This window comes from Siphateles boraxobius, unplaced genomic scaffold (assembly GCF_051911475.1).
Source record: "Siphateles boraxobius isolate OS27281-9 unplaced genomic scaffold, OSU_SipBor_1 5, whole genome shotgun sequence".
Lineage (NCBI taxonomy): Eukaryota > Metazoa > Chordata > Actinopteri > Cypriniformes > Leuciscidae > Siphateles > Siphateles boraxobius.
In genome coordinates this window covers 16751023-16873492 of record NW_027509141.1, presented here as the reverse complement: position 1 = coordinate 16873492, position 122470 = coordinate 16751023, and the positions used below count along the sequence as shown (strand labels likewise).

Sequence of the window (122470 nt, the reverse complement as noted above, 5' to 3'; positions counted from 1 at the left end):
ACATATCCATATAACATACTTAATACAAGTGTTGTTAATTGTGTGATTTCAGGCATTTTCAACCACATACCTTCTCCTCCAGAACTCCACCCTCCAAAAATTTCAGTCAACTAAATATTAGCAAAGTGATACAAGGGCCAACAAGGTTTATGATTGTTGAAAAAACTAGGCTTTATTTGCCATTTACAGAACCTAGGTTGTGATTTCATAATAGTGTTTATATCACTTTTATTTACAAATAGCTTAACAAAACATTCAAATATTAATCCCATGAGGTTCATGACTTTTACTCAGTTTTTAATCGTACGCTGTGAGAAATTACAGTAAAATTTACATAAAATATAATCTTTATCTAGGGCAAACTCTTGATCTTTAAGAAAACATTTGTGAAAATATAAATTTGATTTGTGAAACGAGTGGTTTAGTCCATAATATTCTTATTGTTGTTTTTTAGAATACAATTTTAAGTCCCATTGTGTGAGCATGTGAAACTAAATGAGGGTTTTATGCAAAAGTGTTTAACTCAGTCTTTTAACATGCTGCTTTCTTCTTAAAATAACTAGAGATTAGCACAAATAATGACCATTAGATTGCATTTATAATTCCTACCAGATTTAGAGTTTGTTTTTTAGTTATTCTGTGATTTGAATGTACTTGCAATGTTAGCTTTTCAAACCAGGAACATAAAGACTGCGCTTTTGTATGAAGTAAGACTTTTGTAAGAACCAACAGTCAATTTTCAACAGTAGCCAAAGGAAGTTTCCACTAACTTCTTTCAAAGTAAAAAAATGCAACATTTAATTTTATATTCTTGAAGCTCTGTCAATTGAGCATTCTGAAATAAACTTTTCAACTGCAAGGTGTCGATTTTCATCTAGTTCCATGTGTAATGAATTAACATCATGTTGATCACTGTAGGTAACAAATCAATATGTGCATGCATTTCAAAGTACTTGAGTTCCATTAAATTTGTTTTAATTAAATGTGGGGGAAAAAGCAACAACCCAAGGTTTTATAAATACAGTAATATTTATTTTGATGATCAGGAATCAGTCTGTACAGAATGGACCTGTGTTGGGCGGAGTAAGCCACCACGTTCAGAATTACTTATACCACTGCACTGCCTTCGGCTTTGGTACCTGGTAATTCAGATTCTCGAACTCATCATCGGGCTTCAGCTTCGGACCAGGAATCATGACAGTCTGTTGAAATCAGATGAAAGTAACATTAAATAACATCTCTCATTTTTAAAAATTCCAAGTTCTGCCTCTTCACACAACTAATCCAAACATCACATGTATTAGATTGTTTTTAAATTGTATATAAAATGTATAAAAACAAATGTGTGTGTGTGTGTGTGTGTGTGTGTATATATATATATATATATATATATATATACACACACACACACAAGTAAATGATAACTTTTATGGAAACAAACAGCAGTCACTTACCTTAATAATGGGATCTTTTGGGGGAGCCCATGCTGGAACAATCTTGCCGTGAAGTCTCCAGCATCCATAAGGGTTGACCAGATGCCTCTCCAGCACTAGGTATTCCAGGACATCTCTAGGTTCATCCTCATCCCCCAGCATCAATCGGCCAAACCGGTCATAGACTGCTAATGTCTGAGAGATGGATTGATGAAGTGGTATCATGATCCCAAACTCAGTACTCCCATATAATTCCATTCTTCTTCACTCACCTGTCTAGAATGCATGCGGACAGTGACTTGGCCGTACAGGTTGCCCTTGCTGATCATGTCAGGACACCGTGTATGAACCACCCGTGGCGGCTCCAGTGATTCAATGAAGCGCCAGCGCAGAGTCTTATAACGGTTCCCCCGAACCATCTCCTGCAAAACATGCACACACACAAGTTGGATAATCTGAAATGCTGAACAAAGACACACTGCACTATAAATCATATATTGAATTATCAATATACAGACGTACTTACAGGGTAACACCTTTCTGTCACCAAAGAATGGAGCTTTTCTTTGTTAAATCTGGGAAAAGAGGACATTTATGCAAATACATAATGATTAGTATAGATGTTATTCTGTGGGGAAAATTGGAAAAGACAAGGAACACCACATACAGTACTGTTCAAAAGTTTTAGATGGGTAAGATTTTATGTTTTTGGAAGTCTATTCGGCTCATCAAGGCTGCATTTATTTGATTCAGTAAAAACAGTAATATTGTGAAATATGTTTAAAATTTAAAATAACCGTTTTCTATTTGAATATATTTTAAAATGTAATTTATTCCTGTGATCAAAGCTGAATTTCAGGCATCATTACTCCAGTCTTCAGTGTCACATGATCCTTCAGAAATCATTCTAATATGCTGATGATCTAATATTGATGATCAAGAAACATTTATTATATTATCAATGTTGAAAACAGTTGTGTAAATTCTTTTTTTAATGATTCTTTGATGATAAAAAGTTAAAAAGAACAGCATTTATCCGAAATAGAAAGCTTTTGTAATGTCATAAATGTTTTTACTGTCACTTTTGATCAATTAAATGGCCGTTAATTTCATTCCAAAATAAATTCTTACTGACCCCAAACTTCTAAATGCTAGTGTATAATGTTGCAAAAGATTTCTATTTCAACATTGATAATAATAAATGTTCTTGAGCAGCAAATCAGCATATCAGATTGATTTCTGAAGGATCATGTGACACTGAAGACTGGAGTAATGATGCTGAAGATTCAGCTTTGCCCTCAAAGGAATAAATTACATTTTAAAATATATTCAAATAGAATTATTTTGAAATATTTAATAATATTATTGTTTTTGCTGTATTTTGGATCAAATAAATGCAGCCTTGGCGAGCAGAAGAGAACTTTTTTTTTTTCAAAAACATATTACAGTACAGTCAACTCTGAAGCAGTAACCAAGTTTTGTTTCTTACTGTGTGAGTGCTGCATGAGAGTCTATGAAGATCTGTTGAGCTAGTCCTGGAAATGCTTTAGTGGAGAAATCGGGGTCATGATCCTTTATTTTACGAATCCTGGTCAAACAGAAAACCATACCAATATTAGCCCGGCATAGTTCTGTTGGATTTGACTGGCAGTGGGAAACACTGAGGCAGAGGTGGGCCTTACGACAGCTGTGACGCTGCACTCTGACGCAGCTGTTCTGTGCGCTGTTTCAGACCTTCTTTGGACAGAGTGGAGAGGCGAGCATCTCCTTCGGGAGGAACGTACGGATCAAAGATGCCAGCTGAAATAAAAGATCACATTCGATGACTAACCATAATGTGAAAATCCAACATCACTTATTTAACAATTTATCATCTGTACATCTGAAGAGCAATGCTCAAGACTTCAAGGTTTTGAATATGAATCTGAACAAAAAACTAGACATGCATCACAAATCTTGATGAACTAATACAGAACCAGTAAAAGGTTTGGACACACTTGGCTGAAATACACTAACATTCAAACGTTAGGGGGTTGGTGTGATTTTTTTAATGTATTAAATGTTTTAGTATGTAAAAGTCATATGTAAAAGTTGTATGCTCACCAAAGCTGCATTTATTTGATTTAAAATACAGTAGAACTGTAATATTGTGAAACATTATTACAATTCAAAATAACTTTTTTGTTTCTAATGTAATGTATTCCTGTGATGGCAAAGTTGAATTTTCAGCATTATTTAGTCCAGTCATTAGTGACATATGATTCTTCAGAAATCATTCTAATATTCTGATTTGCTGCTCGAGAAACATTTTTTTTGTTATTAACAAAGTTGAAAACTGTTTAATATTTTTCTGGAAACCGTGATACATTTTTTCAGGATTCTTTAATGAATAGAAAGTTTAAAAGAACAGAATTTACCGGGACGTGATGGAGGAACAAATATTGTATTGCAGTCTTTGCGAGACCTTGTTTGTATTTCACGTCTGCCAAATAGTTACAGACAACAACAAAAAATTAAAGTCCCCAGCCTGTTGGTTTTTAATAAAGATTCGGAGTACTCATTTTTCAGTTAAAACGCACGGAACAAAAAGTGCGTCAGCTTTTACTGCGTGTTCAACAACAAGTCACGTTACAGCTCTTCTTCAGCGTTAAACTACCAGAATACACAAATATGCTTAGATGCTTAGAGTGGTTATATTATAACATCTTAAAGGAAAATTCACATATGAGATAGCTTTATAACTTGCATACTGTATAACTTATAGTATATCACTTATAACAGCTTTAACTGAAATAGACACAAGTTTAATATTACTATTCTGTTAATAAAACACACACACACACAAAAAATATCCGATTACTCGATTAATCGATCGATTAAGTGCTAGATTAATCGATTACAAAAAGAATCGATAGCTGCAGCCCTAAGTTTGTGTTTACATAATATGCACAGTGTGCACTGTGTATAATCATTTTGTATATGTAAATACACACACATGCATGCATTCATATAATATATATTTTTTAAAATTTATATATAAAATATTTATATAATATAAATTATAAATAAATATATTCAGTATATACATGAAAATATTTCTTAAATATATATATGCATGTGTGTGTATTTATATATATATACACAAAATAATTATACACAGTGCACACTGTGCATATTATGTAAACACAAACTTTTATTTTGGATGCGATTAATCGCGATTAATCTTTTCCCAGCCCTAAAAATATCTTCATTTGAGTTTTAAAAATGAACGAAATTCCTGCGGGTTTGGAATGACATGACGGTGAGTAATTAATGGCAGAATTTTCATTTTTGGGTGAAATATCCCTTTAAAAACGCTTTGGAATGGAAGGCTTATGACATTGTGCGACATGTACACATTTCTAAAAGTAGTTTGCAAGTAATTTACTATTAATTACTAAAGAATGAGTAGAAATGTCTAGACTAATTGGAATGTAAGAGTTCGCATATATTTGTGCTGGGAATGACAGTAGTTTGACATGCGTACCTGTGCACGAGATGTTGATGGGTCTCTCTATGTACTGCTGTCGGACCACCAGACCCGCAGCCCGGGCTTTAGTCTCCTGCTCGGTCTGTGTTCTCTCTTTCACATTCACCGCTGGAGGAATAAAGTAGCGCTTCTTCGTGCGGATCGGAACCAACACCGGAACCAACCGCACGTCCAGCAACGACGCAGCATACTGGGTTATACGAAAGAGGGATTTGGGTAATAAATTAGTATAAATTCAATTAATATATATATATATATATATATATATATATATATATATATATATATATATATATATATATATATATATATATATATTTTTTTTTTTTTACAAAAGCTGCTGCTTTTCCTAAAAAAAAGGAAATAAATCACCCAAACACTAATAACATGCACTGAGGTCTCTAGCTAACACTCAATGAAAAACATTCAGATGCATGTTTACTGAAGTTATGCGAGCAGCATTAATTCAAATGTATGTACCCTGTTGGGGTAATATTTGAATAAGTTCATACCTTAATATTTTGACATGTTATCGGTTGAAAGTATTTCAACGTCCTACAAATGGATGTCGCCATGTTCTTCCAACACTGACTTCTTCGTGCAACCGTTTGAAAAATGGCGAACATGTGCGGATCTGCCGTCAGCGCCCTCCGGTGGAGAGGAGAGGCACTACAGCATCTGACCTCACTTGTCAGAGCGACAGTCGTTTGTCATTGCTGGATGTTTTTTTTTTACGGTTAATTTTATGTAGATGCATTTTTCAAAGAACATTTTACAGCCGACAAAATATTAATCTGAGCATATATATAAAAAAACAAAACATAGATTCACTATTAAAATGTACGATTTTACACGATTTTATTTCCCATGACATTTTTAAACAAATCTTATTTCCATTTTTTTCATGATTGCTTTTAATAAGCCACCAGCTAATTTTAAAGCTGGAACACAGATTAATCACTTGTAATTTTTAATACTTTTATAAATGCAAGCAGTCCATTGCAAAAGGTTCCTCTCTTGCATCAGATTTTCTTTATTGCCTATAGTTTTTGTCGTCTTCGGCAATAATGTAATGAAAATCTTGTGAAATCAGACTCTGTGACACTATCATTGATGTTTGAAATCTGCTATTCAAATTCATTCAGATATGCAAACTGCAGTCTGCACGTTGCACAGTGAACACAAGCTCCCAACATAAAACCTGTGCAAACATAGGTGAACTTACATCATCATATCTGTGCTTCAGTGACCAAAACTGAGCATTAGTAATGCTGATAAAATAAAAGTCCTAATCTTTCCTCCCATTGTACCTGCTGCACATGATTTTAACTCATTATTTACATTTATATTCATAAGTGATATGTTTTTGAAACACTCATTTGAACGTGAATGTCTATGGCATATACATTTAAGGAATACATGTTCATTTGGGTATCGTTTACAAAATGCACAAAAACATAAGAGCATGAAGAGTCATACCCCACATGTACAAATCCAACACAGCATTCCAACAATACAGTTGTGCCCATATTTTTTCTCATCTTCTTTAATGAACATCAATTGTATTTTTAAACAAAAGCACATTTCAGGGAAAGATTTAGAGACAGATTTTGATGATCATGAACCACATTGGGCGCCACATCCGATAATAATTTCTGTTTAAGGTTCAACAAGGGTACCATGCCATTGAATAATAAGGTTAACCAATTAAAGGCCTTCAAGTTTGAAACCAGCTTAAATCATGATTTTTTTGGGGGGCTTTTTTTGATTTCAAAAACAGTAAAATAATCATTAAATAGATCTTATAAAACGTTTCTCTAACAGCTTCGCATTATCATGGCAGATGCTAATGACATTTCTGACTTTCTGTGTAATTTATCTTCCATTGTGTTGATTTCTCTCGCAGGAGGTGTAAACCACTGGAAGTGCTGAAGAACAGATGACAGTGACGTACAGGAGACAAGGGCAAAGACGTATGTATATATAATCACATTTCAGATTAATTGAAGGTCTCAGAACTAATGCTCGCAGTTTTACAATATAAACACAGTACCATGCTTATGCGTCTTCAGTCCTAACCGTTACTAACGATGGGATTCAGAGCCGTTACCATAGAGTCCGTTCAGTTTCCAGTGCATCCCAACCTTTAACCTCCATTCTGCCCAGTCACGCCGCAGAGGATTCTGGGTAAAATGCGTATATAGCCATTACTAATAAAACGGAAGGAGGAGATCGTCATTTGTACAGAACAAAAGAAAACACAAACAAACAAACTTAAAATTGAGCATATTAACATCATGCTTGATTTTTTTTTTTTTTTTACCGGTAAATGCAAGGAAAGAGAGATGATTGCGTTATAATACCACTGCATTAAGAGGAGTGCCATACTGAGGGAACGATGTGTTGACATGCATTACCAGCTCATAAAATAACATGGAGAATCTCTTGCGTTTCAGTCACAGCTCCGCTCGAGTGCACTTGCGCCTCCCACTGGCAGAACGGGGAACTACGTCACACTCAAGCGTGAATAACGGTCGTTTCCTAGTTTCACTTCTCTTTATTGACTCTTGGGTAATTCTTAAGATGGAGTTGCAGTTTTGAAATCATTTCTGTTTTCGCTGAAGATAGCCAGATGATGCTCATTTTGGAGTGAGTGAGCAGGTCAGGGAGGGGTCAAAGTTCGGAGGTCAGACAGGGGGCGCTTTCCGCTGCAGGAGATAGTGGTGGATGTCATCTGCGTCTCTCTTGAGCCAGGCAGCGTTCAGGAGAATGTTCTCGCAGCACTGCTGTACCGTGCGCTCGGCCGCTGGTGCGTGATGACTTTCAAAGAAACTCTGAAAACAGAAAAACAACCAGCATTTCTGTGAAGAACATCAAAAGAAATAATAAAATAAAAAAATAAAAATCTCTATAATATCTTTTGGCCAAAATATGACCAGGACATTTCATTGACAGGTTTGGTGCAATTCAGACAATGAAATTTTAAAAATGTGACCCCGGATGACAAAACCAGTCATATGGGTCATTTTTTTGAAATTGAGATTTATACATCACATGAAATCTGAATAAATAAGCTTTCCACTGATGTATGGTTTTTAGGATAGGACAATATTTGGCCGAGATACAACTATTTGAAAATCTGGAATCTGAGGATGCGAAAAAATCGAAACATTGAGAAAATCGCCTTTAAACTTGTCCATTTATGTTCACGATTGTGCTGCATTCACTCACAAAAATAAATGTTTTATACATTTACGGTAGGAAATTTACAAAATATCTTCATGGAACATGATGTTTACTTAATATCCTAATGATTTTTGGCATAAAAGAAAAATGTATAATTTTGACCCATATAATGTATTGTCAGCTATTCCCACAAAAAAACCAGTGCGACATGTGACTGGTTTTGTGATCCAGGGTCACAAATGTGAACATTTTTATGTAAATAAATACCATTTTGTTTCATATTTTGTTATATAATTGGGTGGCATTCGTATATCAAGTGATGCAGTTTTTTTGTGTTATTGTATATAAATTTACATTTTTATATCTTATTTGAATACATTATATTAACAGATAAGTGTTCCTATACAGAGTTTATACATTTTTTGAACCATTTTTCTTTTTTATATAACTGTATAAGGACTTATAACTCATTCATATTCAATCTGATTTACTAATAAATCCTTCAGATTAGTGAATCGGCTTCACTGATAAAAATTTATTCAACGGAACAATTTGCTTACATAGTAAGCAAGTTTTACTCTTCCCAAATGCAAAATCCAGTCAAATGAAATAAGATTTCTGAGCATAACTTAACTAAAAAAAAACGTATATTACAGAAATTTCCATTCACTTTGGACAACATTGTCTGAAGAATGCAAAAAAGGCTTTGCAAGTGATATGAGAAAGCACATGATGCTCACCTTAACTTCAGCAGCCATTTTATCTATTGCAAACCCATCCACTGTCAGCTGCAGTGAAGAATCAAAAACAAAGCATCAACACTGAATATATATACATAGTGATTAAACACAATCAAATTAGATTTTGTACAGTATTTCTCATCTTAATTTACTTTACTGTGTTGCTTATTTTATCTGTACTTTCGTCTCTACTTGTGTATGGCACTTGTTTCACCTTGATGAGTCTTGATATGAGGAAGCCGCCCTGGTAACGGTTATGAAGTTCTTCCCAGTTGTCCTTAACAAATTTCCATGCAGCTTTGCGCCCCTGTTTGCTGCTTCCAGCTACGCCCCCGATTACAGACACAGTGTCCTGGGGACGAACCTCCTCCTAAAAATACCACAGCCAGAATCAGTGTCACTGTTCACACTGTCACTGGAGGTCTTTAATTTCTACAGATACAGATTAAAGCTCAGAGAATGAGCGTGTCAGATTGGATTTCTTGTGAGAATGTTAATTCAAAGATGAGAGAGAGAGATGAAAATTGTGATTTATTGATCTCCTGGGGAAAATTGTTTGAATCTTTAAACATTAATACAAGAATATTAAAGATACATAAGCATACAATTATGTCAAAATGCCCATCTTGTGGAGTACTCAAACACAGTCAGTTAGGTCTTAAATGAACATGAATGAATGTGTATCAGTATATTCATTCTTAAAGTGATGATGTGTCATTAATGTCAATCAAAAAAAAAGAGAAAATCACTCACTGCTCTTGACTATAACTTTTGCATCTTTAGTAAGAATCAATTTATATTTAATTCATACAGAGAAGACTATGCAGTGTTTTACTTTCACATTTGATTATTCAATTTATGTAGTATTTATTTTATGCTAAATAAGCCAACTGTACCTGAAAGTTTATTTAATTTGTATCTTTGTTCTATTATATTCTTCCTCTTGTTTGTATTATTTGCTTATTTGTTCTTAATTTTAACAGCTAAAACAAAATAACAAAAATAGCTATAACCATGATATTATGGAAGCTTGTTTCCACGGAAAAAAAAACATTTAAAAGATAATTGCAATTTTTTATCTCACAATTCTTTTTTTTCCTTCTCAGAATTGTGTGATATAAAGTTGTAATTGCAAGTAATAAAGTCAAACAGAAACAAGCTTCCATTTGATATATATCATCATTTTGAAATAAGATTTTGTATGTCACCCACCCTTATTGACAGGTTTGGCAGGATTCATGACTAATGTTTCCTGCCATTCCATTTTTCTAATCAAACATTTCACACTCTTGCAAAGCGTGTTTCTGGTGCTTTAAGATTTTCTACAGTCTGACCTATTTTCTACAGTAAGTGTGTGCGTATTCACGTACCGACAGGGCAAAGTTAAGCACTCTCTGGATGAGGTCAGGAGCGGGAATGGCTCCCAGCACTCTCTCGATGCGATTCTTCTCCTCCTGCATATCTGCCTGCTTATGAAGCTGAACAGAAATTAAAAATGCCATTTTATTTGTTTGCACCTTTAACTCTGTAACCAATGTTTAGACATCTGTAAATTGTCACCTTGAGCATGGTGTCAAGCGTTGTGCTGTCTCCGTGCTTCAAAACTGTCAGGTACACCTAAAATTATGAAGAAAAAAAACACCTTTACAGGGACATGTTGAAACTAGGCTTGCAACGATAGTCAGTATTATTGGTGCTACACGGCGTTCAGCCGCACACCAATTACATCACTTGCCCACAGCGGCACCACCCCTACCATCGTTTTGATCGTTTTTTTATAGTAATAAAAATCATTTAGTTCAGGCAGAGAACAGACACTACAATTAAAAACTGAAGGCGTCTGCTCAATTCAGAGTGAGCCGAACGAGAGTCACAGCACAGATCAGCAGCATGAGTCGGATTTCATTTATCATGTGACGAGTAAGGCGAGCTGACTGACAAGACGATGGCGGAAGATTTGGTTTCAAAACTAAACGTAAAAGCGCCAATTTGGCAATATTTTGTAGTTGAATCCCAATGCTAATAGGGAACCTGCAAACATTGAGGCAATCTGTAAACTTTGCCTGATGAAGGCGACAGCATCCGGAGGCAACCCTTTACACACACACACCTTCAAGCACACCACAAGAATGAGGCTGCAGTGCTTATGCGTTTTGTTAATGAAAGTTTTATGTTTAATAAAAGCGAGTTGGTCAACTGTTTTGTTGTTGTGTTTTTCATTAAGAATGAAAATGAACCCACCATTCAAGCAATTTCTCCCAGAATTGCTGCTAATTCAAAAGCGAAGATAAAAACCGCACAGCCACTAATAAAAACAATATAGGACCACTATTTAAAAAAAATAATAATAAGCTGATAGTTTTTTGACATTTCATATATATTTGCAGAATAAATGAATGACATTCTGTAATTTCAGGCTTCCTTCAGATGAAGTTGCCATGAATTTGCACCTTCAAAACGATAGTAAGCTCTTATTTTGGCCTTCAAGCTAGGGGTAAACAAAAGGGGCTTTTGCACCAGAGGAACCTTTCCATAGTTCCTAGAACTATTGGCGAAAGTACCCGGTTTTTGGTCTGTTCGCACCCCAGGAACTAGGAACGATTTTAGTTCTAGGAACTCCTTTTGGAGGAACTAATTTAGCTCCTACTTCAGAGTAGGATCTAAACCAGCACCATAGATACTTATTTTCTTCTTTAATCCTCTTGGCCCCCTTGGGAGCATAGGGTGTCCACCATGGATCTCCACCTCACTCTCCTCTGTGCTAAGGACTTTACTTCTTGCCAGGAGGTCCCCCTCTTGGTCAGTTCATCAAGCATGGACTGCCTCCAGTTGGATTTATGTCTCCCTAGCTTCATCTTGCCTTGGGGATTATAGTCCAGAGCTTGTCTTGCTATGTTCCTCGGATCCTTCCTAAGTGTGTGATCGATCCATCCCCACTTTCTGGATTTGATTTCAATGTGGATTTGCTCCTGGTTTATGTGTCTCCACAGGTCTACATTTGATATCTTGTTAGGCCACCAAATCCTCAGTATATATCAGAGACAATAATTAATGAACACTTGTAATTTATCAATGATTGATTTGGTGGTTTCCCAGGTTTCACAGCCATATAGCAGGACAGATTTTACGTTTGTATTGAAGATTCTGATTTTGTTTCTAGAGAGCTGGGAAGAGAGCCATATATACATATAGAGAGCTTTGCTGATGAGCAGCTCGACATCTTTATCAGCTCCTCCATCTGTGCCAATGTTGCTTCCCAGGAATACAAACTCGACCACATCTTCCAGGGATTGCTCCTCGATTGTGATAGGTTGGTGGGTTTTGGTGTTAAGTCTCATGACCTTGGTCTTCCAAACATTTATCCTGAGGCCTATCTGTTTACTGTGTTCATGCAATCTGGTGGTCTTGCGTTGAATGGGTGTATGCGTTTCTGAGATCAGACCCAGGTCATCAGCAAAATCGAGATCTTCCAGTTGCTCAAAAGGGTTCCACTATAGTCCTGTCCTTTGACCATCTACTGACATTTTCATTGTCCAGTCTATGGCGATGAGGAAGAGGAGGTGGGACAGTAGGCAGCCTTGACGTACTCCTGTTTTGTAAAAAAAAAAAAACTATAGGTACTACCAGTGACGTAAGTGTACACCGGTTGGCCGAACGCACGCGGAAGACCAGCACCCCCCATTTTTTAAAACGCTGTGTAAACACAGATTATAGCCTATATATTTACTCCACAAACTAACTCTATGAACATGGAAAACAGTGATAGAAGGACCTCTTAACCTTTACGCTGAGGATCAAATCCAACGCAACTTTGAGGAGACCAAGAGAAACATTATACAGTAGTCAACATTTGAAGTGGATCAAAAAGTTGATTATATAGTGGACAAGAATTATTGTACTATTGACAAGGTATTGTTCAAAATTCATGTATAACTTTAATGAAAGGTTTTGATCCACTTCAAATGTTGACTACTGTATATTTCTGCTCATCTAGCAACATTTGACATCAACCACATGGCACACGCTAATACCTTTTCATTGACTGTCTACTTTGTTTGTATAACAGTTCTATCTAATAACAACTTAGACCGATCGCAAACTAATCGATCACGGAGAGTGTGAGCACTATGAGTTCATACTCTTGCGTTCTCAGCACCATCAAAATAAAGGTCCACCACACCGTCAAAATAAAAGTCACAAAAACAAGTGGCTTACGTCACTTCAGAGTTCCTACTGCCTGTTCGAACGCAAACAGGAAAATGTTCCTAGTGGCTAGTTCCTAGAACAACCGGTGTAAAAGCCCCTATTGATTGCACAATGACACTGTAGGTCTCACCTTAGCTAAACTCGCACCTGCATAATATAGTAATTAGGCTTGGGCGGTATCCAAATTTTGATACCGTCAAACCTCCTCCCTATTTTACCGGGGTATACGGTATTACCATGACTAATTAAAAATTATGACATAAGGCTCAGACAGCGTCACTAAACTGTTGGCTTGTGCCTACACCGTTCAGAAACTGAATACCAGATGGGAAAAAAAAAAAAACCAAAACAAAAATCAAGGCCAACCCGTGCACGTTGTGTCTGATCCCGGCTGACGGCATTAAATGTAATATGAGCCGGAGCCCTATTTAGACTCGACTATTTTTAATACGTGGGCCGTTATAATATGGTGGCGCCAAATAATGTTTTTATCAGGTGATGAGGGGGTGATAGATATAAATACTATTTATAAATGAGCAAAAATGGGACACTTAATAATATTTGATTATTTTAATTATGACAATTAAAGTATTCATTTTATTAATTAATTTAAATTAAATTAACAAGCAACAAGGAATAAGTGCATTTGTAAATCCGGTGACACGCGTCCATTGATTTTTATTAATACAACTTTTCTGTCAGTGCTGCAAAGATTAAGTTGACGATCGCCATCTCCTAGTGAACGCGCATATATAGAGAGAAATGCAAATCATGGATTACATAGTCAGAAGGTATAGGCTAGCCTTTTTCTTTTCGTTTTGAATTGTTTCGTTTAAAGAAATTGACGATTGATATCTCCGTAGTGAACGCGCCTAGAGAGAAATGCACATCATGGATTAATCAGAGAGTATGCTGCCTATATTTCTTTTCCTTTTGAATTGTTTCGTTTAGAGAAATTAACGAATCGCCATCTCCATAGTGAACTATAGAGAGAAATGCACATCATGGATTACATAATCAGCAGGTATAGGCTAGCCTTTTTCTTTTCGTTTTGAATTGTTTCGTTTAAAGAAATTGACGATTGATTTCTCCGTAGTGAACGCGCCTATAGAGAGAAATGCACATCATGGATTAATCAGAGAGTATGCTGCCTATATTTCTTTTCCTTTTGAAATTTGTTCGTTTAGAGAAATTGACGAATCGCCATCTCTATGGTGAATGATAGAGAGAAATGCACATCATGGATTACATAATCAGAGAGTAGGCTAGCCTATTTCTTTTCGTTTTGAATAGTTTCGTTTAATGAATTTGATGATCGCCATTTCCGTATGAACGCGCATAGAGAGAAATGCACATCATGGATTAAATAATCAGCGAGTAGCCTATTTCTTTTCGTTTTGAAATGTTTCGTTTAATGAAATTTCAAGCTTTATTTAGATATAGGCCTATCTGTCATGTCTGTGAGACATACACTGAGTTTTGGTTAATCTATGATGAGATTTCAATTCAAGTGACCGCGGCGCACCAGCGCACGATCATGTCATGATTATGTTGTCTGCTATATTTGATTCTTATTTATTAAATCCAGGCAATTGGTTGATAAAAAAATTATTCAAATTAAGATACAATTTATACAAAACGAAATTCACTTTAAAGAAAGGCCTTTTACAAAATGAAACTTAAGTGGTCAATGTCTGACTCCCGATGCATCCCATCTTACTCGTGCTGTTCAGTTTTCATTATCAACGTAAAAAAAACAACATTATAATATTTAAAAAAATATAAACTAATGCGCTTATTTAATGAACTCGGGGCAAAATGCATCCTCGCAGCAGTGAGTGGGTGGTTGTTTCGGAGATGCGACATTAGGTTAGAGGTGTTTCCATCTCTCGCGGTCACCTTTTTTATTGCAACATTTACAAATTGCCTCGTCAGTATTTACCGCCTCTCCCTTCTCCCTCTCTCTCTCCTCCACACTGTCACTTGATGACAACTACATAAGCATTTTTAGGCATTGAATAAATGATATTTATTTATTATATATAAGTGCCGGTAATGACGGTATTGAAACTGATACCGTTGCTATTTTAAGACCCCGCGGTATACGATATTACCGTATTACCGCCCAACCCTAATAGTAATCTCTTCTTTGGCTTTCAAAATGTCATAAATGTTTCAAAACAGACCATGCCACTATTAGGGAGTAGCAAATAGATTTGATAAAAACTGTGGATGAGCTAATTAAAAAGAGTTGGAAGGTACCAAAGTATCTCAGCTTTTTTTTGTCTCCACTAATAAAGTCTAAGCTTTGGCATCTTTCTCCACGACAATACATGCTAAGTGCACCATGATGCAAATGTGTCTGTGTTATAAATGGTAATGCTAGAGGACTCACTGGACTCCTGAGGTCTGCAGACAGAATCTGTTTACCCTCCACATGCTCCTTGAATCTCCGCCGGGCCTCCTCCAGAGTGGCCTTATGCCCTGCTTTACCCAGCTTCCCCAGCACCAGACCACGCAGCAGAGCGTCCAAATGCCCTGAACAAGAGACAGGGGAGAGGGGCAACAAACGAAAGAGCACTTTATTTGAATGTCTCATGACAAATGAATGACAACTAATCAACCAAAAAGCATTAAGCTAAAATAAAACAAGATATTTCACGGTAAAAAGGCAGATGTAACCACGTCAATCGGAATGATTGGCCAAATCCAATTTAAATTTCATTTGGATTGTAAGGGGTGGTTTAAACTTTTTCTAATCCGTTTGATAGGACATGAAAACACTTGAAAAGTACTTTCCAGTATTACTTACTGGAAAGTAATGACGTAGAAATAGCATATTGACGTGTGTAATGAGCTGTTGTTGTTAAATAAAGTGTCATAAATTACTGTCATGTCATTTTAAAATTCCCCTTCCACTCATCGTCTGTGAAGTGGACCAGGACAACATCCCAACAGTTCTTGTTTCGGACTATCATCCACAGACAACCACACTTGTTATGAGCGAGGGAAGGGGTGGTTTTACTGCTTGATAAATATAGGCAGCACGGTGCAACGGTTCATGTGCTTGTCGTCTCCTAATTAGGACCTGAAATATATACATATCAAGTCTGCTCTTTAAGACCAAGAAAAGAAGCAATGTAAGAAAATAGTATGCGCAAACAGCGAGAAACTCTGTATATTCGTGCAGTATGCAGTATGTCCAAAAAATTTATTCCGATTTGAAGCTTGACAAACACGAACACTTTTAGCCGTGTCCATGTAAATGTAACTAATTTGAAAATAAGTATTACAATATAAAACTATATTAATTCATTTTAATGTTAGATACGATTAATTACAGAAAATAGTATATTTTTTAAATTAATTGACAGCACTAATATTTATATATATATTTTTAAAAATATATATATATATATATATTTATATATAATTTTTATATAAATTTAATTTAACTGATATTAATATACATTTCTAAAGATATATACATTTGTTAAATTAACATTTGTTTTTGCATTAGTATACAAATTGGTATTGAATATGAAAAATGCAATTTTACTGATACTGGTATTGACTACAGGAAATTTGGTATTGTGACAATCCTAACCCTGACCATTTATTTAAAGTAAAAAAAAAGGCTTGTGATATTGCCATGGTAATTACAGCCTTACTATGAGAACATTAACATATGCTCATTGCTCGCCCACATTTATATATCAACTCCCATACTGCATTTATCAAATTGGCAGGTGAGTTATCACTCATTGCACATGTAAAGATATCAACCAATGTTATTAACATTTAGAAGGTATAAAAAGAGAAAATTGTCATGTAAAACTAAATTATGACTGTTATAGTATAAACATTTTCTAACAAATGGACTTTGGAGCAAAAATATGCAGAATATGGTTTCTTTAAATCTACAGTTGACACAAACATTTAACATGATGTTCCAAACCTGTATGACTTTCTTCTGTGGAACAAAGTATTTTTTTTCCATTCAATCAAAGTTAATGGGCTCAAAAGCTTCAAATTATCTTCTTTATATGTTCCACAGAAGAAAGTTGGGTTGGAATGACAGTGAGTAAATTATGACCGTTTGGATTTTTGGGTGAACTATCTCTTTATGAATTTTGAGTTCTGGCTCTCACCCTCTCCGGCTCTGCTGTCCCATCCCAGCTTCATGCCGATAGGGGTGAAGAGATCTCGGATGAACTCCTGGATGTCCTCGTGGAAGTCAGTGTGTGAGAGCAGAGAGGACAGAACACCCAGATTACAGCTCAGGTCACTCCACACCGTGTAGTTTGGCTCATTCACAAATGCTTCCATCACCTTCAACACCTCCACAGTACTGATCATACCTGCTCGAGCCTGAGGGCATGACAGAGAGAGAGACAGCACAACACTATTAAAAACAGAAGGTGGTAACAGACTGAGAGGAGAGACCGAAATGAATAATGATATTGTTGAAATTGCTTTTCTCAAGAAACCTTTAAGTAACACTGAACACAATGATAGCGACACTGAAAAAAGAACTGTAGCCTATAAAAGAGCGCAGTGAAACATCAATACTAAATCAAGAAAGCACTAAGACAAGCACATAATACACTTCATAATTAGTTATATTTTTACAAATGTAATACATTTAATTGGATTTTTGGTGCTGTATGAATAGATCATTATTATTAAAATCAACCGAAATGGGCCAATGGATATTAAAAATACTTGCACAATACAGTATCTGATAACCACTTCTAATAAACTTTGATAGTTCCAGAAAATTTCAACTTAACATTTCTCAGCAGTATTGTAAGTCTTTTTTTTGGGTTGGAGATTAAGTTACAAAACTCACACGATTTGATTCATAATTTATAATGTATTAGTCAGACCTGGAGGCTTGAAAGAACCTGACTTCCATAAGACTGTGTAACTTGACTCTACACTCAAGTCTTCATCATAAATACTTGAGAACTGACTCAAGGTGGAGACCTGAGCCTCTACGCTGGCTTGCAAACCAATGATTCAGGGTCATGTGTGGCGTCTCACCAGAGAGAAGAGGTCGTTTTGCAGACCCAGGCGGTCCACAGGCAGTAGTGAGAGGTCTCGGATACCAGGCAGAAGACCCTCCAGCATGGCTGAGCTGTACTGGATCCTGTAGAATCCGACGGTACCTGGATTAATCTGCACATGGAAGAAAACAAACACAGTTTGGACATATAGATTGCATAGATGTTGTTGTTTACAGGGTTCCTACACATTTTTCCAGACCATATTTAACAAATGAATCATGCAGCATCATTTGGTATATAGTACAATCATCTGTAAAAATTTTATAAGTATACTTTTTTTTCCCTCGTTGGTTTTGTCGAGGTGATAGCATACGCTTGAATGATGAGAAGAACCTAAGACGCTTTATAACCTTTTTATAATCACCTCTGACACATCAATTTGATGTTGCACGACCACCAAACAGCAAAGTACAGTCTGAATGAAATTATTGTTTGCTCCTTTATTGGTTGCTGGTTGCTGGTTTCATACACATTATTTAGTAAAGTTCAAAAGAGACTCGCTTGTGGTAAAGAATCACTAAATGATCACTCAATTTTGCCATGAATTCACTCTGCTTATATGAAAAATGTCTATTTAGAAATTCTTACTTTTATATTTTAGAAACCTAAATAGGGTAAATAGTGTGTGGAAAAATATTTGTGTTTCCAGACTGTTATCTTTTTACATACTTTTCCAGACCTGGTAGTAGGGGTAGGCGATATGACCAAAATCATGATATGAGTAATTTTATTTCACAATAACGATGTATACCATGATACAGTTATTTTCGCTTTGAATAAGGTTATATCATCAAAATGTTTGATACTTTGAAAAAAATTCATAATACTTTCAGTTCTGATCAATTTCAATATAATTTAAAAAATCAATACTAGCCTACAAAAACTCTCAAGCTTAGCTTACTGAAGACTAGTAAACTGATAAAGAGCAAAGAAATAAAACTACAATAGAACATAGACACAAATTAAATAGAAATACCTGAAAAACTTCAAGCACTAGAAATACTACGTACAATGTATGAAGTAATCAGACGCATAATATAACAATGCATTGTCTTTACTGTGTAAATTAAATACACATTTATTCTTATTAAAGGTTACAAAAGTGATTTAGCCAAGAGCAGTGAGAGATTCTTTCTCTTTATTCTTTTATTTAATATTAATAATGACAGCAGGTAAATTTGGATGCTGTCACTTTAAAGTACAACTTATACTTCTGCGTCAAACTCAAGTCCGTAGCTACGTCGTAGGCTGTGTGTAGCACGCGTACCCTTTGGCATACCCTGATGTGCACCTCTCAAAAATTTAACACGTCAATTCTACGCGGACCGCAAGCGATGTGATTGGTCTACTAGAACCGCTCCCTCGGGTTTCACATGCTCCCTCTGCACCTGCACGTGTAATTGCGTGTCAATGCAGACAACGACACAGAAGTATAAATAAAAAACCAACGTGTAGCCTACAGAGTAGAGGCTCCGGAGTAAGTCAGAAGTATAAATAAGCCTTAAGACAGACTGCATGGATCCAATATACTCGTGTGTTTTCTTTCTCAGCTGTTTACATTCACTTAAGACATAAATTACTATGTTTACTATGCAAATACATGGTCACTTTGACACATGTAGGTATGTGTATTTAACCGTTCAGGCGGTTACCAATTAGGCGGCAAAAAGCACTCAGTTCAGTTGTTAATTGCGCTTCAATGGATTAAAATCACCTGTTTTAATTACCGTTGCACCACAATGCACAAAAAAACGCATGCAAGCGATAAGTGTGACCCCGCAGCACAGCAACATTACATGAGCATAACCGTGACAGAGATGATAGTCCAAAATCTCTTCCAGTTGACAAATTTCTACTGGTTAATCGTGTCCACTGGTACAATCGCCCACCCCTACCTGGAAATTAATTTAATCTAATCTAATTCCATACTTATCCAAACTGCATAGGAATCTTGAATTTCGTTTTATATTACCTTTATCCACCTCTCTGACCACCAAAATTAAGCAGTCGTTTTAGTTATACCATTTTTCATAATATGACCCCTTTTTGTACATGTTCATGAGATGGGTTGTCAATCTTTGAGTTATCCCAATTTTCAGAGATCATTGATATTTGAAGTATAAATAGCCTTTTCTAAAAAAATACATAAAACACAGCAATCTTACCTTGACCCACTGGTCAGGTGCAACGTTGGTGACGTTAACTGTGGTTTCAGGCTGGTCCAACAGAACCTTCATCTTAGTGCAGCTCGGGTCCTCACTGGTGCAGATACTGATGGGAACCATCCAATTGGGGCAGTCCTCTTCTAGCACATGGAAATTAGGGTATAACAGAGTCAGAAAAAGACAGATAAATAAATTGTTAAACAGTCAGCGGGTTCAGTGCCTAGTGCCTGCTCTTTTTTTTGGCACGTACCATTACGTGGTCCACTAGCACAGAACTTCTTCTGAGACATTTTCAGCACACGGTCACTGCCATGCTGGAAAGGGAAAAAAAAATCAAAAGCAATTATTTCAGCTCTGATTACATCTTGTATTGCCAAGACAACAGTTGTTATTACCAGATGCTCCCTGAGAAGCTCATAGTCCATCTCAGCAAGACTTCTCAATACCCCGAGGGTTATTTAAATTGTGTTTGAAAACTTTAGGGAAAAGAACATCTAGAGAAATTTGAAAGAAAAACAATCCCCCTGTGCAGGATGATGATAAAACAAAAATGATAAGAATGGGTAAGTAAATGTTACCTGCTCTTGATCCACTACTATAATAGGGAAGCCCATTTGTTTGGTCCAGGAATTCATCACTGCGGCAATAGGCTTCCCGCTTGCTTGCTCCAAACACTCCCATAGGTCCTCTGGGACAAAAAAATAGAGAACGTCACACCTTTTATTTCTGACTACACAACAATTACCAAAGCATAATAACAACACTGGTGCCAGATCACACGCCCACAACTCTCCCGCCAAATACTATGCTGTGTCAGAATTACAATGTAACACCATGTTATTACTACAGCTGTAATTTCTGTTGTTTGGATCGGATCATTGGCCTTAAAGCAATGCTTAATCACTTCCTTATGGATACCTTTTCCTAGTACAAGGAGCACAAGTGAAAATTAATGGCTAATTTATATTATAAAAATGTAATTTGTAATTTTGGAACACTTTTTTTGTGTTCAAAACTTACTAAATGTATATAATATGCGAGTACATCATGAATCCATTTTCCAAACCGTGTTTTTGTCTTATCCTAACTCACTATACGGTGCTCCTATAATAAGTGCTTATATTCAGACTATTTTAGACTGGTACGGGTCGTACCACCACATGCGTGACTCGTCATAGACAAACAGAGAGAAGTAGCTCCGGCTACAATGTTCTTCCGCTAGACGCACGCAGTTCTGTTTATTAACCGCTAGAGCGCCAAATGTTACAGACTACAGCTTTAAGAAGTAATTTATTAATATTTACAGTAGCTATGAAACGGAAGTAGTGACATATCTTTTCTGAGAAAAAATTTAAGTAGGTTATATATGCATTAGATCAAACAATTGTGATTTTGTTTTTAACCACAATCCCAACTTCTTAGGCAATTTTCATGGTTAAAACCCAGCTTCAATAATTAAAATTTAAAATAGATAGATAAGATATTTAAGACCCATTTTCTCTAAAAGTTCTAGAACTAAAGTTGGATTTTAAATACTTTTTAACAGGTGATGAGATATGTAATAATCTTGACAGGCCTAAAATCTGCTATAAAAGAGGGCATGAATTTCGTTTTGGAAAATAGGGGGGAAATCCCCCTTTAGGTCATTCTTATGGGGGCGGGAGTTTTTAATTTGAGGGGGGAGTTTTTTTTTTTTGACAATTTAAAAAAAAATACGTTTAGCTAAATGTTTGCTCACTCATTGTATTTGTGTTTTTACAATGGGGTCATTTTTTTTAGTTTACACGACAAAAGGAAGCTTGATTTCAATCTTTGAATTAAATTGAAAAAAGTAGCACAAATAAATACATGAAATAAAGAGAAAAGTTTAGGTCTAACACTAGTATTCAGAAATGCTAGAAACGGAAAAAAGTAATCAAATGCAAAATAACACGGAATAGTCTTTTAGTCCTGTATAATTTGAATACATAGGCTATTAATCCTGATTCCTCACAATTAATGCTATCTTTTGTTGTTTTATATACAATAATGACAGACACATTTTAGGCTACTCTCACTTTAAGAGCTAGTGCACGGATCCACGTTCACATGTTGCGTGTAAAGCGCAGTCCGCGGCACTTTCTCCTCTTTTAAAAAGGGCTCCCTGTTGCTAAGCAATCATGAGCCACGTTCTCCATGAAGACGAAGACGTTTCAGCAAAGGATGAAGCGCAAAAGACGTAACGTGAACGGCCCATACTGTTTTCATTATAGTGTCACATGCATTTTCTTTTTGTATTATTTTTTTAAGACATAACCTATTGTGTTTGAGAGGATACTCCCCAAGACTGCAATTTAGACAATGTTGTGTGCTTTTGACCGTTAAAGCGCTATAATTCAAGAAAAATAACTCTGTTGTAACTTTTGCTACTCACAAGCTGTTTGTTATGCGGGTTAAAATCGCTTGAATGTTTAAATAGGTAAGACTTAAAAAGACGCACAAATTATAAACAATAGTGACGATCCAATGGCCCGATTGTGCAAGTGACATTTCCATCAAATGTCCCGACTCCTAAAACGCGAGAGTCTAGAATCACCGCCTGCAGTGCAGCGCGATTGGCTTGCCTTGTGTAACCTATTTTAAGAGACAGAGAAGACGCGGCATTGGCAGAATCACTCACGCTGTTTGTGAAATTGCGTCTCGCAGAAAGTTTTAAAATGACTGATTTGATCTTATAATCTGTTAAGTTAAATTCACTCATAGGCCTACATGCTAGATTGAATGAATGTTTGCGGGAATTTCCCGCATTATAAACGCAAGACCTGCGGGAATGATTAAAATTATGCGCAATACCCGCATCATTCGAGCGGATGGGCACCGAAATTCGAGCCCATCCTGATTTGGGTTTAACAAGGTCATTAGGCTGTTCAGTCATCAAGATAAAAATTAAAGTAAAATTTCACAAATATTATGGCAAGTTAACTTACCAGTAGATGCATTTTTGTGCTGAAACTTCAAAAGGTAAGCATTCATTCCCTTTCTAAAATCCTAGAAAAAAAAAATCATTCAATCAAATATCATTCAAAACCAAAGCTCTAAAGATAACTCCAAAAAAGTGAATGAATCTAAGGGTGTTCACACTTGCAGTCTGGTTCTCTTAGTTCTTTAGGTCCGGAACAAAAAAGAAAATGATTAATTTAGTCCTGGTCATTTTTAACACTGAACATAAAGATACAAAACATAAAACAGTTTCTATGGTGTATATTTTGCTACGGACCTTATAGAACAACCAAAACAATGCTATGTGCTGGGCTATAGCGCTTGGTATTAGTGCTCACATATGATGCTATTTTTACCAGCTGAGAAGTCACAAAGAGCTTATAAAATATGTAAATGAGTCAAAACAGTGGGAGGAATTCCTCTGTTACATATACAAATGAAGATCTGCAGCAACGAGAAGGTGGTTCCGACGCTTTTACCAAACTTTAAAAGGCAACATATTTCCAATGCAAGAAGAACCAGTGCTGCGTTCCAGTCCACTTTTAGACATGCACTTGCGAACTTCCCTAAGCACTTCCCCTCGGGGGAATCCCTGCCGCCATTTTGAAGTGGTTCCACTTCGTGAAGTGGACGAGGGAAGTTTATATGGACAGACCCTTGTTCCCTCGATTTTGACCAAGGGAGCGAGTCTACTTCATATGTACACTTCAGGCAGTTCCATATACCATAATGCAACACGATTGTGATGTCACCGCCGATCTCGTCTAATCACCACCACCACAAACAATATTAATTAGATTTGTTTAATATAAAACAACCCAAACACACCTATATACATTGGGATCCAGCATTAAACAAATTCTTAAAGGGAAAAAAATTGTAAATAATAAATCAACTCCATAGCTGATTCCAAGTGATCAAGGGCTTAGGACGTTCCAGTTCAGCCCATTGCAGTTTCCGCCAGAAGTGGACACTCGTGCAACGTAAGCAATGACGCACATCCGAGTGAACGAGACGGAGGGAAGTTAGCGAGTGAAGGGCATGTCAATTTTGGACTGGAACGCAGCCCAGGTATCCTTGAGCATTCTGTTCTTCTTAGGGTCGCATCTTGTGACATCACAAGTTTTCGTTTTGTTTAGATGTCTTCGTTCAGTTTTGTGCTCATATTTCAGTCGAACCATCTACAGTGTTTCTGTTACATTCATTCTGTGGTGGCGGGCCGCCACACCAAAAATCCTCCCGCCACGGCTGCAGCTTCTCAGTGACGTCAGATATTGTGCGCACTAATCTGTGTTATAGTTAAGCCCCACTAAATTCAGAAAACATTGTAAAGCACCATAAGGTTTTTGTGCACTATATTCCAATGTTTCCGGAGCCATTCAATAGCTTAATGTGAGATACTAATGAATATTTAAGTCGTTAAGTTAAAGTTAATGGAAACTTTTCTCTCCTCATCTTCTCCATTCAGCATTCAAACATGGCATTTTCGGTTTTTGGCCGAAAGAGAAAAAAGGCAGAAAATTTAAGCCGAAAATATGCAATGAAAAGACCAGGTTTCATTCTAGCGCAGCTTGTTTAGTAACTTCATGAGTGGGTCTTTTCCACTCTGTGTGTGCGCCGCGCTCTCAAATAACGTGACATTTCTCAGTAGTAGAATTCTGTTTGCAAGAGCACCCCTACTGAGCTGGGCAACAATGGTAATATTACCTGCTCTGATCACATGCTTTGGTAATAATAGCTTTGTAGGACTATAGGCCTACTTTATTTTGATAAGTAGTCAAAAAATAAATCTGTTAAATCTAAGTATGTTGCATAGACAAGAATAATATATTGATATATTGATGTTTAATATTATTTTAATATAGGGCTATTTTATGTCCAATTTTTATGGACGTTTTTCTTTTTTTTTAGTGTTGTTTAATTTAATTAGGTGATTCTACATTTAAATATTGATGATTACAAGCTTAGGGGAATGTGATTAATCACAGCAAATTGTGCTATTTATTAGCGCTTTTTTTAATCGATTCCCAGCCCTAATATATATATATATATATATATACACATACTTATTTTTCATCAAGTATTTTGTAACAAAGAGCAGGGTGGAACATTTTAAAATGTATTTGTTCTCTTCACTTAATGTTTATTTCACTAAATGTTCAGATTTTATAAAATTATTGTGCATTCAAGATTTTTCTAAAATAACTTTTTCTGCTGTATTATCCACTAAACTAATTTATAATAGTATTTTTGCCAAAGATTATGAATATAGCCTTCTCTTACTGTGGCACTTAATATCTTTGCAAATAAATATCTTGCATAATTTGTTTTGATGGAGATGGTTGTTTTAATTTTTCAATTCCTCAGAAAGTGGCCTGTGTGCGAGTGCTTGAGTGATTCTTGGGTAAGGTTCAATGGGAATCACTCCTGGGCGATGCCCCCTTCCCTATGGAAATAGCCCTGCCACCACAGCAAGAAAAAATCCTAGTGGAAACACTGATCTATTCAAATCAACTGCACTAATAGCATTCGCACATTTTAATCTAACCAAGTGTCCCAAGTGTGAACACAGTGTCAGGGTCAGTCAGTGTTAATGATGGCTGGAACTATGGTTGCAACAACTAACAAAAGTCCTCTGTCATATTAAAAATGCTTAAAGATCTTAGACTCTAGCACAATAGACAGATAAGCAGCATGTCTGTCCATACATCCTCTGCGGGGAGTCAGATCGACCACCTGTCTGACAGATTTACACTGAGTGTCTCTCTGAAGCTGGCCAAAAGCGTGACTCTCACCTCATCGCCTATGTAGTTATGCAGCATGCGAATGACAGATGCCCCTTTGCTGTACGATATGGCATCGAATATTTCATCCACTTCTGAAGGGTGTCCGACATCAACCTATGATTCAAAAGAAACACACACACACACGCACTGAAACATGACTTGAGAGATCAATATTTCATTAGGCTAAATCTGGGTCTGGAATTTAAATGCTGTAAGAGATATGGCTGAGTAGACAGACAGACTAACAAACAAAGTGCAAATCAAAACTTCCTGATGTCCAAATGAACACTTAAAAGCAACAAACACCAGAGACACACACTGGGAGAGCTCAGGGTTATGGGGGAGACACACTCATCTCATGCATACCTCAATAGGGTGGCTGTTATCTAACGCATCCAGGTCCAGAGCCCTGGTGTAGTCTGCAGATACAAACTGGGTCCAGATGTCGTACTCAGGGAAACAGTGGTCAACACAAAGGTACTCAATCCAAGATGCAAAGCCTTCGTTGAGCCACAAATGAGTCCACCATTCCTGCAAGTAAGAGACATATTCTCAGCAACCTGAATAACACAGTTATATTCAAATACCACTGTGACCTACAAAAACCGTATGTAGCATGAACCTACCACATCGAACATTTGAACACACTCACCATGGTAACCAGGTTCCCAAACCACTGATGTGCAAGTTCATGGCCGACTACCAGGGCGACCCACTGCCGGGACGACGCACACGAGTTCTTTGGGTCAATCAGCAGAGCTGTCTCCCTGCCAGGGGACAATCACAAAATTTTCAAATAAAAAAGGCAAAAATGAAACACAACATAATGCATCTCATATTGTTGAGGTATGCTGGGGATTAACATGCTACCAAGAAAGATGAAATATTAATGAAGCTCTCTTAAATAGCTGCTTTCAAAAGACACAAGGTTCTGTTTTCATGATGATTTATGAAGTCTCAGGTTAGCTATTCGTTTCTTTTAAAACTTGAAATCACCTGTAAGTAACAAGGCCCCAGTTTTCCATGGCACCTACAGGACAAGAGAAATCCAAAAGTTAAAACAAGTTAAACATAATAGACAGAGTCTATTACAACAGATGTTTCATTTATAATGTAAATGATACAAACCAGCAGCAAAATCAGCAATAGCAATTAGATCAATTTTAGGCAACGGATAAGGAACATTGAAGTAATCTTTGTAGAAGGGAAGGGTCTTTGTAGCAACCTGGGGAAAAAAATGTTTTTCAAAGGTTAATACTTTCACAACCAAAGTATTATTACAACCACAGGTAGCATTAAATAATATATGAAATAAATGAATATCTATTTCTCAAACTGTGCATTATAATGTTGAGATGTTTAAATTCACTTGCATCTTTTAAAACTATTTATTTTAGTTTTTAGCGCTTTATTTTTTATTTAGACCAAATACTATACAATTTTATTATCAGCTATAGATAAAAAAATACACTGTATACAATATAGACAGTAATAATAATGTTAATATTATTAAAGTAAAATAACCATAAGAAGAAACAGCAGCATTTGTTTGAAACAGAAATTATTTGTAAAACGCTTTACATTCATTTTTGTGTTGTCTGAATAAAAGTAATAATTTCCCTCTCCCTCTTTAAAACAAAACAAAACATACTGACTCCAAACGTTCAAACAGTAGTGTATTTTTTCTTCTTCTGTTTTAATCAGATGTTTGGAAAAAATAAACATTAAAAATGTAGATTTTAAAAATATTACTAGGTTTGTAAAAATCGGAAAGCTAAACCAATTTGAATTTGATTAGCAAAAAAAGAAAAAGAAAAAAAAGAAAAAGCAAACCATCACAGACTGAGGGAACAGCTCTCATACCTCCAGAGCAAATTTCCCTTGCTCTGCTTTTCCGACAGGGGTGTACACACGGACTGTCACACCGTCCGACGACGTGCTCTCGACAAAGTCATACTCGCCGATGACAAACGCCACCAGGTAGGTGGACATGATGGGTGTAGTGGCAAACTTCACCTCCACCAGACTGTGATCCTCTGGATATGGCTTTCGGTCAACAACATTCTGCATAGAAAGTGAAACACGATTGAAATATGTGTGTTCAGTATGGGAACTAGTCTCTCAGAACCACTCGTCAAACTATCATCATAAACTCAGCAGAAGCAGAGCAGACGCTTTCAGTTTATAAATGTAGCATCCATGTCCAACTCAACTAAATGTTTTTTATTTTCTAAAATAAAGTAAAACGACATTGGTGGCCAAGTAATCTAATCGGTGTACAGCCAAACACTGTGTAACACCGGTAACACCAACTACCGCAGTAACTTAATGTGTGCCAAGTGTCATGACTAGCAAGGGTAGGCACAATGCTTCTTGGCCTGGGTTAGATAATGCACAAGTCTGACACTAATGTGAATAACGCCATTTAGGGACGTTTGTTTCCAGAGGGAAGGATTAAAAAAAGAAAAATGACACCTACCATATTCGACAAGGCTACTCTTTCCTTTGGGACGATGAGGGTGATGTCAAAAGTGGCTTTGATAGCTGGTTCGTCCCAGCAAGGGAAAGCTCGACGTGCGTCCGTGGCCTGAAGCAGGTGAGAGGTCGAGAGAGATGGAGAGACCGAGACAGGGAGAGAGGATTCAGGGTTAGAATGGGTTGCAGTGATGCAAACATGAGCAGGGCTATTTGCATGTCATCAACGACTGAAGATGCACAAAAGCAACCTATTCTGATCTTCTGATCCAGCAGTTGCAATTTTTACTTGCCCTGCCAATATGTTCAATTGCCAAGTGATAAAAGTATGCTACATTTTTATTTTTAGAAATGTATTTTTTTTATTTTTGCTATAATTATTTACATTTAATTTGATTTTTAATTAAACTGTTTAGGTTACCAATTCTCATTTTCTAAGAAAGAAATTTAAAAGCTGAAATTATATATGTGTAATGCAACTCCATAAATAAATCACTTTTGCTAGAAAATGATGGCATACAATGCAAAACTTTACTGATCAAAAAATATATGTATTTTTTTTTCTTTTTTTGACCAAAAGTTACTACTTTTTTTTTTTTTTACATTTTTATAACATTTTCAAGTAACAAAATGTTTTAGTAACCAACTTTTTTTTTCTTCCTAAAAAAATATTACACATATGTAATGTAAAACCCTAAGTAAAACAGTTTTGCTGGAAAACGATGGCATTCAATGCAAAACATTACTGATTGGTTTGTAGTTTAACAAGACTATAGCAAGCCTTTTTTTGTGCAATTCTGAACAAACCTCTTCTATCTTAGTCAGCTATTTAAGATAACACTGTCTTGCAGACAAATCAGCAAAATGTTCAACAACAACAGTTTAGACAACATCAACGAAAACCAAATGCTTAATCTTGGCAAGGCATAAAATTGAAGCACAAGATCAATGCATGTAAATATTTCAGTAGCAACGCATCACTCAACCAAAAGGGCAAATTACTTTTCCATCAACTCTCTCACACTGGCCCAGAGCCAGCGGGACATCCTTATCATTGAGCCCTGATTAAGTTAACTTCAACCAAAGCTCAAGCTAAGAGGCTAAACTTTCAGTTAAATATCCCTTCCACAATAGAATCTATCAAGTATGAATGTAATAAGCATGGGTACTTAAATAATGACTATTTCAATGCATTTATAATGCAAGCATCATAATAAAACCAGTAAATACATTAAAATGGTACAATACGCCAGACATACATTATGTAACAGGGGGTCTGAAAAAAAAGTTCTCCACTATTTACAGTTTTACTTCTGCATGACTCCATTATAGGCTCATATATAATAAATTGCTTGTTTTCCTCATTTGTAAGTCACTTGGGACAAAAGCAAATGCCTATGTGAATGTGAATTTGTCTTTATCGAGAGACACAGTCAAGATCTTAGAGGAAAGTAAATGACTGAGTAAGAAGAGTGACAGAGGGACATGAAAAATGATAAAGCAAACAGTGGCAGAGAAAGTGAGCGAGCAAACAAATGAATGAACCGCGTACCCTGATATGAGTTTACCTCAAACTGTGTGACGGCAGCGAAGCGGATTTCTCCCGAAGGAGTCGTGTATTTACTCCTATAGAAGCCTTTCATTTTATCGTTCAGCTCTCCAACAAAGTCTATTTTCAATGATCCTGACCCTGAAAAACAAGAAGCCTATGATTAAAAACCAAAACAAAGGGCACATAAAACAGAAGGACAGAGCAAGAAAGGCCATTCATCTCTGAAGCCGCTTTCATATGTCAATAAACCCACTATAGCAACTCATTACACAGAGACTGTTGACATGACAGCAGAAGGCTTCTTCCAGGCCACAATATGAGTTATTTACCATTTTGCAGAGTGCTGGGGAAACATAGGGTAACCTTCTCATCCTCGTTCTGATAGTTAAATCCTGTAGCATTAATTTCTAAATGGACGGGGAGAAAATGAGCACAGTTAATCCTAAAAATAAAACAGACTATAAAACATTTAATGCAGGTCGAACAAGCAATCAGGCAAAAGTCGAGCAAATACATCACTAAATGTGGATTACAGTTGAGTTGCACTCACCTTCCCCCCCTTCAGGCACAAAAGAAGCAGTAATTATGTCTATATCAGCACAGTTCATCACAATCTGGTTTGTCCCTTGCGTAACCTGTCAAGAACAATGACATACAGTTCGGTTTTAATATTCATATGGGTCCAGTAGTTTCACGATCCTCAGTTTTCAGTATTTGGTGTGTGGTTTCTTTTCTTATAACACTTCATCGCCTTTTGCAAGCTTTGTGAATCTTCCTGTGTTTCATACTATATCAGATAACAGTCATAAAAAAACGAAACAATGTCATTTTTCCTGGTTTAGTAAATCCTAAGCCAGGGTCTTTCTCTGACGCAGAAAGTGAAATTAACCTCACATTTTAAAATGATGTAGAATATAAGTTGGTGGTCAGGAAGATTTTTTTTTTTAAACAAATACTTTTATTCTGTGATAATGCATTAAATTGATCAAGCGTCATTTATATTGCGACAAAATATTTCTTTTTCAAATAAATGCTGTTCTTTATAACTTTCTATCCATCAATACTGAAGAATGTATCACAGTTTCCACAAAAACATTAAGGAGCACAACTGTTTTCAACAATGATAATAATAAGAAATGCTTCTTGTGCACCAAATCAGCATATTAGAATAATTAGAATGATTTATGAAGGATCACGTGGCACTTTTCCATTACAGTAATAAACTACATTTTAAAATTGTAATAATAATCCACAATATAACTGTTTTTACTGTTTGTTCGATCAAATAAATGCTGCCTTGGTGAGACTTCTTTCAAAAAACATTCAAAAGGAGACAACTGTGAGTAACTGTGTTGGGATCCTCTACTTCGTTTTTATCTTTGCTCATATCACAGAGCATTCGATTTCGCTCCTCTCGTTTTGTTGTAGGAAATCTCTAGGAGAACAAGCAAATACAGAGCACATGGAAAAAGAATCGCCTGAATCCTCACGGCTTTTCTGAGGCTCAAGGGCCATCTCCTGCTGCTATGAAATTCTGACGTGCGCATATATAATCAGATTATGAATAAAAAGACCAACCGTTTGCATGGCCTCTTATGTTGCAATAGGCTGTTTAAGACTGCATTTATTGCATAATGCTGAAGTGAAACTTTCCGGGACGATCAATAGCTTTCAGGCTCTCATGTCCATAAGCTAACTTTTACAGATAAAAAGACAGAATCTATCCCAGAGTCTGTTTTAATTATTCCTCAACCTAACTATTATCACACTTCATTTATGGTGAATTGGATTCTACATAAAGATACGCATTGTGTTTAGAGGCTTGAAGCTGCCAAGGTAAGGCTTTAGAGGGCACATGTGGCTTGTTGAAGCTGGATGTGACTTGGATGCAATGAGTGCACTGGCCATGTGACTAAAGGCCGCCACTAGCAGTACACTGTTTTAATGGTGTTTATCAATGTGAGCCATATCCACAATGACAGTCATAATATGTTTGGCATTGTGGGGGATGTAGTTAATCTCATGCTCCAATGAGTTTTGGCATCTAGACAAGATCAACTGTAAGGCGACTTTCACAACACAGCTGCATGAGAGTGGGATACAACATGACTTAACGTGTGAAGCTGTTGAGTTATAAAAAGGCTCCACAAACAATCTTACGCAAAGGGCAATGATATAGGCCGGACCTCAATTTCATCACATCTGGCCCGCATTTATCTCTACCCTCTTTTCTATTTGTTTACAGTATCAACCACAGTAATTTACCCAGTAGTAACGGCTGTGATTGTACAAAGATCCACTGATATATATGTGTGTGTGTGTGTATATATATATATATAAAAGAGAGAGAGTGAGAGAGATAGAGGATTGATCAGACCAGACCAACTATTTATGAAAGTCGTAAAAAAAAAAAACACGATTACTTGAGATCATGTATAATCTTTATCAGTTTTAACGAACCTTATATTTTGAATATTTATGTGTTTTAGACTTACTTTATATCCCCAGCCACAAAGTCCATCCTGCACCTGAGCATTTCCTCCAGCGCTACACTGTGATTATTGTAAGCTATAAAGTATCATGTACACTGTCAGAGAGGCTCAGAGTGACTCAGGAGCTTGAAGACAGGACTGATTCACCGTCTCGTCCATGTACGCGAAAACTATAACCTGGAATTAGGTTAAATTACGACATTTATGCGTGTATGTACGTGCTTTTTGACAGCAGCTCTGCAGGCTAACGTGGTTAGCAGTGTGGCGCCAGTTAGCGCTTTAGCTTGCGGGGCAACTAACTAACTGCTCAATTCTCTTTATTGTGAGAGCCAGACCTAAGAGGACACCAGGTTTAATTATTTAGTAACAAATAATACGATTCAAACATGCGTAAATATGAAAGACGTTGTGTGTAAAGCCGCTGTCTGGTTCAGTAGCAGGTAACTTAGCTCGTTAGATTAGCAGCAACAACACTATCAGCAGTTATAAAAATGCTAAGTAAAAAACTAGGCTTAACATTAAAATGGCATGACATTGGGGCCCAGACCAGAGGGGGGCAGAGGGGCTGCATGGCATCAGGTTCAACATTACCTCCACGGCTGCCTCCAGTTTGCCCTCGAAGGTGAAGTCGATGAGGTCGGGCTTGAGGCGCAGCCCGTAGTTGACGGGGTAGACGTCAGTGGGCAACCGCACGAAGGGCCTCCGCTCGGGCATGCTGAATAATGTCGATACGCTGGAGACCGAATTAAAACGTACTGAGAGTTTGCTTGCTCTGAGAGTCTGAGACACGGGCTTCTCTATTGGAGTCGGATTGCGGGGTAGGGCTAGCCGTATGACTGACAGAGACACCCGACAACTCATGAAAAACAACATACAAACCGTTGGAGATGGTCCTCGCTGTGCCCCGCCCCCTCTTCGGTTAGAGATGTCCGAAGCTTTTCAGTGAGTCGGTGAAATTGGCTCACCAAACCGGTCTGAATGATTCGTTCACTAATCTAAATGAACGAGTCGTTAACGAATCGGATTGGTCAAGGCGGCGAATTTGGGTAATCAACTTGAACCAAAGTCCCTTCCTAGAAAAGTCTGTTCCGTCGGCGGCCATATTTGCAACGATTCCTGTCAGCTACTTGGGGCATCCAAGACCAAGTCGATTTGAATAGGGGAATTTTGAAATCAATAAAACTGCTTGCCGAACTCACAATAACATATTTCAAACCAGCAACAAAATTTGACATAAACTGTCCCATAAATGTTGTTTCATATGCTCAAAAAGCGTTAAAAAAGCATTTTCAGGAAAAAACCAGCCACTCTCCTATGCAGAGTCTGGTTTCAATGGAGTTCCTAACGGCAGCTGCAGTGACGCAATGACTTTACCAATCAGCGATTGGCTCTTTTACTTAGAAGGCGGGACTTATACAGCCATATTGCGCGTTGTTTTTCTCTCATAAGTAATAGGAGTGAACAGTCTTTCTATATGCTATGTCTTAAACCCACTGCAAAGTCTGCGAGGGGAAAAATTTTGTCCTGATGCGAAATTGAAATGTCTTGATTTAGAATGTGAAAATTCGCCAAACAATTGTGACCGCAACAAAACTCGTGGATTTAACTGATTCAGCAAAAAGTAGAATAGTTTAAAAGTCAAAGTGACGAAATGATAAATTTTTTCTAAAGAAATGTTATTACATTATTAAAATATCTAATTAAATGTTTTGATAATCATGTTTAGAAATGTTGACCGTTTTTATGATAAAAAATAGGCATATTATTACAACTGGCAATTTTTTTAAACCAATAGATAGAATAGATAATTTTGTATTTAGTGTAAATGCAAATCATATTTATAAATTCTAAATGACTTTATGAGCTGAAGAACCTTGACTACAAGAAACTGACCTGGCACAATACAAAACATAATGATAGCAATGTGTGCCTGTATCTTGTTGTTGTTTGAGTGTTGTAGGACACTTAAGCATGTAATAAGCCAAGTCACGACGCAAATTGAGCTTAATCCGTTTTGAACGTTTCTTTTAAATGAACTGTTCAAAAGAACCGATTCGCAAAATTGAATCGGACTTCTTGTCACTATCTCACTATTTTCTCTGATGAACTCATCTATGTGATGAACTGAGCAGAACGGTAGAACAGAATTAAACACATCTGGACGGGAAAAAGGCTTTGATCTACCTGTGCAATATGTATTTAAATCTTTAGAGGGCGCGCCATGGCCCAAGCCTTAGTGGTTTCGATTAGAATTGTATTGGATTTTACACTAGGCTATATGTCATTGTTTACTTACAGTTTTGTTATTTTTCGGTGAAACAGAAAAGGACACTTGTTGAAGAATTATCAACACAGCTGTTTTCCATACTTCAACAGTTCCAAATGACCACATAAATCAAGGTCCACAACTCTAAAAGTCTATAGTCTGTACCATTGGAATAAAAACCTTAAAGCAATTGAATTGCAATTTTTAATATTAATTTGCTATTAGCTATAGTTAAAACTGTGAAGATGTTAATGCTATCATTAGGTTATCTTTAGGATGATATAACTGAAATAGATCTGAGACTACTGCTTTAAAGTAACCATATAGGAATAGCAATATTTTGTGAATATTCTAAGAATAAATAAGTGTTGTGACATAAATGTTTAAATTGTGACATGGCATGAATTTTGGCCTGGAAACAGTCAGATTGGGCAAGTCTTTGTTTTTTCAGGGTTGTTTTTAAACTAACTTTAAATCCAGTTGTATTCAGATTTAATGCTTTCTTTTTCTTTAAAGAGTTAATAATGTAAAGGGTCAATGAAACCTGAATTTGACCCCACATCTTGCATATAGTGATTCGGTGTGCAGATATTGCCCCTGCCAATGTCAAGAGACATTTTTTGTACAAAGCATTTTGTAAAGCTTTATTTGTTATTCATCTGAGTCTACAAGACTGTTCTTATACTTTTGAGCCCTGTTTCTTCAGAAAAGTCAGATTGGCCTCATTTTGGGGAAGGGTTAATTAAGTGTGAAACAGCGCCTCCATCCGGCCATGGGATGCAGTCACTGAATACTAAAAAACATTTCACATATCTTCCAGAGAGAGGCGATATAGAACCAACAATTTGATACGACATTCAGTAGTGCAAAACAGCAATGCCCATTACAATGAAGATTGAACAATTAAAAAAATTACAAATTTGAAAGTGAGAGAAGCTGATATGTGGGGTTAAAGGTATAGTTCCCCAATTCTGTCATAATTTATTTAGCCTACCCTGAAGTTGTTCCAAACCTGCAAACATATCTTTGTTCTGTTGAGAAAATGAATATATTTTGAACGAATGCACGTTCATAAATTTAATTCTTATAGGCTAGTCAATTTATTAATCTATAAACATTTATTTTTTTCACTTATATCTCAATGAACAAGTATAAACACAAAAGACTGAGTCTCGCTGTATCGCTCAGGCTGCACTGCAGTGTCTATTCACAGGCGCGATCCCACTACTGATCGACACGGGGACTTTGACCTGCTCCGTCTCCGACCTGGGCCGGTTCGCCCCTCCTTAGACGACCTGGTGGTCCCGGGCTCCCCCAGGAACACCATATCGATACCGAACTTAGTGCGGACACCCGATCGACATAGTCCACTGCAGTCCAGAACCCCTGAGCTCAAGCGATCCTCCAGCCTCAGCCTCCCAGTGTCTTGGATTACAGGCGCGCGCCACTGCACCCGGCGAGAACTGAGAGAATCAGCGCTGATACTGAATCTATAGTGGCTCACAGCGCCATCTAGTGTATGAAAACACAATACAAGGGAACGATTAGGGAGGGTGAACTAAAGCATTTTACAATCTCTTTGGTAGCTAGCTATATTGTAGCCATACATTTTATTCCAAAATGTATTTCCCCCCAAATGCATGCTTCAATATAATTTTATTAATTACAATACACAAGATCAGTTTCAGTTGCCTTTAAAATGCATTTGCTGTATCTATAGATTTCAGATGGTTTGATGTTTAAATATGTGTATTATAAGCTTCAACAATTATTAGTCATCCATATAATCCTGCAAACATGAATAGCCATTAACTATTGTTCTTTATGGTGGAAAAAAGGTTATTTTGCCTTATAGGTAATACTATCACCTATCAGGCAAAATAACCTCAACAACACCCAATACAATAGAATACACTGCTCCACTACTTTTGTCTCTATAGCCAAGAAAACAATTCTCATACACTGGACAAACAAAAAAGCTAATTTCTATGCGCAATAGACTCAATTACTAAGAGAATATTTATCCAATGAAAGACTATAATAGCCAAAAATCTACTGGACACATTCACAGTATCTGGTTGTATCTGATATCATATCCAATGTCGTCATATTACATTGGATAATAAAACAGCACCAATGAATTTTATACCCCAAAGGATAATAAGACTAACACTGTATTGCGACACCATATTTTATTAAAAAAAAAGCTAGTTTACAGTTTATTATTTATATATATGTGAGTGTGTGTATGTGAGTGTTTGCATATTTATGTATATACATATGGGTATACAAATATATAAATATGAATTTGGATTCTAATGTGCGTGTATGTATACTTAACATAATACACAACATAGTAGGATTTACTTGATCCAGATTTATGTATGTAATTAGTAGCCTTGTATGAGTATATATGTATATCTCTGTGAAAATGAAATGAATGGACACAACTTATTACTTATTATTATTAATTTTATATATATATATATATATATATATATATATATATATATATATATATATATTCACACACATTTTATTTTCTCTTTTCTCTCTACCCTCTTTTCTTCTCCCCCTCCTCCTTAATGAGAGGTTAAAGAACATCCCATCAAAGGATGTCTGTGCTTATTCCTGGGGGAGGGTTTGGGCTGTCCTGCGCTGGCCGGTCTGACTGGGGATTCTTGTTCGATTAACCTTTCATAAGGTATATATATACATGGCGCTGCCATGGCCGCCAAAACTGCCTGCTCTGCCCTGGTTCCCTGAACTGTCTGGTCCACCCTGGATGCTTGCACAGCCTGCTCCGCCCTGGACGCCTGCTTGGTCAGTCCCTCCGGCACCTCCATGGTTCTCTGCCGGGACTCCAGATGTGACGGACCCCGCCTGGTCCGTTTATCTAGCTCTGCCCTGGCTCCCTTTTCTGCCTTGTCTCCAGCTCCCCTTCCCCTTCATGGACCTGGCCCCCGAAACCTCCCTCTAATCCCCCTCCATTCCACCTCCCTCCTAGACTGTTTTTTTTTTGTTGAGCGCCTGGAATCCGCTCCTTAGAGGGGGGAGGGGTAATGTCACAGTTACCAGCTGGTGTGCCCAGGTTGACCACCAGAAGGCACTCCTCTGACCTTTGCCACTCCGCCATGACCTTCAGTTCCCATCCTTTTGCCCGGACTCATCACTAATTATTGCATTCCCCTGTGTGTCATTACATTGTTTGTCTCACCCTATTTATTCCATGTTCTCTCTGCCATTTCTTATCAAGGTTTTGTAATTGTCACACGCCATTCCTGAGCACTCTCCCTTGTCTTTTGTTTTTCTGTGCAAGTGTTTTTGACCCTTTGCCTGGCATGACTACGATTCTGGATTTTCCAATAAAGCTGCGCTTGGATCTCACCTAGTCTCAGAGCTGTCCGTGACAACCACCTACCTTTAACAATATACCTACCAAAGAGATTATAAAATGGTTTAGTTCACCCTGTCTAATCGTTCCCTTGAATAGGGAATAGATGTGAATAATCTAAATATACAAACTAAAATATTGGGATTGAATTTTATTAAATCATGATGCAGAATGATGACTCTCCCTGTCAGAATATCAATAGTTGAAAAAGGCCTGTTAAAATAAAATGAGAGTTTAATGGAATCTTAAACATGCATAGTCACAATTAGCTTTCTGCAGATTTCCAATCTACTTGTTTTAACATGAAATACACCAAGACAGAAAAGAAAACTCAACTTCTCAACTGGTCTTTAATTGTGAATTGTACGACTGTCAATACAGAATGTTTAATACAGTTACATTACAACCTCGTTAAGTTCCTTGTTTACATTTGATGTTGTTCATTATGACTTGTTTACATTTGACTACTGTTTAGACTGGCGTTGTACACAAACACCTCACCTGAAAGGGAGAGAAAAAGAGATTAATAAATAACAAAACCCATCTGTAGCAATGTTCAGGGAAGAAGGAGGCGGGAACCGGCGAACATTTAACAAACTTTATTTAAAATAAAATAAACAAACTAAAATACCGCCAGCAGCCCCTCGCGGACGACTGCTGGCTTACTCAAAATAAACATAACAGCCAGCAGCCCCTCGCGGACGACTGCTGGCTAAAATAAAACACAAATACAAAAACCAGAACAACTAAAATCAGGCCTGTTCCTCTCTCGATCATCAACGTCGTCGCTCCCCCCTTTATGCTTCCGCTCCTCCGTGAGAGATGCGAGACCGGTGTGCTATACAGGTGTTGCTCATTAGCAATCGCACCACCGGCCTCGCGCCGTTCTCTCACGTCCCTCGGCCGTCCTGTTCGCCACATACCCCCATCGCCCCTCACAGGCCGGGGGGTACCCACGAGCCTGTGCCTACTCCCCCCCGGCGGCGGCGATCCCTGGGGGGTATGGACCGACAAGCGGAGGGAAACGGAGACGGAAGCATGAGGAGCGACAGATCGAGAGAGGGGAGAGAGGGAAAAAAAAACAAAAAAAAAACATGGTCCGGTTCCCACAACGCGCTGCCATCATGGTCCTCCACCAGCTGGGCGATCTCCTCCGCGGTGCCTGGCGGTGACGCTGGGTAGCCCTCGGTGGATGGCTCGACACTCCTCCGCCGCCCGGTGGACGGCGACGGCTCCTTGGGATCTAGGGCAGACGGCAGGAGTCCCCCGCTCCCTGCTCCTCCCCTTTGCTGGTGGACGGCAGCAGGCTCCGGCCCACGGCGAGCGGCGGCGACTCCCCCGCTCCCTCCCGGACGGCAGCCGCCCCTCCAATTCCCAGGCGGCCGGCAGCGAGCTCGACCGTCCCCCCGGCAACTCACTCCAGCGCACCGCCTCGCGCGTCCATGGCCGCGAGTCCCCCGCTCCCTGCTCCTCCCCTGCCCGGCGGATGGCAGCAGGCTCCAGCCCACGGCGAGCGGCGGCGACTCGCGCACCCGCTCGATTGCACCGCGGATTCCCCACAGCGGCGAGGACTCTCTGACAGCGCGTTCCTCCCTCTTCCCGGGTTTCGGCACCAGTGTAGCAATGTTCAGGGAAGAAGGAGGCGGGAACCGGCGAACATTTAACAAACTTTATTTAAAATAAAATAAACAAACTAAAATACCGCCAGCAGCCCCTCGCGGACGACTGCTGGCTTACTCAAAATAAACATAATGGCCAGCAGCCCCTCGCGGACGACTGCTGGCTAAAATAAAACACAAATACAAAAACCAGAACAACTAAAATCAGGCCTGTTCCTCTCTCGATCATCAACGTCGTCGCTCCCCCCTTTATGCTTCCGCTCCTCCGTGAGAGATGCGAGACCGGTGTGCTATACAGGTGTTGCTCATTAGCAATCGCACCACCGGCCTCGCGCCGTTCTCTCACGTCCCTCGGCCGTCCTGTTCGCCACACCATCCTTGTGTTGTTCAGTTGTTTGAAATAAAAAGATGAACTTACTTAATGTCCTGATTTTCCAGAAGGCACCTGTAAGTGGCGATCTCCTGCTCAAGACGGCTCTTGATGTCCAGCAGTGCAGCATAGTCTCTGCCCTGCTGCTCAATGCCAGAGCGCACCTGACAAAGCTCTGCCTCCAATGTGTTGATATGCTTCTGAAAGCCTGCTAGCATACCGCTGTACCTAGCCTCTGTTTCCAACAGTGAGCACTCCAGTGCTCCTTTCTGTGTGGGTGATGAAAACAGTCAAAAAGACAAATTAATCCAAAACCAGTTATCTTCAATAGAACGAAACAAAGATAGGTTTATCTTTGATAACAGCTAGCTAAAAATTGTACTTAAAGAACAAGGCTGAAAACTTTTGTCATACTTTAGGATTGTAAACAACAGCTACTGCTTCACTGTTCACTTTGCCTTAATTTAGTTTTGGAAGTCATGGATTAACACTCACATGAGAAAATATTATAACGACTCGGTTACTAACGTAACCTCGGTTCCCTGGAGGAGGGAACGAGTATTGCGTAAGTAGCTTACGCTATGGGAAAAACTCCTTTTCTCGAGAATATTGAAGTCTTTATGTAAAACGCATTGCAGCTGCACAGCAGACAGCAATGAGCGAAGGAGCTCGGTCATTGGCTGTGCTGCGGCAACTTGCTCGAACCAATGACGGGGCGACTCTGAATGCGCGACCAATGAGCGCGCCTCGCGCCCGCGCACGTCAGAGCCCGCCAAGATGGGCGTGGCCAAGAGCTATATATTGGGCGCCCCGTCATGAGAGTTCTTTAGGTTAAAACGACTGAAGCGAACTAACCAAGCACAAGCACGGCAGCTTAAGCAATACTCGTTCCCTCCTCTCAGGGAACCGAGGTTACGTTAGTAACTGAGTCGTTCCCTTTCGAGAGGTCTCTCCTATTGCGTAAGTAGCTTACGCTATGGGAACACCATGCAAAACGCCGTGCGTGCTGAACTTCGCCTTATGATAGCCAGAGGCAGGTGCCTGAGCTAAAAAGCAAAGTTATCATCCAACCAGCCGGCAGAGGCGAGCTTTATATGTGGGAAAAAAGTAAAGAGCGGCTAGAAGGCGCTCAGTGTGACACAAGCACATACATAATCTAGATACGAACTCATAGTTCTACTAGCATCAAGCTGATAGTACATTGGAATGCAATGTCGGGACCTGTAGGTTGTAAAACCTGATAAATGTGGAGGGCGAGGCCCAGCCTGCCGCCGCACAAATATCCTCAATCGGTATCCCGCTCGACCACGCCCAGGAAGAAGCCACACTCCTGTTGGAGTGTGCTTTGACTCCCCAGGGGCATTGAAGTCCCTTGGCTTCATAAGCCAGAGCTATAGCCTCAACTATCCAGTGAGAGATTCTCTGCTTTGAAACGGCGGAACCCTTCGTACGGCCGCCAAAGCATACAAACAGTTGTTCTGTCTGTCTGAATAGGGCAGAACGCTCCAAATACACTCTGAGAGCCCTAACGGGGCAGAGTAGGTTAGCGTCGTCTTCGTCTGCTGGAGACGATAGCGCAGTTAGGGAGATAACCTGTGCTCTGAAGGGAGTGGTGAGCACTTTAGAAATTTACCCATGTTTTGGCCTAAGGACGACCCTGCAGTCGTTAGGTCCGAATTCCAAGCAGGCAGCGCTTGCCTAAAGCGCGTGCAGATCGCCCACTCTCTTGACCGAGGCGAGTGCCAGCAAGGGCGCAGTTTTAAGCGAGAGCTGCTTAAGGTGCATGGTTCGGAGTGGTTCGAACGGGGGCCCTTTAAGAGCGTCTAGGACAGTAGCTAGGTCCCAGATCGGCACTGAGGGGGGGCGTGAAGGGTTCATCCTCCTAGCGCCCCTTAGGAAACGAATAATTAGGTCGTTTCTTCCCAATGGACGTTCCATCACAGGGTCGTTTGACGCTGTGATGGCCGCCATATATACTTTGAGCGTGGAGGGGGAGCGGCCCGCCTCCAGAAGCCCTTGTAGAAAAGCGAGTACGTTCGTAATCTCGCATGTTTCAGGGTTCAGGCCCTCGGCGTTACACCGGTCACTGAACACTTTCCATTTCTGGGCATATAAGCGTCTCGTGGAGGACGCCCGCGCCTCAGCGATGGTTTTTAGCGCTCCACTCGTGAGGTTCCTGGGAACCCGTTGAGGGGCCATGCATGAAGGGCCCACAGATCGGGGCGGGGATGAAATATCATCCCGCTGGCCTGACTGAGGAGGTCTGGCCTCAGTGGAATTGGCCGTGGTGCAGATTGCATTTGCATTAATTCTGGAAACCATGTTTGGTTCTTCCAGAGTGGGGCTATCAGGAGACCTGTGTTTTTCTCCTCTCTGACCCGACTGATGACCTGTGGCAGCATCGCGATCGGGGGAAAAGCATATAAGGGGTGGCTCGGCCAGCTCTGGGCGAGCGCGTCCGTGCTTTTCGTGAAGAAAAGAGAGCAGTGTGCATTCTCCTTGGAGGCGAAGAGGTCGACCTCCGCCTCGCCAAAGATTTTCCATAACCACTGAATCGTCAGCGGGTTGAGAGCCCCTTCTCCTGGGAGAATCTTGTCTCTGGATAGCATGTCTGCCCCTTGGTTCAGCGCGCCTGGCACATGCGTTGCTCTCAGCGAGCGCAAGTTGTACTGGGACCATAAGATGAGTCTCCTGGCCATTGAATGCATGGAGCTCGACCTGAGTCCACCCTGGCGATTTATGTATGACACTACCGTCATGTTGTCCGTTCGGACCAGGACGTGTTCGTTTTTTAGATGTGGAAGCAGGGCTCTGAGAGCCAAAGCGACCGCTTTCATCTCCAGACAGTTTATGTGTAGGCGCTTCTCCGGGTTTGACCAAAAGCCGGAGACAGGCCTGCCCTCGTAAAGGGCCCCCCAACCTATTTTGGAGGCATCTGTTGTGATCATCTTTCTCCTTGTGTTCACACCCAGGCTCACGCCTGACTGGTACCAGTCGGCGGCTTTCCAGTGCGTCAGGGCTTTTATACAGCCGTGGTTCGCTCTGATTAAAAGGTGGCCCGAACGCCATGCATGAGCAAGGACGCGGCTCTTGAGCCAGCGTTGGAGAGGACGCATATGCAACAATCCTAGCTGGAGTACGGCCGATGCTGAGGCCATGAGACCCAGCATCCTCTGAAACTGCTTGACGGGGGCGCGCGCGACCGCCCTGAATGATGTTGCAAGGCGCCGGATGGTGAGCACGCGCTCTGATGAGAGACGAGCTGTCATTTGCATCGAGTCTAGAACTATTCCCAGGAAAGAAATCTTCTGGCTGGGAGATAGTATACTTTTTGCAAAATTGATTCTTAGACCCAGGCATTCTAGATGGCTGATAATCCCAGATCTGTGTGTTATTAACTGACTCTCTGATTGTGCTAGGACCAGCCAATTGTCGAGATAATTCAGTATTCGCACTCCCCTTCGTCTCAAGGGGGAAAGTGCTGCATCCATACATTTCGTGAATGTACGGGGAGCCAGGGACAGGCCGAACGGAAGTACTGTGTACTGGTAAGACTGTCCCTCGAAAGCGAATCTCAGAAAAGGCCTGTGATGAGGCGCTATTGGAATGTGAAAGTAAGCATCTTTCAGATCCACTGAGAGAAACCAATCTCCTGGGCGTACTTGCGCGAGGATATGTTTGGTTGTTAACATTCTGAACGAGCGAATCATAAGTGCTTTGTTCAGGTGTCTGAGATCTAGGATGGGGCGGAGACCGCCATCCTTTTTCGGGACGAGAAAATAGCGGCTGTAAAAACCTGCCCCGCTCATAGAGGGGGAAACAGTTTCCACAGCGCCCTTTTCTATTAATTTGCGCACCTCGGTGCGTAGAACATGCGAACACTCCTTTCTCACTTTCGTCTCGACCACAGTCGTAAAACGTGGTGGTCTGCGAGCGAACTGGAGCGAGTATCCGTGTTTTATTATATTCAACACCCATTTCGGCATATCTGGAATGTTTTCCCATGCCGCTGCGTGTACAGATATGGGCTGAATACGGGCTAGGGGCGGGCCGCTGTGACGTAGGGACCCGGCCAGCGAATTGCCTGAGCTCGTAGCTCTCAGAGGCGCGGGCGCGCGCTGAGCAGCTGAGTGAATGGGCGCGTGTGTGATTACAACAGCGCGCGCTATGTCTGTAAGACTCGCAGCCTGAGCTGGGGTTGTGTTTCACACTGTAGGGACAGTGTTTATAAGTGGGGGTGCATAGACAGTGGTAGGCACACGCGTCACTTTTATAATGTTTCCCGCATTTACTGGGGATGAATTCATAACTGTGTGAACAGTGTGTAATGGTGCGTACATGACCGTAGGCACGTGATCTACATTCATGGGGCGTGCAGCCTGAGCTGGGAATGAATTTGACACTGTTTTGACAGTATCTGGGAATGCACACTTTGTGGACATGTGAACCCTTAGTGACACAGGCAGAAAAAGACTCTTTTTGTGTTTTCTGTGTGTCGCCGTAAAAACGGCGTTTGTTTGCAGGTGAGCGAGCTCTGTGACTGGCCCATTGACTGCTGTATAGACATTTCCAGCCGCCTGTACGGGGACTGGGTAATGTTTGAGATTTTGCAGAGAGAGTGGTCCGGCTTTTGCGAGACACGCACTCTCTCTTCTCATTCCTGTGGCTAGGAAGGCTTTCGAGGCTCAGGGTTCAGCATGATCTTGGGCCGAGGACCCCGTCGCTCAGGAGGCGGCTTGCGGTTGTGGGAGCGCGAGCGGCGTCGAGCGTCAGACTGAGGCGCGGGCTGAGAGGCGGTGGGGGCTGCTCTAGCCCGCTGCGGCTGTGGCGGCCTCTGTCTGCTCTGTGCTGAGCTGGAGCGTTTAGGCAGGAAATGGCGCATAGCTTGTGAAGCGTTCTGGGCCTCAGTGAAGCGTTCGGCGAAACCTTTAACTGCCGGTCCAAACAGCCCGCTGGTGGAGATAGGCGCGTCGAGAAACGGGGCCTTATCCGCGTTTTTCATCTCCGTCAGAGTCAGCCACAAATGGCGCTCGAGAACGGTCAAATTAGCCATGGCGCGGCCAATAGACTGGGCGGTGGCCTTCGTGGCTCGCAGGGCTATGTCAGTCGCGCTGCGTAGGTCCTTGAAGGCTTCGGGTTCGGGGCCAGACTCGTCCAGGGAGCGGAGAAGCTTGGCTTGGAACACTTGAAGTACCGCCATTGATTGAAGCGCTGACGCCGCTTGGCCGGCGGAGGCGTAGGCGCGACCAGCGAGAGCCAAAGTAGTGCGGCAGGGCTTCGAGGGGTGGGAAGCCTTGGCTTTCCATCCGGTGGTGGAGGGCGGGCAGAGATGATTGGCCACGGACTCCTCGAGGGGCGGCGTTCCCTCGTAGCCTCTTTCCTTCGCGCCGTCCACAGAGGAGAGCGACGAAGAAAAAGAAGGCTTCAGACGCGCAGAGTGGGGGGCTTTCCATGACTTGGTGAGTTCGTCGTGAACTTCCGGGAAGAAAGGAGAAGGCCTTTGCCGAGTGGCCTGCTGGCGCCCCTGCAGAAACCACTCGTCCAGTCGGCTTCGGGTTGGTTCTTCGGGAGAAGACCAATCGAGCCCGAGGTCCTCCACGCGGACAATCTCTGTATCCATAGAGGATCCCCCACTCGTGTTAGTTAGCGTCGACAGGTTCAGGAAGCCTCTGTGAGCGGCGCTTTTTCTTAACACGCGGCTCAAACAGAGGGGTGTCGGCAATGTGTTCGCTCGCAGTGCGGGGAGACCCAGGTCGTCACATTCCGGGCATCCGCCCTTGGTCCAAGCAGCTTCTGCGTGGTCCTGGCCCAGGCAGCGAGCGCAGATGATGTGACGATCCCCGTCTGGAAGAAGGTCTCTGCACGACGCGCAGGAAGGCATTTGGAACAACGCCTCAGAAAATTTGTTCTTTTACAAATGTCGCGGGGCGAACAGATGTAAATACTTGCGTGTAGCGCGCCGGATGGCTCAGTAGGATGGCGTTCAAAGGCGGCTGAAGATGCCGACGTCCTCGTAGCAATCCCGCTGGTATCCTTTTCCACGGCGGCGAAGGCTTTCAATAATCCGGAGGATCCAGCGAAGAAGGTGTTCATTGAAGGAGATTAAATCTAAAGAACTCTCATGACGGGGCGCCCAATATATAGCTCTTTGCCACGCCCATCTTGGCGGGCTCTGACGCGCGCGGGCGCGAGGCGCGCTCATTGGTCACGCATTCAGAGTCGCCCCGTCATCGGTTCGAGCAAGTTGCCGCAGCACAGCCAATGACCGAGCTCCTTCGCTCATTGCTGTCTGCTGTGCAGCTGCAATGCGTTTTACATAAAGACTTCAATATTCTCGAGAAAAGGAGTTTTTCCCATAGCGTAAGCTACTTACGCAATAGGCGAGACCTCTCGAAAGGGAACTCAACATTTAACATTAGTTACGCCTTCTTCGTGCCTCAGATGATACCCAAACTCTCTTTCTACTGCCTCTCACAATCCATATTTCCTGTGTCTCACCTTGCTGATTTGAGACTGTAGCTCGATCTCCAGGCTCTGCAAAGTACGTCGCAAATCTGAGATCTTCGACCTAGAGGTTTCTAGGCACTTTGAGTTGGTGGCAGCATCTTTACACAGATCTGCCATCTTAAAGAGAGTCACACACACATATTATGTGAGCTATTTAACTCGTGATTCACTGATCTAAATTGTTTCACTGTATTAATACCACTCCAAACTGCAATTTAAAATCAAAGTCTGACACTATGATGGCTAATTAATGTTCATATGTAGAGGAATTAACAAGTCTCACCTTCTCTTTGAACCAGCACTCCTGTTTTCTGCAGTGTTTGTCTATTATGGTCTCATAATGACAACGGATGTCGTCCAAAGCCTTGTTCAGGTCTTGCTGAGGAGCAGCATCCACTTCCACACACACTTTTGTGTTTGTCAGCTGACACAGTAGTGCTGCCACATCCTGCAAGCATATATAGTTCAAGCATTATGGCTTTAAATTGTGAATTTAAGTTATTGCTTCCATCTTCATTTAAAAACACACAAAATTATCATAATGTTTTTCTGCTACAGGGAAACTGCTACAAACCTCCTGGTGACTTTTCTTCAAATATACCAGCTCCTCCTGCAGAGCGCAAGTCTGCATCTCTAAGTCGGCCTTTGCCAGGCATGTCTTATCAAGTATGCAATGCAGGTTATCAATGTCAGCCTCCACACACTGCCGTATCGACGACTCATTCTCATATCTGATTGGTGAAAAGGTCGGAGGGGAATGAAATGATCATGTCTAAAGATGTACGAAAATCTTTATAGCAACACATGTTTAACTATTGTTAAATTTAAAAGATTAGGATGTAAGCTGTTATTTTTCATTGTTTCTTCAATCAGAGCAAAAGTATTGTATCTATTGCTGGAATACATCTGTTCAAATGAACATCTGTATGTATGTAGGTATAATTTGCTTGTATACATTTGTATTTATATATGTGCCATGGTTGTGCTTCACTTTAAAGGACTAATTTTCCATTCTATTCTGTTTTTATTTGTCTTTAAAAAAGGAATATACCTTACTGTTTACTTACGCAAAAAAGGAACACAGATTAGAACTTATCATTCTGTTTTTATTAGCCTTTAGAAAGGTATGAAAAGAACTAGATTTGAAAATGCCTTTAGAGAACTCACTTTATCCTGAAGTCCTCAGCAGCCAATTTAGAGTTGTCGATACGCAGGAGGATTTTGCCGTTGTTGATGGTAGCATCTTTAATCTACAATGAAGAGCATTGAAAAAACTATCAATGTAGCTCATTTATAACTTTGAAACAAACATTATGTATTTGTCTATTTTCTTATCAATACTATTTACATTGTGTTTTTATATGCAGTGATATTTCAGTTCACAGGAATCTGAATCAGGAATCTGTGCCATATTTATTAGAATCTCAGATATCAGACACAAGATTTCCACCCTTAATTGTATCAAAACTTCCATATAGTACCTTTTCCTGAAGGCAATCGATGGTTTTCAAGTAGCAACTGTAGTCTCTCTGGCAGACCGGCCCCTTCTTCTCATAGTACTCGCGGATCTGCCTCTCCAGAGTGGCATTGGCAGCCTCCAGAAAGTGCACCTTATCTAGGTAGGACGCCAGACGGTCATTCAGGTTTTGCATGGTGGTCTTCTCGGTCTTCTGGAGGTAGTCATAATCTCTTCCATAGCACCCTCCAGCCATGATTCTTGCACCAAATCTTTCACCGTGTCCTCCACTGTACAGTTCGCCTTGACATCTGAATGCTCCGTCAATTCTGTATGGTGGACATGGGGAGCAAGTATTCAAACGAAAAGAGCAGGAGGAGATGCGCGTCCTACCTCCAAAACCGCAGCCATAAACACTGTAGGCTTTGGGTGCAACTGTACCACAATGACGGGGAATGGTTATGGACTTGGAACTGGTCTCAGGGCACGGTTTGGGGCAGGTGTCAGAGCAGGTCTCAGAGTAAGTCTTCAGACAGGTCTTGGTGCAGATCTTGGTGCAGATCTTGGGGAAGGTGAACGAGCAGGGCTTGGGGCAGGTGTCAGAGCAGGTCTCAGGGTAAGTCTTCAGACAGGTCTCAGGGAAGGTGAAGGAGGAAGGCTTGGAGCAGATTTCGGAGCTGGTCTCAGTGCAAGCCTTCAGACAAGTCTCAGGGCAGGTCTCGGGGATGGTGAAGGAGCAGGGCTTGGGGCAGATCTCGGAGCTGGTCTCGGGGCTGGTCTTGGGGAAGGTGAAGGAGCAGGGGTTGGTGCAGGTGTCAGAGCAGGTCTCAGGGAAGGTGAAGGAGGAAGGCTTGGAGCAGATTTCGGAGCTGGTCTCAGGGCAAGTCTTCAGACAGGTCTCGGGGATGGTGAAGGAGCCAGACTTGGAGCAGATCACGGAGCTGGTCTCGGGGCAGGTCTTGGGGAAAGTGAAGGAGAAGGGCTTGGGGCAGGTGTCAGAGCAGGTCTCAGGGAAGGTGAAGGAGGAAGGCTTGGAGCAGATCACAGAGCTGGTATCAGGGCAAGTCTTCAGACAGGTCTCGGGGCAGGTCTTGGGGAAGGTGAACGAGCAGGGCTTGGGGCAGGTGTCAGAGCAGGTCTCAGGGTAAGTCTTCAGACATTTCTCAGGGAAGGTGAAGGAGCAAGGCTTGGAGCAGATCTCGGAGCTGGTCTCAGGGCGAGCCATCAGACAGGTCTCGGCGAAGGTGAAGGAGCACGGTTTGGGGCAGGTGTCTGAGCAGGTCTCGGAGCAAGTCTTCAGACAGGTCTCAGGGCAGATCTCGGGGAAGGTGAAGGAGCAGGGCTTGGAGCAGATCTCGGAATAGGTCTCAGGGCAGGTCATCAGACAGGTGTCAGGGCATGTGATGGAGCAGGTTGCAGAGCAGGTCTTCAGAGAAGTCTCGGTGCAGGCTTTCGAGCATGACATGGTGGATCAATGCAGAAATGGGATGAATGCAAAAGGGACACGACACAAAAGTTGTCCTGAAGTATATGGTGCCTTTGAACCAAGCTCTGTCCTGTTTTATAGTTAGAGCTCGAGGGCGGGTTCTACACTCTGTTGATGGGTGTGTGTGTGTGTGTGTGTGTGTTGTGTGTGTGTGTGTGTGTGTGTGTGTGTGTGTGTGTGTGTGTGTGTGTGTGTGTGTGTGTGTGTGTGTGTGTGTGTGTGTGTGTGTGTGTGTGTGTGTGTGTGTGTGTGTGTGTGTGTGTCAGAGCGTGCAGCCAGCACCAGCAGTATTGGTACTCAATGACCAGAGAGTTGAGTTTCCACCATAATGAGGAAACTGCAAAGGAATGTATGTGTGTGTGTTTAAAGATGTGTTTAAAGATGGTGCCCCAGTTGATAAAGCAGACACTTATGAGTAAGTTTAATAATTCATACTCTATGAAGACATAACAAATAGCAGAGAGTCAGTTCGGGTGGAGTTTCATTTATACACATGACTCAAAGGTCACTGAACAGACTAATGCATTCACAACAAAGGCAGTCTTAAGCACAACAAAGCTTAATCTTCATGGTAAGGTCAGAGAGGCCTATTAAAATAATTTGATGATAAAACGAGAGTTAATTTTGAAATTACTGTTATTGTTTTTACAAGTATCACTGGGGTCCCTTGACCTAAAACATAAAATCAGTTTAAAAAAAGTCTCAACAGAAAATAAGGCTTAATTTTGTGATTTCACCAAGGATATTCAAACCTGCTCCATCTTAAAAGTCCTTCAATCTTCTTGAGGCTTCATTTCAATACAAGAAATCAGTTTTTTTCCTATTTCTCCTCAGAATTTACTTTTAAGATGGAGGCTTATATGAAACTACTCTACTACTACTACTACTACTACTACTACTACTACACACACACACACACACACACACACACACACACACACACACACACACACACACACACACACACACACACACACACACACACACACACAATGTATGCGTGTGTGTGTGTGTGTGTGTGTGTGTGTGTGTGTGTGTGTGTGTGTGTGTGTGTGTGTGTGTGTGTGTGTGTGTTAAACATTGCATTAAACAAGAACACTTGAAAAACATGCACATCACAGAACAAGAATTATAGAGAGGCAAATTAATATGAGGAACTTTGTAACCACAAAAGTATAGGCAGGAAAGCAGTTAAGATTTCTCTTCAGGTAACTTAGATTTTAAGAGGATAAGAACCTATAGACTTTTTGATAAAGAATCTGATTCTATTATCTATGATGTACATTTTTAAGAAATAATCCCCATTTCAACGGACGAAAGAACAAACTAAAGCTGTTTGAAAAATCTCTCCAATACATGATGTACAAAAACACCCATAAATTTCTTTCTGTTTTAAACATGTTTATGTTACTATAAGACGACCATCACTCTTCTTCTTTCTTTTTGTTTTTATTCAAAGACTGTTAGACAAAAAGACTGCAAAGTGTTTCCATGTTCAAAATGAGGGATCCCTGTTGAATTATTTCATCATCGTATTTGCTGCAGCATAGTTCCCTATCAGGGAACTCGAGCTGTGTGACAACGCTTTGGGAACGCCCCTGCGTGAGTGCGTCATGAAGCACGTATGAAATCAGTCCAATGGCGAGACGGAACGTCATAGGCGGGTGACGTCATCGACCAGGAAACTATATAAGCACCCCAAAACACAAGCGCGTCAGCTTCTGAGTCTTCAGCAAGTGCTCTGTGAGTGAATATATCAGTCTGTGTCTCAAAGTGTTTGTGTCTGTCCTTAGAAATTGCTAGGCAGGAGTTTTTCACATATAAAAAAAAATATATATAAAGAGACGATATATATATATATAATATGGCGAGCGAACAGCAGTTCAGAAAGTGTGTTCATCCCTGCCCACGTTATATCATGGGTGGGGACACTCACGATCTGTGTGTTGTTTGTATGGGAGTGCAGCATGCCCAGTCAGCTCTCGACTGGTTGCGAGCATTGTGAGCGTATGTCAATGAAAACGCTCCGCTCCCGCCGAGCCCTCTTCGAGGAGAGTGGTTCGGTGCGCGCTCCCCGCGTTTCGGGTCCCGCTGCTGCCGAGGCACAGCGGAGGCTTCAATCGTGGGTATCGCAAATGGATCTATCAGCGGGTATTGAGACGGGCTCTGCCTTATCTCAGCCTTTACCTGGTAGATCCAGTGCCTCAGATCCGGGTGTGGAAGCACGCGCTGCGGTTTCTTCCCCCCAGGCTGAGGCACCATCACTTCAATTATCCAGTTCTGAGGATCTGGATGTTGAAAGTATTGATACAGCAGAGACTGGGGACTTGTCACTTCAGTCTCCTGCTAGTGAGGAGCTTATGGAGGTGCTCACTCGTGCTGTAGAAAAATTAAGCATCGAGTGGCTAGCTGATAGACAGGAATCTCGTTCAAAAAGTAAACTAGATGAAAGATTTCTGCCGTCTCGTGCTGCACCTCCACGCCGGTGTCTTCCATTCTTTCCTGACCTCCACACCGAGGTGTCGAGGTCATGGAAAAGACCAGTGTCATCCAGAATATTTAGCCAGCGAACATCTGTTTATTCAAATATTTCTGGGGCTAAGAATTATGGTTATGGGGCGATGCCTAAGGCTGAAGAAACGCTAGCGAGCCATCTATCTCCAGATACGGCATCATCATTTAAGACACCGGCATTGCCCACAAAGCCATTAAGATATACCTCGGCTTTGGTGGGCAAAGCTTACTCGCGGCAGGTCAAGCGGCAGCATGCTTACATACTATGTCGATATTTCAAGCATATCAAGCAGACCTTTTAAAAGATATGAGTGAGGGGGATGAAATTAGTGCTGACGTAATTCGAGAATTACGTCAGGCAGCAGATCTTTCTCTCCGTGCCACTAAGGAGACGGCCAAATCAGTGGGCCGTTCTATGGCAGCCATGGTGGCAACGGAGAGACACTTATGGTTGAATTTATCCAACATGAAGGAAAAGGAAAAATCTTTTCTCCTGGACGCCCCGCTTTCAACTGCTGGCCTCTTCGGTGACTCAGTGAATTCGGTCGGCGAGAGGTTTCAGGAAGAGAAAAAGCAGGCGGCGGCGCTCCAGAAATTTCTCCCCCTCCGTGTTCATGTCTCCGGGGCTGCTGGGCGGGAGCAGCCCCGGCCGTCGAGTAGCTCCTCACACCGGGCGCAACAGAAAAGGAATGTCGCGTCTCGTGCTCCTCCCCAGCAAGACTGGGCCTAGGCGCGGCGCTCTCATACGAGGTCTTCCAGGGGCAAGGCCGATCTAAGGACGGTTATTGTCGCCAGGAAGGCTTCGTCGAAGAAGAAGCCCTGACGCCAGAAACGTCAGGGTACTGAGGGTGGTCCCCACCAAGAGAGAAAGGTGTTCGCTGCAGTACACAGTGCGCGTTCTCTCTCGGTGCCCTCAGGGGCCCGTTCTGCCAACCCCGCCTGCGTGCCGGGGCGTAGACGGTCCCAGCGAGCGCTTTCCCGAGGGACACTCGCCCGCTCTGAGGAGCGGTTTAGAGTGGTTAGACCAGTTGTTCCCTGCCGGTGCGCCGTTACAGGGCACTGTGTCTGCCACTCAAGATATTCCAGAGGCCAGTCTCGAGAGACTGGTACCCTTAGTAGAATTTTTGGCAGAGTGGAAAAGCCTTCCAAATGTATCTCATTGGGTCCTGCAGACTATCGAGAATGGGTACGCGATTCAGTTCAGATCACGCCCGCCTCGCTTCAGAGGGGTTCTGCCCACAGTGGTGGGCCCCGAGCAGGCTCTGGTTATGGAACAGGAGGTGAAAACTCTCCTGCTGAAGGAGGCTATAGAACGAGTTCTTCCTCCCAGCAGAGAGTTGGGTTATTACAGCCGATATTTCATCGTTCCAAAGAACGATGGGGGGTTGCGTCCAATTTTAGATCTGCGCCTGTTAAATCGCTCAGTAGGGAAGCTCAAATTCAAAATGCTTACTCTCAAGCAGATCGTGTCACAGATCAGGTCTGAGGACTGGTTTGTCACGATAGATCTAAAGGACGCGTACTTCCAAATTTCCATCCTTCCACAAAACAGGAAGTTCCTGAGGTTCGCTTTCGGGGGCGAAGCGTACCAGTATCGGGTTCTTCCGTTCGGCCTAGCACTGTCTCCCCGAACTTTCACGAAATGTATGGATGCAGCTCTGGCTCCGCTGCGACTCCAGGGCATCCGCATTTTAAACTATATGGACGATCGGTTGATTCTGGCTAAATCGGAGCATCAGGCGATTCGGCATCGAGATGTCGTTCTCGCCCATATCAAAAAGTTGGGGTTGAGGCTCAACGTCAAGAAGAGTGGGCTTTCTCCAGTACAGAAGAACACTTTTCTGGCCGTGGTTTGGGATTCGACGGCGATGCAGGCACATCTGTCTCCTGCTCGTATAGCTTCGATTCTCTTAGCCATCAAACAGGCAAAGCTAGGCCAGTCACTCACTGTAAAAGAATATCAGAGGATTCTGGGTCTGATGGCAGCAGCGTCCAACGTTATACCTTGCGGCCTGCTGTACATGAGACCACAGCAGTGGTGGCTCAGGACCAAGGGGTTCTCCCCGAGGGGAAACCCGCTCCGCAAGATCAGGGTCACGCGACGGTGTCTCCGTGCTCTGGCTATGTGGAAAGAACCTTGTTTCCTGTCCCTAGGTCCTGTGTTGGGGGCTCCGTGTCGTCGTGTAACACTAACGACGGTTCCCTCTCTCACAGGTTGGGGGGCGATCAAGAGTGGTCGCTCGGCCCAGGGTCTGTGGCAGGACCATCATCTTCATTGGCACATAAATTGTCTAGAAATGATGGTGGTGTTTCAGGCTCTGAAACACTTCCTCCCAGACCTGAGAGGTCACAATGTTCTTGTCCGGTCAGACAACACATCGGTGGTCTCTTATATAAACCATCAGGGGGGTCTGCGTTCGCGCCCGTTATACAAGCTGGCTCACCAGATCCTTCTATGGTCCCAGGGGAAGCTTCTTTCACTGAGGGCGATTTATATCCCAGGGTATTTGAATCAGGGGGCAGACATCCTGTCGAGGCAGGGGCTGAGGCCCGGGGAGTGGAGACTCCACCCCGAGGTGGTGGAGCTCCTATGGAAACATTTCGGTCGTGCCGAGGTAGACCTATTTGCATCCAGGGAAACATCACACTGCCAACTGTGGTTTTCCCTAAGTCCTCCAGCCCCTCTGGGGTTGGACGCGATGGTACAGGAGTGGCCGAGGTCACGCCTGTACGCATTTCCCCCGATTGCTCTGCTCCCAGGAGTTCTGGAGAGGTTTCGCCGGGACGAGGTCAGTCTACTGTTGGTAGCCCCGTACTGGCCGGCCCGAGTTTGGTTTGCGCACCTAATTTCTCTCCTCGGCGGCTCTCCTCTGGAGATTCCGATGAGGAGGGACCTTCTCTCTCAGGCGAGCGGGTCGATACTTCACCCCCGCCCAGATCTATGGAGGTTGTGGGCTTGGCCTCTGAGGGGGCCCAGCTCATAGAATCTGGTCTCTCGACTGAGGTCGTGGAGACCATCCTCCACTCCAGAGCTCTGGCCACTAGGAAATTATATGCATTGAGGTGGAAAATGTTCACCTCTTGGTGTGGAGAACATCAGCTGGACCCAGTTAACTGCCCGGTGGGTGCATTGCTGGAATTCCTTCAAGAGCGTTTCTCCACAGGGTTATCCCACTCCACACTGAAGGTGTATGTGGCGGCCTTATCTGCTTACCACGTCCCTTTGAGTGGTGCTTCTCTCGGGAGACACCCACTTGTAACCCGTTTCCTTCGTGGCATTCTGAGGCTGAGGCCAGCAGTTCGCACGAGGGTGCCGACCTGGGACCTGGCGGTTGTTCTAGAAGGTCTCTCTCTAGCACCGTTCGAGCCCATTGAAGAAGTTTCGGAGAAATTCTTCATTCTTAAAACTATCTTTCTTCTGGCTATATCTTCATTAAAAAGAATAGGAGATATCCAAGCTCTGTCGGTCTCTCCCTCGTGCTTGGAATTTGCACCAGGCATGGTGAAGGCTTTCCCCCTCCCTAGGCCGGGATACGTTCCCAAGGTACCAACCAATGTGGTCAGGCCTATTGTACTGCAGGCTTTCTGTCCTCCTCCATTTCTGACGTCGGACCAAGAGAAACTAAATCTGCTTTGCCCTGTTAGGGCCTAGATGCGTACGTCCACAGAGCTGCCCTGTGGAGAAAGAGTGAACAGCTATTCGTTTGCTTTGGACCCCCTAAGAAGGGCTGTCCAGTATTTAAGCAGAGGTTGAGCAAGTGGGTGGTCGAGGCCATCTCACTTGCCTATGAGTCTGCCGGTCAGCCTTCTCCTTTGGCTGTCCGGGCTCATTCAACCAGGAGTATGGCTGCCTCTAAGGCTATCCTGTCAGGAGTATCAATCCAGGATGTTTGTGATGCGGCAGGCTGGTCCTCACCGCACACATTCGTGAAGTTTTATCATCTCGACTTCAGCTCCACTCCAGGGGCGCAGGTGCTTTCGTCCGAATGTGCGCTCTGACTTCACACGACGGACACTTGCTCGTATGGCGACGTTGGTATTAGCGTTCCCAAAGCGTTGTCACGCAGCTCGAGTTCCCTGATAGGGAACGTCTCTGGTTACGTATGTAACCCTAGTTCCCTGAAGGGAACGAGACGCTGCGTGTCTATGCCATACTCCCAGCATGCCCGTGAGCACTTGCTTCAGTCTTATCAGAAGCGGACGCGCTTGTGTTTTGGGTTGCTTGTATAGTTTCCTGGTCGATGACGTCACCCGCCTATGACGTTCCGTCTCGCCATTGGACTGATTTCATACGTGCTCCATGACGCACTCACGCAGGGGCGTTCCCAAAGCGTTGTCACGCAGCGTCTCGTTCCCTTCAGGGAACTAGGGTTACCAGAGTAACCCTAACCAGAGACGTTTTCTTCCAGTCAGATGTGTAAAGGCTCGGATACCCGGAAATACCTTGAACATGGGTGTAAATGTGTGACCAGCCTGACAAATCAAGTAGCCTCATTACACTTAATGACTAATTCAAAAATTTAGCTGTTTTAGTGAAGGGCACACAAAGCAATGGAATGTCTATAAGTAATATCTTGACTTACTGTAATAGAACCATGTGTAATTTTATGTGCAATAATTTTTTAAAGACTGTGAGTAGGAGTAAAATGAGATTAGCTAGACTCACCTGTTAATGGTGGTGCATGCTGTTTATGGTATGTGATCACATACCACATAAAGACATAAGACAAAGGCAACCACATTTCTGTTGAATATGTCACTGTCTCACTGGGAAGGAAAACAATTTTAGTTTCAAAATAGCTTTAGCCACACTGCCATGGTGCATGCTGGGATCTAGTCCTGCCTCCAGGACTGCAGACATTATACATTTAGGCCTATACAATGAGCCAAATAAAGAAAAGGGTTTACAGTACACTTCATAATATTTAAATTTCACTCATTAAATTAAATTATTTCTCAAACAATTCTGGCCTAGGCTCTGATACCACAAATATATTTTTTAAACTTTTACTATGGGCAGGATTCGAAAGGGTTAAATGGTCCTAAAAAATATTCACACTTGTTCTCCCCCTGGGCTGCATTCCAGTCCACTTTTAGACATGCACTTGCAAACTTCCCTAAGCACTTCCCCTCGGGGGAATCCCTGCCACCATTTTGAAGTGCGTTCCACTTCGTGAAGTGGACGAGGGAAGTTTAGCCTATACGGACAGGCCCTCGCTCCCTCGATTTTGACCAAGGGAGCAAGTTTACTTCATATGTAGGCCTACACTTCAAGCAGCTCCATTTACCACACTGCAACACGATTGTGACGTCAATGTATATTGCGTTCAATTTCCACTGTACATCCGAGTGAACAAGACGGAGAGAAGTTAGCGAGTGAAGGGCATGACAATTTTGGCCTGGAACGCAGCCCGAGTCAAAATAGCCTACAAATGAAGGGAAAATACAAAATTGCTGAGAATTTTGGAGGGCACAATCTACAGAAGCAGAAAAAGCACAAAGCAAGGGGTTAATTGATTTTTTTTAAGTGATTGATACATTTATAAGTTTTATTATTGTAAAAACTGTGAAAACAAATAGATCATAAGTGTTGCATAAAAGGTAATTGTTTCTCATGTGGACGTCTGTAAAAATAAATTTGCATGGCACCTCAATGATAAAACTCATGCATTTGGATGGCGATTTATTGACGGTGGAGGGGCAAGTTCTGTAATTCCACGAACGCGCCAACGCGCTGCTCCCGTGGTCAGTCGCATGTTTGTCTGCTGTAAATAACATGTCATGCTGGAGTAATACGAATAAATTATTTAATTTTTCTAGAAAATAATGTTCTATTTATTATTTATTTAAATCTCATTTTGAAAAATAGGAAGCTATAGACGGGCGTACGGCCGTACGCTATAGCTATATTTGAAATAGTTTTTATATCCTTGCATTTTATCTCAAAACGATGTCATTGTAAAAATATGGAAATTAGCGGAAATAAGTTAATGGAGCCTCTTATTTACATGAGGTAAAAAATAAGCTGCATTGTTTGTATTTTAATGTTAAAGGGACAATGTGTAGTTTTTTAGGTATTTTATTATCTAAAATATATTCATAAATATGTCCTCAATGGTGTACAAATAGGCCTACCTTACCAATACAAATACCAATTATCTGACTTATCCTCGTAAACGAAGAATTTATTATCTTTATATAAATGTGACGGGTAAAGGCCACGGAGGCATTCATATGTAGTACCGCCATCTTGAAAAACTATAATAGAGAGGGTCAAAAAGTACTAGGCCAACACGTTTCCACAACGGGTTTTCGTTCAGAGCCAGCTATCAGTAACTGAAAGCAGCAGAAACGGAGGAGCAGAGCAGTGAGAGCAAAGAGTATACAGTAGAAATACCAAGAGGCGAAACTCAGTAGAACGTTCCATTGCAAACGCACAAACGCACCCATACGCACATATATACATGTATCTGTATGCCATGCGCAGAGCTGCAGCTCTGCCATCTTGGACTGAGCGCAACACAGCTGTCATAGAATTGAACGATACGATACCGGCTCCAATTCAAAAGCGGTTAAGGGAACTAAATAGTAGTTTCTAGTTTTTAATATCTCTATAGCCTAAACTAAAACGGCATGTTGGATAATGTACAACAAAATAATGCTTATGGATAGGTTTGTAATTAAACGATTTCGTCATAGAGCATGAAGGTGTCAAATAAGCTATTTATTTACCCCAATAACTTTTGGGGATAACTGCCTGTTTTCATACACAGCACAATTTTACAACACCAGTAACAATAGCCCATGTTCCTCATGAAATGATTGACAAATTCCTTGAAAAAGCCAAAACACAATGAACAGTGAGTAGGTGAAAGGGAAAACACATTAGTCAAGAGAGAATATTTTAATAGTAATAGAAGATCATCACAAAATGAACAGTAATAAAATTGGTGTTGGTAATTAGATCACCACATCATTTCTGCCTGCATTATACACAACAAATCAAACATTGTGCAAGTAAAGTGCAAACATTTAGCCTACTACAAATAGAACGACAATGGTAAGTATATTAGCTGTTCTGTTTGGGCTGTGAGAGTTGTCGATTTTGGGTCCGTAATATGATGGATTCTGACTCTATTGAATAGTTTCACCATGTATACAAGAGTGTTTTTGCACTTGTCACACACACAACTTCCCTGCACTCACTGTTGTACACTTCCATGCCGCTATTTACCCCAATAACTTTTGGGGATAACTGCCTGTTTTCATACACAGCACAATTTTACAACACCAGTAACAATAGCCCATGTTCCTCATGAAATGATTGACAAATTCCTTGAAAAAGCCAAAACACAATGAACAGTGAGTAGGTGAAAGGGAAAACACATTAGTCAAGAGAGAATATTTTAATAGTAATAGAAGATCATCACAAAATGAACAGTAATAAAATTGGTGTTGGTAATTAGATCACCACATCATTTCTGCCTGCATTATACACAACAAATCAAACATTGTGCAAGTAAAGTGCAAACATTTAGCCTACTACAAATAGAATGACAATGGTAAGTATATTAGCTGTTCTATGTGTTTTAGTCTTTAGTTTTATTATAGTTTAATTAATCTTGACTGATAAAAACTTTTTACAACACATGTTACATTTGATACAGAAAGAGAGAGTTAATGTACAGATTTACAGATGACATAGCTTTAAAAATGTTCTGTTGCGCTTCTGTTTGGGCTGTGAGAGTTGTCGATTTTGGGTCCGTAATATGATGGATTCTGACTCTATTGAATAGTTTCACCATGTATACAAGAGTGTTTTTGCACTTGTCACACACACAACTTCCCTGCACTCACTGTTGTACACTTCCATGCCGCTATTTACGTATGGAGACGTATATACGCTGCTCACTTTAACGTTAATAAAAACCTTTTCTACTTTACCTCTCTGGATCTTTGGGGAATCTATGAAATGCTAGTTGATTGGTTGTACACTGGTAGTTGTTGCAGTTGATGGCAGAACACAGTTTTCTTTGTTTCCAATTATTTCCAGACATAATAATGTACAGTTGTGCTAACGGTAAAACCGTTGGTTCAGTCCAAAATGGCGATAGCAGCGCCATCTAGCAATTGTTGTCAAAACTGCAACGGAGTTTCGCCTTTTGGTACTTTTGTACTCTTTGGTGAGAGGCGCTTGTCACTGCCCCTGCAAGTTTAAAAGGCTGAATTGCACTGTTATTTTTAATGGCGGATCATACATATGCCGAGCCACAGGAGAAGAAATCCTCATCGCCAAAAAAGTCCAAAATTGAACGTAAAAGGAACTTATTACAATAGTTCATGTTTTTCAGAGTCAGTAATTCATACTGTAACATTCGTTTGTTCGTTGTGTCAAGTTGCAGTTTTTAAAAAAATAATAAATCTGTTCACCCGAAGGAAAACTCGACGAAGTGCTATTAGAAGACATCCTGTCATAGCTTTTTGGTACATAACAGCTAACGTTACCGTAGATGCATTTGAAAAAGCGAGGCGCCGGAGAGCACAATTTGTTTGAATGCAAAATACAATTTCACCGCTAGATGGGAGAAATTAATGCACAATTTCCCTTTAAGGAGACTGGGCTGGCTATACTATAGCCAACATCTATTGTGCTGTATAGCTGCCATAAAAATGGCCCATTTCAAATGTTTATGTGCATTTTTTTCTCTTTCTCCTTTTTGTTCGTTGAGGTGAAGCTTTGATGAAGAATTGTTCTTGTAACTTTCCAGCATTTCAATAGGCCTAATAACATGCAATACGGTGCTCGGCAGTGATCAAAAAGGATTTAAACAGCGAATTTTAAAGTTGAGATATGGCTTCGGACGGCAATTAAATTAGCATCACGCTACCTTGGTGTTTGTCAAAAAACAGTTGGTAATTTGCCCGAGATTTTTATGCGGGTGGTGGGAGAAAAACACTGACATTCTGGATTCGGACGGCAATAAAATCACTGATTAGCCTAAATCCTGTTGAAAATACCTTACGACCCCATGAGAAACAATTACCGTCCGAATAGGGCTTTAGATCCATTAATTTCCCTCAAATCCTTAAAAAAAATAAAAATCACATCAGGCTACATTTGAAGTTTTCAGCCGCTTTTGACCACGAGGAGTATGTAGTGTCACCCTTGGTGACAACTAAGTGAGGAGCAACCGAGAGTTACTGTTGAGTTCACCAGGCTACCATGTAAATGTTTCTTAATAATCAATTTTCATACACTAGATGGCGCTGTAAGCCACTAGATTCAGTATCAACGCTGATTCTCATAGCTCTCGCCAGGTGCAGTGGCGCACGCCTGTAATCCAAGACACTGGGAGGCTGAGGCTGGAGGATCGCTTGAGCTCAGGGGTTCTGGACTGCAGTGGGCTATTTTGATTGGGTGTATGTGCTAAGTTTGGTATCGATATAGTGCTCCTGGGGGAGCCCAGGACCAACAGGTTGTCTAAGGAGGGGTGAACTGGCCCAGGTCGGAGACGGAGGTGGTCAAAGTCCCCGTGTTAATCAGTAGTGGGATCGTGCCTGTGAATAGACACTGCAGTGCAGCTAGAGCGAGACTCAGTCTTTTGTGTGCACAGTTTTTAATAGAAGAACAGAAATGAATAGCCTACTTTTTTCAGCAAGGATGTGCTAAATTTATATATATATATATATATATATATATATATATACATATATATACACTCACCTAAAGGATTATTAGGAACACCATACTAATACAGTGTTTGACCCCCTTTCGCCTTCAGAACTGCCTTAACTCTACGTGGCATTGATTCAACAAGGTACTGAAAGCATTCTTTAGAAATGTTGGCCCATATTGATAGGATAGCATCTTGCAGTTGATGGAGATTTGTAGGATGCACATCCAGGGCACAAAGCTCCCGTTCCACCACATCCCAAAGATGCTCTATTGGGTTGAGATCTGGGGCCTCATTTATAACCATTGCGTACGCACAAAACAGGCCCTGAAAGAGGCGTATGCCACTTACGACTCACAAGTTGTGATTTATAAAAACAAACTTGACAGGAAAATTTGCGCACCTGCACGCATACTCTGACCCATGCGTACGAACATTTTGGAGATGGAGCAGTTTGGCGACACCGATGGTGAGCTGGAGTTAAATGTTGTTTTTGGTCACTTTAAGACAGAAAATCTAAAGACAATTATACATATACAGAAAGATAATACAAATATAATTTCACAAACCAAGCCTATCACATGAAGCAAACATCCATCCCTTCTTAAATGTCCGCGCCAGCGAGCGCGTTTGGCTGTTTAGTGAAACTGACGCATAGCATAACGCATCTAAAACCGTAAATCTTCATTATAGTCCTAATCATAAATACAGTATATGTTCACAATAACAGTTGAAATAAATAAAACAATGATTTAAACTTTGTTTTACTTCTGTTGTAAAGATTTAGATTAAATATGCCATTCTGATTAATGTAGTTAAACACTTAAATTACATGAAATCATTACTGAGAAGTTACAACATTTTTTATATTCAATAAATAGAAATATTTGTTGTGGATGCAATGGTTTCGAACACTTTTCCCCTTGCATGCTGTGTTTTAATGTTTTAAATAAAGATATAATTGCTAATCATGATAATAGCAGAATGTCTGAGAAAATGGTTTCATGCAAATAATGTACAACAAGGTCTATCTGTTTCCATTAAAAACGTAAACCAATTAAAAATACTCTTTGGCCAGTGGAAAAGATTAAGAAAAACTTTCTCCGAAATGTATTAGTTACTATTTGATTTATTTATTCAAAAACAAGGCAAGGATAGGCTACTAGTTTTTATTAATGTAACTAATGTGACAGCACAGCCGCATTTCATATTTTCTGTCTTGTACCGTTAAACTTGTTATCACGTGGATGAATAATCATATGCAAATGATATGCAGATGAGGATATGCATAGTAAAACTAGGCGCTGTAAGCTCCATATATGGTTGTTTCGGGGAGGAGACGCATGTGCCCACAATCTTCCGCTAACTGGGATTTATAAAGTGAATTCTGCGCAGGTTCTGGCGTATGCACGGTTTTATAAGTCTGAATATTTTTTGGCGTACGCCATTTTTAGCTTTCTGGCGCACGTACACTTTTAGTAAGGATCGTACACACAGTTTTATAAATGAGGCCCCTGGAGACTGTGGGGGCCATTTTAGTACAGTGAACTCATTGTCATGTTCAAGAAACCAATTTGAAATGATTCGAGCTTTGTGACATGGTGCATTATCCTGCTGGAAGTAGCCATCAGAGGTACATGGTGGCCATAAAGGGATGGACATGGTCAGAAACAATGCTCAGGTAGGCCGTGGCATTTAAACGATGCCCAATTGGCACTAAGGGGCCTAAAGTGTGCCAAGAAAACATCCCCCAAACCATTACACCACCACTACCAGCCTGCACAGTGGTAACAAGGCATGATGGATCCATGTTCTCATTCTGTTTACGCCAAATTCTGACTCTACCGTCCGAATGTCTCAACAGAAATCGAGGCTGATCAGACGGGGCAACATTATTCCAGTCTTCAACTTACCGATTTTGGTGAGCACTTGCAAAAAAATTGTAGCCTTTTTCCTATTTGTAGTGGGGATGAGTGGTACCCGGTTGGGTCTTCTGCTGTTGTAGTACATCCGCCTCAAGGTTGTGCGTGTTGTGGCTTCACAAATGCTTTGCTGCATACCTCGGTTGTAACGAGTGGTTATTTCAGTCAAAGTTGCTCTACTATCAGCTTGAATCAGTCGGCCCATTCTCCTCTGACCTCTAGCATCAACAAGGTATTTTCGCCCACAGGACTGCCGCATACTGGATGTTTTTCCCTTTTCACACCATTCTTTGTAAACCCTAGAAATGGTTGTGCGTGAAAATCCCAGTAACTTAGCAGATTGTGAAATACTCAGACCAGCTCGCCTGGCACCAACAACCATGCCACGCTCAAAATTGCTTAAAACACCTTTCTTTCCTATTCTGACATTCAGTTTGGAGTTCAGGAGATTGTCTTGACCAGGACCACACCCCTAAATGCATTGAAGCAACTGCCATGTGATTGGTTGATTAGATAATTGCATTAATGAGAAATTGAACAAGTGTTCCTAATAATCCTTTAGGTGAGTGTATGTGATAGTAAATTTTAGATACCACGGAGATAGCACTTCCCACATCTTTCTTCAAAAGTGTGTTTAACTGTTTAAAAGCAGATCTCCTAGAAGTGGTAAATGCCTCACTTCTCTCTGGGAGTTTTCCAAACCCCCTTAGAAACTGCAGTTGTCAAGCCCCTCCTGAAAAAGAGCAATCTGGATAAGACCATATTAAACAACTATAGACCGATCTCAAATCTACCTTTCATAGGCAAGATCATTGAAAAAGTTGTTTTCAATCAGCTGAACAAATTCTAAAGCTCGAATGGATACTTTGACAATTTTCAATCTGGTTTCCGATCACATCAAAGCACAGAGACAGCGCTCATAAAGATAATAAACGATATTCGCTTAAACACTGATACAGGCAAATTATCAGTGCTGGTACTACTCGACCTCAGTGCTGCATTTGACACTGTCGATCACAACATACTTCTTGACAGGGTGGAAAACTATGTCGGGCTTTCCGGGATAGTCCTAAAATGGTTCAGGTCATACTTAGGAGGGAGAGGTTATTATGTGAGTATAGGAGACCATAAGTCTGAGTGGACATCCATGACATGCGGAGTCCCTCAAGGCTCAATTCTTGCGCCACTCCTATTCAACCTGTACATGCTCCCAATGAGCCAAATAATGAGAAATAACGAAATCGCTTACCACACATATGCAGACGACACACAGCTCTACTTAGCCCCATCGCCTAATGATTACAGCCCCATTGACTCCCTGTGCCAATGCATTGATGAAGTAAACAATTGGATGTGCCAAAACTTTCTTCAGTTAAACAAAGACAAAACTGAAGTCATTGCATTTGGAAACAAAGATGAAATTCTCAAGGTGAATGCATACCTTCACTCTAGAGGTCAAACAACTAAAAATCAAGTCAGGAATGGGTGTGTCTCTAGAGTCAGACCTTAGTTTCAGTAGTCATGTCAAAGCAATAACTAAATCAGCATACTATCACCTGAAAAATATTGCAAGAATTAGATGCTTTGTTTCCAGTCAAGACTTCGAGAAACGTGTGCATGCTCTCATCACCAGCAGGGTGGATTACTGTAATGGACTCCTCACTGGCCTTCCCAAAAAGACCATGAGACACTTGCAGCTCATACAGAACGCTGCTGCTAGGATTCTGAGCAGAACCAGAAAATATGAACATATCACACCAGTCCTCAGGTCTTTACACTGGCTGCCAGTTACAAATAGGATTGATTTTTAAAGTATTATTACTGGTATATAAATCACTAAATGGCCTAGGACCTCAATACATTGCAGAAATGCTCACTGAATGTAAACCCAACAGATCACTCAGATCATTAGGATCACATCAACTAGAAATACCAAGGGTTCACCCTAAGCATGGCGAGTCCGGTTTTAGCTACCATGCCAGCCGCAGCCGGAACCAGCTTCCAGAAGAGATCAGATGTGCTCCTACAGTAATCACATTCAAATCCAAGCACATCTGTTTAGCTGTACATTTACTGAATGAGCACTGTGCCACTGTTCGTCCGACTGTTTGTACTGTATTTTTAATTTAAAAAAAATGTTTTTATTCAAAACTGTTTTAATTACTCTGATCTCTTTTGATTATTTTAATTTATTCTATGTAAAGCAATTTGAATTACCACCGTGTATGAAATGTGCTATATAAAAATACTTGCCTTGCCTTGCCTTTCCTAGTAAAGACTTATAAAATGATTTCTATTTTAAATCAGTGCTGTTCTTTTTAACTTTTCATAAACTTTTTATTCATCAATGAATCCTGAAAAAAGTATCAAAGGTTCCAAAAGTATATAAAGCAGCACAACTGTATGATAATAAATCGACTTTTGGTGCTGCATGGTTTTTATAGTGCTTTGTAACATCTGTTATTTCAACGATGCAGATTCAGATCGCTTAATAAGTCTTTACTATCACTTTTTTTTGTAAATAGCACATCCTTGCTGAATAAAAGTAGGCTATTAATTTCTTTAAAACAAACAAAAAAAAGCTAGATAAATACCCCCTTTTCACATTTGAGCCTCTTCCCCCAAGGAATTCTGTGCTCTTCCCTAGGCTACTCTTATAGTAGATGTAAAACTCGGGCTAGGGCCTACATGTGGTTAAACAGCTATTATTTAATTTTGTGTATTGTGCTGGTTAATTTATCAATGAAAAAAAAAGTATATTTAACGAAATGTACCACTTACCTTTAACAATACAGCTACCAAAGAGATTGAAAAATGCTTTATTTCACCCTGCCTAATCACTCCCTAGTATTGTGTTTTCATACACTAGATGGCGCTGAGAGCCACTAGAGATTCAGTATCAGTGCTGATTCTCACAGCTCTCGCCGGGTGCAGTGGCGCGCGCCTGTAATCCAAGACACTGGGAGGCTGAGGCTGGAGGATCGCTTGAGCTCAGGGGTTCTGGACTGCAGTGGACTATGTCGATCGGGTGTCCGCACTAAGTTCGGCATCGATATGGTGCTTCTGGGGGAGCCCGGGACCACCAGGTCGTCTAAGGAGGGGCGAACCGGCCCAGGTCGGAGACGGAGCAGGTCAAAGTCCCCGTGTCGATCAGTAGTGGGATCGCGCCTGTGAATAGTCACTGCAGTGCAGCCTGAGCGATGCAGCGAGACTCAGTCTTTTGTGTAGTTACTCTGTGGGAATCGAATTAACAACAGCAACAAGAAATGAACACAAAATAAAGCTTTATTGGCCATATTAAATTATCCAGTCCAGTCCATTTTTTATTTATTATTAAAGTAGGCCTATATGGCTAGCCTGTTAGATTAATTTACACCAATCCATTTAACTTTTTCATACTGTATCACAAGTAATTTAGATGTCAATATTTTCCAAATAGATAGCCTATAATACTTAGCTTAGTGATTTGTAGTCAATTAACATTGTTTCAAGACAGATTCAGATCGCCTCATAAATGTGAATTCGTCTGACCATGTAATTTTAATTCAAAATTAGGCTCCACTTCACATTGTCCAATGAAATTTTAACTTGTTGTGGCAGATAATGATTGGTCAGTGTATTATAAATGACAAACAGGCATAATTGAATTATGTACCTAATATTTTAAAATATGTAATGTGGATTTTAAATCGAATCGACACACAACCTTAGTGTCTACCAGAGACGACCTGAAGCCCAGATACACTTCACCCCCTACTCTACAGGACTACCTTCACAGATCTACTGCACTGGATCCGAGGTTCAAGTCCCTGTCTCACATGGACCCTGCCCTACGCCAGATGACATACAGTGACCTCACCACTGAGATTGTGAGCAGTCTGGGCACTGAAGACTGTGATGAGGTAAAGAAAAAGAATATTATTTAAAAATTATAAATTTAAATCTAAATACATTTTTTATTTTCAGTAATAATGGCTTTGTTCTATTAAATGTTATTGCCACATTTTTCATGTCCATGAAACATGAAAATAAATAATACGTTTAATTAATTAATCTAATTTTTTTCTGCAGGGTCAAGCTGCAGAGCCAACAGGAGCAAACTTGGACACATCTCCTCCACAAAAGAAGTCAGCGATGGCAGAGCTTTTTGGAGAGACCTTTGCCAGCAAAGACATGGACAGCAAGACTCATGCTGACATCATCAAAGAGGAGGTGGCATCCTACCTGGCAGCAAGCTGCATTACAGTGGATGGTGATCCACTGACATGGTGGAAAAGCAATGAGTGTAAATACCCTCATGTTGCCAAGATGGCAAGATGCTATCTCGCTGTGCCAGGCACTTCAGTTCCTTCTGAGAGAGTGTTCTCAACAGCAGGGGACATAGTGACTGCAAAGAGGTCCACACTCTCCACAGACAATGTAGACATCCTTGTCTTTTTGAAAAAGAATTTGAAATTATAAGCTCAGGTATGCTTTGCTTTCTTTCTTTTATTCTTCTTTGATGATGTTGACATAGGCTTTATTTCACTATCCATGTTTCAAGGAAGATGATGTGCCTTCTTATGTTGCACTTTAAGTTGTTTTTTTATTAATGGTCATTGGTCCATGTTTAAAGGAAGGATATATGCCTTTATGTAGCACTTTAAGTTGTTTTTAATTAATTATGTTAAAAAGAAGATATTATGCCTTGTGCACTTTAAGTTGATTTTATATATTTTAATTTAATAATTTAAAAGTGTTAATAAACAAAAAAACAAAACTTATGTTTATTTGTCTTGTCTTTTCTTTTTTCCTTTTTTTTGCTGATCCGAAAAATGATCCGATCCGTGACTCTGATCCGAGAAACGATCCGAACCGTGACTTTTTTGATCCGTTGCACCCCTAACCACTACCGACACACTAAAAAGACAGTTTAAACATGGTTTGGTTGTTGAGCCATATGTAGTAGGCCTACTCTCTGAAAGAATCATTTGTCTTGAGAGCATAGGTTCTCGATCAGACTTTGGAATAGTTCGTTCGTTTTCATTTTAAAATGCATAACTTTTGCTACACATACATGTCATGTTAATTATAATCTATCCAGTGTATTTTGTTTTCTTTACCACAATATTATCTTTGATATTTGTTTCAGAGGGCACCTTTCCAATCAACCTGTATATAACAGGTCAGTAGTAATGTTATTGACAAAATATTAGTTTTGACTTTAAATGTTAAACATTTGTAAACCTCAAGGATATAAATTATAGAAAATAAATAAAGATAAATGTAGAAATATATATTTCAACGATTCTCTTTATACACACAAACATGCAAATAGTAGCTAAGAACCTATGAATAGCCTACATAATTCATATTTAATAAATAAAGTGCATCAATAAAGTTAAAATGCCTACAATGTTATTATAACCTCTCAACTATGAAATAGGAACTCTAATTCATCTAACATATCACAAGGTGTTTTATCATTGATTCATACATTCCATTGAACGATAGAAACAGAAACAAAAATATTGGGATCAAATTTTATTAAAGGTCATGATGCATAATGATGACTGTCCCAGTCAGAATATCAATTGTTGAAAAGGGCCTCTTAAAATAAAATAAGAGTTTAATGGACTCTTAAACAGTCAAAATTTACGTTATGCAGATTTCTAAGCTACCTGTTTTAACAAGAAATACATCAAGACTGAAAAGAAAACTGTGTTTCTCAACTTTAATTTTGAATTGTAAGACTGCCAATAGAATGTTTAATAACAGTTGCATTACAACCTCCTTACGTTCTTTGTTTACATTTGACTACTGTTTAGACTGGCGTTGTACAAACAAACACCACACCTGAAAGAGAAATAAAAAGAGATATTAATAAATAACATACAGTCTGAAGCTGACCCAAACATCCCCCAAAGCCACAAAATAAGAGAGGTTTTATTCACCCTGTCCTTGAGTCCTATAAGTGGGAAAAAATGTTAGTGCATTAGTGAAGTTCTTTCAGAAGAAAACATCACGCAACACCCATTTCCCCATCCTTGTGTTGTTCAGTTGTTTGAAATAAAAAGATGAACTTACTTAATGTCCTGATTTTCCAGAAGGCACCTGTAAGTGGCGATCTCCTGCTCCAGACGGCTCTTGATGTCCAGCAGTGCAGCATAGTCTCTGCCCTGCTGCTCAATGCCAGAGCGCACCTGACAAAGCTCTGCCTCCAATGTGTTGATATGCTTCTGAAAGCCTGCTAGCATAGCGCTGTACCTAGCCTCTGTTTCCAACAGTGAGCACTCCAGTGCTCCTTTCTGTGTGGGGAAAGACAAGAGGCAGAAGGAATAAATGATTACTAGACAATTTTTAGATAATTCCTCCTCCTATCTCACCAAAGACTCTTTAAGGCATGCCAGTTCATGTGAAAGTGACACGTGATGGAATTTGACCTCTGCATTTAACCCATCCAAGTAAGTGCACACACATTAGGAGCAGAGTAGTGAGTAGTGAACACACACACACACACACACACACACACACTGCAAACATGGATACACACAGCCTTGAGTGGCGCCCAGGGAGCGATTGGGGGTTAGGTGCCTTGCTCAAGGACACCTCAGTCATATTCCTGCCGGTAATGGAATCGAACCAGCAACCTTTGGGTCACCAGTCCAACTCTGTTACCATTAGGCCATGACTGCCCCCCAGTCCAAAAACAATTATATTTTTCAGGCTAGTGTAGCTATTAAACATGTGTAAAACATGATTTTCTCACCATGCTGATCTGAGACTGTAGCTCGATCTCCAGACACTGGAATGTACGCCGCAAATCTGAGATCTGTGACCTAGAGGATTCTAGGCACTCTGTGTGGCTGGCCACGTCTTTGCACAGTTTTGCCATCTTAAAAATAATAAGAAACACACACACAACATGAATACTGTGTATAATAATTTGTAATGCTGTCATACTGTACTGTTTACTGTTTTAATATCAAATGTCTGCCACTATATATGATGGCAAATTGGGATTCACCTCTAGAGGAATCAAAGAAACAGAGGCTGAAGTCTCACCTTCTCTTTGAACCAGCACTCATGTTCTCTGCGGTATTTATCTATGATGGTCTCGTAATGACAACGGATGTCGTCCAAAACCTTGTTCAGGTCTTGCTGAGGAGCAGCATCCACTTCCACACACACTTTTGTGTTTGTCAGCTGACACAGTAGTGCTTCCACATCCTGTAACCACACACGACTCCTGCATCAGGTCTTTATATCTCATTTACACATGGCTCCTGAATTTTCATTTAATTGCAAGTTCTTTCTAAGCACACCTTACATTGCTCATGACTCAAGCTGTCCAGAGTAGACCACTAATACATAGTTGAATCTGCTACAGGCAAACTAACCTCCTTATAGTTCTTCTTCAAACACGCTAGATCTTGCAGCAGAGTCTCAATCTGGATCTCCAGGTCGGCCTTTGTCAGGGTCATGTGGTCCAGCAAGCGACGCAGATTGGCGATGTCAGCCTCCACAGACTTACGCACTGCTAACTCATGCTCATATCTAATTGGTGGAGTGGCAGGATGGGGAATAAACTCACCAATCATGTTTGGACAATACGATCTGTTAAGATGCTGAAGCAACCAAACTGGTTACAGAGGAATATTGTTTAAGAGAACTCACTTTATCCTGAAGTCATCAGCAGCCAGTTTAGAGTTGTCGATCTGCAGGAGGATGTTGGTGTTGTGGATGGTAGCAGCTCCAATCTATCAATGTAGAACATTGATATAAAAATATACTAATGTAGAGCATATTAGTTTTTCATAATTTCATCCCTTATGAAATTGCACGTGTACCTTTTCCTTCAGGCAATCGATGGTGTTCCAGTAGGCGCTGTAGTCCTTCTGGCAGATCGGCGCCTTCTTCTCATAGTACTCGCGGATCTGCCTCTCCAGAGTGGCATTGGCAGCCTCCAGGGAGCGCACCTTCTCCAGGTAGGATGCCAGACGGTCGTTCAGGCTCTGCATGGTGGTCTTCTCATTCAGCTGGATGTAGTCACAGTTCCCAAACATGATTCCCAATCCTCCATTGTTCAGTTTGCCATAACGTCCAAATCCTCCACCAATTTTGCAACGCAGATCTGGGTAGCAACCAACGCTGCGATAACAGGAGGAAGAGATGCGAGGGTTTCCTCCAAAATCATAGCCACACACACTGTAGGCTTTAGGTGTACAATTAGTTATTGTACCATAGCTAATTGGAGTAACTATGGATTTTGAGGTCATGGTCTTGGGACCGTGGCAGGATGATGTACGGAGAGAGCACGACATGGTAGATGAATGCAGAGACAAGATGAACCCAGAGAGGACACTGAAGGTAACCGGTAGATTGTCCTGGCGAGGATGGCTCCTTTTAGCCTGGCTCTGACCTCTTATAGAGATGGAAACCCAGGGCGGGTCCTGCACTTTGTCGATGGGAGAAGGAGGTAGGGTGTGTGTGAAAATGGTTTGTGCCAGTTTAACGCCCTTTGTCGGTTAAGAGCTGAAAAAAGAGGTCATGCAATTTAAGGTTATGCAAGGATGGTGAATTTATGACACAAATCTTGTTCTATGAAATTCTTCCACACCTGATGTTGTCAGACTATGAAGTCATAGTTTTATGTAACAGCAGCGACTCTGGGCATGTGACCAAAATTGGTTGGCCAGTTTCTTTGCAGTGGGATCTAAAAGAGATTAAAACATCTCACAGAGAAAAATGCATTGATGGCGTGCAAATGTTCATTTTTATTGGACCGAAATTTTCGCCACTATTTTACACTGTAAAAAAATATTTTCATGATTTTTTATCACAACATTTTTACAATTGTCAAATCGACTTAGATTAACTTAGATCATTTATGTGGTTCAGATAACATGTTTTTTTGAGTTTCTGTTGATCAAACCAATCTCCTTTATTGTATTAACTCAAATATTAACTTAAAATTGTAAGGCAACCAGATTACTTACTTGATTTTGTTTTACAGTGTGTGGTGGAAATTTCATATGAATTTGTATCAATGAGTCATAGGCATAAGCAGATTGTACAAAACTTACACATGAATGGGAGACAAAAGAGATTTGAGATTTGACCACTAATTTGCCAAAACTTAAAATAGTTATGAAATGCCATGACATCGAAATTTCAACTACATTCTTAGATGCCGCAATAGGTGTCACTGAGAAAATCACATATTTTGTTAAGAAATTCTCAAATGCACATATTTCACAGCAAATAAAACTGTGAACACAACTTCAGTTCACCATGCAGCATTCTGTAGGTTTTGTTATTGCTAACCATCCATGTTGCATTTTATCCATTCTGTAAGCCATTGCAATAGTAAATCTTAAGAAAAAATGAAGACAATATTTTCATGTTTATGGACTGGAGTGGTTGTATCAATTGTACCCAAAACTGTAAAATTACAAATAATATCTGTAAATGCAGTTGTCATTTTAGGTATTGTGACATTAATGACAAATTTCAGTAAACAAATGTATACAGAAAATTTACTGTATTTTTCATACATTACTTGTCTTAAATTACATAAAAGTGTATGTAACATTACAAATATAATCTGTAATTAAACGGTAACAAAACAGTTAAAAGATAAAACAGTCGAATGACTGGCAGCCCAAAAAAACCTGTAACATTAAAGTAAAACATCCTAAGTTAAATAAAATCAAAAAACACTGTTATTTTACAGTTATTTCCTGAATTATCACAATCAAATACCCTCATTGTAAAAAAAATCAAAAAAATCAAATGACTGGCAGAAAAAACAAGCAAAATTTCTGTTAAAGTTTTTTGATCATATTTTACTTTAATTTTATGTCACCATGATGGAGATCAGTGTTGGCTTATGTTGGGCTCATGACCCTTGAATTTATAACATTAGCTATTCCCTGGCTGGGGGCTGCTTTAACTGTGTATTTAATACAAATTTGTTATAGCAAAATATTATCGAACGGTGTTGGTCACTTATTGAAAATGTTATAGGCATCACATGGAGGCCTGAGTACTAATATGACTTTGAGTCAAATCTTTGAATAAATTAGTTGAGGTTATTATATATAGAGAGAGAATTTAATTTTATAGAAAATATGATTGTCACAATTTTTCACATGATCCTTATGATATTGTGGCATCAGTATTATGAAAATCTGATATTATGAAATTAAATATATATATATATCATACAGAAAATGTTTTGAGCTGGGTTGTTTTTAGGAGTATAGAGACATCAAGAATCAACATATCAATCGCAACAATGGTGACAATCAACAAAGCTTTTTTGCGACTTTAGTATAGCTTGTGTTGTGACGAGTTCTGAGTTGAAGTGAATTTTTTTCATTGTCACCATATACGCTGCGATTTATATGCTAATTCTTGATGTCTGTGTGAGTCTACATGATCCTGTCAAATCATTTTCTGTATAGTGACTACATTAAAATCCTTCAGAGTATCACAGCACTGCAGGGTTTTCAGCAGCAGTATTGGATCGCAAAATTAACAACTAATATTTAGCAATTTAATAAAATATTAGACTTCACGTGGTATCACTAAAACAAGCCACTACATGATGAATATCAACTAATCTGAGTTTCTCTTGGATTACAACCAAAACAAAAATGTATCAGAAACACACAGTTAAAGCAGCCAGAGAAAAACTAATGTTAAAACTTGAAGGGTCAAGAGCCCAACTAAAGCAAACACTGATCACCAAAATGGTTATTTTTATTTTTTATTTAAACTTTGTTATTTTCAATAAAACATCAACTTCTAAACCACTGTTAATTCTCAATAATAATATTAGTATGAAATAAATAAAGTCTGGATTGTAATAAGTGAAGATGCTGACATCTTATAAGAGATCTGTTATGTTTAAAGTTCTGTTGGGATTTAAAGTGTTTCTGTATGGTTTGTTTTGTGTGTCACCATTGTGCTGAAGAGTAGAGCCTGTGCTTCAGTCCAGGATGAGCGAAACACTGATGTAATGTTGTGTGTTGCTTTATTTAACTGTCAGTAACTGTGTAGTGTCATGGTAGACGTATTCTCTGGTTTCTTCTAATCTTGTGTTTATGTTGTTGTATGAATGCACGTGTGTGAGAGGCGTGTATGTATGTCATTACCTGATCCGCTCCAGCTGTTCATCATTACTTCACCAGCTGCTAGCGATCTCACCACTCTATTTATACTCACCGCTGTTCTATCATCTTTGTCAGATCGTTGTTTGATGTCTCCTCTTTGGTCTTCTGGTTCCGTGTTCCTGTCTCATGTTCCTGTTCCTCGTGGTCATCGTTGTGGATTTACTTCGTCTCACCGTCTGCACTTCACGTCTTCACCTCACCGGATCTGACCATCGAAGTCCCTGCGTCACCCTTCATCATCTGGCTTGTACTGTTCAACGGACTTTTCAAATAAATCATTGTTTACTCGCGTTTGCTTCCTATGATCTCTGTACAGCTTTGACAGAACGATCTGACCAAGGAAGGGAAGCAGCGAGCGTGTCTCCCTCATCACTAGAGGAGTTTATCCATCACAGTATCTGTAGAATGGACATGCAGGAGAGAGAGATCGGCGACACGGGTCGCGCAGTACAAGCCCTGGTGACGCAGGTGTCCGAGCTCACACAGCAGATCCAACGCCTACGAGCTCCCACTGCGCCACCCACACCAGCCGTTCCTCCCGCACCACCTGGAAGCCCCTCCCAGTCAGAGCCCCGTTTGCCGATTCCAGAGGCATATGCAGGTGAACCGTCGCATTGTAGAGCGTTTCTGACCCGATGTAGTATGCATTTTGCACTGCAACCACGCACTTTCAACAATGAACAGGCCAAGGTGGCTTTTGTGTTGACTCTGTTGACTGGGAGAGCGGCGCTTTGGGGAACGGCGGTGTGGGAGAACCAGAACCCATGTTGTACCTCGTTCCAGACACTCGCCGCCGAAATTAAGCAAGTATTCAACCGGGCTGTCTCTGGAAGAGAGGCAGCCAGAGCTTTGGCCGAACTACGTCAAGGGGAGAGGTCAGTTTCCGATTTTTCAATCGAATTCAGGACTTTGGCGGCGGAGTGTGGATGGAACGAGGAGGCGCAGTGGGACATGTTGCTGCATGGGTTGGCTGACCACGTCCAGAAGGAGATCTACGCCCTGGATCTTCCTACCACACTTAACGGACTCATTGAGTTAGCCCTGCGGGTGGACGCTCGGTTGTCCAGAATCGAGCGTCGAGCTCCGACCACCCGCATGCTCGGGGCAGTCGACGGTCTACGATCCAGCGGCAGGGACGTGGTCAGCCCCGTCTACAATCACGAACCCATGCAGGTGGGTCGAGCTCGGCTTTCCCGAGAGGAGAGGGAGAGGCGGAGGTCCCAGGGCCTTTGCCTTTATTGTGGAGGAGCCAGTCATTACGCACACAACTGCCCAGTAAAAGGCCAAGCCCGATAGTAAACTTGAGGCTACTATCGGGTGGGATCTCCACCAGGAAGACCTCATCAACGACCACATCTACCTCCACCCTCCTCTCGGTAAGACTAAGATGGTCAGTCACCCACCAGCACGATTGTCATGCACTGTTGGATTCCGGGGCTGAAGGTAATTTCATGGACCATAACTTTGCACGCAGATTTCAGATTCCCCTCAAATCCCTAACTCACCAGATCGCAGTTCACGCACTTAATGGTCAAGAGCTCCCTACCATCTCATTATCCACTGAAGACATCACACTCATCACCTCTGGCAACCACACGGAGACTATCTCGTTTTATATTCTGGACTCACCCCTGGCACCTGTCGTTCTGGGACACCCATGGCTCATCCAACACAACCCCTGAGTGGACTGGCTTCATAGATCTGTGCTGGAGTGGAGCAAGGAATGTCATAAGTCTTGTCTCGTGTCTGCTTGTTCGTCTGTACCTGTTTCTGTGTTTCAGGAGGAAGCAGGGGATTTGTCTAACGTCCCCATGGAGTATCTGGACTTGAAGGAGGTGTTCAGTAAGTCTCGTGCTGCTTCTCTCAATCCGCATCGTAAAAATGATGGTGCTATAAATTTACTGCCAGGTAAGTCTCCGCCTAAGGGCAAGTTGTATTCACTCTCGATTCCTGAGAGGGAGGCTATGGAGAAATATATTTCTGATTCTCTAGCAACCAAGTTCATCCGCCCTTCCTCTTCTCCAGTGGGGGCGGGGTTCTTTTTTGTGGGGAAGAAGGACGGCTCGCTGCGACCTTGTATTGATTACCGAGGGTTGAATAACATCACGGTAAAGAATACTTATCCTTTGCCGTTGATGTCTTCAGCCTTCGAGAGGTTTGCAGGGGGCATCCATCTTCACAAAATTGGATTTGCGTAACGCTTATCATTTGGTTCGCATTAGGGAGGGGGATGAATGGAAAACTGCCTTTAACACCCCCAGGGGGCACTTTGAATATTTGGACATGCCGTCCGGGCTGTCCAACTCCCCACCAGTTTTCCAGGCACTGGTCAATGACGTGTTGCGAGATATGATCGACCAATTCATATATGTCTACCTGGATGACATATTGATTTTTTCTTCTTCTCTCCAGGAACATGTGCAACACGTCCGACGAGTGCTTCAGAGGTTGCTAGAGAATGGGCTTTTTGTCAAGGCGGAGAAATGCGATTTTCATGCACAGTCTGTTCCTTTCCCAGGGTACATCGTGTTGTCTGAGGGAATGCGGATGGACCCTGAGAAGATTAAGGCTGTGGTAGATTGGCCAAGTCCAGACTCCCGTAAGACCCTGCAGAGGTTTCTGGGGTTCGCCAATTTTTACCGGCGTTTCATTCGCAACTTTAGCCAGCTAGTCGCACCTCTGACGGCCTTGACCTCCCCCAGAACTACGTTCAGGTGGTCTGACACTAATGAGGCCGTGTTCACTAAACTGAAAGGCCGCTTCGTTTCAGCCCCCATCCTCATCACCCCTGATTCATCACGTCAGTTCGTGGTCAAGTCAAGTCAAGTCACCTTTATTTATATAGCGCTTTTACAATACAAATTGTTTCAAAGCAGCTTTACAGAGATAACAGGAAAGTAAAGTTGTAATAGTATTGTTAAATTCAAAATTAAATGTTAAATGTCCCCAACTAAGCAAGCCAAAAGTCAATGGCGAATAAAGGCGAAAAAAAAAAAGGCGACAGTGGCAAGGAACCAAAACTCCATCAGGTGACAGAATGGAGAAAAAAACCCGACTGAGAACCCAGGCTCAATCGGGGGGCCAGTTCTCCTTTGGCCAACAAACGAACAGTGTATGATTATGATTTAGGCGGCATAATAGGTCAGAAGTCAGATTGGATCAGAACTTTCACAATATTTATCCAGTTCATCTGTTTAGGGGTCGGGTTCATCACGCCGGTATGGAGATGAGTTTGTTGAGGTGTCCATGAGGCCTTCACAGTGTTGATGAGGCTGGCACTTCAGGGATGCGTTGTCGTCGTGTCCATGTGATGGTCCTTCCTCAGATCTAGATATGGCCTGGATCCGGCGGTTTGCGGTAGACCTCGGGATAAACAGAGAGACTAATATTAGCGTAGACGCCATTCTTCTTATGATGTACAAAGTACATCAGGATTTATGGGAAGTGTTCCCGGTTCCGGCTGATCTAAACTATGCAGCCTAACATTGAATTATAGCAATCTATAATGTGTTATGTGTATGCTAAGCCAAAGAGATGTTTTTTTAGTCTAGATTTGAACTGACAGACTGTGTCTGCTTCCCGGACAATGTTAGGAAGATTGTTCCAAAGTTTTGGTGCCAAGTAGGAAAAGGATCTACCGCCAGCAGTTGATTTTGATATTCTAGGTATTATCAACTGGCCAGAATTTTGAGATCGCAATAGACGTGAAGGACTATAATGGGTTAAGAGCTCGCTCAAGTACTGCGGAGCTAAACCATTTAGTGCTTTGTAAGTAATCAGCAATAATTTAAAATGTATACGATGTTTAATAGGGAGCCCATGCAGTGTTGACAGAACCGGGCTAATATGGTCATACTTCCTGGTTCTGGTAAGAACTCTAGCGGCTGCGTTTTGGACCAGCTGTAGTTTGTTTATTAAGTGTACAAGGCAACCACCCAGTAGAGCATTACAATAATCTAGCCTTGAGGTCATGAACGCATGAACTAATTGTTTCTGCATTTGTCAATGAGAGCATATGACGTAATTTAGATATATTTTTAAGATGGAAAAATGCGAGAGATTGGTATCAAAGAGCACACCCAGGTTCCTAACTGACGACGAAGACTTGACAGAGGAGCCATCAAGTGTTAAACAGTATTCTAGGTTATTGTGTGTGGAAGTTTTTTGTCCAATAATTAGAATCTCTGTTTTTTCAGAATTTAGTAGTAGGAAATTACTAGTCATCCAGTTTTTTATATCAGCTATGCATTCCGTTAATTTTGTGAATTGGTAAGTTTTGTTAGGTTTTGAGGAAATATAGAGCTGAGTATCATCAGCATAACAGTGAAAACTAATTCCATGTTTCCTAATGATATCTCCTAACAGTAGCATGTACAGAGTGAACAGCAGCGGTCCTAGTACTGAGCCTTGTGGTACGCCATACTGAACTTTTGTTCGATAAGACATCTCTTCATTTACTGCTACAAACTGATAGCGGTCAGATAAGTATGATTTAAACCATGCTAGTGCAATTCCACTAATGCCAACATAGTTGTCTAGTCTATTTAATAGAATGTTGTGGTCAATGGTGTCAAATGCAGCACTAAGATCAAGTAACACTAATAGAGAGATACAACCATGATCGGATGATAAAAGCAAATCATTTGTGACTTTAATGAGAGCAGTCTCAGTACCATGGTACGGTCTAAATCCGGACTGAAAATCCTCGCAGATAGCATTTCCTTCAAGAAAGGAACACAGTTGTGAGGATACTGCCTTTTCTAATATCTTTGACAGAAAAGGCAAATTCGAGATCGGCCTGTAATTGACTAATTCTGTAGGATCAAGATGCATTTTTTTAACAAGCGGTTTAATCATAGCCAGCTTAAAGGGTTTTGGTACGTATCCTAGAGACAAAGACGAATTAATGATATTGAGAAGAGGATCTATGACCTCTGGAAGCATCTCTTTCAATAGTTTAGTCGGTATAGGGTCTAACATACAAGTTGTTGATTTAGATGAGTTAACGATTTTGCAAAATTCTTCTTCTCCTATAGCAACAAATGAATCAAATTTTTCCTCAGGGAGACTACAATGCACTCCCTGATGCTATACTGTAGTAGATGGTTGCATAGTTATAATTTTGTCCCTGATATTATCAATCTTATAAGTGAAGAAATTCATAAAGTCATTACTGCTGTGTTTCTTGGAAACTTCTGGGCTTGAAGCTTTCTTTTTCGTTAGTTTAGCCACTTTTTCAAATAAATACCTAGGATTATGTTTATTTTCTTCTAATAGGGTTGAAAAATAAGCAGATCTAGCAGCTTTTAAAGCCTCTCTGTAAGCAATCGAGCTCTCCTTCCATGCAATCCGAAATACCTCTAGTTTTGTTTTCTTCCAGTTGCGCTCCATTTTTCTGGCTGCTCTCTTAAGGGCCCGAGTGTGCTCATTGTACCACGGCGTTGACTATTTTCTTTAATCTTCTTTAAGCGCAGCGGAGCAACTAAAGTGCTGGAAAAAAGAGAGTTAAAAGTTTCTGTTGCAATATCGAGTTCTTCTAAGCTATCTGGGATGCTGAGATGATGAAACTGATTAGGAATATTATTGATAAAGCAATCTTTCGTGGCAGAAGTGATAGGTCTAACATATTTATAACACGGAGTCGGCTTTGCAGCCTTGGCTAAATGTAATTTACATGAGACTAGATAATGATCTGAGATGTCGTCGCTCTGCTGCAGTATTTCAATGGCATCAACATCTATTCCATGTGATAATATTAGATCTAGAGTATGATTACGACAATGAGTATGTCCTGACACGTGTTGTCTAACTCCAATTGAGTTTACAATGTCTTTAAATGCCAAGCCCAATCCATCTTTTTCATTATCTACATGTATATTAAAATCACCAACAATTAGTACTATATCTGCAGCCAATACTAATTCTGATAGAAAGTCAGCAAACTCTTTGATAAAGTCTCAAACTTGAATTATCGTTTACACTATATATTTTTACATTTAGCACCAAGACTTCAAAAGAATTATATTTAAAACTAGATTTCTTATTGGTTTTGAAAATATTACTATAAATTACAGCAACACCTCCCCCTTTGCCTTTCGGACGAGGTTCATGTTTATAACAGTAATCTTGCGGGGTGGACTCATTTAAAGTAATGTAATCGTTTGGTTTTAGCCAGGTTTCTGTCAAACACAGCACATCTAGGTTCTAATCTGAAATCATATCATTGACAATAAGTGCTTTTGAAGTAAGGGATCGAATATTCAGCAACCCAAGCTTTATCGTTTGCTCATCTGTATTATATCTGTTTTTTACTTGTTCAGAATCAATTAAATTTTTAACCTTAGATAGGTTTGGAAGTTTTTTGTATTTCCAAATTCGGGGAACAGACACAGTCTCTATATGATAATATCTAGGTGAAAGAGCCTCTATGTGATGGGATTTATCTGACCTTGGTGACGCGAGGCCGCTAGCAGACGGTCGGTTTAGCCAGTTTGTCTGCTTCCTGACCTGAGCCCCAGATTGTCATGTTTTATCTCTAAGACTATGAGCCAAATTACTAGAGCGAAGAGCAGCACCATCCCAGGAGGGATGAATACCATCTCTTTTCAACAGGCCAGGTTTACCCCAAAAACTATAATGTTCCAATTGTCTACGAATTCTATATTATTTTGCAGACACCACTTAGACAGCCAGCCATTGAGTGAACACAATCTACTAACTATCTCATCACTCCTTCGAACAGGAAGGGGGCCAGAGCAAATTACAGTGCCTGACATCGTACTTGCGAGTTCAAACACCTCTTTAATGTTAATTTTGGTGATCTCCGACTGGCGAAGTCGAACATCATTAGTGCCGAATAATAATCTTTTACGATTAGCATTAGCCAGCACTTTTAAATTTGCTTTGATGTCAGGCGCTCTGGCTCCCGGCAAACATGTGACTATGTTGGCTGGTGTCCCTATTTTCACGTTCCGTGTAATAGAATCGCCAATTACCAGGGCACAATCAACAGAATTCTCAGTGGGTGTTTCACTGAGTGGGGCAAATCGATTTGTTGTGGTAATCAGAACGGAAGAGTGGTTTTTTGATCCGCGACTCGAGCGATCCCTCACTGTCACCCATCTGCCTGGCTGCACAGGCAATAATTCAGCCGGAACCGAATCATGTAAAGGGTTCACTATGCTAGGCGCATCCAAAATAGTATCTAAAGCTCTAGTAAACTTACTATCCTCAATTAAAGTTTGGATGCGTGTTTCTAATTCTGAAATCTTCTCCGTCAGCCTGACTGTCTCCTTGCATTTATCACATATAAACCCTATATTGCCGACGGGGAAGGCTATGCTAAACATGTAACATGAAGTTCAGGTGACAATAACAGGACAAGACATTACTCACCGTATTTGTTGACTGATTCTTACTCACCTGGGCTTTTTATGAACTCAGAGGCACAGGCACGCGAGAGAAAAATAAATAAATAACTGAGCGCACGGGTGGCGCGTTAACAGGCTAGCGAGTTACTAGCGTGTTGTGCTAACAATAACAGAAGCTAGCGATGTCAGGTTAATCTGAGATGTTGTCTAAGCTGTATTTAGTAGTATAAACAACTAGAAATGGTAGTAAATGATGGTTCAAAACAGAAAGAAATACAAAGCTAATACGAGGCTTAGACGGAGCTTACAGCCTCGAAGCAAACAACACAGCAGGCAGACAGGAGCAATCGATCAGGGAGGAGAGCAATCGATCAGACCTCGTGGTGGAGGTCGACGCATCAGAGGTGGGAGTAGGGGTAGTGTTGTCTCAGCGTTCTCCTGCAGACGACAAGATGCACCCTTGCGCGTTTTTGTCTCACCGGTTATCCCCAGCCGAACGTAATTACGACATTGGTAATGGAGTTGTTGGCAGTCAAGTTAGCATTGGAGGAGTGGCGCCACTGGTTAGAAGGGTCGGGGGTACCTTTTATCGTCTGGACTGATCACAAGAACCTCGAATATATTAGAACTGCTAAAAGATTGAACTCCAGGCAGGCTTGGTGGGCACTTTTTTTCGGTCGTTTTGATTTTTCTCTCTCTTACCGTCCAGGTTCCATGAACATCAAACCCGATTCCATATCTCACATATTTGATTTTTCCGAACGCCCGTCTACTCCCGAGTGTATTTTACCCGAAACCATATTTGTTTCCACACTCACATGGGAGATCGAATTGAAGGTCAAGAAGGCCTTAGAAGGGGTAACGCCTCCGCCCGGGTGCCCGACGAATCGTTTATTTGTGCCGCAGGGATTACGGTCTGATGTTATCCAGTGGGGTCACGGTTCCAATGTGGCTTGTCATCCAGGTGTCAATCTCACTAGGTTTTTAGTCAAGCAACGATTCTGGTGGCCACTTATGGCTCGCGACATTCACAGTTTTGTTTTGGCTTGCTCAGTTTGTGCCACTGGTAAGTCTTTTGGTTACATGGGCTCCCGATAGACGTGGTTTCCGACAGGGGACCCCAGTTCATGTCCAAATTCTGGCGAGAGTTTTGTAAATTACTGGGGGCGACGGTTAGTCTGTCCTCTGGGTTTCATCCCCAGAGCAATGGTCAAACTGAGAGAGCCAACCAAGATTTGGAGTGAATGTTGCGATGTTTGGTTTCCAAGAATCCTTCCTCATGGAGCCAACAACTGTCTATGGTGGAGTACGCTCACAACACGTTGCCAGTGTCGGCCACGGGCCTATCTCCGTTGTAGTGTAGGTTACCAGCCACCTATTTTTCCCAGTCTGGAATCCGAGGTTGCGGTTCCCTCCGCTCACGCCTTTGTCCAGAGGTGTCACCGCACCTGGACTAGAGCCCGTGAGACTCTACTCCAGGTGGGGGCGCGCACCAAGGCCAAGGCCGATCGCCACAGGTCAAAGCCTCCCGTATACGTCGTTGGTCAAAAAGTGTGGCTTTCAACCAAGAACATTCCTCTTCGCACCGTCTCCAATAAGCTTGCACCCAAATTTATTGGCCCCTTTACTGTCACCAAGATCATTAGCCCGGTGGCAGTCCGCCTCAAGTTAACTCCGGCGTACAGGAGGGTCCATTCCGTGTTTCATGTATCTAAAATTAAACCCGTATTTCATTCTCAAATTAATCCGCCGGTCCCGGTTCCTCCCCCACCGCGACTCATAGATGGGGAGACCACATATTCGGTCAATCACATTCTGGACTCTAGGCGGAGGGGACGCGGGTTTCAGTACTTGGTGGACTGGGAAGGTTACAGTCCGGAGGAGAGAAGTTGGGTACCTGCTAGAGACATTCTGGATCACTCCCTTATCGATGATTACAATCGACAGGTAGGGGAGTCTGGGAACGCCAGGAGGCGTTCTTAGGAGGAGGGGTACTGTCAGGGTAGACGTATTCTCTGGTTTCTTCTAGTCTTGTGTTTATGTTGTTGTATGAACGCACGTGTGTGAGAGGCGTGTATGTATGTCATTACCTGATCCGCTCCAGCTGTTCATCATTACTTCACCAGCTGCTAGCGATCTCACCACTGTATTTATACTCACCGCTGTTCTATCATCTTTGTCAGATCGTTGTTTGATGTCTCCTCGTTGGTCTTCTGGTTCCGTGTTCCTGTCTCATGTTCCTGTTCCTCCTGGTCATCGTTGTGGATTTACTTCGTCTCACCGTCTGCACTTCACGTCTTCACCTCACCGGATCTGACCATCGAAGTCCCTGCGTCACCCTTCATCATCTGGCTTGTACTGTTCAACGGACTTTTCAAATAAATCATTGTTTACTCGCGTTTGCTTCCTGTGATCTCTGTACAGCTATGACATGTAGTTGCTGATGCAGTGAAGTATAGTCACAGTAAATCATTCATGTAGTTAACTGCAAGAGATAAACTATTTACAGTGAATATGTATGTTAGCAAAAATTCAGAAAATATATGTGAAATAATTGTTTCTGTTAAAATGTTTAATGAGGATTATGTAAGAGTATTTGTACTTTATTTAAATTAGGACATTTCTTCATTTGTATGGCAGCCATTGCTGACAGTCATTTAACAGTTTTTTTTTTAACAGTGAAGGTGTTTGATCGTAATAATTCAGGAAATAGCTGTAAAATAACATTGTTTTTCTGTAAAACATTTAAGGAAAATGTCTGTAAAGGTTTTTGCACTTTTTTAAATTGGGATATTTTACTTTATTTTTACGGCTTTTGTTTTGGCAGCCGTAGCTGACAGTCGTTGACCGTTTTTTAGATTTTGAAGATTTAATTTTTTACAGTGGTAATCACTCTAAAGTTATACATGTGAAATAAACATGTGACCATGCCCTTCATCCTCACATTATAGCCTATGCTAAGACCTATCTGAATCATATATGCTGACTGTGTATGAAGTCATATGGTTTCACCCCACATTACGCTCTCTGCTATATGATTGAGTTGATCACACTTACTAATACGGGAACTTTTAAATGTCTGACCTGTCTAGTCAAGCACCTGCTGTTATTCGACTATGTAAATGGACAGTTTCCATTAGTGACATTAGAGAAAATTATAGCCTCACCCATGTCTGGTTTTGAAATAAGCAATGACAGAGTGTTCTTTCATAATAGGTTTGAATATTATAATTGATCGCTCATTAGGTTGTTAGGAGTCCTTAGGTCTAGATTAAGGAAGTGTCAAGTGTTAATTTAGTTTATTGTGTACTGCTTATAGCAATAGTACTGATTAAAATCAAAGATTAGCTAAATTTTATTGATGCTTCAACACACCCTGATAGTGAGTTGGTTGAAATATATTGTCTGTACTTGATATTAACACTAGGGATACATTGTATATTTCTAAACTATAAAATCAGATAAATGTGAAAATATTATAAACGTTTGAGACATAGCACAAAAAAACAGACCATGGCACAGACAAAGAAACAAAATGTGCTATAAACATCTGCATCTCCCCATCAAACGTTCTTCTGTTACACAATTATGTTCAGTTAGTTTCGTTTTCATAGACTTTTAGTTTTGTTTTCATCAGACACTTGTGTTATTTGTCTTTGTATCCGTCCATTCATCTGTTTCCATGGACATAAATCATCAGCTGTTCATAAGTTAGTTCATCACCATGTGTATTTTCCATTCACTCTTGGTTGGTGGTTGTTCGTGTGTAGGTTATAGTGCTATGATTACATGAACACTGTCCTCCAATTGTTTAAGCCTTGTTTACTTTTGTATCATGTCTTCAGTCCATCTTCTTCATCTTCAAAACTCTTTAGACAGTTTTCATGCTTGACATTAATGCATTCAATGCCCTAATCTATCAATTTTTTTTTAATCCAAATATGTACATTTATTATATAACCTACATACTATGCCTTATAATTATTTTTATACTACCGGGCTGTTGAATGCTTGAATCTGATTGGTTGACGGACTTTCTAAAGTGTGCAATTATTTTCAGGGAAACCCACCAAGCAGGTCTTGACCAAATTAGAGTTGAATATAATTTAGAGTATTAACTGTAATAACGGAAAATATGATACAATTCATAACAATGTAGCCCCGTGCACTTGATCTGTCATTTTCGATGTCTAACTTCACAATCAAGTGCAGTTTCATTTGTATAAATAAAGAATATAGTCCTATCTATAATCAATAGAAAGGTAAACTGAATATATAAATAAATTAATAGTCCTGCTGCACGGGTTTTCGTTATTATTGTAAGTAATATAACAAATAAATAAATATTGATAGGCCTACTTGCTGTTAAAAGGGCTTTGTGTTTCATTCACTAGGCTAGCCTACTGTCAATAATACAAAAAAAAGAATGAACGAATTAATTAAAACAATTAAATATTTAAATAAATATTTAAAATAAATAAATTAGATAATATTAACGCACATGGGTTTCTGTCTCATTATTGCAATCTCTCTCTCTCTCTCTCTCTCTCTCTCTCTCTCTCTCTCTCTCTCTCTCTCTCTCTCTCTCTCTCTCTCTCTCTCTCTCTTAATAACTGCATTAGTCTGCCGTCAGTGACTCAAACCTCCATTACTATAGCTTTAAAATTACGTTTTGACATTAGCAACGGAGGTTTGGGATTAGACGCGTAAGAAATTAGTCCTACACACACACACACACACACACACACACACACACACACACACACACACACACACACACAGGAGCGTTTTAATGACAAAATCTTGACAAACGTCTTTGAAATACATCATCTGAACAATGTTTCGAGGTGTGTAAAAATAATTGACTAACTATGCACACCCTTTCTAATAATTCAACGGCCCGTCGTTAATCATTCCTATAGCCTCCGACACGCTGATTCTTTATTGAAGAATATTCAAAATAAAATAAAATATAGGCTAATTAAATACTTTTTTCTTTTGCTCAGTAGCTACTGAGAAATTGGAACTGTGATACTGTGATCAGTCAGTGCTTTTAGTGCTCTAGTTTTGTTGTGGTCATGCACATGAGCCAGATGATAGATGTAATAGATCGTAGGTTCTGAACTGTCTGCGATATGTTAGTTGGGAAGTAACGATCATGTTACAAAGTGTGGTGTTAAATGATTTTACTCCAAAATTAAACTTGTGTTATCTTGTGTTATGTATTATTGAGGTTTTATGCTGAATACACAAGATCTTTCTTATACAACAAAAGCAACAAGGCACTATTTCAAAATGTATTCACAGAATATCAATTTTTGTGTGAATTTTAAGTCCAAATATGGAGAGTTTGCTGGTGAGTTTACTATTGTGATGAAAGTCAAGTGTCTTTATTGTCCAGAGTGTACTGGCTGAAGATGAAGTACATGTGATATGGCATCTGCAGTGTTGAATCTAAACTGTAAGGGGTCCAGTGTGGGTGGGATAGTGGCATTGATGTTGGTCATGACAAGCTCTAAAAGCACATCATGATGATGGGTGTGAGTGCTACAGGTCAGTAGTCATTAAGTGAGGTTATTGCTAACTTTGTTTGCGTAGGGATGATTAACTTAATTTGGGTGATAATCAAACTTCTGAATAAAACATGACACAAACAAGGTGTATCAAGCAGGCAATTTAGACAGACAAACAGGCAATTCATCCTCAGTGTATACCAATGTAACGGTCATGATTGGTTCATATTCTGTGAAGATATTTAATTGACTTCCATAGTATTTTTTTCCATTTTATGGAAATCAATGGGTCTGTCAACTGCTTGGTTACCCATATTCTTCAAAATACCTTCCTTCGTGTTCAGCAGAAGAAAGATATGCATACAGGCTTGAAAAAACTTGAGGGTGAGTAATGATGACAGAATTTGTATTTTTTGAAAATGAAACTATCCCTTAAAGTTCACGATGTCTTAGTATAGTGAGTTTATTTCTACTAGGGAACCCATTTAGTGTTTCTAAAGTTAACTCACAAGATCTTCAGCCAATAAGGATGCCAAGACCAACTTGACTTAAGGTCCAGTTCCCTGTCAGGTGTGATGTCCACAACAACACTGAAGAATTTAATCTCATGCAGGATACACTTTCAATTACTGTAAATCTTGCGTCCTCTGCATAATTCTGAGCATTTGCATTTATGAGTGTTCTATATTTTCTGAGTAGCCAAGTGAATTCAGTCCTAAATAAACACAAACTGGTGCCACACTGATCTTAACCATACCACAAAATTCACAAAAATCTTTGTTAAAGCATTACAAGCTATTACAAACCATTCTAACAGGTAAATGGTACAGGAACATGTTGTGCTCATAAAAAAAAAAAAATGCATAAAAAACTCTAAAAAAACATGTAGGCTATTAAAATTAAAGATAAAAATGCTACTTTAATGGTGGATGGAAAACTCAGGTTATGGCCTACATGTGATTAAACAACTATTATTTGATTTTGTGCATTGTGCTAAATTAATTTAAAGCAAATGTAAAAATATATATATATAAAGAATTTTTGAAGAAAGTGTACCCATTACCTTCAACAATAAAGCTACCAAAGACATACAAAAATGCCTTAGTTTACCCTGCCTAATCGTTCCCTAGTATTGTATTTTCATACACTAGATGGCGCTGTGAGCAACTAGATTCAGTATCAGTGCGGATTCTCACAGCTCTCGCCGGGTGCAGTGGCGCGCGCCTGTAATCCAAGACACTGGGAGGCTGAGGCTGGAAGATCGCTTGAGCTCAGGGGTTCTGGACTGCAGTGGACTATGTCGATCGGGTGTCCGCACTAAGTTCGGCGTCGATATGGTGCTTCTGGGGGAGCCCGGGACCACCAGGTCATCTAAGGAGGGGCGAACCGGCCCAGGTCAGAGACGGAGCAGGTCAAAGTCCCCGTGTCGATCAGTAGTGGGATCGCGCCTGTGAATAGACACTGCAGTGCAGCCTGAGCGATACAGCGAGACTCAGTCTTTTGTGTTCACAGTTATACCCTGTAGCGTTTATACGCCCGTATAAATATAACTAATTATTATTCAAAACGTATTATGATCAATAATTAATAGTTTAATTATTTTCAGAATTTATACTGTAGCAGAATCAATAGTATGATCACTTTATCAGTTCATCCAATGAACGGAAAGCACAAACAACTATTAATTCTAGGAAATATAATATCCTCCTGGCCAAGAAAGACCAATTCCCAGCTAACAGCTAAATTAAGAAACAATTCAAGGGTAAAAGCATAGGTAGCTTAGATCGCAGTTCAAGACAATAAATTCGTAAGCACATAACACCAGTAATGCATGCTTCTCTTTTCAAATACAAACAATACTTTATTGATTATAAGACTAACACATAAAACTAATATCTAACACACACACACACACACACACACACACACACACACACACACACACACACTCACACACACACACACACACGCACACACACACACACACACACACACACACACACACACACACACACACACACACACACACAAACACACACACACACACACACACACACACACACACACACACACACACACACACACACACACACACACACACACACATTCATACGAGTTGCAGAAAGAAAGAGAGTGAGGAACAATGAGTTTGAATGAGAATCTGCCAACCCAGGCTCATGGGAAATACGTTACTCTGCCTACATTTTTGCAAAACCTGAAATACGTACCTCCAGGTACGTTTCCCTGCACTTTTCGGGTGAAAAGTCCACTAGAGGCGCTAAGTGGTATCATTTTTTCTCCGTTCCAGATGGTTAAATAAAGTTTATAAAAACAATAATATGAGTAATGTACAGACTTCTCAGTAGGCCTATACACTCATTTTAATATAAATTAGGATTTTTTCCCACGCTTTTGAGGTGCCACACAGCCCAGTCTCACGGCAGTTCGTGATATGGTCACGTCATTTAATCTACTGGTTCGTGATACTGACACGTTTATTTCATTATTTTCGTGATATCAGCATTTTTATTTATTTATTTAATATATTTATTTGTTTACTAATGTAATGCACGATTATTTCTGCCAGTCGGGCAGCTGTTTAATCGACATTTATTCACGATATCTTATCATGTTTATGTATTTATTTTAATGTTATTATTTCGGTCTTATTGCCAGGGACGCTGGACTGCTTTGCTGTTTATTGATTTAAAAAAAAAAAGTATAAACGACTACACGAATTTTATCAGTAGGAAATCGCGTTGAAGAAGTCTCCTTCCGAACACATCGCGATATTTGGCATCAGATCATGTGTGCCAGATGTTGGTGAGTAGCAAAATACACTGTCCTAATAATGTTTGATATATTGTCTTTTCTGATGGTCGAAATGAATCAGATTAGCTCATGTTCAGTCACTGCATATCTGTCATCTCCACGGAGGCTTTGCGTTTCATTGCTTTCTAATTCAAAACAGGGTGATTAAACACTATCTGTCACGTGACGTGCTACAGGCCTAGACCTTCTATCAGTTAATCATATTCATATTAGGTTTAAAGTAAGTTAGTACAATTAGTTCCAAAGTGGTATTTGTAGTAGAATCACAGTAAAAACAACACTTACCTTGCTTTTACCACAGTAGCCTTAGTTTTACTGTGATAGATGTGGTAAAAGGACAGTAACCACAAAACTTACCACACTTTTACCACATTATTTGTAGTTTTAATGTGATATTTTTTGTAAATGCATATTAACCACAACACTTACCATGCTTTTACCACATTATTTGTAGTTTTAATGTGATATTTGTTGTAAATGCACACAACACTTACCATGCTTTTACCACATTATTTGTAGTTTTAATGTGATATTCGTTGTAAATTCACAGTAACCACAACACTTACCATGCTTTTACCACAGTAACCTTAGTTTTACTGTGATAGGTGTGGTAAAAGGACAGTAACCACAAAACTGTCCGTGCTTTTACCTCAGTATTGGTAGTTTTAAAGTGATATTTGTTGTAAATTCATATTAATCACAACACTTATCATGCTTTTAATGCCAAATAATGTAACAAGAAATATTTGTAAGGTAAATCAGTAATTTTTCCATTAAATAATCCAATATATTTTACATAATGATATTTTCTTTTCTCTTTTTTTTTCATCTGAAAAGACCAAAAGGGCCTTTCGGACTCAGTCAGCTCATTATTGTTTGAGGAGAAGTAAACGGGAGACGAAAAGCTACAAAGGCAAATATTCTCAATGGTATGTATGTGTTGGTTTTAACCCTAAATCAAACATTTTATCTATTATTTATTTTTATTTATTTTATTTATTATTTGTTGTTTCTTAAACCTTTTCTTACAAAACCCATAGCCCAATCAGTACAAACATAGTCTCAAAGTCTTAATAATTCACAAGATTTAACAAGTTGTCAAATTCGTACAATACTTGTACATAATCATGCAGCTTTTACTTCTTGTGCTGTCAATGGCTAGTGCCTCAATTCCTGTACATATTTATCTCCATAATTGTAAATCAGTTGCGCACCTTCTTGGAAAGTAGTCGGATGTCCCATACACTGTCAGAAAAGTTTATATTAATTGCATTGTATTCATTAAAATTATTACAAATTGGACCCTGTCTGTTGATGTTCCAATGATACATGATGTCTCTCCACAACTCATAACCTTCCTCTGTTTGCAAGAGTGCAAAAGCTAATCTGACTTGTCACATGACATCAGATACTCGATTATTTTGTCGTAATCAGATCAGTTACACTGCTGATAACTGTCCCGCTTGCATGTAAATCATGTTTTTTTTTTTAAACAAGTTTATATGATTATTGCTTGCTATTAAAGACATACTTGTTTTCGTAGAAATGACCACATATCAGTGAGCTTATTACATAAATGCATTTAACATTTAATTATGCAATACTCCTTACAGAAAAATATCCCACAGTTATGGATAAACTCACAACATCATCATCAAGTCCTGTGCTGGGCACATTGGGCAACAAGTGTCCTCCAACGTATTCGATCCGTGGACCAGTTCTCCTCATCTTCCCATGGGACACTGACATTCTTCTGGTCTTCATGAAACATCTGTCTCCATGTCTTCCTTGGTCTTCCCTGTCTCCTGCATCCTCCTAGTGGTGTCCACTTCATAACTGTTTTTGGGTGGTGTAGTTTGGGCATGCGTAGGATGTGTCCAGCGAGGTTCTCCCTTTTTTTCTGTCACAGTTTCTGAAAGTCTTTATGTGGAGTCCCACTCTTATGATCTCTGATATATGCAGAACCATTATTTAAGTTTTGGTAAAGGACATATTCATTGACATGCATTAGTTCTAGTCATGCAGCGACTTCATGACAATAGTCAAATGTATATTTCGGCAAGTGTATATAGCAGGTGTTTGTCCGAACAATTGAAGATAGTGAGAGTGTTCAGGAAAACCTTTTAAAACAAGCAATATTCATGGAGTTCTGTTTGGTGCTGAAAGAGTATTACAGAATTGACACTTGACAACTGGACATTATTCTGTGAGTTTGTTACCTTTACATTTAGATGGACTTAATGTCTTACATTTAGCTTCATTAAACCTTCGATTACAGTGGTCACTATTTATCCACTATAACTACATCTATGTTATCATTGTATGACTACCTGTTTAATGTAATTTTAATACAGGCCTACCTGTGAATGTATTTTATAGAAGCATTTTCTTGCTGACATTTATAATAATTAACTATTTTAGGTTTCCTTTCATTTAGTTACAATAAAAGTGACCAATAATCACAAGGATATAGAATTAAAGTTGAGAATGTAAAATGTTGTGCATAAGTTTTCACCTATTTGTTCTTTAAAGGGAAGAAACAAATATATTTTCACATAACAAAGTTGAATCTCATCTTGTGGTTTGTAAAAATATAACTTCATCAGCGATTTTTTTAAATAACTGTATGTGTCACTATAATAGATTGCCCCTGTATCTGGATTTTATGTTTTGTTTACAATTATCTGATTTTTATTCTGTTGTGCATTAGTTTTGGCACTACATTTGTCTTTAAACAGTTTGACATTAAATATTGGAATTTGTTTTAAAAATTGTGTGCATTCATTATGCTTTTGTTACATTTTGTTATATAATATACTGGATATACTATACATACATTGTAAATGTTAGTAGCACTTTAGTACATGCAATTATCTTTAATTAAAAAAACTGCAAACTACCCTGCCATTGCTTTCTCTTTCAAATGTATGCATCAGTCTAATCAAATAAGCAAATTTGTGTCATGATCATATGAATCCAACGTTTTTGGATGGTAACCACACAAAGGAGTCTTTTTGTTTTTAAATGTGAGTTTTATAATTTAATTAGAAACAATACATATTTAACAGCCCAAATATTAAATATTTAAGGAATCTATCCCTGCAGCCGGAACTGGAAGAGATCTGTCATCATTTACCATAATTGGGCAAGTAAGTGTGACGCATCTGTTCAGCTGGGTTGTTATTGGCTGTGATTTTATAGCAGAACTCGCTGTGATTGGACTATCTTTTAACCCATATAAAACGGCGCTTCATGTTACAAAGTATGTTTTGGTGTTATTATTACGTTAGTTATACCTTAAGGTTACTAGAAAGTGTCTCTATGTTGTGAGAAATTTCTCTTTTACCGAGATCCCAACCCTAACACTAAGCATGTCTGCACATTTCAATGAACTACAGCACAAGGCTTCCTGTTCCATTGATATAATGACAGAGATATGTGGGTAATGTAGTTTAAAACGTTTAGTAATGAAACAGTAAATGTTAAATAAATAATATCTTTAATGGGCAACTGGATATCTAAATTTGTTAATTGTGCAAACCTTTATGATATATATGAGGGATAGGTTGCAATTTGATATTTTACTGCGAGCACTTTTAAAATAACCTTTATGCCAGCTTGCCATATATGTCTGAAAACTGTGCCCAACATTATTTAGTAAACATAGCATAAGCAGTTGTCCTTCCTATTGTCTCTTTGATACACTAACCGGACTTTGAGTTACAGCCATTTGAAATGTGCATTCTTTTGCTCTTCTGGGGGCCATTGCTGGGCCCCTGGGGGTGGACGGGCAGTACAGTCTACACAGATTTTAGATTTTGAACTATTACTATATCACAAGGATAATGCACCGTTCAGTAAAACAACAAAACAGTGCCAAAATATCCTTTTCACCCCATCTGACTGCTGATTATTTGCCTGACATCAGTAATGTCTATGCTTTCATTTTAAATGCAGTAGTAGATGTACTAGAATGATCAACATGGATCATCTTCAATAATACTTAAAGCGTTTGTAGCAAGACAGCCCACTGCAGCCTCTTGTTATTCACACACCTTCTCTTTATTTCACTGAAAACTGGCATACATGCAAGTATGTGCAACTTTTGCTGCATTGTTGTCCCAAATATCATTAACCACAACAAAATGTTTATGTCCTAAGTAAAATAATTATGGTAATTAATTATATTTAGTTGTTTTTAAATTATGAACTAAGCTAAATAAGAAATTCAAATTTCTCAAATAAAATTCTGTCCCAAACACCACTTTCAATACACAATATTCACCATACTTTATTACACAACACTTTATTTGAGGACACAACATAAAGTTGATAAAGTAGCATAAAGACAAATGAGATTCAAGATAAATAACAATGAGCCTTCAAAAATACATTAACATCAAATTAATCCATTCACAGCTGCTGAAGCCACACAAATGAGTGCCAGAGAATCCTATTCAGTCACCTATGATACAGAAAACAGATTTTATATTGTGTTGGAAAAAATTAATTCAATATCACAGCTAAACTGGTTTCTTGCTCTTCCCTATACGTCTCTATCGTGTTCGTGTTCTTCAGTTTGTTCGTGAAAACAGTTTGTTCAGTTGTGCCCTACAGTACAACTGATGAGCAGAAGATGTGATTACTGATGTGGTGTAGCTTTTTCTCAGAGGAAGAAGTCTCAACATCCCATCGTCAGGCGTTCTCCAGTCCTGCTCTGAAAGTAAAACAAAAAACACAAACAATTCAAATTAAACTGTTTAATGGACAGTCAGGTCAGCTTATGTTCTGTGTTATTTAAAGCTACATTGTGTAAGATTTTCTTCCATATAGCGGTGAAATTGTATAAGACTACCAACTGAATATTACTTTCTAGCCCCTCCCATTCCGAGGGCGTTTTAACTCCTACGGTGGCCGTATTATTATGAGTAATCTCCCCCTCGCATTCGTCACGGTGCCACTAAGTAAAGGCTCGAAAGGCGAAGCTTGAATTTCCAGGTATGTCCCTCTTTGGCTAATGTATTTTCAAGATGGAGGCGCAACATGGCTGCCGCCATTCGAGCGACTCGCTCATATGTATTCTGAATGGCAGATTCTACACTTACGAGAGTACTTGATTAGTTGGTGGAAGTAATTACACATGAATGAGCACATATAATTTTGAAAGAACAAAGTGTTTTTTTGCAAAGAATCAACATAAAAAATTACACAGTGTAGCTTTATTTAAAGCAGTGATGGGCTACTCTGGCCCTCAGCGTCCACTGTCCTGCAGATTTAGCTCCAACCTCGAACCATCCTGCCTATTGTCTACAAGTAAACCTGAAGACTTTGGTTAAAATTTTCAGATGTGCTCAATTAGGGTTGGAGGTAAACTCTCCACCTCAAAAAGGAGAACGCAAAAGGGCCAGAGTTGCCTGTTCCTTATTTAAATTTACAAAGCAGCAGTCAGTACATTATATAATATACACATTGAAGTATTATATATTGCAGCACATAATATAAGCTAAGTACTGAAGAAAAACAGTTTAACCCATATAAAAATCGAGTGATAATCTGTACAATGTAAAATTGTCAAGATCAAATTATGTAATAAACAGCATTGTTTGAATACAAGACATACCAATGGACTTGCGCACCTTTCTGTCTTCTTTGGGCACCAGATGTTTCTTCCTCACCCGAAACAAAGGACTTATTCGATTAGCTTGCGTTGATATAAGGACTGGTCTTCCTTCTCTGCTGTAAAACAAGAAAGTCTCCACTTACTCTATGTGCAATTACTATTGTTCTTGAAACATACCAATTAACACAGTTATAATTAAGTTAATTTACCATACGATTCAGGGGAGAACATTTGATGAGTAAATACTGATTGAAATATTATAGAAACTTTACCTGGGAAGGGCTGATCACGGCAAGATTTGCTGCGACTCACTAGTAGATCTTGTGAGGGTTGGTTCCTAAAAGAGCTGTTGAGTTTGATATTGTAGAGCTTTAAAAAAGACAATCCTGCAAAACAGAAAGGAAGGTCATTTTAATACATTACTTGCAAGTAGTCAGTTTATATATAACTTTAGGATTTATTTATGTAAGGAGTGTTGCATAATTATATATTAAAAGCATTTTTATGTAATAAGTTCACTGATATGTGAGCATTTCTATGAATAAAAATATGTCTTTAATAGCATGCAATAATCATATGAACTTAAAAAAGTGATTATGATAACATGACATAATATGTTACATGATAACGTAAAAAAACAACAACATGATTTACATGCAAGCGGGACAGTTATCAGCAGTGTAACTGATATGATTACGACAAAATAATCGAGTATCTGATGTCATGTGACAAGTCAGATTAGCTTTTGCACTCTTGCAAACAGAGGAAGGTTATGAGTTGTGGAGAGACATCATTTATCATTGGAACATCAACAGACAGGGTCCAATTTGTAATAATTATAATGAATACAATGCTATTAATATAAACTTTTCTGACAGTGTATGGGACATCCGACTACTTTCCAAGAAGGTGCGCAACTGATTTACAAATATGGAGATAAATATGTACAGGAATTGAGGCACTAGCCATTGACAGCACAAGAAGTAAAAGCTGCATGATTATGTACAAGTATTGTACGAATTTGACAACTTGTTAAATCTTGTGAATTATTAAGACTTTGAGACTATGTTTGTACTGATTGGGCTATGGGTTTTGTAAGAAAAGGTTTAAGAAACAACAAATGATTGATAAAATGTGTGATTTAGGCTTAAAACCAACACATACATACCATTGCGAATATTTGCCTTTGTAGCTTTTCGTCTCCCGTTTACTTCTCCTCAAACAATAATGAGCTGACTGAGTCCGAAAGGCCCTTTTGGTCTTTTCAGCTAAAAAGAGAGAAAAGAAAATATCATTATATATAATATATCGGATTATTTAATGGAAAAATTACTGATTTACCTTACAAATATTTGTTGTTTCATTATTAGAAATTAAAAGCATGATAAGTGTAGTGATTAATATGCATTTACAACAAATATCACTTTAAAACTACCAATACTGAGGTAAAAGCACGGACAGTTTTGTGGTTACTGTCCTTTTACCACACCTATCACAGTAAAACTAAGGTTACTGTGGTAAAAGCATGGTAAGTGTTGTGGTTACTGTGCATTTACAACAAATATCACATTAAAACTACAAATAATGTGGTAAAAGCATGGTAAGTCTTGTGGTTACTGTGCATTTACAACAAATATCACATTAAAACTACAAATAATGTGGTAAAAGCATGGTAAGTATTGTGGTTAATATGCATTTACAAAAAATATCACATTAAAACTACAAATAATGTGGTAAAAGTGTGGTAAGTTTTGTGGTTACTGTCCTTTTACCACACATATCACAGTAAAACTAAGGCTACTGTGGTAAAAGCAAGGTTAGTGTTGTTTTTACTGTCATTCTACTACAAATACCACTTTGGAACTAATTGTACTAACTTACTTTAAACCTAATATGAATATTATTAACTGATAGAAGGTCTAGGCCTGTAGCACGTCACGTGACAGATAGTGTTTAATCACCCTGTTTTGAATTAGAAAGCAATGAAACGCAAAGCCTCCGTGGAGATGACAGATAATGCAGTGACTGAACATGAGCTAATCTGATTCATTTCGACCATCAGAATATACATTATATCACGCATTATTAGTACAGTGTATTTTCGACTACTTACCAACATCTGGGACACATGAACTGATGCCAAATATCGCGATGTGTTCGGAAGGAGACTTCTTCAACGCGATTTCCTGCTGATAAAATTCGCGTAGTCGTTTATACTTTTTTTTTTTTTAAATCAACAGCAAAACAGTCCAGCTTCCCTGGCAATAAGACCGAAATAATAACATTAAAATAAATACAAATATAAACATGATAAGATATCGTGAATAAATGCCGATTAAACTGCTTTCTCTGCTGCAGCACGCCTGGCAGAAAGAATCGTGCATTACATTACTAAAAAAATAAATAGGCTAAATAAAAATGCTGATATCACGAAAATAATGAAATAAACGTGTCAGTATCACGAACCAGTAGATTAAATGACGTGACCATATCACGAACTGCCGTGAGACTGGGCTGTGTGGCACCTCAAAAGCGTGGAAATAATTCCTAATTTATATTAAAATGAGTGTATAGGCCTACGGAGAAGTCTGAACATTACTCATATTATTGTTTTTATAAACTTTATTTAACCATCTGGAACGGAGAAAAAATGATACCACTTAGCGCCTCTAGTGGACTTTTCACTCGAAAAGTGCAGGGAAACGTACCTGGAGGTACGTATTTCAGGTTTTGCAAAAATGTAGGCAGAGTAACGTATTTCCCATGAGCCTGGGTTGAGTCAGATGGTGAGATCCCAAGTTTCTATGCACTCAAAAGACATGACCTGAACAAACCATCAATCATCGATTTAACCCTTCTATTGTTTCTAAGGCAGGTTATTCAATTTTATAATACACGTAATGCACCAGTTCAGTTAAGAGTCTGAAGGCTACTTGCTTGTCTTCGTTTTGCTTTGGGGATTCCCTTTTGTCTTTGTAAAGGGGTTTCCCGGGTCCGTTGCTTGGCTGGCGGTCTCCTCGTGACTGGTAGATCTTGGGCAGCCAATCACGTGGTGTGTTGGCGGATGGATGAAAGTCTTTTAAGTTGGTAGCGCGTTGCAGTCGAAACGTTTAAACAAAACTTTGCAGCAAAACTTAACTTAGAACCGAGACTTTTAACGGAAAAGAAAACAAAGGAAAAGAAAGGAAAGTGAGACGAGTTAGATGGCTTGGATGAAGCTGTTTTAAACCCTGATCTTGATTTGGGTCATTTGTCTCTATGCGTCTACATGGTTACTATAACCATCGTCTGCTCCACCCGACTTGTTCTGCCGAGACTTTTTTCGAGAGAGAGCACGAGAGAGAGAGAAGAGAAGAGAGAGCAGAGAGACTCCTGTGTTCGGGTCTAAGATTTTAAACTCAAAGTTTGTCCAACCTCCAGGATGAGTTCTGGCCAATTAGACACTGGCTTAATTTAGGAGGTGGCTCTATTTTCTTCTTATCGTAAATCATGCGTTATCTGTGATCTCCTTGCTCTCCAGCACTAGCAGAGAGAACAAGAGGCCACAGTTTAGCCATTATTACTATCATAAGAATACAAAACATTTTACCAAGATTTCAATCAAGCCAAGAAGAACATACGATCCTACAGACAGGAAGCACGACACACTTTCATTCACACACCTAATATTTATAACAATTATGAATTGTATGGCATCTAAGCATATTAGACACACACATATATTGTAGAAACAACATAGAATTATGTAGTTGCATGATGTTTGATTATAAGTCCATCGAGAATTGTTCTGGGATGAGTTTTATGGATTTTGATATGTAAAGTGTGTTAGTGTTTAAAGTTTATGGGGTTTAAGCCATTCCAGTCTGAGGTCAGGGACAGTTCCTGCTGAAGTCTGTTTTTGTTCATCTCTCATGGGACCTTGGTCCTGTAGGATTACAAATTTATTTAAATGTTTAATTTAGATTTCCAATACAATAGTATTTTATATTGAGAAAGTTTAGAAATGATGAGACCAGGAAATCTCTGCAAACGGTAGTGGTTCACAGCGGGATATTCCTGACTGTCCCATCTCAGTACGAGAAGGCTAGGGTTTTCCTGTTCTCGTTGTTTACCGGGTGAAGAGTCATGCTGAGCAAGTTTGAACACCTGTTATTTTATTACTGAGACCATTTGTCTCATCTCAGTACGAGAAGTCTGTCTTTCCTGTTCTCGTGTCTCATGCTGAGCAGGTTCCACAATCTGTATACCTTATTTACATTTGCTTTGTTTTCAGAGAAGTCTCCACCTATATGCAATCCCTCCCCCTTGAAATGTATATAAACTACAATGTAAAGTTCCCTTAGTTAGACTTGATTGAGATGACTACAGCGACGAAATAAAGAACTTATACCTCAACAATCTCCTGGTCTGCAACTCTATCTTTTCTACACTTGAGAAGAAGAAGTTCACAACAGATGGTGCCGTGACCCGGATGGAGAAACTGAAACTCAACAAAGAATGAACTTTTGAAACTTCAAAGCTCAAAGATCTCAACAAAGATCTGACTTTCCAGTTCCAGACTGAATCTTTTGAATCCAGAAAGATCTCAACAAAGCTGCCTGAGTTCGCGAACTGAATCTCAACAAAGATCTCAACAAAGCTGACTGTGTTCCAGAACTGAATCTCAACAAAGATCTCAACAAAGCTAACTGAGTTCCAGAACCAAGCTCAACAAAGATCTCTGACTGAGTTTCCAGACGGAATTTTTTCCATACAACAATAATTTGGTGAGTTTCACTCCATTCAAAGAACCGTTGAAAAACCAGTAAAAATTATCCTCTGTGCCGTCAGAGAAAGAGTTATCAGACAGCTGTAGTGTTTGATTACCTAAAGTTATCCTTTAAAAGTTGTCTTTTAAAGATGAAAATATATCCTCTGTTCAGGCAGGGACGTTTTTAACATCACATGTTAAAAAGATATCCTCTGTGTCAGGCAGGGAAGATTAGTATTATTTTGCTAATTATTTGTTTTGTTGTTTGTTACCTTGTGGTGTTACCCTCTAAAAAATTTATTTTAGAGAAGAGAGTTTGATCCTCTGAATAGTCAGGGAAGTTGTTGGTATCCTCTGTGCAGACAGGGAAGATTTTAGCATTCAAGTTAAAATATTGTTAGCCTCTGTGCAAGCAGAGAAGAGGTAGTCTTACAGGCTATTTATTTTGGTTACCCTTTTAAAAGTTTTTCTTTTAGAGAGGAAAGTTTGATCCTCTGTTTCAGGCAGGGAAGAGTTAGCAATACATGCTAGTAATTTTGTTTTATCCTCTAAAAAGTTAGGAAGGTGAAAGATCCTTTCCGTTTCTTCAGGGAAGATTAGCGTAACGTGCTAATATTTTGTGTTTCATCCTCTGTTTCTGGCAGGGAAGTTAAATGTGATGTGTTGGTAACAAGGAAGGTTTATCAACAGTTTGATCTGTGACATAAGTGTAGACTCTTTTGATCAGAGAAGTTTTAGTGTCTTTGTTTGTGTGGTAACAAAGAAATCCACAAAATGATTAAGAAAAGTGCTAGACTAATCTCCACAACTAAAAAAGGTGATCTTGCTAATCCTTTGTGGTCAGATAGCGAATTTAAAACACTGTTAGGAGAACAGATGGATCTAATAGTCACTGAAAAAGTTAGACAAGAACTAACACAGAAATATGAGATTCATCCAGATAAGATTTGGTCTATTGAAGAATGCAAGAAGGTGTTCGGTGCATGTATCAGAAAGAAAAACATGAAAGGCATAATCTGTTGCCATAGGGAATTTAGCTTATCCATTGCACAAGAACAATCTAGGTGTATAGCTAAATTAAAAGAACAGAACAAACAAATGCACACTAAGGTGGGCCATAACAAGGCCTCAACCAAATGTGACTCAGAAGACCAACAGTCAGATGAAACTTATCCTGACTTAAAAGCATTCTTTGAAACAGATGTAGACATCCCATCAGTAACTGATAAGCCTGTAGATTCAGTAAAGGTTTGTGTTGCAAGAAGATCTCAGGGAATTGAGGGAACTGAAAGTGTTCCTACCAACTCTTCTGTTGTCCAAAACCAAACTGTTGCCAAAGCACTCGGACCTAGAGATATAGAAAGACTATCCCAAAGCTTACCTTCAGTACGCACTGATGTTTCTGAATTTAGAAGGGCATTGATCAGTAAAATGCGTCTTTACGACATGTCGTTGGCAGAAGTCACACAGCTGATGTCACAAATTCTAACTGAATCTGAATTCAACAGTTTTGAATCTGCTGTTACTTCTGAACTACAACATGCCAGAAAAGATGAATTGAGAGAGGGAGTTATGAAAGCGTTGAAGAACATTGTTGGACCTAAAATTGACTGGTCGAAGATCACTAGTTGTTTACAGAAGAAGGGTGAAACTGTTAGTGAGTACACTCAAAGATTTTGCCAGTCAGCAGCAGCATACAGTGGTATAGCTGACACTTCAGAGAAGGTGCTAGAAGATAATGGTCCCCTAGTTCGCACATGGTTTGATGGTCTGTTGTCAGAACATAGAAAAGCATTGCCTTTCTTAGACTTAACATGGTCCACTAGAACCATACAAAACAACTTAGACAGTTTGGCTGCATGGGAAAGAGACTCTGATGTCAAGGAAAGAGTAAAAATTGCAGCAGCATCCTTTAAGGTCAACACAGAGAATCAACAGAAACGCAAATGTCCTAAGAGAGAGGGCAGTAGTTGTTATTATTGTGGTAAACATGGACATTGGGGAAAATAGTGTAGGAAAAACAAAAAGAACTTTAAACAAGTTAACAATGTTACTCAGCTCCTACTCAGTCTGCTTGCTACTCTGAAGCAGCCCCTCCCCTCATCATTAAACTGGGGCAGCTGGTTGACGTGTTAACCATTTGGGCTGTGAGTGCTTAATTTCCCCACTAACTTACAACAGAGATAAAAGACTTCTGTTTTTGTTTAATAGAACAAAAGGAAAGTGACTATCTCAGTTTTTCCTTTGGGGGACACTGGTTAAAGTAGACTCACAGCCTTAAATGTTATTTTACAGCACAGGCCTTTCATCATTAATAGTGTTAGGTCAGACTGTAAACGTAAAAAAGCCCTCATGCAGTGTCCACAATAATGCCAAATATTGTCTTACAGCGTGCACCTGTCACAAATCCGTCCTCATGTATGATGTCTGCTATGGCTGAAGTTTTGTTAGAGGATGAAGTAGAAATTACTCACGATTGTGTTACGCTTACATATACACCTATGAGTGAAGTAAAAGAAAAAGGTAACAGACGAGCAGGTTATGCAGTAACGTCCACCACGGAAGTGTTAGCTTCAGGACGTCTTCCAGATCCAGATTTTCAGCTCAAGCTGCAGAACTAGTAGCCCTAACAAGAGCATGCACGCTAGCTTCAGGATCAGTTGCTAATATCTACACAGATTCCAGATATGCTTTTGGGGTAATTCATGATTTTGGTGTCATTTGGCAAACCAGACAGTTTCTAACTTCTGCTGGATCCCCCATTAAGCATGCTGAATTAGTGAAAGATCTAATGTTTTCCATGAAACTTCCAAAGAAATTAGCAGTGATCAAAGTGAAAGCACATCTCACAACTAATACTACAGAAGCTAAAGGTAATGCTCTTGCTGATATGGCAGCTAAACAGTCTTGTTTCTATGCAACTGTACAAGTGTGTTCAGGTAGTGCAGCACAGAAGAAAATGATGCCTCCTGAATCAATAATTGATCTGTACAAAGACGTTTCCTCCATTAGAACCAAAGTGACATGGGCCACATCAAGTGATGTTGATTACAGCAGCTGCAGTATTGTGTCAGGGAAGGAAAACCTAGACTAATGTGTCACACTGTAAGGTTGTTCCTGCACCAACAGGGATAGGTTAGGACACATAACCAGTGAGGAGCCCCGGGAAGAACCGAATGCAATAGGCTTCGGGGGTTAACCCTGGGGTGAAGACTTCCCTCATAGGCCCTATCCTAGTCCATCCTTACCTCACTGTTCTTTAGGTGTCAAAGGAATTAAGAAATAGGGAGAGATGGAACGACAATAGCAGACCCAGAAAAAGTTTACAACCCTAGTGTTTGAACAAATACTGCTCTACTGCTTAGCAGACTCGGAAAAGTTTACAACCCTAGTGTTTGAACAAATACTGCTCTCCTGTCTTTTGTTTTCTTTCTTACTCTGTGCAGATACCACTGATGACTTCCCGAGACCCATACGCACTGACCTCGTCATCTGCGTATGAAGCCACAAGAAAACCTCAAGAAACAACTTGAGCCACTTCTGAGCCAACTATCACAAAAGGATAAAGAAAAGAAAAAGAAAAAAATACACAACGCAGAGACTCACAAATGAAACGTTCAGTCATCCATCAACATGATCAAGATTGTCGTACCAGTAACATCACAGACACTCTCGCTTCGCACAAGATAATGATCTTACAGAACAGAGTGGCCTTAGATTACATTCTAGCAACGCAAGGAGGAGCCTGCACCATCATCAGACCTGAGTGCTGCACCGGGTTAATGGATCCAACAGAGAACTTGAACAAAATCCAACAAGACATTCTTGATCTTTCAGCAAAATTACACCAGATGACTGAAGTTAATTTTTCATGGTTCGGAAACTTGATTGGGCACCCTTGGCTGTGAATAAAGGAAATAGCAATTCTGCTGTTATTTCTTCTAATAGCGTACTATCTATGCGTCCACAGTATCAAGTGTTTCATTCAACAAATGACTCACGCCCCTCACAAAGAAATGACAGTTCCAAACAGAAAAGACTATTACCCTTAAGAACTTCACGGACCCTAAATTTGCATGTTTGTTTCTGTGTCAGCATGCAATTGCAGAAACAGCAACACAGAAGCATGAGCCTGTAATGATCTCAAGTTACAAGAATTTAACTTTTAAGTGTCTAAATTTGTATTTTGTGAGAGTTATTTAGAACTCTCAAAGGGGGAAATGTAGGATTACAAATTTATTTAAATGTTTAATTTAGATTTCCAATACAATAGTATTTTATATTGAGAAAGTTTAGAAATGATGAGACCAGGAAATCTCTGCAAACGGTAGTGGTTCCCAGCGGGATATTCCTGACTGTCCCATCTCAGTACGAGAAGGCTAGGGTTTTCCTGTTCTCGTTGTTTACCGGGTGAAGAGTCATGCTGAGCAAGTTTGAACACCTGTTATTTTATTACTGAGACCATTTGTCTCATCTCAGTACGAGAAGTCTGTCTTTCCTGTTCTCGTGTCTCATGCTGAGCAGGTTCCACAATCTGTATACCTTATTTACATTTGCTTTGTTTTCAGAGAAGTCTCCACCTATATGCAATCCCTCCCCCTTGAAATGTATATAAACTACAATGTAAAGTTCCCTTAGTTAGACTTGATTGAGATGACTACAGCGACGAAATAAAGAACTTATACCTCAACAATCTCCTGGTCTGCAACTCTTTCTTTTCTACACTTGAGAAGAAGAAGTTCACAACAGTCCTTAAGAAAGACGTAGTCTGTTAGTCGCAGGGGTCAGGTGACCTCTTGTTAGGGCCTCTTGTTTCACCATTTCTGAACAGATCTGTCTTGCCAAATTATAAAACGTTGACAACGTTCTTCCTTTAGTTAAACAATAAAAAGTCTTTTTGGTTACAGACTCTCTGGAGCCTAGGGGTGATTTATGGCTCTGGGTTTGGTGATTTGAATATGGAATGTGAAGCCTCTTTTGTGTGATTATGTATGAACAATCACCTGAGAGCTTCTGTGAAGAATTTCAATTGTAAACAATTGTGTTTGGTTCATTCTCGTAGTCGCTACAACCCAGTGTCAAATAAAATGTATCACAACACTTAATTATTTTTAATTAGTGTTTCAAGATTGTTAATTAGATGTCCATATTTTACAATTATAATAATACACTAGGCCTATATTTAACAATTGAAAAACAACATCTGTAAAGATAGCCTATATAGCCTATATAGCCTAGCAAATTAATTTATTAAACTGAAATCAGTTTGATTAAAAAATAATGAGCAAGATGAAAGTTATGTGTGGAAAATGTCTCAGCTACTTACATAACCTCGGTTCCTTGAGAAGAGGGAACGAGTATTGCGTAAGGCTAGCTTACACTATGGGAAAACACCTTTTCTTGAGAATACTGAAGCCAAATTTTTAAAACGCAGAGGAGCTGCACAGCAGACACAGATGAGCAGCTAGCATGGTCATTGGCTGTGCTGCAGCAACTGCACGAACCTATTAGGAGGCATCTAAGACTTGCAACCAATCAGGCTGCTTCGTGCCCTGGCCATCAGAGCCCACCAGAATGGGCCCATTCAGCCAAAGGTAGTCAGGTTAAGTCGACTGAAGCGATCCCCTGATCAAAGAACAATAGCACGGCGGGTTACGCATTACTCGTTCCCTCTTCTCAGGGAACCGATGTTACATAAGTAACCAAGACGTTCCCTTTTGAGAGGTCTCTCTTATAGCGTAAGGCTAGCTTACGCTATGGGAACCCCCTTCAAAAAGCTGTGCGTGCTTAACTTCGCTCCATACTGTACCCCGAAGCAAGATGCCTGATGCCCATAGATGAGTAAAGTTATGAATCCCAATAGAAACCGGTCATTTGACGAGCCTCTTATAGGAAAGCAAGGAAATGGGCCTAAGAGGGCCAAATCCTTAACATGTATGTATATAAATATATATAAGGACCGTAGTCCGAGTTTAGCCAGGACCAGATATGTATCGGGCCCTATGGCCTAGGGGGGGTTTTCCTTGTACTGACACTGAAAGAACCCTTGCTTGCAAAGCGGGAACTCCCAGATTATAAAATCTGATAAATGTGGACGGCGAGGCCCAGCCGGCCGCCGCACAAATATCTTCTATGGGTATTCCACTTGACCAAACCCATGACGAGGCCATGCCTTTTGTGGAATGAGCTCTGACGCCTAAGGGGCGCATAAGTGTCTTCTATCCAGCGCGATAATCTCTGCTTTGTCACACCGAGCCCTTTGGTGCGGCCGCCAAAGCATACAAAGAGCTGTTCTATCTGAATGAGGCAGAACACTCCAAATAAACTCTGATAGCGCTGACGGGACAGAGTAAACCCGCGTCTCTTTCGTCTTCTGGCGAGGAAAGACCTGCTAGTAATAACCTGCGCTCTGAACGGAGTCGAGAGCACTTTAGGAACATAACCATGCCTTGGCTTAAGGACGACTCTGGAGTCATTAGGCCTAAACTCAAGCCAGGAAGCGCTTACTGACAGCGCTTGTAAATCGCCAAATCTCTTGACTGAGGCGAGCGTCAGTAAGAGAGCGGTTTTTAGTGAGAGATGCTTCAGGTCCGCACACCGCAGCGGCTCGAATGGGGCACCGGCGTCCAAAAGCCCTTGTATGAAGGTGAGTACACTTGATACTTCGCACGAATAGGGGTCCAGGCTCCGTGCAGCGCACCAGCCAGAAAATACCACCCATTTCTGAGCAGAGAGGCATCTAGTTGATGGGGCTCTTGCCTCAGTGATCGTTTTCAGCACCCTTTCTGGGAGACACCCGGGTATCCGTTGAGGGGCCATACATGAAGGGCCCACAAGTCGGGACTGGGATGGCAGATTAATCGGTTTGCCTGCGTGAGGAGGTCTCTCCTCAGCGGAACCGGCCATGGGGCTGTTTCCCACAGCTGTGCCAGCTCGGAGAACCATAATGGGGCCTTCCAGAGAGGTGCTATTAGTAGCACTGCACACTTGCTCACCCTGATCCGTTTGATGACCTGTGGTAACACCATGACCGGAGGGAATGCATACAGCGGGCGGCTCGGCCAATCATGGGCAAGTGCGTCCCTGCTCTTTGAGAAAAATATTCGGCAATGTCTTCTGTCTTCTTGTCTTCTGAGGCGAAGAGGTCGACCTCTGCCTAGCCGAAGATGCTCCATATTAGCTGAACTGCCTGTGGGTCTGTGGATAACATATGAATGCCTGGCACTTGCGCCGCCTTTAGGGAGCGCAGGTTGTGCTGAGCCCAGAAGATGAGTTTTTTGGCCATGGCGTGCAGGTTGCTTGACCTGAGACCGCCCTGGCGATTTATATAGGACAACACTGCCATGTTGTCCATCCGGACCAGGACGTGGTGGCCTTTTAAGTATTTATAATTTATATGTAGGCGCCTCTCCGGGCTTGACCATAGGCCAGAGACAGGCCCACCGTCGTAAAGGGCCGCCCAACCTAGATTGGAGGCATTTGTCGAGATCACTTTTCTCCTCGTAACCACACCCATACTCACTCCTGACTGATACCAGTCGTCTGCTTTCCAGGGAGACAAGGCTCTGATACAGCCGTGGTTCGCTCTGATTTGTAAGTGGCCAGGTCGCCGTCCGTGAGTTAGTACAAGGGGTTTTAGCCAATGCTGGAGAGGACGCATGTGCAGTAGTCCGAGCTCGAGTACTGATGATGCTGAAGCCATAAGACCCAACATCCTCTGAAATCTCTTGAGAGGCGCCTACGTGCCTGCTCTGAAAAATGCTGCTAGACGCTGAATAGTGAGCACACACTCTGATGTGAGGCGGACTTTCATTTGTATAGAGTCTATCAGTGTACCCAGAAAAGAGATACTCTGGCTGGGAGACAGTGTGCTCTTGGAAAAGTTGATCCTGAGTCCCAGACTCTCTACATGGCTGAGGAGCTAGGATCTGTGAGTTATCAATTGTTCCTCTGATTGGGCTATAACCAGCTAAATGTCGAGGTAGTTTAACACTCGTACTCCCCGCTGTCTCAGGGGGTTAAGTGCTGCGTCTATGCACTTCGTAACAGTACGAGGTGCCAGTAATAGGCCAAACGGTAGAACTGTGTACTGGTAAGCCTGCCCCTCAAAGGCGAATCTGAGAAATGGCCTGTGATAGGGCGATATCTGGATGTGAAAATAAGCATCCATCAGATCCACTGAGATAAACCAATCCCCTGGGCGAATTTACCCAAGGATTTATTTGGTTGTCACCATTCTGAACGGTCGCGTCATAAGCGCATTGTTCAGGTGTCTGAGGTCTAGGATGGGTCTGAGACCACCATCCTTCTTTGGAACGAGGAAGTAACGACTGTAAAAGCCCGACTCGCTTTGTGATAATGGGACTGTTTCCACAGCTCCCTTCTCTAACAGTTTCGACACTTTGTGCGAAGGATGTGAGCCACGTCTCTTCTCACTCTTGTCACCTGGCGCTGCTCAGCTGGCGACTTGCAGCTCGCTACAAACAATTGGATGTGTTTATTGTTTGTGTTCGTGTGTCATCGAACTAAGTAACAGTACCATTTTAATATGTGGGTGTTAAAGTCTGGGCTAAGGGTGGTGGATATCCCTTGTTTTATTGGACTTTTTATTGGACTTTTAATCGTATTTGGTCTGCTTGTGCATTCACGCGCTGAGAGTGCCAGAATGGAGGAACGGCGTAGTGACAGCTGACCAGCGCTTATATATACTCATATCGCACTCCTAAAACTTAATAAAGTGGGACGAGCTACACCCGGGTTGCTGGCTAGAATCCCGGGGGAATTGACACGATCTGCAAGCCGGTGAAGAGGGAAACGATCACGGCTGGCTGCAAGGGAGGGGGATCCAGAGCGGCTCAAATGACAGAGGAGGAAGCGAGGGAGACGGGGTGGAATAAGGAGGAGATTGCGGCAGCGAAAGTCCAGGCCAGCCCTACCTGCTGTGATCCTGGCCAACCTGCGCTCTATCAATAATAAAACTGACGACATGCGGGCACTTGCAAGGTATTCTTTTGAATTTCGCAAGGCTGCTCTTCTCTGCTTCACTGAATCATGGCAGCCCACCGACGCTCCAGACTCACTTTATGACATCAGTGGATTTTCACTCATAAGGGCGGACAGAAATGAAAACTCAGGGAAGAGTCGGGGAGGAGGGATTTGTGTGTACTTAAACGAACAGTGGTGTCGCCAATACACAATTGAGCACATGATATGTAACAGAGACTTTGAAATGCTGGCAATTGGGTTGAGACCATTTTATCTTCCCCGGGAGTTCGGCTGCATTTTGCTATTTGTTGTCTATGTCCCCCCAAGCGTCAAAATACATTGCGCCGCTGCATCAATAGCAGATTGTGTACATAATCAACAACAACAATTTCCAGATGCTCCAGCTATTGTTCTGGGGGATTTTAACAACTGCAACCTGAAGAAAACCTTGCCAGGATTTCAACAGGTTGTGAATTGTGGAACAAGGAAGGAGAGCATACTGGACAAATGCTACATTAATCTCCCCAATGCCTATCAATCCAGGAGCAAACCACCAATTTTAACTACGACCATAATGTAGTACATCTTATTCCGACGTACACATAAAAATTAAAAAGTCGTAAACCAGAGAACAAGGTGGTTCGACAGTGGACTGATGACAGCAGAGAGGAGCTGGGAGCTTGCTTTGACTGCACGGATTGGCAAGTTCTGAGGGGGGACACATTGGAAGAAACTTGCACTGCAACAGACTACATTAACGTACAGTCTATCATACCCACAAAAACAGTTAAGGTGTACCCCAATAATAAAATGTATGTAACCAAAGACATTAAACAAGTAATGAATTTGAGGAAATTGGCCTTTAAAAATAAAGACAGAAGAGAGCTACAAAAAACAGAAAAAGAACTGAGAGGAAAATTGAGGAAGGCAAAGGAGGCACACAAGAAACACCTGGAGGAAGCTTTCAAGGCTGGCAACCCACGTTAAACGTGGGATACAATGAAAAGTATGACAAGGCATGCCAGGTAAAAACAGGACACCTTTTGTGATAAGTGATGAGATAACCTCTGCTATTGAACTGAACACTTTCTTTACTAGGTTTGAAACCTCTGGGAGTATGGAGATGCATGGAGGTGTTGGAGTTAGTCACGGTGGGCCCTGAGGATAGAGTGACAATTACAGTGGGTCAGGTGGAAAACGTCTTTCGTCGGCCTAATTCACGTAAAGCCACTGGCCCGGATAACATCAGCGCCTCTATCCTGAAAACTTACAGAAAGGAGCTAGCCCCAGTGTGGCAACCCATCTTCCAACAATCCATGGATACACACACTGTTCCCATGGCCTGGAAAACATTGCATATCATCCCCCTACCAAAGAAATCATGCCGTAAGGAGTGCAATGACTTCAGACCTGTGGCATTAACATCTGTATTAATGAAGTAATTGGAAAAAATCATATCATATGTACTCTCTCAGTCTGTACAGGACATACTGGATCCGTTCCAGTTTGCATACATGCAACAGCGCAGCACGGAGGATGCTGTTGGCACTCTTTCATCTGGTCTCAAAACACCTGGACACTTCGAAAATAAAGCCTTATGCCAGGGTACTGTTCATTGACTTCTCTGCATTCAATACCATAAAACCGGACATATTGTTATCCAAAATGGCTCAAATGGGTACGAACCCATATCTCATACATTTGTACTGTTCCCTCCTCACTAACAGGCAACAACTGGTTAGGGTCAATAACACCTATTCCCCCATGGTCACAACCAGCTGCGGAGCCCCACAAGCTCTCCTTTGCTCACACTTTATACCAACGACTGTGTTACCTTTGCACCCAACCATCATATCATCAAATTTTCAGATGATACTGCACTGTAAGCTTTGATAAAGGAGGGGGAAGGGGCTGATCTCTAGGTGGAAACAGTGGTAAACTCTATCTGGTAAAGTGGTGTGATCTAAATGCCCTCATTCTCAATACACAGAAAACTGAGGAGATTATCTTTGGCACCTCTCATGAGTGCCACATTACACCAATAATAATTCACAATCAAATCATAAAACAAAAATCATCGTTCAAATATCTTGGGGTGCAAATTATTCTAGGGGTGCATACTTCACAGTTGGCACACAACTCACATTTATTACATCTCCCGCACGAGCTGGGGAGAGAATTGACATTATGGTGGCTTTGTTTATGTGTAGGGGTGCACACTTCGTAGTGGGCACTCGCACTACATTCATTACACTCTCCGCAGGAGAACTTGATACTGTGTGAACAGTGCCTGTGTGTAGGAGTGCATACTTCATAGTGGGCACATTTAATGTGTTCCCTGTGTGAGCTGGGGGAGAATTTGAGACTCTGGTAACAGTACTTGTGTGTAGGGGTGCATACTTCATAGTGGGCCTACATTCATTATGCTCCCGGCATTAGCTGGAGGAAAACTTGATACTGTGTGAACAGTGTTTGCATGTAGGAGTGAGCACTTCGTAGTGGGCACATGACCTACATTTAATGCATTTCCAGCGTGAATCGAGGGAGAATTTAAGACTGTAGAAACAGTGCTTGTGTGTAGGGGTGCATACTTTGCAGTAGACACCTGACCTACAAATGACACAGACAGAAAAGAGCTCTCTTCGTGCTTTTTTTTCATCATAAAAACAGTGTATGTCTGCAGTTGTGCATGTTTTATAACAGACCCATTTACTGCAATGTTGGTATTTCCAGTCATTTGAAAAGAGGGGACTGGGAAATGTATGAAAAGCTTTTAATCTGGGGCCGGGCCCCTTCGTGATAGGGACCCGGCCGCCCATCTGTTTTCATGCTTGTGTTGCTATTGGGACAGTGGAACAGCGTATGTTTGCAGGCGAGCATACATTACAGTGCGCTCATAACCTGCATTTTGGATACCTCTAGCTTGAGCTAGAGAGGATTGCTGTCCATGCTCAGTACAATCGCACTTATGCTGCGCTTAGATGGGGGGTGGGGGTCAAAGTTGAGCCCGACCAATCCCCATCTTCGGACGCTGGCAAAGAGAGTGAGTCACGCAGGGCGGGGCCGGCGATGAAAAGATTCAGATGGGAGACACGGAGCTGTGTCTCTCTATGTAGTATGTGAGTCACGCGGGGGTGGGGCCGGCATGGGCTCAACTGTTTTTGAGGGCTCATTAATACTCCAACCTTTGGGAGCGTCACTTCTTTTAGCGCGGTTTGATCAAAGGGAGAGAGGGAGTGGGAAGCGCGGGGTCGTCGGCGGCGAAAAAAGCCAGTTGAGCCCGCAGGGTGGGGAGATCCATGTCGTCACACTATATAGGATATAGCGCGCCGGATGGCACAGCAGAACAGCGGGCTGAAGGCGACGTCCAGTTGATAAAAGACAGGAAGCTGGTGTCCTCAGAGTTGCAAGGCAGGTGGCTTGTTTTGCTGAAGGCTTTTTGACGGCGACAAAGGCTTCTTGTCCAGAGATCAGCGAAGTTGGAAGTTCGCTGAAGGAGAAAAAATCTGACTACCTTTGGCTGAATTGGCCAATATGAAGGCTTAGGGTCGGCTCTGACGCGCCAGGGCGCGAAGCAGCCTGATTGGTTCTGCATCTGAGCCGCCTTGCCATAGGTTTGTGCAGTTGCCACACCACAGCCAATGACCGTGCTAGCCGCTCATCTGTGTCTGCTGGGCAGCTGCACTGCGTTTTAAAAAATTTGGCTTCAATATTCTCGAGAAAAGGAGTTTTCCTATAGCGTAAGCTAGCCTTACGCAATACGAGAGACCTCTCGAAAGGGAACTTCAGCTACGTGGTTTAACGGTTATTTTGTGTATTGTGCTCAAACAACCTGAGGCATCAGTTTTTTTTTAATGCAATTTTGAAAACACTTATCTTTGACAATAGACGCTACAAAAGAAATTGTTAAAAACTTCAGTTCATTGTTCTTACGGTAGTCTAGTCTAACAGTCTGCTTTAGCGGCATATAAGCCACCATGAATAAACACTCTTATGCTAATTGCATAATGAAATGCAATAACTCTTGATGAAAGTTATGGAAAACTTATATATGGTTAAACAGCTGTTGTGTTTTTTGTTGTTTCAGAATCAAATTAAACTACTTATTTGAAAACAAATAAGTATGAAGAAAATATCCTACTTGCCTTTAAAAAAGCCACCAAAGAGATTTCAAAAAGTTTTAATAAACCCTGACTTATTGTAACCTAATCATCTGTTTTCATACACTAGATGGCGCTGTGAGCCACTAGATTCAGGATCAGCGCTGATTCTCACAGCTCTCGCCGGGTGCAGTGGTGTGCGCCTGTAATCCAAGACACTGGGAGGCTGAGGCTGGAGGATCGCTTGAGCTCAGGGGTTCTGGACTGCAGTGGACTATGTTGATCGGGTGTCCGCGCTAAGTTCGGCATCGATATGGTGCTTCTGGGGGAGCCCGGGACCACCAGGTCGTCTAAGGAGGGGCGAACCGGCCCAGGTCGGAGACGGAGCAGGTCAAAGTCCCCGTGTCGATCAGTAGTGAGATCGCACCTGTGAATAGTCACTGCAGTGCAGCCTGAGCGATACAGTGAGACTCAGTCTTTTGTGTCACAGTTATACCCAGGCCAGTTTCAAATAAATTGTATTACAACAATTCATTATTTTTAGCTAGTGTTTCAAGATTGTTATTTAGATGTCAATATTTTACAATTATGATAATACATAGGCCTATACAATCGAAAAACAACATCTGTAAAAATACCCTATATAGCCTAGCAAATGATTCATTTATTAAACTGAAATCAGTTTGATTCAGAATTATTGAGTTGCGTTAAAATGAAGGAGAGCAGATAAAGATAAATACTATTGGTATAGGCATTATGAAAGGCTAGATGAAAGTTATGTCTGGAAAACATCAGCTATGTGGTTGAGCTGTTATTGTGTGATTTTGTGGATTGTGCTCAAACAACCTAACACATCAGTTTTTTAATGCAATTTTGAAAACACTTATCTTTGACAATAGACGCTACAAAAGAGATTGGAAAAAGATTGAGTTCACTGTGCTTACGGTAGTCTAGTCTAACAGTCTGCTTTCATATAAGCCGCTATGAATAAACACTCTTATGCTAAGTGCATAATGAAATGCAATAACTCTTGATGAAAGTTATGGAAAACTTATATATGGTTAAACCGCTGTTGTGTTTTTTTTTTTGTGTTGTTTCAGAATCAAATTGAAGCATGAATTTGAAACCAAGTAATTATGAAGAGAACATCCCACTTGCCTTTAAAAAAAAGCCAACTAGGAGATTTCAAAAAGTTTTAATTAACCCTGACTTATTGTAACCTAATCATCTGTTTTCACACTAGATGGCGCTGTGAGCAACTAGATTCAGTATCAGTGCTGATTCTCAAAGCTCTCGCCGGGTGCAGTGGCGCGCGCCTGTAATCCAAGACACTGGGAGGCTGAGGCTGGAGGATCGCTTGAGCTCAGGGGTTCTGGGCTGCAGTGGACTATGTCGAGCAGGCGTCTGCGCTAAGTTCGGCATCGATATGGTGCTTCTGGGGGAGCCCGGGACCACCAGGTCGTCTAAGGAGGGGCAAAACGGCCCAGATCGGAGACGGAGCAGGTCAAAGTCCCCGTGTCGATCAGTAGTGGGATCGCGCCTGTGAATAGACACTGCAGTGCAGCCTGAGCGATACAGCGAGACTCAGTCTTTTGTGTCACAGTTACACCCAGGCCAGTCTCAAATAAATTGTATTACAATAATTCATTATTTTTAGCTACTGTTTTAAGATTGTTAACTAGATGTCAATATTTTACAAATATGATAATATATAGGCCTATACAATCGAAAAACAACATCTGTAAAGATACCCTATATAGCCTAGCAAATGATTAATTTATTAAACTGAAATCAGTTTGATTCAAAAATATTGAGTTGCGTTAAAATGAAGGAGAGCAGATAAAGATATATACTCTTGGTATAGCCGTTATGAAAGGCTAGATGAAAGTTATGTCTGGAAAACATCAGCTATGTGGTTGAGCTGTTATTGTGTGATTTTGTGGATTGTGCTCAAACAACCAGACGCATCAGTTTTTTTTAATGCAATTTTGAAAACACTTATATTTGACAATAGACGTTACAAAAGAGATTGGAAAAAGATTGAGTTCACTGTGCTTACTGTAGTCTAGTCTAACAGTCTGCTTTCATATAAGGCGCTATGAATAAACACTCTTATGCTAAGTGCATAATGAAATGCAATAATTCTTGATGAAAGTTATGGAAAACTTATATATGGTTAAACAGCTGTTGTGTTTTTTTTTTGTGTTGTTGCAGAATCAAATTGAAGCATGAATTTGAAACCAAGTAATTATGAAGAGAACATCCCACTTGCCTTTAAAAAAAAGCCAACTAGGAGATTTCAAAAAGTTGTAATTAACCCTGACTTATTGTAACCTAATCATCTGATTTCACACTAGATGGCGCTGTGAGCAACTAGATTCAGTATCAGTGCTGATTCTCAAAGCTCTCGCCGGGTGCAGTGGCGCGCGCCTGTAATCCAAGACACTGGGAGGCTGAGGCTGGAGGATCGCTTGAGCTCAGGGGTTCTGGGCTGCAGTGGACTATGTCGATCAGGTGTCTGCGCTAAGTTCGGCATCGATATGGTGCTTCTGGGGGAGCCAGGGACCACCAGGTCGTCTAAGGAGGGGCGAACCGGCCCAGGTCGGAGACGGAGCAGGTCAAAGTCCCCGTGTCGATCAGTAGTGGGATCGCGCCTGTGAATAGACACTGCAGTGCAGCCTTAGCGATACAGCGAGACTCAGTCTTTTGTGTCACAGTTACACCCAGGCCAGTCTCAAATAAATTGTATTACAATAATTCATTATTTTTAGCTACTGTTTTAAGATTGTTAGCTAGATGTCAATATTTTACAATTATGTTAATATATAGGCCTATACAATCGAAAAACAACATCTGTAAAGATACCCTATATAGCCTAGCAAATGATTCATTTATTAAACTGAAATCAGTTTGATTCAAAAATATTGAGTTGCTTTAAAATGAAGGAGAGCAGATAAAGATATATACTCTTGGTATAGCCGTTATGAAAGGCTAGATGAAAGTTATGTCTGGAAAACATCAGCTATGTGGTTGAGCTGTTATTGTGTGATTTTGTGGATTGTGCTCAAACAACCTGACGCATCAGTTTTTTTAATGCAATTTTGAAAACACTTATCTTTGACAATAGACGTTACAAAAGAGATTTGAAAAAGATTGAGTTCACTGTGCTTACTGTAGTCTAGTCTAACAGTCTGCTTTCATATAAGCCGCTATGAATAAACACTCTTATGCTAAGTGCATATTGAAATGCAATAATTCTTGATGAAAGTTATGGAAAACTTATATATGGTTAAACAGCTGTTGTGTTTTTTTGTTGCTGTTGCAGAATCAAATTGAAGCATGAATTTGAAACCAAGTAATTATGAAGAGAACATCCCACTTGCCTTTAAAAAAAAGCCACCAAGGAGATTTCAAAAAGTTTTAATTAACCCTCACTTATTGTAACCTAATCATCTGTTTTCACACTAGATGGCGCTGTGAGCAACTAGATTCAGTATCAGCGCTGATTCTCAAAGCTCTCGCCGGGTGCAGTGGCGCGCGCCTGTAATCCAGGACACTGGGAGGCTGAGGCTGGAGGATCGCTTGAGCTCAGGGGTTCTGGACTGCGGTGGACTATGTCGATCAGGTGTCCGCGCTAAGTTCGGCGTCGATATGGTGCTTCTTGGGGAGCCCGGGACCACCAGGTCGTCTAAGGAGGGGCGAACCGGCCCAGGTCGGAGACGGAGCAGGTCAAAGTCCCCGTGTCGATCAGTAGTGGGATCGCGCCTGTGAATAGACACTGCAGTGCAGCCTGAGCGATACAGCGAGACTCAGTCTTTTGTGTCACAGTTACACCCAGGCCAGTGTCAAATAAATTGTATTACAACAATTCATTATTTTTAGCTACTATTTTAAGATTGTTAGCTAGATGTCAATATTTTACAATTATGATAATATATGGGCCTATACAATCGAAAAACAACATCTGTAAAGATACCCTATATAGCCTAGCAACATCCCACGTGCCTTTAAAAAAAAGCCACCAAGGAGATTTCAAAAAGTTTTAATTAACCCTGACTTATTGTAACCTAATCATCTGTTTTCACCCTAGATGGCACTGTGAGCAACTAGATTCAGTATCAGCGCTGATTCTCAAAGCTCTCGCCGGGTGCAGTGGCGCGCGCCTGTAATCCAAGACACTGGGAGGCTAAGGCTGGAGGATCGCTTGAGATCAGGGGTTCTGGACTGCAGTGGCCTATGTCGATCGGGTGTCCGCGCAAAGTTCGGGATCGATATGGTGCTTCTGGGGGAGCCCGGGACCACCAGGTTGTTTAAGGAGGGGCGAACCGGCCCAGGTCGGAGATGAAGCAGGTCAAAGTCCCCGTGTCGATCAGTAGTGGGATCGCACCTGTGAATAGACACTACAGTGCAGCCTGAGCGATACAGCGAGACTCAGTCTTTTGTGTCACAGTTATACCATGGCCAGTTTCAAATAAATTGTATTACAACAATTCATTATTTTTAGCTACTGTTTTAAGATTGTTAACTAGATGTCAATATTTTACAATTATGATAATATATAGGCCTATACAATCGAAAAACAACATCTGTAAAGATACGCTATATAGCCTAGCAAATGATTCATTTATTAAACTGAAATCAGTTTGATTAAAAAATATTGAGTTGCGTTAAAATGAAGGAGAGCAGATAAAGATATATACTCTTGGTATAGCCGTTATGAAAGGCTAGATGAAAGTTATGTCTGGAAAACATCAGCTATGTGGTTGAGCTGTTATTGTGTGATTTTGTGGATTGTGCTCAAACAACCTGACGCATCAGTTTTTTTAATGCAATTTTGAAAACACTTATCTTTGACAATAGACGTTACAAAAGAGATTTGAAAAAGATTGAGTTCACTGTGCTTACTGTAGTCTAGTCTAACAGTCTGCTTTCATATAAGCCACTATGAATTAACACTCTTATGCTAAGTGCATAATGAAATGCAATAATTCTTGATGAAAGTTATGGACAACTTATATATGGTTAAACAGCTGTTGTGTTTTTTTGTGTGTTGTTTCAGAATCAAATTGAAGCATGACTTTGAAACCAAGTAATTATGAAGAGAACATCCCAGGTGCCTTTAAAAAAAAGCCACCAAGGAGATTTCAAAAAGTTTTAATTAACCCTGACTTATTGTAACCTAATCATCTGTTTTCACACTAGATGGCGCTGTGAGCAACTAGATTCAGTATCAGCGCTGATTCTCAAAGCTCTCGCCGGGTGCAGTGGCGCGCGCCTGTAATCCAAGACACTGGGAGGCTGAGGCTGGAGGATTGCTTGAGCTCAGGGGTTCTGGACTGCAGTGGACTATGTCGATCAGGTGTCTGCGCTAAGTTCGGCATCGATATGGTGCTTCTGGGGGAGCCCGGGACCACCAGGTCGTCTAAGGAGGGGCGAACCGGCCCAGGTCGGAGACGGAGCAGGTCAAAGTCCCCGTGTCGATCAGTAGTGGGATCGCGCCTGTGAATAGACACTGCAGTGCAGCCTGAGCGATACAGCGAGACTCAGTCTTTTGTGTCACAGTTACACCCAGGCCAGTCTCAAATAAATTGTATTACAACAATTCATTATTTTTAGCTACTGTTTTAAGATTGTTAACTAGATGTTAATATTTTACAATTATGATAATATATAGGCCTATACAATCGAAAAACAACATCTGTAAAGATACCCTATATAGCCTAGCAAATGATTCATTTATTAAACTGAAATCAGTTTGATTCAAAAATATTGAGTTGCGTTAAAATGAAGGAGAGCAGACAAGAAATTATATATTCTTGGTATAGCTGTTATGAAAGTCTAGATGAAAGTTATGTCTGGAAAACATCAGCTATGTGGTTGAGCTGTTATTGTGTGATTTTGTGGATTGTGCTCAAACAACCTGACGCATCAGTTTTTTTAATGCAATTCTGAAAACACTTATCTTTGACAATAGACGTTACAAAAGAGATTGGAAAAAGATTGAGTTCACTGTTCTTACTGTAGTCTAGTCTAACAGTCTGCTTTCATATTAGCCGCTATGAATAAACACTCTTATGCTAAGTGCATAATGAAATGCAATAATTCTTGATGAAAGTTATGGAAAACTTATATATGGTTAAACAGCTGTTGTGTTTTTTTTTGTGTTGTTGCAGAATCAAATTGAAGCATGAATTTGAAACCAAGTAATTATGAAGAGAACATCCCACTTGCCTTTAAAAAAAAGCCACCAAGGAGATTTCAAAAAGTTTTAATTAACCCTGACTTATTGTAACCTAATCATCTGTTTTCACACTAGATGGCGCTGTGAGCAACTAGATTCAGTATCAGCGTTGATTCTCAAAGCTCTCGCCGGGTGCAGTGGCGCGCGCCTGTAATCCAAGACACTGGGAGGCTGAGGCTGGAGGATCGCTTGAGCTCAGGGGTTCTGGACTGCAGTGGATTATGTCGATCGGGTGTCCGCGCTAAGTTCGGCATTGATATGGTGCTTCTGGGGGAGTCGGGGACCACCAGGTTGTTTAAGGACGGGTGAACCGGCCCAGTTCGGAGATGGAGCAGGTCAAAATCCCTGTGTCGATCAGTAGTGGGATCGAGCCTGTGAATAGACACTGCAGTGCAGCCTGAGAGAGATACAGCGAGACTCAGTCTTTTGTGTCCACAGTTATGCCCAGTATCGAAAAATGTAGGCTAATTCAACAATTCATTATTTTTAATAATAGGCTTTCAAGATTGTAAATTAGATGTCAATAGTTTGCATTTAGCCTAGCCTATACTAATACATATATTTAACAATCGAAAAACAAACTCTGAAAATCTATACATAGCCCTTCATTCATTAAACTATAAATCAGTTTGATTAAAAATAATCAAATATGTTCAAATGAATGAAAACAGATTAACAAATAAACTTATGCGAAAGGCTAGATGAAAACTTTGGCTATGTGGTTAAACAGTTACGTGTGATTTTGTGTATTGTGCTAAACAACGTGAGGCATCAGTTTTGTAAAAAAAAAAATGCAATATTGAAGACACTTATCTCTGACAAAAAAAGAGATAAAAAGCTTCAGTTCACCCTGCTTATATAATCTAACAGTCTGCTTTCATATAGGGCGCTATACTCTTATATTTTGCATGAAAACTCTTGATGAAAGTAATGGAAAACTTAAATGTGGTTAAACAGCTATTGAGTTTTTTTGTGTGTTGAGCTGAATCAAATTGAAGCATGAATTTGAAAACAAATAATTATTAAGAAAATATACTTTAAAAAAATAAAAAAAGATGCAAGGAGATTATAAAAAGCTTTAATTCACTCTGCCTATTGTGACCTAATTATCTGTTTTCATACACTAGATGGCGCTGTGAGCCACTAGAGATTCAGAATCAGCGCTGATTCTCACAGCTCTCGCCGGGTGCAGTGGCGTGCGTCTGTAATCCAAGACACTGGGAGGCTGAGGCTGGAGGATCGCTTGAGATCAGGGGTTCTGGACTGCAGTGGACTATGTTGATCAGGTGTCCGCGTTAAGTTGGGGAAAGTTGCACTAAAAAACGAAGTATCAATTTTGTTCTCAAACAGAAATACCATCGCTTAAATTATTAATGGTCATTTATTCCTATAAACACTGAATGTTGACGGCTCTCAAAGAAAAGTCTTCACCTACAACACATACAGTCCGACATTCAAAATGTGAAACAGTTTCGCCTGCTATCTGAATAGTAATAAAACCATCATTTGCAAACTTTTGTGTATTTGTTATAAACGATGCTTTTCAATCCTCTTTTCTTAGTGATTTGGTCTTTGAATCTTACATGGATGTTTTGGACACGGGTGATTCCTGTATAAAGATTATGTTTTCAAGGTAGGCCATAGTCTTTACAAGTGTGTGACAAAATATGTTATATAAATATCGCTACGGTGTGACAAAATATGTTAAAGCACAACTATGTACACCCGTACTAAGCGGGAGAATATCTAACTGTCGCTTGTGAACATTCCACTATCTGATTATTTGGGGTCAGCGAACACCATTAGCTCATACATTTCTTTAATTTGTGCTGGATGTAAAAAATAAAGGTTAATAACAACCAAACAAAAACTTTAAATCAGCATGAAACCATAATATTAATAAATAAAATATGGTTTAATTAAAGTTTGATAATGACTTGGATATTATTTTCTTTTAGTAAAGCTATGCCTGGATCAGCCAACACAGAGTTTTGCGTTGTGGGTGAGACCGCACAAAAGATTACACCAATATTAGCTTTCTCGAACTTGCCACAATTGCACTATGCCTGAAACGTAGTAA

The 122470-nt window shown here is 40.5% G+C and overlaps 4 protein-coding genes and 1 long non-coding RNA gene across 9 annotated transcripts; all 5 read right to left on the bottom strand.

Moving 5' to 3' along the window:
• Positions 1 to 1010: 1010 nt before the first annotated feature.
• mrpl45 (mitochondrial ribosomal protein L45) lies at positions 1011 to 5613 on the bottom strand. The gene is made up of 8 exons (XM_077202949.1): positions 5475 to 5613; positions 4960 to 5152; positions 3116 to 3233; positions 2923 to 3021; positions 1960 to 2008; positions 1706 to 1855; positions 1455 to 1628; positions 1011 to 1202 (listed from the first exon to the last, which is right to left on the bottom strand). The coding sequence occupies exons 1-8, from the start codon at positions 5586 to 5588 to the stop codon at positions 1104 to 1106; spliced, it is 996 nt and encodes a 331-aa protein (XP_077059064.1). The 5' UTR covers positions 5589 to 5613; the 3' UTR covers positions 1011 to 1103.
• Positions 5614 to 5795: 182 nt separating this feature from the next.
• npepps (aminopeptidase puromycin sensitive) lies at positions 5796 to 33537 on the bottom strand. 2 transcript variants are annotated; one of them, XM_077202946.1, is made up of 23 exons: positions 33204 to 33537; positions 30671 to 30755; positions 30450 to 30527; positions 30137 to 30258; positions 28573 to 28680; positions 27957 to 28157; positions 27222 to 27318; positions 27090 to 27123; positions 26746 to 26860; positions 26460 to 26624; positions 26103 to 26207; positions 23295 to 23355; positions 20907 to 21016; positions 20579 to 20642; positions 20329 to 20468; positions 18141 to 18275; positions 17246 to 17465; positions 15490 to 15632; positions 10449 to 10505; positions 10259 to 10366; positions 9103 to 9258; positions 8889 to 8936; positions 5796 to 7796 (listed from the first exon to the last, which is right to left on the bottom strand). In XM_077202946.1, the coding sequence occupies exons 1-23, from the start codon at positions 33483 to 33485 to the stop codon at positions 7650 to 7652; spliced, it is 2781 nt and encodes a 926-aa protein (XP_077059061.1). In that variant the 5' UTR covers positions 33486 to 33537; the 3' UTR covers positions 5796 to 7649. The 2 variants fall into 2 exon arrangements, with proteins under 2 accessions (XP_077059061.1, XP_077059062.1); XM_077202947.1 differs by having other exon boundaries at positions 20329 to 20465.
• Positions 33538 to 38605: 5068 nt separating this feature from the next.
• Positions 38606 to 72228, bottom strand: krt95 (keratin 95). Of its 3 annotated transcripts, XM_077202944.1 has the most exons (9): positions 71650 to 72191; positions 71477 to 71559; positions 71200 to 71356; positions 70865 to 71029; positions 70569 to 70694; positions 69887 to 70107; positions 69754 to 69767; positions 69590 to 69655; positions 38606 to 38679 (listed from the first exon to the last, which is right to left on the bottom strand). In XM_077202944.1, exons 1-8 carry the CDS (start codon positions 72121 to 72123, stop codon positions 69624 to 69626), a joined length of 1272 nt encoding a protein of 423 aa, XP_077059059.1. In that variant the 5' UTR covers positions 72124 to 72191; the 3' UTR covers positions 38606 to 38679; positions 69590 to 69623. The 3 variants fall into 3 exon arrangements, with proteins under 3 accessions (XP_077059059.1, XP_077059060.1, XP_077059058.1); XM_077202943.1 differs by lacking the exon at positions 38606 to 38679 and having other exon boundaries at positions 69520 to 69655; XM_077202945.1 differs by lacking the exons at positions 38606 to 38679; positions 69754 to 69767 and having other exon boundaries at positions 69331 to 69655; positions 69883 to 70107; positions 71650 to 72228.
• LOC143711464 (uncharacterized) lies at positions 40306 to 49704 on the bottom strand. The gene is made up of 6 exons (XM_077202942.1): positions 48250 to 49704; positions 47936 to 48018; positions 47343 to 47499; positions 47052 to 47216; positions 46760 to 46885; positions 40306 to 40530 (listed from the first exon to the last, which is right to left on the bottom strand). Exons 1-6 carry the CDS (start codon positions 49687 to 49689, stop codon positions 40306 to 40308), a joined length of 2196 nt encoding a protein of 731 aa, XP_077059057.1. The 5' UTR covers positions 49690 to 49704.
• A 23023-nt stretch (positions 72229 to 95251) lies between the features above and the next one.
• Positions 95252 to 96695, bottom strand: LOC143711463 (uncharacterized). 2 transcript variants are annotated; one of them, XR_013194853.1, is made up of 3 exons: positions 96587 to 96695; positions 96315 to 96430; positions 95252 to 95411 (listed from the first exon to the last, which is right to left on the bottom strand). It is a non-coding gene; the product is annotated as an uncharacterized LOC143711463 (long non-coding RNA). The 2 variants fall into 2 exon arrangements; XR_013194854.1 differs by having other exon boundaries at positions 96315 to 96427.
• Positions 96696 to 122470: the final 25775 nt, after the last annotated feature.

Excerpts from the sequence above, each read along its gene's own strand:
- npepps (XM_077202946.1), bottom strand. The coding sequence starts at position 33,485 with ATGTTGTTTTTCATGAGTTGTCGGGTGTCTCTGTCAGTCATACGGCTA. Across the intron at positions 23,356-26,102 it reads ATAACTACATAGGCGATGAG|GATTTTAGAAAGGGAATGAA; the intron begins GTGAGAGTCACG and ends TTTTTTTTCTAG. Across the intron at positions 18,276-20,328 it reads CACCTGACCAGTGGGTCAAG|ATTAATCCAGGTACCGTCGG; the intron begins GTAAGATTGCTG and ends TTCCATGTGCAG.
- LOC143711464 (XM_077202942.1), bottom strand. The coding sequence starts at position 49,689 with ATGTCATGCTCGAAAGCCTGCACCGAGACTTCTCTGAAGACCTGCTCT. Across the intron at positions 47,500-47,935 it reads GCTGAGGACTTCAGGATAAA|ATATGAGAATGAGTCGTCGA; the intron begins GTGAGTTCTCTA and ends TTCACCAATCAG. Across the intron at positions 46,886-47,051 it reads AGTGCTGGTTCAAAGAGAAG|ATGGCAGATCTGTGTAAAGA; the intron begins GTGAGACTTGTT and ends ACTCTCTTTAAG.
- krt95 (XM_077202944.1), bottom strand. The coding sequence starts at position 72,123 with ATGTCGTGCTCTCTCCGTACATCATCCTGCCACGGTCCCAAGACCATG. Across the intron at positions 70,695-70,864 it reads AGTGCTGGTTCAAAGAGAAG|ATGGCAAAACTGTGCAAAGA; the intron begins GTGAGACTTCAG and ends ATTATTTTTAAG. Across the intron at positions 70,108-70,568 it reads TACAGTCTCAGATCAGCATG|AAAGGAGCACTGGAGTGCTC; the intron begins GTGAGAAAATCA and ends TTCCCCACACAG.
- mrpl45 (XM_077202949.1), bottom strand. The coding sequence starts at position 5,588 with ATGTTCGCCATTTTTCAAACGGTTGCACGAAGAAGTCAGTGTTGGAAG. Across the intron at positions 3,234-4,959 it reads CATCAACATCTCGTGCACAG|CTGGCATCTTTGATCCGTAC; the intron begins GTACGCATGTCA and ends CTTTTATTTCAG. Across the intron at positions 3,022-3,115 it reads AGTGCAGCGTCACAGCTGTC|GATTCGTAAAATAAAGGATC; the intron begins GTAAGGCCCACC and ends CTGTTTGACCAG.